This window comes from Tympanuchus pallidicinctus, unplaced genomic scaffold (assembly GCF_026119805.1).
Source record: "Tympanuchus pallidicinctus isolate F22 unplaced genomic scaffold, pur_lepc_1.0 scaffold55, whole genome shotgun sequence".
In the NCBI taxonomy this organism is placed as follows: Eukaryota; Metazoa; Chordata; class Aves; order Galliformes; family Phasianidae; genus Tympanuchus; species Tympanuchus pallidicinctus.
The window spans coordinates 315,009-459,187 of record NW_026294775.1 but is presented as its reverse complement, the minus strand read 5'-3'; the positions used below and the strand labels follow the sequence as shown (position 1 = coordinate 459,187).

The window sequence follows — 144,179 nt, the reverse complement described above, 5'->3', positions numbered from 1 at the left end:
TATTTCAAAGAAGTGAAACTTAAATACACTTAAAATAGAAAGGATGGTAGCAACAATTGTGTGTCTATAGAACTCTGAATTGTTTACATTTGTGTACGTGGATGAAAAACATAAGTAACTGAAAAATAAGTTCTCAGTAGATTCTGTTATCTCCAACTGAACACATGTAAGCTGGAAGTCTGAAAACATTAATATTTTTACAGTTGTAACATCATCTACCCAATTTTAAATCATATAGATGTGGGAGAAAACTCTGGAGCTTTATCACTAGCTCAAAGCTGAGCTGTTGCCAACTCTAAATCATACTGCTTTGGCTCTGTGTAATTGAGTCTTGAAAGCCTCCTAAGAGAGAGATTCTACTACCTCTTTAGGAGTCTGTTACAGTGTTATGGTGTTTTGCTGATAAAGGTTGTTTTTGTTTTTGTTTTTTTTCCCCCACTAATATTCAGCCTGAACTTTTGAATCCATCACTTGGTGTTGTAGCTCCTTGTTTTGCCTTATTGGTAATTTGCTATTACCAAGGGGCCAACATATGGTCCCTTCCTATTTTTTCACTCTTCTTCTCATAGGCTACTGTCAGAATGCCTCACAAGCCTTCCCTGTCAAGTCCAGCTACCTCAACCTTTCTTAATACTGAAAGTCAGTGGTAAATATGTTACTATTTATCTACTGGGCTCTGCTTTCATGATTTTGTGTGTCATGACTCTGTGCTAGAATGATAGTTTGTTTGTTTGTTTGTTTGTTTGTTTTCTGAACCACAACTGATGATGATAAGGCCTGGAAGCTAGCTGGGTAATTCTCACATTCACTGTTGTTGCCATTTATTCATCATGTGTATTGGTTGCATCTTGTTGGCATTTGATCTCAGCTTTATCCATAGTAAGGTATTTATTTGGCTCAATCCTGCACTGTGTAACATTCCCCAAAGTGACATCCAAGTTTAGGAAATGTGATACAATCTTCTTATGTCAGAGAGGACTGAGAGTTTACTTAGCCTTACTCTGCTGGTTTCTTCCTGTTCAAGAATCTTCTTACTTAACTCATAGCTCTGTGTAAAGTTCTGGTGACAGAGGTCACTACTCATAGGAGCTTTCTAGAATTATCTTTGGAATTAAACATAGCCTGGAGCATATGAACATTAAAAAAAAAAAAAAATCACAGTTCATAACCAGGTTTTAATAAGTAATAAATATTTATGAAAATGCAGGGCTGATAAGGGTGAAGAAGAATCAGATGCCTGTCACAGCCAATAGATCTTCCAGAAGTGCTAAGAGTCATTGGTTTGTTGGTTTTGTTGTTGTTGTTGGTTCTTGGTGGTGGTAGTCATGATTGTTTTGTTTGTTCTTATCTGGCTTTTAGGGTTAAAAGTTTCAAGGAAACAGAATCTCCCTAGCATGTAATTTTAGAAACTCCACCATATGTGAATTACACTGTTCATTAAAAATAATCAAGGAGTAAACTAAAGCAATTGACTGCATGAATCCATATTGTTAAGCTTTATTTTTCTTTCTGCTACTGCCTGCCTTTATAACTTGGGTTGATAAGTTATCTATATGTCTCTTCCATTTCACAGCTGCTTCTCAGAAGTTGGTGGTATCAGCTGACTTTCCTGGGATGCTATGAGACTTCATTATTCTAATAACAATAAAGGTTTAATCTATGTGGTACATTTCAACACAAATATTGAAGCCCTTTTGCACATAAATTAAATGGAGGTATCTGCATTTTAAGAAATAATGCATTAGAGGTACTTGGAACAGTTTACATACCTTGGGGAGAGCAATCTTCTTATGGCTGGCAGAAGTGGCTCCAGCTGTGCTGCGGTGGAAACCTTGTAATCTCTTTTGTTGCCTTAACTTTTTGTCACTCTTCTGTCTCACAGACATTAGTGAACTGCTTTGCCTACTTTTTTTTTTTTTTTTTTTTTTTTTTTTTTTTTTTTTTTTGTGGAAACAAGCATAAACAAAAGTTAGCTTAGTTTATTGTAATAATGTAGTAATGTTATTGAACTGGGATGCTTAAGTTGTACCTGGACACAGAAAGCCTTTGCCTTGTTGGCAAATCTTTCCCAAGCAGACAGTGAATGAGATATGTTATCATAGTTTTGCTTTTCTTTCGTCTAAATAATGTTACTGAATTTTCTGTGCACAAATTAGTGTACCACTCTTATCTTGAAATCCACAGTGCCTATTAATATTAATTGGTTCCTTTGCTTCCAAAGATGACAGTGAAATTAAGATGCCAGTTCCCAGTTCCATCAGTAATACTTCTTAGTAATGGTTCTCACGAGCAGTCAAGGTGGAAAGAATAGACTTTAAAAACTCTGCTGTAACGTGTAAAATAAAGACAAAGGGATCACTGGCAGCATTTTTAGTCATTTTATTCTTATGCTATTATGATTTCATCATAATGGAAATTTTCAGTCCAATAACAGAAAGCAAAACCTAATAATCTCAGGTGTAAAGGTCCTCCAGAATTCTCAACACACAGATAAACACACATCTGACTCCGCTGCCCAAGACGTGGCTTAGCCTCACAGATTTTGGAAGGTACTTGTGCACAAGTTTCCTAATGAAGAGGTCAACATAAAAAAAATTACGTTTTGCAAGAAGGAAAAACAGAAGATTGTTAGAGAAAACCAATTAGATATTAGGGTGAGGAACTGAACTTGGAATAAAACAACAACAATGAAAGCACTTTATTGAAAAGATTTGGAAGTTTTGATGCAGGATGAATTTGTGTTTAAAATAATATATTTTTTAATTAATAATTCAATTGAATTTGAATCATAGAATGGCTTGATTTGAAAGGGGCCCAAGGATCATCAAGTTCCAACCTGCCTGACACAGGCAGGGCCACCAACCCCCAGGTCTGGTACTAGATCAGGCTGCCCAGGGTCACATCCAGCCTGGTCTTGAACATCTCCAGGGATGGAGCATCCACAGCCTCTCTGGGCAGCCTGTCCCAGCACCTCGTCTCTCTCTCTGTGAAGAACTTCCCCCTGACATCCAATCTAAACCCTCCCTCCTTGAGCTTAAAACCATTCCCCCTTGTCCTATCACTATCTACCGTTGTAAAAAGTTGATTCTCCTGCTGTTTATAATCCCCTTTTAAGTATTGGAAGGCTGCAATGAGGTGTCCTTGCAGCCTTCTCTTCTCCAGGCTCAACAAGCCCAGCTCCCTAAGCCTGTCTTTGCAGGGGAGGTGCTCCAGACTTCTGATAATCTTAGTGGCCCTCCTCTGGACCCTCTCCAACAGCTCCACATCCTTCCTGTCTTGGGGGACCCAGACCTGGATGTGCTCCATCCAGATGGAGTCTTCACGAGGGCAGAGTAGAGAGGGACAGACTATCCCTGCTGGCCACCCCTCTTCTGATGGAGATGGCCTTCTGAGCTGCAAGAGCACTCTGCTGGCTCATGTCCAGTTTTCCTTCCCCCAGACCCCCAGGTCCTTCTCTGCAGGGCTACCCTCAAGGAGTTCTTCTCCCAGTTGTATATGTATTTGGGGTTACTCTGACCAAAGTGCAAAACTTTGCAATTTGCTATGTTGAATCTTATTAGATTCACATGGGCCCCATGTTTTGAGTTTGTTGAGGTCCCTCTGGATGGTGTCACTTTCTTCTAATGTATCAAACCCACCACTCAGCTTGGTGTCATCGCTAAACTTGCTGAGGGAGCAGTCAAGCCCATCACTGATGTCACTGGAGAAGAGCACCAGTCCATAGACAGAGCCCTGCGGGACACCGCTTGTCACTGGCCTCCACCTGGACATATTGCCATTCAACACAACTCTATCTATGGCCTTCCATCCTATTCCTTATCCACTGATTAGTCCTTCCTTCAAATCTGTATCTCTCCAATTTAGAGATAAGGATGTGTTGGGCAACCATGTCAGATGCGTGCACAAATCTAGGTACATGACATCAGTTGCATTCCCTTTGTCCATCAATGTTGTTGCTCTATTGTAGAAGGTCACCACATTGATCAGGCATGACCTTCCCTCGGTAAAGCCATGCTGGATGTCTCAGATCATTCTGCTCGTACCTAATGTGCCTTGAAGAACCCTGTTAATCATAATTCCTGTTTTTGTAACAGGGTTAAGATTTATGGAATTCTTCTTGCATTCTTTATATTTTCTTAAATTCAATGAGCAGGATGGACTCCAAAAGAAGTGATTAGGAAGGCCTAAATCCAAAAGTACACATGTTACCAGCAGTGAGTGTTTGTGAAATCCTTAATCTTGTTTCAAACTGTTTTACATGACTCTCTCAGTCAGCATCTGACCTACATTCTACCTTGCATTTGTTTCACAATGGATTTTTGGGTGTTTCTGATTTCATCCTTACCTGTATTGAAAAACAACTTACAGCTTCCTGCGCAAATAATGGAATCATCTATAAAGAAAATTGAATTACAGTAATCATAAATCGATTTGGGTTGGAAAGGACCTTTAAACATCATCTAGTTTCACTCACTCTTTTTCCTCTCCCACACCTCCATGGGCCTGGATATCTTTCACTATATTAAGTTGCTCAAAGCTCCATTCTGCCTGACCTTCATCACCTCCATGGATGGGGCATCCACCCACAACTTCTCTGGACAACCTGTTCCAGTGCTGCCTATCAGAAGTACTTACTGTTTAGATATGTAGCTGTGCTTATTCTGAACAGTATAAGACAACATCAGCACTGCTTAGTGTTACATACCTAGGGTAGATGGGTAGATTAGGAGCTTGGTGTCAGTTGATCTTGTAATTGAAGAAGACAATAATTTAGAACAGCAGCTTAATTTGAGTGTTCTGAATGATCTTCTCAGGGCATCTGAATATGTCTCTTTGCTGAATCATTCTCTGAAATACACCTTCTCTGCCCAGTGATGTAATGGTACTTTATGGAAACTAAGCATGTGCTGTAGCAATCTCCATTAAGAAACTGCTAACAGTTTATGTTGCTGCTGCTTTGAAACACAACAGAGAGTTGTAACGTGTAATAATTCACGCTATGCTTAGTGGCATAAAGAAAATGGATGTGCATAACTTTGAAGGTTCTAGATTCGTGTGACTTTTTTATATATTAGCGAATTTGTCAGGTACTCAACATTTATATACTCAGCACATTGTGGTAATGTATTAAAAAGGAGTTGACTCAATGGTATGTTTTAAATGAGAATAAGAAGTTTCCTCAATTAGGGGCCAGAAAATTAAATGAGCGTATAAGTATATGGTATAAACATCTAAGTCATGGGTCTTTGGGGCATAAGGGGAAATTTGCTGTGATATTTGCCAACAAGTCTGTGTTCTTCAGCAGCTTGCTATTTGTCTTGGAATCTCCAACTCTCTGAGACAAGTAATCTCTACAGTGATTACATTTGTTTGACAATTTTGCCCTCAGTTTCTGCATGCTGAGTACAGTATTTGTTAGGTGTCTAATTAGCAGGCTTCTAATTTAATTAGTCATTCACATGAACTTTGGAGAGTTTTTTTGAGAATGGTATTGTGTTTGTATTCTCCCACATTATCTCTTGCCCAATCCTTCTCCTCTCTGAGGTCACTGAAGGGATAAAAGCCTACCCAGTAAAACATAAACAAATTAATTGCAGCAGTGTTTATGCTATTGAAATCCTGCCTCTTTCCCACTTTCTGTCTGAGAAAATTACATTCTCTAGGAAAACTAGTCAGCCAAAATACTAGTAGAGGTGGCAAGCTTGCTTTACTGATGATGAATATTAGAACATTTGCTCAGAGTGCCTCTTTATTTTATCCTTGTTTGTCTGATCCTGGATGCAGTATTCAATTAAGTCATGTAATTAACAACTGCTGCAACTGCCAGATGAAAAGAAATATTTCTCAGAGCAGCAAGGCCAAGAGTTTGAAGGATGCAAAAAATGCGTCAGAATGGCTCCTTGATTTGTTCAGTTTGGTTCTTTATATCATTAATTCCTGTTCTTTAGAGTTTTTCTAGGCCAATTCCTACTGACTTAGACAAGGGGGTGCTGTTGGTAATACGAAATATTCCTTTTCCTGGATGACAAATATAACATTCATTTACGCTTTTATTCTATGTAGCCTGTGTGGATGGTTGTTTTGCTTTTTCCCCTAAAGTTTTCCCAGATGTATCATTATCCTTCTGGTGTAAAACTATGCAGAGCTCACACATTTCACCTGGATTAAATTCAGGTATAACTGCATGTAAAAGGTATTTTTCTCTTTCTTTTTTCTTTTTTCTTTTTTCTTTTTTTTTCCTCAAGATTCTATAGCGTTGCATTTAAAAGAGCAATTTAAAGCAAGAAATATACGCGGATCACTCTGAAAACAATGCTTCATATTTATTTTTGTGAAAACTACCACAGATACAAATAGCACAATAACATTATTTGATAAAGCAAATTTTCAGCTACAAAATGCTGTCTTACAAGAGTCACCACCATTAGCTATACATTTTTGCCAGCAATGAACAAGAGCCTGCTTGCCACTCTCATAAAAATCTGCACCCGCAGAGGTGACCCACTGATACTGTCACCGCTACTGGAATGTCACCTCACTGGGCTCACATTCACTGTCTGGTCTCCACTGTTTGGTTTAGTAAGCATCAATGAATGTCAATGGGTACAATCTTTTTCTTCATGGAGGAATTCAGTGGCACGCCTTCGCTCTTCCATGTCAGACACTTTCTTGTCACTACTCCTCTGCTGCCATCTGTCGCACAGCAACAAAATGTAATGGAACACTGGTAGGAATGTTCAACCTTTTCTGCCATGCCACCAATATCTGCCTCTGATTTCATGGGCCAACATGATAAAATAGAATTGTAGAATCATAGGTAGCATTACTTTTGGAGCAGTCCCTGCAGATGTGGTTTTAAATTTAAACGATTAATGTTTTGCTGTTTTTACCAGCAATTGAAGATAGGTAGCTTATAGAAACTGTCATGTCAGACAGAAGCTGAAGAAGTCTTCAATACTGCAAGGACCACACTGAATTACAAGAGCCAATTATTCTATGATCAGAACTACTGTCTAGGATACAATAAACTCAAAGAAAATTTGAGGTTGGAAGGGACCTATGGAGGTCACTTGGTTCCAGTACCCTTGCTCAAGCAGGGTCAGTTACAGCAGGTTGCTCAGGACCATTTCCAGATAACTTTTAATTATCACCAAGGATGGAGATTTCACAATCTCTGTTGACCATCTATGCCAGCACTCTGTTTCTTTACTCACAGTAAAGAAGTACTTCCTGATGTACAAACAAAGCCTTCTGTGTTTCAGTTTGTGCCCATTGTCTCTTGTCCTGTCACTGATACCACCGAAAACAGCCTGGCTCCATCCTCTTTGTACTCTGCATTGAGATATTTGCATATTTTGATGATATTTCTCTTGACCCTCCTCTGCTCTAAACAGTTCCAGCTCTCTGAGTCGTTCCTCATACGAAAGATGCTTCAGTCCCTTAATCATCTTCATTATCCTTTTCTGAACTCACTCTAGAATGTTTTCCTTAATGAGGAGACCAAAACTGGGCACAGGACTCCAGATATTGCCTCACCGGTGTGGAATAGAGAAGGATCATCTCTCTCAATCTGCTGTTCGTGTCAGCAGGCCTTTCTGGGGTGAAGTGTGGTGACTGTGCTTGCAAATTCTTAATCAAATCCAAAGGGTCTACTAAAATAACCTAGAGTCTGGTGGAAGAACCATGGGTATTCTCCAAATATAAGTGAATTATTTGGTCTGAAACTTGTCTGATGGCATGCTCTTTCCTAGAACTGGAATATATTTCAGCTCTCATTAGTTTCCTCAATTTTCTCAGCATCGGAGATAAAAATAGCATAGTTAAGCTACACCATATGAAGCCTTGTTAAGACATAACAGTGAATTCTTGTTTATATCTTTTCCATCCATTTGAATGCAGCATTTTTTAAAAATGTTTTTAATTGTATATAAAAAAAACACTTCTCCCTCTCCCCCCCCCCCCCCCCCCCCAGCTCCTGAGATAACTAGCTTACTGCAGGAAGGATATCACATGACTCATTGATTCATCATTTTCTGCCTTCTGAGCCTCAAAATATAGACTATATATAAACCACACACATATGTATAAACATCTCCCCTCCCCTTTCCTTCTCTCCTCTCCCCTCCCCTCTCCTTCCTTTCCTTCAAAAACACCTCAGCTGATAAATATGCATTACTAGTCTTTAAGGAAAAAACTGATCATTCATATTGTCTCAATAAATATTCTGGAAAGAGGTGCCATATATTTGTCTGCCTTCCTTAGAAGCCACTTTTACTTCACTGCAGGATCTGTGAGTCCCCACTCCTTCAGGCTGCCAAGGAGAACAACATCCCAGTCATTATGAAACTTCTCACTGATGAAACATGTGATATTTATCAGAGAGGTAACTCATTATTTTCTCTGAATTGTTTTTTGGGGAAAAGCAAGAACCTGAAACAATGAGCATAGTAGTATGTAAGCTAGTTTACTGCAACGTTCTCACTGGCAGAATCAAATGACTTAAATCTATGTCAGCAGCTTTGCAATAAAATGAGTTCTCTAACTCAAGTCATAAACAGTTGGTAATGATTGGAGTTTTACAACTTGAAGAGGCTATTTTTACAGAGGGACTGAAGGATGTGTTTTACAGAGGCAGATGGGCAGTGGAAGGGCTATGTACTCATTTCAGTTCATGGCACTCACAAACACCTGAAGTTTCTGTTCAGCATTTGGGTTTTGGTGGAGTGACTGTCACCACATTGTATGACAAAGTGGCACCTGGCAACACTCAAAGGAAGATTGGGAATACCCATAACCCTCCACCCCAATAAATCTATGTCTGCTTTCATTCTGTATTGCTGAATGTCTAGATGACTCACGTGCTTACTTTACTGTTTCTAGGTGCAGTAGGGGAGACTGCCCTCCATGTAGCTGCCTTGTATGATAATGTGGAGGCTGCACTGGCTCTGATGGAAGCAGCTCCAGAGCTTGTCAATGAGAGGATGACATCAGAACTCTATGAAGGTAACATCTCAAAGAATGGGGATGGAGAGGTTTCTCTGCAAGGGGAGAGAGGAGGTTGTAATTGTTTCTATTCAGGAAACTGGAATATGCTGTTCCTGATTCAATATTTTGTTAAATTTTGTTACACTGCAAAAGCAATATACAAATAGCTCCTGACCCTTTGTGGAAGGTGGCTTTATATTAAAACCAGCTTGTGCAAGTACGCAAATGCGTAACTCACAAAGTACTGGTGGGTCTGTTCACTACAGCGGGATGGCAACGATGTGTACAGCTTTGCTTTCTGCTATAGACAAACCAGATTGTGTGACAGAAGAGTTCCCTGCCTGATCTTCTTTGAAAAGACAAAAACTGATTCTTTTGCTGGCAAATAATAGGGATTAAAAACAATCTTAATTGCTGTTACTGAGTTTTGAATCAGAGCAATTTTTTAAAAAGCTAGAGTTTCTTATGTGATTCTGTTTCACTGTCCAGAACTATCTCAGAGTGTATTGAAATCACTAAAATAGTAATTAGGGGGTTTTAAAACTTCTAATATCTAGTTTGAAGGATTAGAGAAAGTTTGGGAACTTGGTTTTGATGCACTCTTCATGTCTCAATAAGTCCTTTCAGACTGATTCCTACCTGCAAAATAACCCAAAATAACCCTACCTGCAAAATCTCTCCAAACGAACAAAAACCCCAACATGCAGAAATTGCATCCTGCTGGTTTAGTTAGCAGACTGTAAAATCTTTTTTCATGAATTCACAAGACCACTAGTCTCTAGTCCACAGCAATAACCTGAAAGCTAATCCGTATTAGTCCTATGGCTACAATTTCCCAAAACTGGTATTTAACATGTGTTGAGTGTGAACTGCAGGCTGCTGATCACCCTGAAGTTAACTTCTTAGAGGACAAGGTTTTATATCTATGTTTTACAGGGCAGACAGCTCTCCACATTGCAGCAGTGAACCAGAATATCACTTTGGTGAAGGCTTTGCTCAAGAGAGGGGCAAATATCTGCACAGCACAGGCCACTGGGCACTTCTTCAGGCGCAGCTCCCAGAATCTTCTCTATTTTGGTACATTCTTCTCTTTTCTTCTCTCCTTGTTGCTATGAGAAGCAGTCAAAAGAGTGATGAGGGAAGCATGTTTCAGTTCCTATTTAAACTGCATAAGCAAAGGCTTCTGTCTTCGAGGGTCATCATTCACACACTTCTGTCTCACAGTAAAGCTTCATCTAAGTTTGTAAATACTACATTAATAAAAATATATTAATTGAAAATATTTTACATATTTGCATGTATACAAACATTATATATTGCATAAAAAATACAATGTTAATTTCTACAGTCTTTTGGTCCTTTCTGAGTATGATGAGTAGTGGGCCAGAAATCTCATAGGTTACTTTTACAGGTTCTCTTTATAGCTTTGTGGATCATTTCCCCTCACCATACTTCAGCCTCACTCACATGCTAGGGACTTAATATTGTTTCCTCCATCCCCTTCTTTGCAGGAGAACATGTTTTGTCATTTGCTGCCTGTGTGGGAAATGAGGAGATTGTACAGTTGCTCATTGAAAATGGAGCTGACATTAGAGCTCAGGATTACCTGGGTACGTGCCTAGTGAATTGCATACATTGAACATTTTAAACCAGACTCCATCAACTTGTTCAGTGCGGAGAAAAGAATGCTCTGGGGAGACATTGTTGCAGTCTTCCTGTATTTAAAATGATATTATAAACAGGAAGGAAATCAACTTTTTTACGGCAGTAGTTAGTGATAGGACAAGGTGAATGATTTTGAACTAGAGCAGGGGAGATTTAGGTTAGATGCTAGTTAGTGAAAAGTTTTTCACTGAGAGGGTGGTGAGGGACTGGTTCAAGCTGCCCAGAGAGGTATTCAAGCCCAGGTTACATGAGGTCCTGGATAACCTGATCTGGTAGGTAGCAACCCTGCCCATGGCAGGGGGTTGGAGATCTATGATTCTAGAAGTCCCTTCCAAACCAAGTCATTGTATGATTCCATGATCTGTGTACTTAAGTATTTTTTCCTCACTAAAAACACAGTTGAAATGAAGGATATGAGGAAAATGAAAGCCATTATTAATGCCATCAGGCAATTGCCAGTCTTTCTACAGAGTTGTTATTCAACATGTAAGGACTGCTCCAAAAGTAATGCCTCTAACTTCATGATGTTGAGCCATGAAATCAGGAGCAGATGTTGGTGGTATGGCAGGAATAGTTCAACCTTCCTACCAATATTCCATTATATTTTGTTGCTGTGTGACAGATGGCAGGAGAAGAGCAGTCTGACAAAAAGGTTTCTGACATGGAAGTTCGCATGAAGGAAAGGTGCGCCATTGAATTCCTCTATGAAGAAAAAGACGACACCCATTGACATTCACTGATGCTTGTTAAACCAAACAGTGGAGACTAAACAGTGGATGTGAGCACAGTGAGGTTGTGGGTGGTGTTTTATAGGTGTGGCAGCAGCAATAGTGGGTTACCTCTTGTGATGCAGATTTTTATGAGCAGGGCATACAGGCTTTTCTTCACTGCTGGTGAAAATGCACAGCTAATGGTGGTGTCTATATTGAAGAATGGCATTCTGCAGATGATAATTTGCTCTTTTAGAGTTATTGTACTCTTTGCACCTGTGGTAGTTTTCGTGGAAATAAGTAGAAGGCATTATTTTCGCAGTAACCTATATATTTGCCCATTCTGATTATTTAACAGGTAACACCATCCTCCACATCTTAGTTCTCCAGCCTAATAAGACATATGCCTGCCGCATGTACAGCCTGATACTTTCCTATGACCAGACCAAAGAGGGACCAAGATCACTTGAATTAATTCCTAACAATGAGGGGCTTACTCCATTCAAACTGGCTGGAGTTGAGGGGAACACTGTGGTAAGTTTATTTGTGACACTGTTGCCTCCATATTAAAGACTTTATTCAGAAGCAGAGAACTTGAAATAACATCACTCTGAACAAGGGAGTTTCTACACACTCTTAGTGGGTTGAAGTCTCGTATAAGACCCAAAAGCCTGTTTAAGAAATTTCTTTATCTTAGTGAGAAAAACTCATGCTTAAAGAATAGATCTTTTGATCCAGTTTTTGAAGCTTTGCAGTTAACCATTTTATTAGCAGAAAGATCCACCCAAAGCCTTTTTAAAAAGTCTTACTGAAGTTGTTTCTATTATCTATTTCGTTTTCCATAAACATGATACACGGAGGAGTTCTCCAGATATCTGCAGACATTTGTTTTTATGCAAGATCTCAATATAAATCCTCATCCTTTGCTTTAATAAAAAGACAGAGGTGGTTAGTGTTTCTTCTGTAGATTCACAAAGGACAAATGATTTCCTTTTTCATATATCTCTTTTCTGATGATCTGTAGAAAAATACAAAAGGATTTTTTTTCCCTAATCAACATATCCACATAAAATCTTTTATATGGAGACATGACTACTTCAAACAAGTTCAACAGTGTGACTAGTGTTAAGGATGACTACATCTTTGCTTCCAAAGCATACAAACACAACATTTTCTCCTCAGTTTCAGATCTGACATAACTTCAAGCAGTCCCTCTTATTTTAGTGAAATCTCTGTGTGTGGCTGCAAAAGCAAAATGGGACTCTTAGGCCAGTCAGACACTGCTGTGCTTACTTTTGGTATGTCTGGGAGAATATCTGTGCTACACAGCTGTAATGCAGGCAGCTTTATACTTTACTTGAAGCACAAACTAATAATCAGATGGATCAGGAAAAAAGCTCTTCCCATTCTTAAGCTGATAGAAGAGAGAGATGTGAGAACCACAGCTAAGTTAAAGGAAAATATTTTGTAATGCAGAATTTTAACAATTTCAGTGTATTTGCAATGAGAACAAATATTTACTGGAAGGCTTCTATAATCCTTGATTCCCTTGTTTTCTCCTCAGATGTTTCAATACCTCATGCAAAGGCGAAAGCATAATCTCTGGTCCTTTGGCCCCTTGACCACTGTGCTGTATGATCTCACAGAGATTGACTCCTGGGCTGAAGATCAATCCTTCCTTGAACTCATTGTCTCAACCAAGAAGAGAGAGGTACTGTAGGTGTGAGAAGTTTTGAGGACTGTGGTAATTCTAAAAGGAGAATAATGAGTTTGAAGGCTCAGGCTCTTCCATATTATTCACAGACCAAGAAACAGTATCATACTGCGGGCAATACATGAAATATAGCAGCTTTTTAATAATACATTTATATTTGATGCTTTAGCAGTTTATTCTGAGATGGGAGCTTGAAGATGGATTGAAAGAACATCATATTAACAGATCACATGGAACATGTTTCAGTAAAGGGTTCTTTCTTTTTTCCCATGCTCAAAGATATAAATAACATGTAGCTCTAGAGTAGCTTTAGCATGTACTAGCTTTCTGTATCAGTGATAGTGATTAACAACATCGCCGTGAGGCAAACTATGTTAAGAAATCCTTAATTGGAACGCATTTTAAAAGCACTCCTTATTGTTATTATTTTCTTCATTTAATCACTATTGGTTATCCAGCTTATGACTCAAAAAGAAGAACGTGGATTATCTCTGCTGAATCAGAGATGAGTTAGTAGACACTTTAATTATTAAATGGATAAATGCTGTATGGAATGCTCCCAGTTCTGTATTATCTCCATCTATAAAAATTTTGGTTAAACTTCAGAAACAAAAGTTTCAGCAACTGGAGAACAATGTGAAGGAAGTTCATGGAATTCTCATTTGTTTATATTTAAAAGCCTCTGAATCTGAATGTGTAGAAATGTATAGGAAAACACTGTGTCATAAAACAGAACAACCTTGTAAGTTGTCCAGAAGGATAAACCATAACCCTGAAACAAGGAAGAATATTGTGTATCTGTCTTTTCCCAATACATATGGTGCATGCAGACGCAACGTTACCAATTCTGGAGCATTCCTGGAGGCCAAAAAAGCTTCTTTGTTTTCCAGAATGCTCTTAATCATGAGTAGTTGGAATTTCTGCATGTGTAAGTAAGAAATTTGTCATAGTGCTTGATACGCCTTTGACCAAAAATCTTTCCTGTCTCTCTGGACACTTTGACGTATATCCCCTTCTTGCTCATTGCAGGAATCCCCTAAATGGTGCAAGAAGTAACTCTAGAAGAATTTAGTTGAGTTCATAGCTCAAATTCATTAGCATAAGTCCTATTTACACTCTAAATATCAGTCTTTTTGCAGAAATTGAAGGCTTGATATAGATGATTCAATTAATCATCAACCAATTAATAACACAGAAACTTAAAATGCTGTATTTTTGTGTAAGCCATGAAGCTTTATTTAAGTGCTAGTCACATTTGGAAAAAAAAAGTTCTTATTTTTTTATCCTAAATAATCTGATAAAACATACTTGTACTGCTGTAGCAGTGGGAATATTCTGCCATCAATTCAATGTTCCAGTATTTGACAAAATCATTTTGAAAATTTATCAGATAAATTTAACTGTTGGTATTTTATCTCCCAGAATCTGCCTGAACTGAGGGCATTTTTAAGTCAGTTACATACATGCCCTTGTCTACCTTTTACAGAAAAGACCTTGTTGACTTTGGTGCTCAGATGAAGAACTCCTAAATGATTGCTGCAAAAGCAGCTAATTGGTTGTGTAAACTCTGTATGCTTCCTATGAGCTATGAGCCAAGAAAGTTCTTCCCTTTTATAGGTGGAGAAAATACAAATAAAATAACACTGTCTTAAAGCAGCTGAATCTAGCTGCCTTAAACAATTGCTGAAGTACAAAGCAAACTTTGATCCTTCGTGATGTTCTTGTTTTGGCTGGGATAAAGTCAGTTTTCTTCACTGGAGCTGTGTTGTTGTTTTATAATTTTGGATCAGTCTTCTATGTCATAACATCATGTAGCATACTCCGAGTTAAAGAGTTAATGCTGCAGTTCATGGGTTATCAGTAGTTCCAAGTACCTGGTCTCAGAAGAGAAGAATGAACTGCAGCTCCCAGAAGACTTCCTTATTCCATTTCCATTTTCTGTTCAGAGGGAAAGATGAAACTGACTGGGAGTCATGAGACTGTTTCTCTTTTTCTGCCCACTTTGCTTGGTGTGCTCCCTGGCAGTATTGCCTACAACATTAGAGTAAGGCCTACAGTTTGGGACAGTCTCATTTTATTTGATTTATTAGCATCAATTCCAATTACACTGTATTATATTCTATTATCTTTCATTCCACTATCATATTTTAGTAAATTAGTTTTTCCTTAGCTTGTTTTACTGTTTTCCTCATCTGGACCTATCTCCCTGTCTTTTCCCTTCCCCTTTCCTGGAGTGTGAGTCCATGGGTCCATTTGCCACTTCAGTCACAGAACAAGGCTGAACTGGGCCTAACTGTGACATTTTTGGTGCACTGGCTTGAAAAACAAACTTTTAATGCAAAACTCTCTGAGCTCTAACTCTCGGAAAGCATTGTTAGAAAGCTTATCTTGTTTACAATCCTTGATTTCTAGGAGGACTGCCAACTGCACCAATTTTTTTTGTTGTTGTTTTTGGCAGTGTGTCAACTTGTTTTTATTAAGAGACAAAATGTACTTTCTTTCTCTTGTAAAACTGTTCTTCAAGAGATTACATTCCATCATGTTCATCCTCTTAACACTTAGAATGTACTAGACTTTATCAAGTCCTCCACTCTGCTCTATGGAGCTGTATACATATATAAAAAGTTAGAAGTACCAGTGGAAACACCTATCTGGTGCCTGCATACACTGTGGTATGTTTTGAGCATTGAAAGCTTTGTCCCAGATGGAGTTTCTGATTTTACAGAACATGTGATTTTTAAACAGGCTTCCAATCTGTCCCTTGAATCCCTTATATGTTTTTTGAATGCTCATTCAGTTATAATGTTGTCAATCTCCCTGAATGTATTCCTTGTCATCTCACTCAGTATCTTTATTTGAAATATTTGAGGAAGCCTTCCCCAAAGCCAGAGAATACTGAGTGGCAGGGAGTGCAGAGGGACTTGAGATAGACTTTAGAGAGATGGGCATCCCCGGTGTCATGGAATTTTACTCCTGAACACCTTCAAGATCCTAAGAATCTAAGCAGGTATCTAAGACAGGCGTGTTGTGGCTCAATAAATCTGAGGAGATGCAAATTATTTGGGGCCTGGCTTATGCCTACCAAGCCTCATTCAACACTATGCCAGGGATGTTAGAATCACAGGATAACAGAATCACAGGATCACAGAATCACCAAGGTTAGAAAAGACCTTCAAGATCATCCAGTCCAACCATCCACCTATCACCAATAGTACTCACTAAACCATGTCCCTCAACACAAAATCCAAATGTGTTTCTGAGCCAAAAGGAGAGTTTCCAGGAGAAAGTCTGAACTGAGAAAGAGAATTTCTGGGTCAAGAAAGGAAGTCTCCAGATTGAGAAAGAGAATCTCCAAATTCAGCAAAAGAGTTTCCAAGCTCCAGACTCCACTATGAATGAGTTGAGCTAGAGAGAAAGAGCATAAAAACTGTGAAGTCTAATCAACCACAGGAGGCACTAGTATCAGTGTCAATTGCCCCTATAAGAAATTGAAACAGATGTTACCTCATTTAGAATGAAAAGAAGGAGAAAGAAGAGGAAGAAGATCTAGGGGAGGGGCCCTGAACAAGACCACTGTCACCGACATTAACTAAGGCAACAGCAAAAACTAAAAAGAAGAAGAAGGTGAGGAAGACACTGTGACCATTATTAGAACCCAACCTCTGAAAATGACTGAAATTCAAGGTCAGGAAAAGATTTTGTATGGCACCCAAATGAACCCACCTGGTTACTGTGATGTTGGGACACTGGGGCCAATAGTGTGTTGCTAGATGGTAGAGAAGCTTGCCAGCTGGGAAGTATTGCTAAGGACTCAGCTATTGACAAAGGAATTTGTAGATATCAGAATGGGACATTCACCCTCTGGAGATGAATGCTATTAGCCCTAGAGGAAAAAACCCCCTCCAAAGAAGATCTGATGCCTAAGATAAAGAAATGGACTACTGTGGAAAAAGACGTCTATTATTTGAGAGAATTACCTGTGGTGGAAGTGTTACATGACCCCATGTTCATTCCTGACAATCCACACGAAGATCGTGATCCTGAGAGAGTCACGTGTGCACCAAGTATGTGGCAAAAATTCACAAGAACTGTACCAGAGAAGTACATTGGTACACCAGGAATGTATGAGAGAGGGTGAAGACAACCCATTTCATTTATATTGATGAATAGACTTCATAACACTGAACAACATTTAGCCCCTCCACAAGCTTATATTTCAGTCATTTCAAAAATAACTGTAAGACTGAATAAAATGCAGAGTAAACATAAAGATACGACAGAGGAACTGTCTACCTTGCTTAATCATGATGAACCTGATGAAGCTGAGGTGGTATCAGAGACACCTGATGAGAATCAGGATTATCAAAACAGTCTACTGAAAGGGCTGATCAAACTGATTTGCTCCCTGACTAAATCATCCAATATCTCAGCTATTAAAAACAGATGTCTTCCTGCTTGAGCAAGTGACAATAGTAATACTACGTTGTGTATTGCTTTCTGGAGTTACCAATGTGAGCGTGGAGAAGATATGAAGAAGTGGCATAAAAAACCCACTCCTACTCTACAAAAGAAAAAGAATTACAAAACAAATCAACTGCCAAAGTGAACTCCTCTACGAAGGCAATTGTTCCAGTTGCTGTGGGACATGGCAAGAGCTGTAAGAATCCTGATCATGAATCACAAGAGAAGAACGACAGAGGTAACAATTAGAGGGGCTCTGCCTCAAGCCAGGGGAAGGAAAGGGAAAATAGAGTATATTGGATTGCATGTATTCAATGGCCTGGCACATCAGAACCACAAAAATATGAAGCAGTGGTGGACACTGGTGCACAGTGCACTCTAATGCCCTTGAGTCATGAAGGGGCAGGATCAACTTGTATTTCTGGGGTGACTGGGGGTTCCCAAGAGCTGACTGTGTTGGAGGCTGAAATAAGCCTCACTAGTCAAGACTGGCAAAAGATCCTACTGTGACTGGCACAGGGGCACCATGTATACTTGGTGTCATTTGCTTCAGAAGAGGCTATTTTAAGGATCCCAAGGGGTATTGGTGGGCCTTTGGAATAGCTACTGTAGATGCAGACGATGTTAAGCAGATGTCTGTTTTGCCTCGCCTGTCAGAAGATCTGTCTCTTGTGGGGTTGCTACAAGTGGAAGAGCAACAGGTACTGATTTCTACAAAAATGGTGCACAGACATCAGTACCACACCAACAGGGATTCCTTGTTCTGCATTCATAAGTTGACTCATCAACTAGAGAGTCAGAGATTAATCAGCAAAACTGATTCACCTTTTGAGAGCCCAATATGGCCAGTGCATAAAGCCAGTGGAGAATGGAGGCTGATGGTAGACCACTGTGGCCTAAATGAAGTCACACCCCCACTGAGTGCTGCTGTATCAGACATGCTAGAACTCTAGTATTCATTGGAGTCAAAAGCAGCCAAGTGGTGTGCTACAGCTGAAATTGCTAATGCATTCTTCTCCAATCCTTTGGCCACAGAATATAGGCCACTGTTTTCTTTCACTTGGAGAAGAATTCAGTATACCTGGAACAGTTTGCTCTAAGGATGGAAACATAGCCCAATAATTTGCCATCAGTTGATCTAAACTGCACTGGAACAGGACAGTGCTCCCAAGCACCTACAGTACATTGATGACATTACTGTGTAGGGCAATACAAGAGAAAGGAGGGAGTATTATCCAAATCCTTCCGTGAATCGGTTTTGCCTTTAACCAAAACAAAATGAAGGGGCCTGCACAGGAAATCCAGTTCCTAGCTATAAAGTGCCAAGATGGATGTTGTCACATGCCAACAGATATAATCAATAAATTACTGCTATTTCTCTGCTCACTAGTAAGAAACATAATCCTTTCGGTGTGTAGTGGGTTTTTGAAGAATGCATGTTCCAAAACTGTAGCCTCATTGTAAGCAATCTTCATCAGGTGATGCAGAAGAATAATAATTTCACATGGGCCCTTGAGCAGCAGTAGGCTTTTGAGCAAATTAAACAGGACACAGCCTGTGCCGTCGCCCTGGAGCCAAGACATATGGTATATGGTACAAAAGCCTTCTACATTGCCGCTGGAGAAAGAGGCCCCAGTTGGAGGTAAAGAGCCTCAGGACAGACCTGAGGCCAACCACTTGGATTCTGGAGTTGCGTTTAAAGGGACTCTGAAAAGAGCTATACTTCAACTGGAAAGGAGATATTAGCCACATATGAGAGGGTTCAAGCTGCTTCCGAAGTAATTAGTACTGAAACACAACTCTTTTTAGCACCCTGACTGGCAGTGCTAAACTGGACATTTAAAGGAAAGGTTCTCTCCACCCATTGTGTTACAGTTGCCACTTGGAGTAAGTGGATTGCGTTGATTACACAACAAGCTTGGATGAGGAATCTTGGTCATCCAAGGATCTTAGAAGTGATCATGGATTGGCCTGAAGGTAAAAAGTTTGGAACATCATCAGGAGAAGAGGTAATATGTGCTAAAGAGGCCCCACCATATAACGAATTACCAGAAAATGAAAAGAAATATGCTCTGTTCACAGTTGGATCATGTCATATTGTGGGGAAACCTGGCAGATGGAAAGCTGCTGTGTAGAGCCCTACATGACAAATTGCAGAGGCCACCAAAAGAAAAGGAGAATCAAGACAATTTGCAGAGGTAAAGGCTGTCCACCTGGCCTTAGCTATTGCTGAACAGGAGAGGGGGCCAGTGCTTTATTTTTATACTGACTCATGGATGGTAGCAAATGCTGTATGGGGATGGTAACAGCAGTGAGAATGAAACAACTGGCAAAGAAAGGGTAAGCCTATATAGGTTGCTCAAATGTGGAAAGACTTTGCTACCTGAACAAAGAATAAGGTTATAAAGGTGCATCATATACAGATGCTCAAGTGACCAAGAGTTGAGCCACTGAAGAAGAACCAACTTCTGGCTACTGAAGAAGAAATAACCAACAGGTAGATCAAGCTGCCAAAATTGAAGGGGCTCAAATAGATTTGGAGTGGCAATGGGTGAATTATTTCTAGTTGGGCTCATGAAACCTCGGTTCAAGAAGGAAGAGATACAACATATCAGTGGGCTAGAGACCAAGTGGTGGACTTAAATAAGGATGTTATTGCACAGGTTATGCATGACTACATGGATATGCACCACAATTAAGCAAGCCAAGAGGGTGAAACCTTTCTGTGAGGAAAGGTGATGGTAAAAGCATAAATATGGAGTGGCATGGCACGTTGATTATATCACCCTGCCACGAACCTGTGATGGTATGTGTTATGCACTTACCATGATGGAGGCTTGAAACATATCCTGTACCCCATGTTACTGCCAAAAACACCATACCAGGTCTCAAGAAACAAGTCCTGTGATGACATAGTGCTCCAGAAAGAACTGAGTCAGATAACGGGACTCATTTCAAAAACTCTTTTGTAAATACTTTGACCAAAGATCACAGAATCATAGAATGGCTTGTATTGGAAGGGCTTCAAGGATCATCAAGTTCCAACCTGCCCGACACAGGCAGGGCCACCAATCCCCAGGTCTGGTACTAGATCAGGCTACCCAAGGCCACATCCAGCCTGGTCTTGAACATCTCCAGGGATGGAGCATCCACGACCTCTCTGGACAGCCTGTCCCAGCACCTCGTCTCTCTCTCTCTGTGAAGAACTTCCCCCTGACATCCAATCTAAACCCTCCCTCCTTGAGCTTAAAACCATTCCCCCTTGTCCTATCACTATCTACCGTTGTAAAAAGTTGATTCTCCTGCTGTTTATAATCCCCTTTTAAGTACTGGAAGGCTGCAATGAGATGTCCTTGCAGCCTTCTCTTCTCCAGGCTCAACAAGCCCAGCTCCCTTAGATTCACTGGGCCCATCTTTTGAGTTTGTTGAGGTCCCTCTGGATGGTGTCACTTTCTCCTAATGTGTCAACCACACCACTCAGCTTGGTGTCATTGTCAAACTTGCTGAGAGTGCACTTGAGCCCATAAGATCATGGCACCGAATGGATTTATCATATTCCCTGCCATGCATCAGCTTCTGGTAAAGTCAAACAATAAAATGGGCTGTTAAAACTATGTTGAAGGCAACAGGTGGTGGAACATTCAGGCACTAGGAGAAGCATTTGGCAGAAGCCACCTGCTTGGTCAATACTTGATGATCTAATAATCAAGATGGTCCTGTCCAATCTAGCCGGTCCCTTCGCCCTTCGTGGTCACAGAATTCATGGTCACTTAACTAGGCTGAACCATGACAAACTGGTATTGCTGCTGTTTTGGATTTAGTATAATAATGTTAATAACACAAATTTCCCGCTGTTCCTGAGCAATTCTTGTACTAAATCAATTTCTACTTCTCACATTACCCTGTATCACAGTTATAGAATGGCTTAGGTTGAGAGTATGTTAAAGACAATCTAGTTCCAAGCTCCCTGTTGTGGCTACCAAGGATTTCAGCCAACCTGGCTTGGAATGCCTCCAAAACATGGGGCATCCACAACAATCACTTATCAAATATTCATATGGATCCAGGCTACAGGGACAGAAAACATGTCTTCAATGGTGTCTAATATACTTTTCCAGTGTATGCCACTGGTACACAAAAGCTGTTCTCTATGTACATGTTTTCTTTTTCCAAGGCCCTACTGGCAAACTGAGCAAACCCAAAATCACTTGATCATTCTAATTTTTCGAAACCAAATTGGCTTCCTAATGCTGAATAATGTGAGAGCAGTTTGTTAACATTTTCCAGGGAAACAGTGTCAATGATGCTTATAAACAAATTCCCTCACAGTAAATAATTCCTTCTCTCTATCTTTCTCAGGCACGCCAGATCTTAGATTTAACACCTGTGAAGGAGCTGGTGAGCCTGAAATGGAATATGTATGGACGGCCCTATTTCTGCTTCCTGGCTTTATTCTATGTACTCTACATGGTCTGCTTCACTATGTGCTGTGTCTACCGGCCACTGAAACCTCGAACAGGCAATAAAACAAGCAGTAGAGACAATACAGTCTATGTCCAGAAAATGCTGCAGGTACTGTGTCAGTAGGAATGAGAGTTTCATAGGCAGCACTGGGCAATTTCTATCTCACCTACTAATCTGGAAAGTCCAAGTGCCTCCTATTCTCCAGTTTTCACAGCTGTCATCCTTTCCCCATCAGCTGACCTTCAAGTGAGGAACACTAAGCATGATCTGTTCTCTGCTGTTTGGGCTGGGAGAGTTCCTGTGGCCTTGTCACGTCTAGTCCTGTTTGCTACAGTAACAGTGGGCCTTCTTTTCCCCCATTCTCTGTTTTAATTTCTTTTCATTCCTTTTTCTCCTTTCAGGAATCTTATGTAACATATGAGGATGAGTTGAGGCTGGTGGGGGAACTGATCACAGTTATTGGAGCTGTAGTAATTTTGATCCTTGAGGTAAGAGAAACAGTGAGCTATTGAGTTTTGAACTGAATCAAGACATGATTTTATTTTGTGCATAAAAATGAGTTTGTGCTCATAACTCAGGGTTATCTGCTGAGTCTAAATGTTTCAGTATACATCTGTTGCAGTTGACACTGTCAACAGTATTTATTGGATGAAACAGACGCTTTGACAGCTTACTAGTAAAACTCTAGGTACTGAAGAATCAATTAGATGGACTGATCACTATCAAATACTATCTGTAGGGTAGTGCTAGATTTCCCATTAGCATCATCTGTGGTTCCAACTGAACCCAACTATTACATGAGATTATAAGAGACTTTCTATACTGATGTGGGAGATGGGTAAAATGAATCTTGTGCTTATACAGGAAAGTTTATGTTTAATTGGAGAGCAGCAACAATGTGGGCCTATAAAAGGAGTGTTCACAACCAAAGTTCTGCAGTAGATGCGTCTAGGTGATTTCCTGATCATGAATTTTAGAATTTTAATTTTAAAATTAGATCAGAGCTGAAGTTTTTTAAACTAAACATGTACACACATACGGTATCATTGTAACATGAAGTCAAAGATCAAAATTTTTATATAGAGAAAACTCAAATGCTGGTTCCAAAGGTAATAACTGTAGTAAGATTGAGTTTTCAAACCCCATTAAAAAAAAAAAAAAAAAAAAAAAGAGAGAGAGAAAAGAAAAAGAAGAGGTTTATCTCTCCTCATATGTGTTTCACAAGAACAGGTGTTTCATCCTATTCTATTTTTGGTCAGGTCTGTGGGGCTCTGCTACAGCTAGCAAAGAGAGGATGACATAACAAGCCCCTCTGAGTTCTTTTTTGTCTTTTCTCAGCTATTTGTCTAGTCTCTTCAAAGTATTCTACACTAACTTCAGGATCATAGCTCTGTGTTGCAGAATCTCTGTCTCATATCAAAATTTCTCAATCTGCCTGCTTCACTCATTCTGTTTTTAAAGTAAAATTATAATCAAACTGTGAAGCAGCACACAGAGCAGATACAATTGACCCCAAGACTCTGTTGATATTAGTGGTTACCTTAAGTTTAATAATGGAATCCTGAAGTCAATAGGATATCATTCTTAGATCCCAGATATCCTTAGAGTTGGAGCAGCGAAATACTTTGGACAAACCATCCTGGGAGGACCTTTCCACATAATTGTGTAAGTACACCACTTTTTAAGTTTAATAAATACATGATCTCTCATTTCCTCCTGCAACTTCCCCCTTCCATCCAACCCTGTGTTTTTCTAGATGAGTCACCTCCTCTATTCCCTTAGAGCACAGTTGTCCAACCGTGGCTTGCCTTGGCCACACTGAGTAAAGAATTGTCTTGGGCCACGTACAAATTATATAACAGAGTTAATGTATATAAGTAACAAAATAGAAACAGGATAGCAGAAACACTTATCAAGTGCATACCGCAAAACTAGTTAAAAATGTATTGCAAATTATTTTATACTTTTGTGAACTTTTTGAAATAGTCAAAATTAAAAAAAAAATTCTCAGCACTACATGAGCATTCTGGATGTTTCTTCCACAGTGAATTTGTAAACTTATTAAATTATACTAAGAAATAACACAAGTTGGAGTTTAATAATTAAATAAGAAAACTTACATGCCTACTTAATAACAAAAAGTACAAGTCCTCACATACACTGTAGGTAAGTTGAAATGTTATTATCAGTAATCACTGTGTTTTCTCATCAACTGGTACAAGTACATGTAACGTGCAACACACTCAGGTTTTAATGTGTCTGAGTGGGTGCAAGTGGCAGAGTTGGCACTGCACTGTTCCCTCCCCTCCACAATGTACTGTTGTAGCCTAGACAATCTGCCCTCAAACTATTTGTAATCAACTGATGACAAATAGTGCTAAAAATCAAATCATAATGTTAAAAGTTTATGATCTTGTGGGGTCGAATTACTAGCTGTCTTGGGCTCTATCCGGCCCATGGGCTGCGAGCTGGACATGCCTGCTTTAGAGCATTCCTATTGTTGATTTCTTTCTCTTGTTGGCCCAAGTGGTGTATAAGAAGCCAGGCGAATGGACAGCTAGAACTGAGCATGCTGATTGGTCTCTGCCTATGAGCTGGTGGCTGTATGTGCCTGTCTTGAAATTTTTGTCAAGAAAAGAAAAAGTAAGGGTAAGATCTCTTTACTGAACATTTTTTTACTGTCTCTTCTTCCTTTGCAGTATCACATATGCTTGCATGATTCTGGTAACCATGGTGATGCGTCTTACCAGCACTACTGGTGAGGTGGTGCCCATGTCCTTTGCCCTGGTACTAGGATGGTGCAATGTCATGTACTTTGCACGAGGCTTCCAGATGCTTGGGCCCTTCACCATCATGATCCAGAAGGTATAAGAAAAAAAAAAAAAGGGATTGTTGCACATGTTGTGACACCTCTTTGCACACAGGGAGAATTGAAAGAATACTTTTTCTCCCTCTGGACTTGCATTAGTGGCAAATGGACAAGTTCCTGTCTGAATGAAGGGTTTGGGACTTTCATATTCTCTCTTTCATGCAGAAGCTTCCTCTCGTCCACTTTTGATGTTAGAATCTGGAAATGATTTACAAGGGTTGCATGGTGGCTTGGTGGTACAGTTGGGTCTTATGGTGGCTCTGTCTTTGCTCTGCAGATGATATTTGGAGATCTTATGCGCTTTTGCTGGCTCATGGCTGTGGTGATACTAGGCTTTGCATCAGGTAAGTCTAGAAAAGGAAAATGGTGTTACATTACTTTGCCAACTCCTTTGATATGAATTAAATGCTTTGGGTTTCATATTACTCTCATGTCATACTCTGAATAAAAGTTGGCAAAAGTAGTGATATTGTGCATTTTCTATTTCTTTGAATATAGACTCTTTCTTTGGACTGATTTATGTTCTTATTAGCTTGGTTTTCAACTCTTGCTCCTTCCAGGGTAATTGAAATTAGGACAATCCAGATAAATCTATGTATATCTCTCAAAATTTAAAAGCATATTGTATTTATGGTGTTTGTATTTGAAAAGTGACACATTTAGCTTTATTCTTTCCACGAATAAGAAAAAATTTCCATTTATAGACCATTTTGATGACAGTCAATAGGCGCCATTTTTTTCTAAATGGAGGAATTCAGTGACACACCTTTGATTCATATTCTTTCATATTCATATATTCTTTGTCAGGTGCCACTTTATCAGACTGCCTTTGTGGTGGAACATTGTTGGGAAGGTTAAGCATCTGCCACCGTACCACCAGCATGGTGCTGCTTCTGACATTGTGGACCAATATAATAAAATGGGAAGCATTACTTTAGGAGCAGACCTCCTACATATAACTCCTTCCCAGTCTAGCTTGTATTGTCAGCTTCACTTAATAAGACTCTGTTGTTGCTCTTGGATTATGATTCCCATTTTTAAACTATATCTTTTATTTTTCCCCATTGTTCTCCTTTAGCTTTTTACATCATCTTCCAGACAGAGAACCCTGAAAACCTCGGGCAGTTCTACAATTATCCCATGTCCTTGTTCACCACCTTTGAGCTGTTTCTCACTATCATTGATGGCCCTGCAAACTATGATGTAGACCTGCCTTTTATGTACAGTGTGGTATACTTTGCCTTTGCCATCATTGCCACCCTCCTTATGCTCAATTTGCTAATTGCCATGATGGGTGACACCCACTGGAGAGTGGCTCATGAACGAGATGAACTCTGGAGAGCCCAGGTAATCTGAGTAGGGTGTTCTCTTTGAATAAAAGTAAGGAAAATTTGTCCAGGAAAAATATGTTACTCAATTCAGTTACTTATTTTACTTTCTCTGCACTATAAAGTCTTTCCCAGACCCTCACTTTGCTCATGAGCTTCTCATGGTTCAATAAGCCCTTTAATTCTGCTTTACTGATTCTGTGCATCAGCTTCCAAGTGTTGTTTTATCAGTATGATTTTCTATAGACTACTTTTCTGTAGATCTTCCCATGTGAAACTGCCTTCCCTTATATCTTTGATATAGTAATTTTACTATACCAATATATTACCCTGTATACCAACAATATTACCCTATTTTGAACAGCAGAGGGAAAAGCCCATTCAACCTTTCTTGTCCATACTGTGTCCCCCTTCACTAAGTTTCTTCACTAAGAGTGGAATTTCTTTTTAAATAGAATTAAAGTTGCCTCTTTATTAAAAATCACATTCTTGTGTTATTGAGAGTTAAATAATAATTACAGAGATTGTCTGGGAGGAAGATACAATGAAAGCTAATGGTTAGAAGTTGGTGGGTAATGTCTTTGGATCCATTAAGAGAAGTTGGCCTGACTCACTTCCTGAAAAGACTCGGGCCTTTTGCTGTATTCATACAGATCGCTTACAGAACTGCTCAACAGGAAACCCACTTCCTAGTATTTTTCCTGAGATAAAATAGAAAGTCAGTTAATTGTTGCTGTGTGGCCAGGGTAGTTAAGTTCTGAAAATTGTTAACGCTGATGTAAATGTTGTCCTCTTATTTATCTTATAAATTAATTATTCTAGTCGTGTTCATCAGGTATAGAAGGAAACAAGTTTAACATTTTTTTTGAAGAGCACCATTGGCAATCATAGCACAGTTAGAACTAAAATTGTGACTTGCTCTGTAACAAAGAATATTGGCTCCGTGTTTTTCTTTCATTATGTATGGAGCTGATGAGTACTTGTGAGACTGGTAATTTTGAAAAGAGAGTGATTTATTTTTTTTTCCTAACTCAACCCAGTCCTTTGTCTTATTTATTTACTTATTTTTGTTTTAATGGTAAAGATTGTTGCTACCACTGTCATGCTGGAACGAAAACTGCCACGGTGTCTCTGGCCTCGCTCTGGGATCTGTGGGCGGGAGTACGGGCTGGGGGACCGATGGTATCTCAGGTGAGTTCTCTGCCAGTGCACATAAAGATCCCAGAAGAGACTTCCAAATGCATGGGTCACAGTTATTCTAATGGCTTAGAGAGGAGAGTTTGTGGTCCCTTCTAGAGTAAAGATCCTAGTCTGCTTTATGTTTATGAGTGACAAACACTGTTCTGCTCAGAAAGTTCTGCTATTGAATTCTTCTCATCAGTTGATGCTTTCTTTTCCATTATTTCCAGAAGAAACATCCTAGAAATTGCATGGTTATAAAGCATAGTTTTTTTTTTTCAGACACCTTATAATGATGATAAAACTTCACTGCTGTGCTTGGTTGACTGAGCACTTGATGCTTGAAATAGCAGAGGCAAAAGCAATCAGTGAGATGTTCAGCAGTAATGAACAGTGCTTCAGATGATTCAAAATAGGACAGGAATAATTAAAGATAATTTCTTTTTGGTGTAAATATAATAACTATATTTTATAATATGCAAGGATTGTTTCTAGTGACAAAGTCTCGGGTCTGAGATTGCCTTTTAAGCCCTGAAATAACAAACTGTCTGTAGTCTCAATAACAAAATATTCCTAAAATTAATCAGCATTTCTACCGGTGTGAGAAAAGTATAAACCATATTTGGGCATATGCTCTTTCTCACTGCTTTATTTTTTGCTGATAAAACCAGAAGGGATGGTGGTGGCTGTATGAAACAGGACTCTGCTTGGTTTTAGGGAGAAGTGAGCCTTGTAGATTTTCACGTTTACCAGTTAGAACAAACAGATCTGAAGTGTTATCAAGGAACAAGGATTTCAGACCAACGTGTAAAATGTAACTTTGCAAAAGCAGTACCCCAGCAGAAATTCTTCATTGGATACAAAGGAAAAGCTCCGAAAGTAATGCCTCCTTTTTTTTTTTTTTAAATGTTCTCTTACAGTGTCAGAGGCAAATGTTGGTTCCCACTAATATTCTGTTAACATTTTGTTGCTGTGTGACAGATGGCAGAGAGGCAGTCTGGCAAAATGACATCTGACATGGAAGTGCATAGGAAGCAGAGGTGTGCCATTGAATTCCTCCACGTGGAAATAATTGCACATACTGACATTCACTGATACTTGCTGAACACTTAATGAGACTAAACAGTGGATGTAAGCACAGTGAGATGGTGGATGGCACATTTCAGCAATTACACCATTGTAGACGCTGTGAAACAGTGGGTCATCTCTGCTGGTGTAGATTTTTATGAGCACAACGTGCAGACTTTTGTTCATCACTGGTGAAAATTGCCAATAGTGGTGGCTATTTTGAAAAATAGTGTTTTATAGCTAGAATTTGTTGTACCAAATAGTGTCATTGTGCTCTTTGTTGTTGTTTCCATTGAAACAAATGGGAGGCATTACTTTGGGAGCATGTGAGAAGTTCTTTCAGATTACATGTATGTTTGTCATTTATAGTATGGGACGATATTTCCAAAGTCATTTCTTAAGTGAAGCAGAGAAGGGTTGATGAAAGTGGACAAGGTAAATCAAAGTTCAGCAAAAGATAAATGACACATCCTGACACTTGCAACTATGGAGTATTTAAGGAGGAGAGACAGCAAGGAAGAAAATAGATGAGTATATGTGGATATAAAAAGGATCTGGAGCTGGAGTTCAATGGTATGGAATTGCCAGTCATTTACAGCTGACAAATCAGAAAAGGCAAATCATGGCCAGGGAGAAAAAACTAAGGGCTGAAGTCAGTATCAGGAATGAAAGCCTAGAAGAAAGATAATTGTGCTAGCTGCTGAGTTTGTGAGGCTAATTTTATGAGATCATATGTTAGAGATGGAAGAAAACCAAAAGAATTATTAACCAGTTTCCTGTTTCTGCATAGGTGTTTCTGGAATGACTGAGTCTTTAAGCATGTATTTGGGAGTGGTCTATTCATTTATTTTGTTGATTAAACTGGCAAAATTCTCTTTCATTTAGTTTGTTGTTTTGTTTTTTTTTTTTTAAATCCTCTCACAGAATAGAAGACAGAATTGATCCCAACAAACACAAGATGATGCGATTCACAGAAGCATTTAAGGGTCATGATAGGGATAACTGTGATAAAAGTCTGGAAAAGCTGGAAGTTGATAGGAACATCCTGTACAAGAAGGACATGTCCATTCCATCATTGTCAAGAGGCACATCTAGGACTAATTCTCAGAGTGGCTGGGAGATCCTGAGACGCAATACTTTCCACCAACTTCATGGAGAAATCAATCATGCCATGGAAGAAGTCTATGATGTCTAACCTTCTTTATTGATTCCACAGCATGGATTGCATTTGCCACAGTAGTTGTCTCCTCCAACTGTTCATACACACTCCAGCATGCTACAGATTCAACAGCATTGCAGAGCTCTGCCAGTGCATCACAAATTGTTCCTGGTATTTTTGTTATGATATATAGATTGTCTTTCTCTCCTACTTTTTAGGGGTCCCCGCTTTTGCATTAATATTTGTGCCAAGTTAGTTGGCTTGTTGAGCTAAGGCCTGTAGTTTATAATGCTTGTAAAACCCCACAGAACTGAGCAATAGAAGCCAGCACTGGAATTTCAACAATTTACTAAGAGACAGTTAGTAAGACCTTTCCCAGAGTGTAACATATATGCAGGTCACTTAAAAAATCATGCATCCTGTTTATTTCCATGAAAAATATAACAGAGACAAAGACCATAATAAAATTGTTTGATAGAGCAAATTCTCATCTACAAAACACTGTTTTTCACAATAGCCACCACCATTAGCTTTGCATTTCTGCCAGTGATGAACAAGAGCCTGCATGTCTTGCTGGTAAAAATCGGCACCAGTGGTGGTGACTGTCACTGTCACCACTGATGAAATGCATGCTTTGTCATCTCACTGTGCTTGCATCCACTGTTTGGTTTCCATAATTATTCAACAAACATTGATGAATTTGACGAATATCAGTGCAATTGTTTCTGCGCAGAGGAATTCATTTCTACATCTTTGCTTCATATGCACTTCTGTGTCAGACACCACTTAGACTGCCTCTGCTACCCCCTATCACACAGCAACAAAACGTAATGGGTTGTTGGTAGGAAGGTTCAACCTTTTCTGCCATACCACCACCATCTGCCTCTGACATAGTGAGACAACACAATAAAATAGGAGGCATTACTCCTGGAGCAGCTCTTGCAAAATCTTTCCCTTCATTCTCACAGTATCCCTGTGCTCTCATAGCACATACAGCTGGCTGAAGTACTATTTTACGATTTGACACAGAACTAAATATTAAGTCCAGCCAAACCCTATAACTATGCTCAGGAATGAAGGTAGTCACTGACACTGTTGATTTAAAGGCCTTTAACCTTTCCATTGGCGTTCAAGGCCTGACTTATATCGTTCTCTGAAGAATGGAAAATTCTATTAGCTGCATTTTCAACATTTCTATTTTATCAGGACTGTTCTGTTTGTTTGTTTGTTTTTAATTTTATTTATTTATTTTTGTCATATGGATGCACTTTAAGCTGTATTGCTTTTAAAAGAAGTGATTTCTATTCCTGGGAGGATCCGAAGGATCTGAAGTGGGAACTTTTTTCCTAATGAGAGGATATAATAAGATGATCTTTGAAGATGTCTACCAACTGAACTCTTCCTCTCCTCTTCTTCTCCTCTTTCCTTTCCTCCTCCACCCTATGCTGTCCTGTCCCATCCCGTCCTGTCCTGTTAAGCGCCCAAGTGAGCTGACGCTGATCTCTTGCTTTCTGTGAAAGAGGAGGGTTTTGAACTGTAGTGCTTAGTTTTACTACTGAACCATCAAGGTTAGCAGTACAACCTAGCAGTGAATGAAATGGAGAGGAAATATTGGGAAAAAAAAAAAGAAAAAAGAACTATTTAAAAGACAGTTCAGAAACTGTGGTGTCTCTCTCTCCCTCAGAAAGTCCCAAACTATCATTACTAACTCATAACATGACTAAATCACCCAGACAAACATGTTTCAGTCTGCCAGTTTGTCATCTGCCTAGGGTGACTTTAAGATAAATTGAGAAATACCCAGAGAAATAGATTGTCATTCCACGGGTTTTAGTTTTTTTTAGGAGCGTGGAGTTTCATTCCAGTAGCAGAAGTGTGTGAAAACGAGCACATGGTCTCTACATTTCCATTCCAACAGGACCAGTGACAGAAATTTTGTTTTGAAGAAACCGAGGATTATAATTGAGTGCTAGGAATTGACTCAAACCATCTTGTGAAAAGTAAAGCAAACAGTGAAAAAGCTGGATACAGTGCTTTTCTGCCTATTGAAAAATCACTGCAAATGTCTTCCACGTTTTCTCTTGCAGGTGCAGTAATGAGCATCACAGTATTTGCAACAACACATATTTATTTAAATGCCTTTCTTCTATTACTTGGATGTGTAGCTATGCTCCAATAGAAGACTGACAGAAGAATGTCTCTCTGTAATTTGACTATATACTTCTGAGTTGTTACATTTGGCTGAATTTAAAGTTTTGATCTTCTAAGTATTGTCACCTCTTTCCTAAATATGTAAGGTTTGCACTGGTGGTCGAAGGAGATGGGAACAATATGGCACATTAACCAGAAATGTGAGTTTCCGCAATGATTTTAAATGCATTCTCTTTCACACTGAATAGAAAATAACAGGAAAAGCAGAACTGATGACTTCCCTTCTACCCCTGCAGTCTTGTCATTAACTTGAAAACGTGTAGAAATTCAATTAAGATGGAACTGACTGTGGCCGTTTCTGTACAAGAACTTCACTTTGTGATTATTTAATAATATTAATAAATCAAAAAGTCTTGTTAGAGATGTGAGCTGTGTAAGCCATGTCTCTGAGATTGAGTTTGTGTTCTTCTACATTACTGTAAACAATAATGAAAATTTTGACCTAATGACTCAAAGCAACATACTGACATTGCAGGAGGCAGGAAAGAACTCAGCTGGCAGTGATAAGCCTTTACAGATTTCTGAATCCATCCTCCAAAAAAAATAAACCAACAGAAAGTCAGTAGAAGGTACGTTAATGGAATGTCTTTTTAAATAATGCATTCTGTAGGAATTGACTTTCAGAACGTTTGCATAGCACCCACGCATAAAAAAAATCTGCATTATGTATTTACTGTACTTGAAGTTGCCTAATGTAAGTAAAAGCACAGAAAATGTACTGATTTTTATTATGTTTTATGAATCAATGTAGACCAAATCTACTTACTCTAGTTTAGAGCTTAATAACAGCTATTGGAATTTGGCTTCCACTTTCCTGAGGTAACTTGAATATTAAATAAACAAATAAATAAGTAAATAAAAATTGGAAAAAATACAAAAGGGAGCAGAATCTTTTACTGTAAGCAAACGATTAGTCAGACAACTTTGCCTAGTATTTTTTTTTTTTTCATGTGGAGCTGTGCAGCCCATTTTAAACATTCGTTTTTGTCTGGAGAATCAGCTGTTATAGAAAAAAATTCAGGTGATGATGAAGGTCAGCAGAAATAACAGGTCCAGCAAAAGAGAAATATATTAAATTTGTCTTGTAAATTAAAGCGAATTTAATTTAAAATGGGCACATTTGCCGTGCCCATGTGAACCTCAGGAGGCACCTGACAAACATTTCATCTGGCTTAATGAAATCTGACTCAGGCTGGGAAACAGCAATATTTGTAATAGCACAAAAGGTAAAGCACTTTTGCTGTAATATTCTGCATAAATACATTGCTCCGTGATTTGCTTCAGTGTTTTGTATTTCATGATGTAGATATGTCCTAAAATTATAAATTAGTATTACTCCTTCTTACTGTTGCGATGTCTTTCCTCTCCCTTCTAACAATATTGCAACAATTTCAAAACAAATATTCCTGCCTTCCTTGACTCTGCCAATCTCAAAATATATTTTAAGACACTGAAGTGAATTCTGAGTTTGTGATAATGCATCAAGAAAAAATGTTTTTATCCAGCTGCGTGTAGTAAAATGTGAAGTATTTAGCTGGCAATAAAAATCTTAAATATGTGGACTGTCTTGTCTACTTTTTTGTGTTTAAAATAATACAATGGGATAATTTCTGTGTTAGTTTCTCTAGTAATGGTCGTGGACATGAACTGACAAAATATTTGGGTCACTTTTTTTGGTTAAATTTTTTGAATAAAATCTGTTTTCCCAGAGCAATCCATTTTGGAAATTCATTTATACAATATCTGTATAGAGTTCCAAATACTGATTTTCAGTGCAAAGTAGGAACTGTCAACATCCCCTTGCCTCCCCCTTATCTTTTTACTCATTGAATGGTTAGTGAAAACGGCAGCAGAAGCTCTTTGGAGAATAAGCTAAATCTTCACATTTTTGAAATGACGTACTTCCAACTGTGCGTCCTTGCTATAGCTGTTTGCAGTAAAAAACACGTCGGGAGACATGGGGGGTTTTCTCCCTAATATACATGCAACAAACAAACAAAACCCCCAAAAAGATGCAGACAACCCAGTTTTGCTTACATATCTCCCTAAATTTGATGTTGAGAGACAGCTTGAGAAAGTCAGCTGTAAACAGAAGGTCCTCCTTCTTTATTAAACGTGAGTAAAATTGCTAATAGATTAAAATCAGGCTTTGTATTTTTTTTTGTTTGCAGTATCTAATTTAGTCCCAGTCATATCTTCTATGTCATAGATTTCAATAGTAAGTACAACAACAAAACCATCCTTATTTATGTCTTGTATAGAAGTAAATAAATTAAAAGTACACCCTAACCTGATTTTTGGAAAGCTCTCCAAATGGGATTTATGTAATCCAACAAATACTTGGTTCATATTGGTATAGCTAATACCAGTAGCCATTTACTACTGATAATAAGAAGTTGGTTATTTTAATTTCCAAAATGATGGCATTTAAATCAAACTCTCAGTTGTGCACAAAGAACTCTTCTGCAAGAGCTTTGAGTTTGCCTTGAGAAAGTCTGCAATGTAATTCAGAAAATAAACCTGTGATGCTATCATCAAGAGTCTTTAAAACAGACCATATATAAGCCTCTGGTCTTGCTATTGTTTTATAATATATTGACAATTGCAAGCCATGTGAATTCTGCTTTATCTCTGCTTTGCATCACCCCTATGCATACATGAAAAAGCTGTTCATAGAACACATACCTAGTCATTAATTAAATACCATAGCAGTTAATTAATTACAACAAAAAGAACTTTAGCGCATCTCAGAAAGAAGCTTAACCAGCCTATGGTTAGAATGAATGATTAAAACACAAACAAAATAAAAACCCACATAGAAGTTCTAAGTTGATCTAAGAATTTTAGTGTACAATATTAATTCAAGTTCCTAGGAGGACAATATTTGCAACGCAACCTGATCAATTATAGAATTGGTAAAATAAAGAGAGAATGATGTGGGATTTTATTTGTTTGTTTGTTTGTTTGGTCAAAATCATTCTGTGCATCTATTCTAGCCCAGCTGGATGCAGAAAGAAAAGTTGAAGAGTCAGAGATCTCTGTCAGAGATCCAGCTACTGGGGTCATGTAGAAAAACAGCCAGCCTGGCCTGTAGTGTTACCCAGTAGAGGGAGAGTGGTGATCTCAGCACCAGACACTGGTGGGGTAAGTGCACGTTTATGAGTGCAACAGGCGCAAGCAACTAGTCAGGCTATATGCACCCATGGACTGTAGTGTCTGTTACTGGGTAGAGTGGGAGCCCCAGTGTCAATAATTAGAGGGTCCACAGCAACCTGGATCTGAAAGGGCAGATTTGAGCTTGGGCTACCAGCTGGTGGGAGGACCAGTGTGAACGAACTGGATGCCAGCTACTAGAGTCAGACCAGAGGTGTAATTGCCCCTGGCCTGTGGAGCCAGTTACTGCAACGAGTTAGAAGGAGAGGTTCAGTGCAAGCTACTGTAGCAAGAGAGGTGTAGTGGATCCCTTCTCCCAGCCACTGGGAGAAATGTGTCTTCCAAAATCAGCTTCCAGAAGGTGGAATTGGAATGACAGGGCTGGTGAAGTGATGAGTGCTAGCTACTTTGAGAGGCAATGTAAGTGAATTTAGCATCAGCTACTGGAGCTAAGCTGAGGGTTTATGTACCAACAGCCTTTAGTGTCTACTTCAGGAGAAGCTGGAGGTCATTTCTTGACCTAGGAAGGGCCCCATGTACTCTGAGACAAAATATTGCCAGCTATACTGAAAAAGTGTGAATGAACTTGTTGCCAGCTAGTGGAATCAGATTGGGGTATAGGCCTGTGAATTACAGGTGCTAGATACAAGGGCAAATGGGGGTCTTGATGTTAATAGTTTAAGGATCCTCTTTAGGGCTCAGGAAGCTCCATAGCATTCTGAGCACAGAATACTGGTTACTGGGGGGATTGTTGTGAGTGGACTGGGTGCCTGCTACTGGAGTTAGACTGGGGATACAGGCCCCCATGGTATGGTGCCAGCTACTGGAATGGTCCTAGCATCAGCTATTGGAGTGTGTGCAGATCTTCTACTCCCAGTCATTGGTGTGGGAATGGTATGTGTGTTACCAAACCAGCCACTGGGGTGGGATGTGAATGAGGTGTGTGCAATGCTCTGCACTGATGGCTGGAGCAAGGTATGGGTGACAGTTTATGTGCATGGTTCTGGCTGCTGTTGTGGGGAGCAGTAGGGAGAGTTTCTGTATCTTCCCAATCTGGTGAGTGAGGGCTGTATGTGCGTATTCACTAGCAAACCTTAAGCTGGACCAGCTTGAGCAGTGAGCAATGAGAGGTTTTGGGGTCGTGTTGAGGTGACATGTAGGTGATGGGGCCTTGCTGCTATTCTCAGTGGGACTTGTGAATGAGGGATGAGTACATGTGTTTGCAATGAACTTCAAGCTAGACTACCCAGTGAGTAGGTGACCTGTGAAGCTACTAAAAGGGCCCAGGATCTGGGCAAGGGCGTTGGACAGTATATCTGTGTCAGATACTTGAAGCTGGAAATGCGTGCATGCTTGCCAACATAGAGGGTGCTGAGTGTCTGCCTTCAGTAGTGAACTTCTTTCTCTTCTAGCCAACCAGGGAGGATGAGAGGGTCTCAGTGATCTGTGCCTATGTTTTATGTGAGTGTTGTGTGTAAGTGTTGCTCAAGACAGCCTTTGGCTGGGGCAGCCATTGCGGCCAACTGTGTCAGTGACCTGACATTGACTGTGTGTCTCTGGGATATGTGCTCTGCTTTGCTACTGGCTGTAGCTGCAGCAGCCATTTCTCCCAGGCTGGGCTGTCACACTGGTTTCCTGGACACTGGGCTGGGCTCCAGTGGCTGTACAGAAGCAAAGTTGTGTCAGAGTGGCTGGAGAAGGCAACCATATTAGCTCTTATTGCTCTTTTTTACCTCACTTAACAGAGGTGTTTCTATTCAACAGGGGATCACATATTTTGCCATTCAGCAGCAGTTCGGGTCTAAGTAACTGCTTGATTTTATTGATAGTGCTCACTGTGCTGCTGTGTGCTCTTTCAGGACAGGTTTCCCCATATCCTGGTAACCCAGCACCTGAGAATTGATAATGCTGATGGTCTTAATCACCTTGTGAATGGGTCCCCCACACCTTCTGGGTAACACACCACTTGGGTCTTGATAATGCTGATGTCCTTATCTCTGAGTGCCTCCACATCCTTGGGCCAGAGAGGTATTGGAGAGAAGGGAGAAGAGGTATGCATGAACAGCCCTCTTACATATTATGGATGTTTGCCTTATCATTGGTTATGCTAACCATATTGTCAGGAGTTGGGAGAAAGGAGTACAGGTCACATGGGACTGTTTTCCTTCTACAAAAAATTTCCACAACTCCTTAAAGGGTTTTTGTTCTCTCATTAGAGAAAGGCTTTGAAAAGGAAAAAAGGATTACAGCTGTTCAATTTCTGAAGCAATTTTTTTTCACTAAATGAATGAGAAATATAAATCGTATTTTTAAACTGCTTATAAACTGTGTGTTCTGCCTAGGTTTCTGAAGAATTCTGCTATAAGGTTTTAGTTGCACATGGTGATGACTTAGATAGGAAATGCTACAGCTTGAACTAAAAGTGACAAAAAAACATTTCAAAGATGAAAAGACTAAGTGGGATATAATTTGTTGTCTTGCCACTGAACCCGAAGATGGAATGGCAGGAATAATTTTGAGTAGGAATGATGCAGATGCAAGCAGAAGAGCTTTGAACTAAGATACTGTCTTTGTTTTTACACCGAAAAGAGATCATAGCTGCTCATATTTTTTCCAGAAATCAGTTGTTACAACGTCTGCCCATAGGTGGGCATGCTGCATGCTACTTCCAAACATTATTATTTACAAGTGACAAGAAACAACCTAATTGATTCAGATATGAGTTAGTTCCTTATTAAGGCTATGTCATAGTACTGTTAGCTTGATTCGTCTGCTAGGAAAAGTACCCTAGACTAGGTTTTCTTGCTTTAATGCAGTGCAGCAGGGATGTAGCTGAAATTCTTGAGGGCACTTGTGTGCTCGTTTTTCTTATGTCTCAACACTTGGGATGTGCCTCACCAACTCCCATTGGCAAGACTGCATAATACTCCACATATGAAATGATTAGGAATGGATCATAAATGTCAATGTGCAAAAGGTCACTTTCATGGCATTATGTTAACAGACAACACTGGCCGTGGGTAGGCTGCACACACGTATCTGGATGTTGATCACAATTCAAAAACATGTGACCTTTAACAAATACTAATCTCACTAGGGAGGGGTTGTTGGAAGCAGTGGCTCACTAGCTTGCATATGGCATACCCAGATGGATTTATAGCCAAACAGTTTCACCAGACTCATGCGCTGATAGAATCCAAACTGAAAGAAAACATGTGGTCAGTCCAGGCTATTAGGATGTGCTAAGATCTTTAGCCACCACCTTTTCACAAGCACAGATGTTTTCCTCCCCTTCTCTGTGAAGCATGAAGTTGGGACATTTTGAAATGTTTTTTCAAATTAGAATTCAATTCAATCAGAATTGCTTTTCCCACTCTTTGCCACTCCATGCAGGAGTTGCCATTTATGGCTTTCTTCAGTGTTTTCTCTTTATGAATATTTGATTTGTAGCAAACGTAACTGAATGCGATTGCTGAGTATTTTAATGAGTGTTTCAAGGGCTTTGCAATACCTGTAGTCAGTGAATTGGGTGCTGCGAGAATGTGAGGAAAACATGTAGCCACAATGGTGCTTCTTTATTGACAGAAAATCCAGTACATAACAAATGACCTTGCGTCCGAACTACCTCCTCACCATACGGAACACAGGTGACCTATTTAAACATGGGTGGATATGAATAGTGAGAAGTAAAGGCATTTTCCAAGTAAGGAACACTTGGGTCTTTATTTAGTTCTTTGGAAAACGTCAGTAATGTCCATTTTTAGAAGAGGTATTCTCCAGAGAGTATATAATTTCTGACTAAAGCGATAAATTATAGCCAGAAATTATTCCCTTTTCTACCCTTTTCTACCTATATCCCCTCTCTTCTCCTCCTGCTTCTCTTTCTCCCCACACTTCACCTCTCTTCCTCCACAGATGTAGAGAGCTCTAGAGTTTTCAGAACACTCTCAGCCCAGGGTCTGTCTGTGAACAATCTTACTGGTTGAAAGGTTAATCCTTCCTCAGAGTGGTACCTGTAGCTTGTGAGCCCATCAACTGGTATGACCAAGAGGTTTTTGTCTTGTGATTATCTTCCACCTTAGAAGTCCTCAATCAGGTAACCCTGCTGGTAAAAACATTTCTACTTTTCCACCTGCTCATAGAATGATGAGACTTGATTCCCGTCACTACCCCCCTTAATTAATATCTCTTGTTGCCTTGGAAAAGGGCCTTGACCAGATACCCTTCTAGTCAGCCTAGAATTGCATTTGTTGTCCATCTTCACTTACGCACTGATCCCTACAAAGATAATGTACATACTAGTATATTCATATGGGCTCATGATAAAAACAAGGGAATATAATTAATAAAACTGAAAAAAGAGAAGCAAAACTGCACCTTTTATAGTGTTGAGTGTGCATAACAATTCTAAAAAGACTAGATGCATGAGAAGGCACAATTTATTATTTTCCACAGCAATAGGGAAAAAAGAAACCCCATCCCTTCTCATCTCATAATGCAATTGCCATTCAGAGTGAAATGGCTGAAGGTGAAAAATGAGATTACTTAACCATTTACAGAACAGTTATTCGTGATCATCCCTAAATAATCCTGATTACTGAAATCCATAAAATGTCTATCTGTACATGCTATCACTTTCGCAAAGCATCTGTACCTAAGATCTGTTGAATTAATGCATTTTTTTTCTCAGGAACTGCAGTTTATTCTTGAACTCAACTGAGCATAAGAGGCACTGTGCAATTTAACCTTTCCTAATTCATACAATCACATGATCATTTGGGTTGGAAGGGACATTTAAAAACCTTCTCATCCAAACTCCATGCTTCAGGCAAGGACAAGTTGCACTAAATCAGGCTGGTCAGAGTCACATCAGACATGACCTTGGACACTTCCAGTGATGGGACATAAACAACTTCTCTGGGCAACCTGTTCCAGTACCTAACCATTGTCTTAGTAAAGAATTTCTTCCTTATGTCTTGTGTAAACCTGTTCTCCTCTGGCTTAAAATCATTAACCCAGAAATGCCCTACCCACAGGCCACATGTGGCACAGCACAACCCGTCCTGACCCATATCATCATGGCAGCGTCTCTTCCCCACTGAGTGGCCTGGCACAGCCCCAGGCAAAGACCAATTGCTCAGCAACAACCAAATGTTGGTGTGCAATTGGCACTGTCTGGGCTGAAACCAAGGCAAACGGAGGCTGCGCTGCAGTGCTGACTTCCTCTCACACATTTGGTTGCACTGAAACTTGTGTGTATTACATATGCCTTGTGCTGCTTGCTGAGTAAAATGCAGTGATTGCTGATACTAATCCTTCAACCTACCTAATGCTATCTCAAAAGAAAACAGAGCCCCAAAAAAGAATAATTGTGAATGAAGGGTGTTCAAAGAAAAATGGACAGGTGAGTGTTTTCTTTTCAAGACAAATAATATGATACTGTGCTTAATTTGTAAGGAAATTGTGTCGGTTTTCAAAGATTACAATTTGAAAACACATTATCTGAAGAAACATGCTGCCAAATTCAATGAATATCAAGGAATGCTTCATAAATACGAAATAGCAAAACTGAAAAAACAGTCTTTCATCCCAATAAAATCTTTTTTAAAAAGTCCAAAATCAAACAGACTCTGCTATAAAAGCTAGCTATATTGTAGCAAATCTAATTGCAAAAAAAATCAAAACCATTTTTCTGATGATGAATTTATTAAGCAATGTATGGAAAAGCATGGCTGATATAACTTGCCCTGATAAAAAGTGGATTTTTTTAAAATCAGTTCAATTCACCAGACCGTATCCAGACAAAATGAAGACATAGGAAATCTTTCAAAAGAAATTTGGAGAGTAAAACTGCTAATTTCAAATGTAATGCCCTAGTGATAGATGGTATAGTGATAGATGAAAGTACTGATGCTACTGATATGGCTCAATATGCCGTTTTCATTAGAGGTATTGATACTGAATACAATGTCTCTGAAGAAATGGCTTCTTTGGTGCCAATAAAAGACACAAATAAATCTCTTGATTTGTATGAAATCAAAAGTAAAATGTAAAAGAAACTTTTAGAATCATAAAATTGTTTAGGTTGGAAAAGACCTCCAAGATCAGAGTCCAACCATCAACCTGATCTACCAGGTCCTGTCACTAAATCACATCCCTTGGTACCATGCCCACACATCTTAAACACCTCCAGGAATGGGGAGTCACAAAATCTGGATAGGGAATCACCATTGAATTGTTAAGATTGGAAGGGACCACTAAGATCATGTAATCCAACTGTCAACCCATCACCACTATGCCCACTAACCCATGTCACTCAGTGTGACATCTATCTTTTTGCTGAACACCTCCAGGGATGGTGACTCCACTGCCTCCCTGGCTGCCTGTTCCAGTACATCACTACTCTTTCTGAGAAGAAATTTTTCCTAACATCCAACCTGAATCCCCCCTGACACAACTTAAAGCCATTACCCCCTGAATCTGTTGTGAATATGTTGTGGATCCAGGTGAAAAGCCACATAAACAGGGTTGGAGTAAAATGCAGATGATAATAAAGGTTAGAAGCTTCATTGAATGACATAAACAGGTTATCCATGGAGTACAGTGACTTTTTTCTGTGCCGGAATAAGTTGTCACAGAATTATTATCTCTTCTCATATTTCCTGCTTGTGAAAAAGTTATCTGGATTCATTACATTGCAAAGACAAAATTCATTCTTGATTAACTTTGGTACCAACATTGTAAATTTAGTTGGAATTACTTTAGTGCCAAAGACTTCCATCAATAACCAGTGTTAAGAGAATATGGGTTGGAAAGGATCTCAAACATCATCTAGTTCTGATGCTCCTACCCCAGGCAGGGCTGCCAACCACTAAATCAGACACCAGATCGGGTTGCCCAGCCCTGTCTGATGTGGCTATGAACATACAGGGATGTGGCATCCACAGCTTCTCAGGGCAGCCTGCTCCAGCACCTCACCACTCTCTCAGTGAAAAATTTTCCTCTGATATCTAATCTAAATCTCTTGTGGTGACACAAATCATCTGCAAAGTTGCTTCTGAAGCAGGTCAAATAGCTCTCCTTAAACTTTGAATGAATCAATCATTGTTGCTCAGTTTTCTTTTTAATTTCCCGTTAATCTTCCCCCCTTCCAGTAAAAATCACAGCAACAGCACCAAAAGCAAAGCAAAAAAAAACCCCACCCACAATCCATTATTCACCTTTCTTTCCTTCTTTTCCCTTTCAATGAAATCAAGTTGGGATTCATGACGTTGGGGATACCATTAAAAATTCAAGTGAAACAGAAGATCTGGAAGATACTCCTTCAGCAGCTGTAATGTCATCAAAGTGCATGTCTATGTAACCTTGTTTTTGGCAGCTTAATGATTATTTATGTTTTCTAGAAGTCTTCTCTATATTTAGATAATATACAGCTGCATTTGAACCAGAAATACAACAGTACTGAGAGATTGGATAAATTTTTGACTTTCATGTTTTTCCTTTCACAGTTTCCCTGCAGAGATGTTGCTAGCATTTCTCCTTTCTAACTGAAAATGCAACTCAACATGTATTGCTTTGCTTCTTTTTGGAATCATACTGAAAGTTGCCATTTATTTCATGCTTACACTTCACAGAATTTGTAACTGTAGAGAACAAAAGAAACTCAATTCTGTATCTTGTCTCAGCATCTTTGGAGATCTGCTTTCTGCTTTTATTTACGTAGCTTCATTTATATTAAGAGCAAACTGCTTCAAAATCTTGAGATTAGTGCCATTTTTAAATCAGAAAAACAGTAAGGATTTTTAATCCGCTGAGAAGTAGTACTAGAAATGTGCATATAGCAGCTCAGTCTTTATCCTCAACTCACTATGAAGTATTACTTTAACTTATTTTCTGCATCCTCCCCTTCAGGGAATAGCAAGACTTGCAGAAGTAATTGCACTTACTGATATGGCTTGTACTTTACTTCTTTTGAGAGTCTGGTAATATATAACTTAGTGATACTATTCAAACTGTTGAATAACATACCTGGAAATATCTGAATTCTGCAGAGAAGGATTTGTGAACATCATATCTCTCACTTAATTACTATTCCTGGACTTTTTTTTTTTTAAAATTAAAATGTTTTTTATATTCATAAATATTTATTAGGATATGTATGCTAGAATACAAAAAAAATGCAAAGGCTCTTCTATTTTGAAGCTTGTATTATTGCCATGCTTTGGCAATAAATAAAAAATTTCAGGAACCTAATGAGGAAGCAGAGCCATTACTACAATTTTGAAACCCACCATGACTGAATTTATTTATTTTCTTCCAGACAAAATTATTGTATTAACATGTCGGAGTTGTCAGAGTTGTCATCATGTACTGCTGTATGACATTACTTCTTTAAAACCTACCATGCTTTGCAACTTTTGATTTTGTAAGATGATTAAAATTGGAAAACAATAAAAAATTCTGCTTGCCTCTTAGTATCTAGTCTGAACTTGTAAAATTTATGGTTTATGTAGAGTCAGACATGTTTAATTTTCAAAGAAGAAAAATGAATCTAAGAGTGTAATACCAAAGAGGAGATGATAAGCATTTATGGGTTGGCTCTATCTTTAAGGTTAGTTTCTCAAAGATCAGTTACATTTCAAAGTGACTGAATCAGAAGCTATATATCATCAGTATCCAATCATCAGCAAAATATGTAATCAGCATCTGTAATGATCATACGATCATTAGCAAAATATGTATCTTGGACAAAACATCTCATTATCAAGAGATGTAGCTTAGAGAAAGTGTTATGAGAACATTTTAACCTCTTCTTGCTTGGAAGCATAGCGTCAAGGCCTACTAGTACACAAACTTCCTTGGCTCCTCCTTGAGACCTCTCCAGGCTTGAGGTGGAAACCAAAGGGAGAATGAAACCATAATTCTCCTGTAAATGTGTTTATTCAACAACATATGGATCCTCTTGCAGCAAAGTTGGAGGCCTCACCTACAAGTGCATGCACTGCATAGGACTTCCCAGTTGCTGGGAAAGGTTCTTCACATCCTCACTGCTACCAGGGCTCCCCAGTGTCTGCAGATCTGGATGATGATAAAGTATTAGGGCAATTTGTGATATATCTTTCTTAATCGCTATCACTATCTTCATGTAGATGCATTGCCTTGTTCTGTATTATTCTTGCAGCTTCACTTATTTTCTCATTGCTTTAAACTTAAGTAAAGATAAATGCATTCCTTTAACTTGACCTTTGTGCTGACCTCTTTTCACTAGCAAAACACTACTCACTGTAGTAGTTCTTACCATCAGAACAGCAAATTCAGTATGTAATTATTTACAACCTTTCTGTGCATTACGCAACAATTCTTTGTCTTTCCTAGTATCAAAGAAATTACAGATGTTAGGACCTTAAAAGCTACTTACCACAGTGGTATGGGAAATTATCAATGAAAATTGGGAGCTAGCTTTTTATACTAAGATGAATTATGTTTGGTATTATGTTCCTATTTTACATATCATGAAACCATGATGTAGAGTTCAAGTGTCCAAGAGAATAGACGCATTTGGTAGCACAATAGTTTTTATATTATGTATTTCTTCACACCACTGCACACAGCCGGGGAAATAAGCAGGAAGAGTTGGAAGCCATAGCGCAATTAGAAAACTGTGACCAAATTGTGATCACAGAGACATGGTGAGGTGATTCACATGACTGAAGCATGATGAATGAGGGCCACAAGCTTTTCAGAAGAGATGGGCAGGGAAGGGGGAGGGGAAGTTGCCCTTTACATTAAGACTTGGATAGAGTGCAAAGAGCTGTCTCTGAGAAACAGCTATGGTCAGGCTGAAAGTTTGTGGGTGGAAATCAGGGACTGGACCAACAAAGAGCATCTAGTTGACAGAGTATATTACAAGCTGCTTGACTGAGGGAAGCCAGTGGTTGAGGCCTTTTTGCTTCATCTTACAAGAAGTGTCATGATCACAGGGTGTTTTCAGTCACCTGGATGTCTCCTGAGAAGGTAACACGACAGACTGGAAGCAATCCAGGAGACTCCTGGAGTATGTTGAAGATAATTTCATGGTCTAGATATTAGATAAACTGACCAGAGAAGTGTTTCTGGACCTGATGTTCACCAACACAGTGGAGCTCATTAAAGAGATTAAGATTGCAAGGGTAATCCTGCTCATGGGTTAGAAGGGGAGAACAGTTTCAAGAGTCGTGGAGAAGGCTGAAGTACTCAGTGGTTCTTTGTCTTAGTCTTCACTGGCAGCCAGGCTTCTCACTCTCTCACATCCCAGAACCTCACACACCTGAACCTCTGGATGGGGACTGGGGAAGAAAATCTCTCCCAACAGAAAGACAAGAGCAAGTTCAAAACCACCTCATGACAATGAATGTATATAAGTCCACCGGGCCCAATGGCATGTGTCCCAGAGTCGTGAAGGAGTTGGCTGATGTGGTTGTCAAGCCACTCTCCAAAATATTTGAATTATTGTGGCTATCAGGTGAAGTCCCCACTGACTGGAAAAGGGAAACATCACTCCCATTTTCAAGAAAGGAGAAAGGAAGACCTGGAGAATTACATGCTGACAAGCCTCATGTCTGTGCCTGGAAAAATCATGGAACAGATACTTCTGAAAGATATGTTAAGACACATGGGGGATGAGGAAGTGATATGAGACAGATAGCATGGATTCACCATGGGCAGATTATGCCTGACCAGTCTGGTGGCCTTCTATGATGGAGTGACAGCTCTGGCGGACAACAGAACTGATGTTGCCTACTTGGACTTGTGCACAGCCTTTTACATTGTCCTGCATGACATCTTTATCTCTAACTTGGAGAGATAAGGATTTGAAGGGCGGACTAATCAGTGAATAAAGAATTGGTCATAGCCAGATGGTTGTAGTCAACGGATCTATGTCCAGGTGGAAACCGGTGATGGGTGGTGTCTGCCAGGAGTCCATTTTGGGATCAGCACATTTTAACATCTTTTTCAGTGACGTAGATCACAGGATGAAGACACCCACAGTAAGTCTGTGGACAATACAAAGCTGAGTGCTGCAGTTGTTATGACAGACGGAAGGGATGCCATCCAGACGAACCTGGACAGGCTTGAGAAATTAACGCATGTGAACTTAATGAGGCTCAACAAGGCCAAGTGCAAGGCGTGTCAGGGAAATCCCAGATAGGAGTGCAGTCTGGAAGAAGAACTCCTTGAGAGCAGCCCTGCTAAGAAGGACTGGGGGTTCCTGCTAAATGAAAAACTTAACAAGCCACCAGCATGTGCTTGTAGCCTGGAAGGCTGGGATGCATCTAAAGAGGAGTAAGTAAGTAAGTAGCCAGCAGAGAAAGGGAGGTGATTGTCCATCTCTATTCTGCTCTTGTGAGGCCTCATCTGGAGTACCGCGCCCAGGCCTGGGGCCCCAGTACAGGAAGGATGAGGAGTTTTTCGAATGAGTCCATAGGAGGGCCATGAAGATGATCAGAGGGCTGGAGCACCTCTCCTACAATGGCAGGTTGAAGGAATTGTTTACCCTGGAGAAGAGAAGGGTCAGGAGAGACCTCATTGCAGCTTTCCAGTACTTCAAGGGAGCTTCTAAGCAGGATGGAAATCAACTTTTTACATGGGTATATAGTCACAGGACAATGGGGAATGATTTTAAATGAAGAGATAGGAGATTTAGATTAGATAGGAAAAATTTTTCAATGAGAGGTGGGGGTGGTGGAGCACTGGCACAGGCTGCCCAGGAAGGCTGTGGATGCCACATCCCTGGAGGTATTCAAAGCCAGGTTGGATGGGGCCCTGGGTAACCTGTTCCAATGCCTAATTTATTGGTTGGCAACCCTGCCCACAGCAGGGGGTTGTAACTAGGTGACATTTGAGGTCTTTTCCAACCCAAGCCATTCTATGATTCTGTAATACTAATGTTAAACTCTTCATTAAAACATCTGAAATTTTACACTAAATATAGCGCTGTGGGTATTGAGTAAAAGAAACATCTTTCCTTCAACTCCTCTTTCCCTATATACACAGTATGTATTGTGTTAAAGACACAATAAAAATTTGAGCACTTAAATTCAACCTGTTATGAATCAGAAGTCCATCTCAACTATCTAATACTTCTGAGATGCATAGGTGTGAGGGAAAACATATTTTAGATGTCCAGCAATAGTATTCTACAGAATATGTCATCTTATTTCACTAGTATTCTGCAGCTTGATTTTATTTCTGTTAAGACTTCATTCCAAACTTAGAAATTGTCATTGAAAAGAATGCCTCCTCACCCAGTTAGATCAATGTATTAGGCTGCTGCAAAGCTGAATTTTGTAGGATGAGATATAGCTGCCAGAAATAAAAGTAAGTTTTCAAGTGTATCGAGATGCTCTAAAATCTGAGGGAAAAAGAAGATTAATTAAAAATGTTAATAACAAAAGACATCCTGAACTCAAATGATTGTAATGGTTTTTTGAGAACACTGAATCTATTTTAACACTAAAAATGTTTTAATATTCCATATATTTTGCTCATCAACTTTAGGAAAATCAGTCAATCAAGTAGTTTCCTAAACATTTGCTATACAGTCTTTCTATCTGGAGAAAACTTGTTTCAGTATCATCATGGTCTGTAGGAATTTCCCTTTGCGTTATGTACTGTGAATACTAGGGCATCCAATATGATCGGAAAAGGCCGAGGAGAGTGTATCCACTCTGATAAATGAGAATGGAGAGCAGGTTAAAACAGACCTTGAGAAGGCTGAGGTACTCAACAATTTCTTTGTCTCAGTCTTCATTGACAGTCAGGCTTCCCACTTCCCTCAAGTCCCTGAACCTCTAGGCAGAGAAAAATCCCTCGTGCAGTAAGCCAAGAGCGAGTTTGAGATTGCTTGATGAAACTGCGGTTGAACATGTCCATGTCCATGGGGCTGGACAACATGAATCCCAGGGTCCTCAAGGAACTGGCTGATGTAGTTTCCAAGTCACTCTCCATCATATTTTAAAAGTTAGGAGTTTTAAAGGTTTTAAAAGTTGTCAGGAGAAGTCCACAGTGACTGGAAAATGCCATCCAAAGGGACAGGGACAAGTTTGAGAAGTGGACCCATGTGGACCTAATGAGATTGAAGATCAGGGCACTCACAGGCATGAGTATGGATATTGAGAGCAGCCCTGCAGAGGAGGACTGGGAGGTTCTGGTGGATGAACATAAGCCAGCATCTCGGAAAACCATCTGTATCCTGGCCTGCACCATAGAGGGGCCAGCATGGTTAGGGAAGTGACTCCTTGCCTCTCTGTCCTTGTGAGGACCCACCTGGAATAATACACCCAAGTCCAGAGGAGGTCCATGATCAGAGGGCTGGAGAACCTCTCCTATGAAGAAAGGGTGAGGGAATTGGACTTGTTTGGTCTGGAGAAAAGAAGGCTCAGAGGTCTCATGACAACCTTTCAGTAATTAAAGGGGCATTAAAAAAAAAAAAGATGGAGAGAGAATTTTACATGTTCTTGTAGTGATAGGAAAAGAGAGAAATGGTTTTAAACTAAATAAGACAGGCTAGATATTGGAAGGAACTTTTTTACTTGAGTGGTGTGGCACTGGAACAGGCTGCCCAGAGAAGCTGCAGATGCCCCATTCCAGAAGGTTTTCAAGGCCAGGTTGGATGTGGCCATGTGCAACTTGATCTAGTGGAGAACAACCCTGCCCATAGCAGTGGAGTTGGAACTAGATGATCTTTGAAGTCCCTCCCAACCCAAGCCATTCTGTGATAATTATGTCTATTTAACAAGAGATCAATTACCTAATTCATTTAGCAAGAAACCTGTTACATATCTCACCCTCGCACTTCAATTTTCATACTTCTTTGATTAAATAATGTAAGAGAAAAAAAATAACTGCAGAGATATTTTTATAGGTGCAACAGGTGTCTACATGAAAGGGAACTTATGGAGATGAGTCTTTGCAGACTCTTTGCTGATATGTTTTTGGTTTAATGACTCCCAGAAGGGAGGAAAAATGGCTTAGACCAGGTGAAAGGCATACATAGTTGTTCCCAAGAGACTGGACTGTAAGCAAATGCATCAGGACTTGCTCATCATGGACAGAGACATGAGAAGTTTTCCTCAAACATAATGCAGGAGATCTTCAAGCAAATCTTTGGCTTTCTTCTGAAACGAGGGGCAAAATGTGACAGAAAAAGAAAGAAAGTGAAAAGGAAGGAAATGCAGCTGGTGACAACCTTTGGTATTCACTGCTGTTTCTCTTAAAATCTGTACTTGGAAATCTGTTCTGGAAGCTCTGAGTGGGACATAATCAGAATACAAAGATTTCACATAGCTTTTACCAAAAAAAAAATTGTGGTTTTTTAGAGAGAACAGAGCCTTCTCTCTAAAAATCAGAAAGTGGTATGGAAGAAAAGTGTGTGCTGCCTTTCACTAAGCAACTCTCCAGCAGGCTTTCTCTGAAAGTTACCTTCAGACAAATGTTGCAACATTTGTTGATCTTCTGTCTTGACCTTTTCCATAGAAGCACCTGCTTCCCTCTTAGGTTGTTCATTTCAGGTGAAATAGGGAGAGAAAATGCTGTTTACAGGCATACATTAGAGGGAGAAAGACATGTAGGTGACCATTACATTAGAAAAAGATGAAGGTTACAGTTTGAGTTCAGATGGGGAGAAAGAGCACAGAACCATGGAGATGGCCCTGTCTGAGAATCATGGGTTGCTCCACTGGCTCTTGCCACAGTTGGTAGGGTGAAAGAGTTCAGGCCAGATTCCTGAATGAAATCAACCTATTGCAGCAAAAAAGCTATGGCTAAGAGCTGCCATTCCTCACTGCTTTTTACTTCAGATCTTTGTCTTGTCTGCTGTTCCCACCTTGTATTTGTTTTCTGCCATAGGCAAAAAATTATTGCTGTCTTTCAGGCAGCTTGGAAATAGTTCTTTTCATATATCACTGGTTGGTAAAATGGGCATTTCAGAAGGGCAAACCTCCTAAGGACTAACTGAAGGGCACTGCAACAAAAATATATAGATGATTTGACTTCAGTAGGTCCAAATTTTTAGGGAAAGAGTAACAGAGACCTTAGTAATCTTTCGCCATCTTTAGTCATCTGTGGTCTTGAAAGAGACATACTCCAACCTTTAGCCCAATTGCAACCAGAAATCTGATGTGTCACACCCATCCTCTGTTATCTTCTCTGTTATGTCTCCTTTCTGCTGAAATATTTGTGGAGAGAGACACATTTTTAAAGCATTTGTACTTTCTCCTGACTGTGGATAAGAATGTAACAGAGACTCACAGATATCTTCTACCATCTACGTACAAAGTCCTAGGGGAAGAAAATCAGCCAATTAGAAAGTGCCCATTCAGTTAGGCTGAATTTATGTGGCCACAGTATCTGACATCTTGTGCTTTGGCTGCCACTGAAAAGAGAAGATCCCTCTGCCTCTTTCCTTACTTGTGAAAACACTGATGATAATGTATCTGTGCTCCAACTTGCAGCAGAGAAATGCAATTGCTGCAGACTACAAATCTGTGGAGAGGGTTTGTTTTTAGCTGTTTCAATTCTTTTAGTGTTTGCTGAGAACTGAACTATCACTGACACATGCAAAAGAAGGCAGAAGCAGAGAAAATGATAAGACTGTTTTCTTTGTTCCTCCCCCTCCCTTGACCCCCCACACTCAAAATGGCTGTGCAGCAGCAACCTTAAACACAACTTGCTTAACATCCTCCTCCTGTGATGGTGTTGTGCATTGTAGTGGGGGATAGCCAACTGTCTGAAACTAGGCTGCAAAAACTACCCCTTCAGCCCTTGGTGTGCTTGCTGAATGAGTAGGATTTTTGAGTTTTAGCTGAGAAGTACCTCATTCTTCCTTGCAGGGAGCTATAAAACCATCATTGTTATAAATTTTAAGGAGACAAAGCATCAGTGTTACTTAAATGATATTTAGGAGAGGGGGAGCATGCTCTGGGTGACCTGCTGCTCTACCAGGTTGAATGCAGTGAGGGAAATAAAACCCTTTTGTTATTATAGGAATTTTTTCACAATGTAAGCATGGTAGCTGCTGTAGACTCTTTTCCTGTGAGGTATTTGGAAAAAATTGAGTGTTGTGCTGCAGATGATAATTTCCTCTGGGTGGCCAAATAGGTGACTCATAGGACTGGCTTGATTGGTTGTTTATGCTATTAAGTCTTAGGGTGCATGCATTTAATTCTGTTTGTCTCAACCATGATGACTTGCACCTAAGGAAATTCTGAACATGATGGCAATAAAACTTGACCTGAGAACTGAAGTACAGAGGGCCAGTAATTATATAGTAACTAGAAGTAACTGTAAACCTCTCTTCTAAGCCCTCCTACTCCATTACTTAACAATGTTCACCACCACTGATTTAACCAACTGTTTAAAGCAAAGAATGAAATTAGTGGAATATATTTGTAAGTGGGAAAAGTGTTAGGCATTAAAATATTTCATTTCTTACTGGTTTACTTTTTAAATTTTAGACTAGGTAGAGAATGGGTAGGTAGAGAATGAGAAAATGCTAATGCTTAGGGCTATAGGCAACTATAAACTGAATGAGAGAACAGTCATAGTCACCATCTCTCCAAAAATTTGCTTCTGTAAATGAGTGAGAAAATTTTCTGCTGTAATCATGTGTTCAGGATACCTTATCATCCTATCTGAAAGAAAAAAAAAAAAAAAAAGAAGAAGAAGAGGGAAAGAGGGCAATGTGTGAATGTGCACAAAAGCTTATTGAAAGCATGAAGAAACTATGATGTAAGAAGGAGCTGAAATTGTTTGGTTTAGAGAGTAGATGAGTAAGTGGGAGTCTGTGTACACAGAGGGAAGATGCTCTAAGATAATCAATGGAGTAAAGAAAGATGGCCCTGTCCTTCTTATAGGGAAGAAATATGACATGCTGTTAACTGCAAAAATTGTTTTTAGAGAAAATGTAATCAACTTCTGGAACAGGATATAGTGAAGTAAAAAGCGGAGCACATACACACACACAAAAGCATAGAGAATATAGAGGGTTTCGTTTGTTTGTTTTTAAGGTAGATTAAATTCATAGTTACTGGCATAAAGCTGTTGTTTACCAGAATACAGTCAGAGATCCAGGAGACTTTTTAATGGTGAAGCTTTACCAGGAAAGAGACAGTTAAATGTCCTGCAGGTGCTCCCATCCTCAATGCTATTATGCTACTTTACATTACATATCCCACAGCATGAACTGCCTCATATATTTAATGAGTGGATCTGATCCAGGTATTGGCCTCTAAAAAACCTCTGGCATCTTTCTCCATCATATATGACATTGGCCACATTCTCTAACAGAGCACTGGATTAGTGAGCTGCAACAGTGTCACAGTATGGTGAAGACTATATTTTCTTAGTAGTCAAGATAATAGTGAGGACTAGACTATTACCTTAGTTTCACAATACTTCTTATCTGAAAGCAAATTTGTGTTGCACAAGTGCAACTTAATCTTGAATTTTAATTGTGGCTCATCGCCATGAATAACTTCCTCTGATTAATTCGCATTTTAAAGCAGGTCAACGTTGATTAAAAATTTTGACTATATCATAGAGAGTAACATCTTGGTTACATTAAAAATATGAAGGAGTTGGTCTTGCAAAGATTTCTATTTCTTAAAATCTGTATATACCATTTGATTATGCATTTTAAATGATTATACATCATTAAATTATAGATACATTTTTGGAATATGCGTAGAATTTTTTGACACTACGTGCATTCCTGGCATAGGTAAAGCCAAAAACTATCGTTGGTGTGTGCATGTTTCATGTTAAATCATCTTTGTTTAGTCAGATGTCTAAGAAGTGCCCCACTACCTAGCAAGAACTGGAATTTCATGTAGAACTGTCTGGGCATTCTTTTAGATGATTACATAGATAACATGCCAAGGAATGCAGCCCTGCTAACAGAGTATTAGCAACGTAGTCATTACCATAAAAGAATGACTTTTTCTAAAAGGTTTATCTAAAAGTTTATTATGTAACACAAACAGCCTAGAGCCATTGCATTTTTATGAGCTAATTCTTACTGTCAGTGACACTCTCCAACCCCACTGACCTCAGCTAGCCTGTCCAAGTGGGTCCAAGAATGTATGACCTTTTGACCAATAGTCCTTCTACCTATGTTATCTCACAAAGCTACAAAAATAGTCGAAGGATTTTCATATCTGAAATCCAGTTTGAATTTTTTTTTTTTAATTATTTAATTGCACCTGGCAAATAGAAATATGTAGTAAGTACAATTAATTGAAAAAAATTGTGTGTGTTGGAGACAAATTTGTTTAAACAATTTAAACAGTTAAAAAAAATTCCATGTTTTACTTTCTATAACTGACATCTTTAGCAGGTTTACTTGCATAACAAAAGCTGAGTGAGAGCTACATGAGCACCATGAAGATGGTCTACCACAATAACGTGAGAAACATTGTTTCTAATATTACAGAATCACAGAACGGCCAGTGTTGGAAGGGACCTCAAGCATCATGAATCTCCAACCCCCCTGCCACATGCAAGGCCACCAACCTCCCCATTTAATACCAGACCAGGCTGCCCAGGGCTCCCTCCAACCTGGCCTTGAACACCTCTTGGGGCATCCACAACCTCTCTGGGCAGCTGTTCCAGCACCTCACCACTCTCTCTGTAAAGAACTTCCCCCTGACATCCAACTTAAATCTTCTCTCCCTCAACTTAAAAAAATTTCCCCTTGTCCTGCCATTATCTACCCTTTCAAAGAGTTGATATTAATTATCCTATCATGATTAAAGACAGGGATGTGTCTTTTCTTGCACTAAAGAACAATGGGATTTTAACAGATTTAATGGTTTCCAATCTTTTTACCATTTCCATGTAATTAATCCAAAAGAAGAGGAAATGTTCTTTTACAATTCCTTGCAGGAGTCTGGTGCGAGCCTTTTCCTAAGACTCTGAATTAAATTCTGCTTTGTATTATGTATTGTATGGATTTAAATTCAGTGCTGCCATAGCATAGGTAAATGAGTTGAAAGGCACAGTAGGGTGTCACTTTCCCTTTCCTTTAAATCCTGTATATGATGGTTCTGTTTATATTTGCCTCAATCTGATAGGGTAAGTTATTCATACTTTTTGGTTAGAAGGTAGTTGTAAAATTGGTTCCAAACGTAATTTTCATGCGGATAAAGTATCTGCCAAAAACTGCAAAACCAGCACCAGCAAATCATCAAGTACATTAGCTTTAGTAGAGTAAATTCAAGTATGGATGTTTAGATATTTACAGCATTTTAGTTCTGAGAGATTTGGAGTAGTTTGATGTGCCCAGGCTTCACCTTAGTCAAAAAGTTCTACAAAAGGATTTCACAGAAAATTGCAATGATATTCCATTTACAAAGGACAAAGGTGATCTATGATCTTGAAGTGACATTGCACCAACTTCTCTCTAATTCACTGTGTGGCCAAAATTAACGTAATTCTGAGCCCTAATTTAAAGAGAATTATGTTCTGATCTTAACCTAAACTAAGCAAGTTTTATTCTTAAAAAAGAATGACTTCTCCAGTACTCCAAATCAAACATCTCAATTGTCGCACCAATATTTTTATAGTCATTTACTCCACAGACATATTCACATATATTTTATTTAGTCAAAATAGTTTAAATAGAATCTCCACTTCTTTGTTGCGTTTTATATCAGAAGTTCAGAATGAAGGTAGTTCTCGATATTCTCAAAATTCAGCTCCATATTCTGGGCAAAATACAGTATTTAGAGACTTAAAAGATACCAGCACTTCATGATGTCATGCAATGCATATTCCTTCTAATAGAGCACTACTCCTCTTTAGTACAGTTCTTAAAGAACTTGAGCCCTAAGGCTTTTAAAATGGAAATATATGTGATGATCTCCAGGGTGATATGATCTTCCAGGGGAGAGAAAATCCTTATGTCCTGAGTTACCTACACCTAGGATGAAGCAGTGGATATGTTTCTAGACTAACCTTTGGAATAGAACTCTAGTAAGGAAAGGATTTATTTTGTTTGTAACTTACCAGACTTCTAAACTTGATAACCATAGTAAAGGAATATTAATAACTTGTGGTATTTTTGTTTACAATTCTTTTCATGAAGTGGATCTGAAATAATAAATATTTGAATGGTTTTAAGGTTGGGTTTTATCTGTTTGAAGATAAAGCGGCAAATTTTCTCCCTGGTATCTGACAGTAGGGCTTAGTGGTTGCATCAGGGAGCTGAATGACACGATACCTTAGAGTTGGGCATTTTCATTTTGACTGGCTTTGTGAATTTGACAACACTTTCATCACTTTCAACATCTCAGTTTCCTCATCTGTGTAACAAATAGAAAAAAACAAAACAAAGCCCATAGCTGTGTTCTGAAAAAGATTTGAGATAATCAGATGAAAACAGCAACACGAAAATGAATATAAAATTTTATACCTCAAGAAGCAGAAAGATGGTTCACTGCAGTCTCAAAGCTAGCATGACTTACATTAAGATGGCGTGAATCTAAATAGCTTTCAGAAACGTTTCAGCTTTTTTTCCCATTTCAATATAAAGAGAACTATCCCTGGAATACTGAAGAATGGAAGCAGCCGAGGTACAAATAGAGAAATCTGACCGGTATGATTTCAAAATAATTGTACCCACAACAGCAATATAGTAGGAAAATAAATGACACTTTTGTCTATTTGAATGATGTCTAAGTATCTTTTTTTTCCCTCTAACTGCATGAAAATTGAGGTTCATTTATTTCACATTTTCCCCTTCAGTAAAGATGTCATTGTCATCAATGTAATTTTTATCTCCAGATACTGTAAGAGTATTTTACCTGTGTAATTTCAGGAGGGCAAGTCCCCTCTAAATGTAGACATTATCTATTCTACTTGGTTTTATATTTTTCATTATTTTTTTAACATCGCACGAAGAATAAAGGAACAGTAGGCACCTGGCCAAACGATACACAATTGTACAGTTGGATCTTGACAAAATTGAAGTAAAATTAATGCATATTCTGACCTGAGACTTTTCTAATATGTGATGCAATCTCTGTTGTGTGCCTTAAGAATAGTCAAAGTTAATAACTCTGAAAAAATAATCTCTTAATCTCTGGCTATTATTTTGAAACAAAGGTTTCATTTTCAAGGTTTACTGACATATCCCTAAAGAATTGCCCAGATGTATTGTTTCCAATAATACACTGAATACAGTGTGTGGGTGATTCTAATTTCTGCTCAGGTGGAGGTGAGGATGGTGAAAAAAATCAAGTAGATACGACATGGCTGGGTACTTTGTTCCGTAGGAGCTGCAAGAATGAACTAAGGGAAGGCAGTCAAAATAAACACTAATGAATAATGTGCTCCGCACTTAATTCTTGAAAGGCTCCTTTTCTTATCAAACTATGTGCACACTTCCAAAGCAGAGTGTCTATTTATTCAGGAAGAAGAGTTGTCTTAATCTCACATGGCGATAAAGATCAGACTTCATACTGAGTTAGTTTATAGCAGCAAGTTTAAAAACCGAAACCTAATTCAAATGCTTTGTATATACTTGAAGTTGTTTCACGTAGATCTTCTCTAAACGTAAACATACATTTTTACTCTTTAAAGTGTGATTATGTGCTAGCTTTATTAAGCCGGTCCAAATATGTGTGGATAATACTATAGTAGTCTTGGTGAATGCAAGTTAATTTTCTAGAAACAGCTTTAGGCAAATCAAAAAGTGTTTCTGGGTATCCAAGATGCAGTTAACATAATTATCTAAATGTCACTGTAAAAATCATTGTTGTTCTCAGGCATCACGGCAGGTCTATTTACAAATAAAAACCCACCCAACTGCCAACCTGATAAAGTTGTTTTGTATTCTGAATACACCTGAGAACTCCCCTACTTTTCTGTCATTAAAACTTAGCTTTTACATCAGTTTCCAGGTCTGCAAACTGGCAGTTTTTTGAACAGCTTACTTGTACTCATATACCGAGTTACGTAATTCCTCCCAGAAAAAACAGATTTCAAACATAGGATTTCCTTAAGCCACTTCCATGTTCCACTCAGGTCTCTGCTGCCACCTTGTGGTCATACAGTTTCATTACATCAGAGTGGATATCAGATTTGTATTACATCGTACACTAACAATCCAAAATGGATAGTTTAAGTCCGGAGAAGTACTTGTAGTAGTCATTTGAGGTACACTTTTAGGTCTGAGTGATGCTACGCGTTTTTAGATTAGCAAATTCTTTGCAGATGATTATTTCTGTTGTACACCCACTATCTGTTCACGCTAAAGTTTGCTCCAAAGAGATTTTTCTATCCACTGAAAAATAGAAGCCAGTGCTTGGCAAAACACATGGTTTATGAGTGTTTCTATTCCCACCATCATTCTAGAAGCAGCAGAAACACTGGTGAGAATTTTCATTTTTCAGTGAGCAAGAAAATTTGATTTGATCAATCATTTGTAACCAACTGTTCAAAAAAGCTGTTCTTTTGATGACAGGATTTCTTGCTGCTTCTACCTCTAACAAAGATATATGTTATGAAAACAACTGTCATGTTTATTTCTTATCTATCAAGTACTCAGTTTTCACAAATGTTTATTCTCTTTGGCACGGTGGTCTATCTCTCCAGAAAGGCTTACTGGCCAAACAGACCTAAATACCACTGTATTTGTTGAGGTAATCTTCAGATGCAAAGAAAGAAAACCACAGGCTTGAATGACATTTTATCTTATGTTTTTATTAGATAGAAAATATCCACTTGCTCAATGAAGTTAAAAAGGTGGGAAGAACTATTTTCTTCCTGTAGTCACACATCTGAATAATAGATTGTAAAAAGAATAGAAAGAAAGCTGAAACTTTGCCATTATGTAATTCAGAGCTAAGTCCTGCTTCTGAAATGGAACTAATTGCATGACTCAGTACAGGCCAGGGAGAAAGTAATGAAAGGATGGCCTGGCAGAAATGAAATTGCCAAAGACAAGACAAAGAAGAATTGTGCCTTTGAGGTAATGCTTTTAACTTCTTGCTGTGATGTGCTACAAAAAGTGTAGTCAACAAAGCAGAGAAGTGATTGTTTACTTCAGCATAGATGAGACTGCATTTAGCAAAAGTCCTGGGCTGAGATCTGCAGTACAGAAATGAGTACAGTTAAGGATCAGTGTAATATTTAGAGTGCTGGAGGAGGGTAATTGAAAAAGGAGACATCCCACTCTTAGAATAACACAGTGAAAGAGAGAGGCAACTGAAACAGATTGCATTATGGAAAGTTCTGATGCAATTTAAGGAAAAAATTATTCCCCTGATGGTAGTTCAGGCTCAGCATGGGAAAAATTTCCCAGAGTTTCTAGCCTGAAGAACCTAAATTCTTGGAGATGTTCAGAATTCACTTGAAGAACCTGGTGAGCAGGCATTTTAAGTAGAAAATCCCAGAGAAGACACCTCCAAAGGTTTCTTCCAGACAAAATATTAAATTCTGACAAGAAAAAATTCTTTTTTCCTTGAAGCTATTCTCAAAAACAGGTGATTTGTTTTTGTTTTGTTTTGCTTTGTATTTGTGTTTTTTATCCCCCAGTTAACAAAGCAAACAAACATAAACCCAGAGTTTCAAATACTGGTTTGTGGTTGAACCAGTATTAAAAAAAATGGGATACACAGTTTTACAAACTGGGAGAAGGGCTTCAGAAAAGCTGCCTATGGTGACATCAATCAGTCAGTGCCTTTTGTATCTGCTAAAGTCTCCTCCTTGCTATCAAACCAAACACTCAGGATATGCCCAGTAGTTTTAAGTAAATAATAGATAGGAGATCAGGGCTATCTTCTCACTCATACAAATGCTGAATAGGTACATCCACTCATGTCCTATTTTGCTCTGTTAACAGTAATTATATGTAGCAAATAAGACTGTGAACAGAAGATAAGGTTAATAAAAACCATTTACCTTCCTTCTTTTTTTGATCTTCTGATGTTTGTAAGTAATTTAGAAGACCAAGTATTTTCTTTGTTATATGTCAGTTCATACTTATTTGAATTGTCCTTTCTCCCCATTCTGTAAGACCAAAGGAGGATTCCTACACCAAAATGAAAGCATGTAAAAATACCTGCCTTTGGCTCTGTGACTTTTGAGAAAAAGACCAGGGCTTCCTGGTGGTCACTAGGTCAACCATGAGCCAGCAACGTACCTTTGCTTCTAAGAAGGCTAATGCACCTTGGTCTGATTCATTAAAGTATTGTCAGCAGGTCTAAGGTGATGATCCTGCCCCTCTACTCACTTCTGGTAGCCCATGTCTGGGATGCTGTGTCCAGTTCTGGGTCATCTAGTGCAAGAGAGAGATGGCTCTTCTAGAGAGAGTCTAACAAATGGCCACAAAGACAATCAGGATACTTTACCTTCTCTCACATGAGTAAAGGCTGAGGGTGCTGTGACAGTTCAACAAGTACAAAAACATGAAGAGATGTTGTAAAACACCAAGAACAACAACAACAACAAAACTGAGATATGCTCTTCTCAGTGATGTCCAGTGATAGGAATAAGGGGCAAGGGGCACAAATTGAGATACAGGAGGTTCTGTCTGAACATCAGGAAAATCTTCTAGTGTGAGGGTGCTGAACACTGGCACAAGTTGCTCAAAGAGGCTGTAGAATCCAGTTAGCCCTGTTCTTCATGTGTTTGCTGCATTTTCAGCCTTTTAGAAACTTTAGGTCCAAAGCTGTTGCTTAGTTTTACATTTTTTCCCCTGCATTTGCTCCACACTATTTCAAAATGTTTGTTTCTTATGTTTTAGAGCACAGGTAGTGTTTTCATCAATCTTCTCAGTAATGAAGAGAGACAGGGACAGAAACAGTTGAGCTATAAGCTCCAATAAAGGTGCCTCCGCAATAATTTTGAGTTTTATAATGATTGAAGAGTCTTTAAGATGAGTTCAGCTGGAGCCTCTTAAGACCTCCACTTGAAGTGGGAAAAATTTCTTGGACCATAACTTGGCATGACTGATTGACAGAGCTTGAAGCTAGGATTGATGACAGAAGGATACCAGTAGGAACCCTAATGTTAAGCCAGGAGGTTGTATGGCACAACTTGAGAGTGGTGAGGCTAATTGGCAAGGTATATCCTCTGCTATGAGGAGCACTGAGAATTCAGGGGCACATCTGAAATGCTCGTGTACAAATTCAATATGAGGAACAAACCGGCCTTAGTAATTTAATCTCCCTCTATGATAAGGTCACCCACTTAGTGGGTGAAGACAAGGCGGTGGATGTAATCCTTTCGAGTTTTAGTAAGGTCTTTGATACCATTTCTAACAGCATCCTTTTGGGCAAATTCTCCAATACTGAGCTGAACAGGTTTATGTTATGCTAGTTGATGAATTGTTTGAACGGCAGAGATCAAAGGGTTGTACTCGGTTATGACTATAATAAAAGACAAGATATTTTTACAGTATTAATATCCAGATGCACTAACAAATTTTAAGATCTAAATGCCCTGGCCTGACATCCACAGTTGCCCTGCTGGACCTATAAGAAGAAGTAGTTTAAGACTTTGTTTTCTGAGTTTAAGTCCTAGTTTGCTGCTGCACTTACCTATCAGATCACACATGTGACTCGGTGTTTATCTCTGCTCTGAGCTGATAGATGCTTTCTCGTTGTAACTAAGAAATCAAAACTGTTGTAACAAAAATTGCTTAGGAAAAAAACCATAAATGAGCAGTTATGAGCAAACATTTGTGATGTGGTATTGTCTACCTTTTATGAGGCTATTCAATTTTTCGGCAATGGAGAGAAAGATTTTATAACTTCATAAAGCCTTAAATGTAATATACAAAATGCATTAGTGATAAGACCCAAGATTTTGTAAATCCCTGCCCTTGTTTCATAAAATGGGAGATACAGGGTCAAAACTCACTGTGTTTAAGAAGGATTTACAGTTTCAGAATAATTAGATGACTGATTCTTCTGACAAGGGGGTACTGAGCAAGCATAAAAAGCTGCGTCTAGTGAAGGTGTGGCAGACACTACTGCATTTTAATTCAGATTGTTCTTGTATATTATTTGGATAGCAAAGCTCTGATAAAATGTTCAAATGTGAGCTATAGCTGATTATTATTTTGTGGGAGAGATTGGCAATGATGATTAAAGATTGATTAGCATTGTAAACTACTAATATGAAAACTCATTTCTGAAAAACTTTCATCTAAGGCTAGTTCTTGACAGCTAGGGAAAAAAAAGCTAGGGAAATATTCTTTCTACGTAGAATGAATTTCCTAAAAAACGTAGAACTGAGAATGAACTGTGTGTTCTACTGGTCAATGAATTCTGTTGCAAAAGGCTTCCTGTGGTCTGTGGTTGGATCAATAGCAGAGTCAGTGTGGGAGCCTGATTTTTCTGTCCATTATGGTATTAGTTAGGCTAATGGTGTCTGTCTTGATATTCACTTAAAAACAATGGCCAAAAATGTGATGAAGCAATGAACCATAACAATAGTATGAAGGCAATATGAGAGGTGTGACAGGAGATATTTAAATATTTCAAATTTTTAGAATATAGAGAAGTGAAGATGGAACCTGATTGTGGTGGGAAACTTAGAAGTATCATGTTACAAATAACTCTTTATTCTCAGTTGGTATAGCAAAAAAAAGTATACGGCAAACTGCCATTAAGGATTGTGTAGCCTTGTGGGAAATGAATCAAGGTGTCTGGTAGATTCATTGTTCCTGAATTAATCAAAATTAGATGCTTTTCTAGCTAATATCCTTCATTCAAGTGTAAATTAAACTCAACAGTGAGTAGAATGGTGAAAAGTAAAGTACTGTGGAGTAAAGGAAATCAGACTGGATGATCAGTCTTTCCTCTTCTGCCTTAATTTTCATGGTAACACGCTCTTGGTTTTTTTAACAATTTAGTCTTTTTACTTGTACTTTGCCTAAGCTGCAGATATGTGGAATGTAGCCCAAGCAGAGCCTGCTGAAGAGAGTTCATGCAAGATCAAAGAACAAGATGGGGCGTAGGTCCAGTAGCTGTCCTCTAGCTGATAACAAGAACTGCCCCTAGCCATGCAGGTCAGATAAAAGGCCACAGTTATGCCTCTGTCACTCTCCTTGTCTAATACCATGCAGCCCAGTACACGTGTCAAGGGACCGAGCCTATGAGCAGAAGTTCTCAGGGAAAAGAAAAAGTACTGCCTTTGGCAAAAATACAGAGACCATAAAACTGTGTGATAATTAATACATAGGTAATCCCTCACATTTTTGGGATCTGAAAACAAGGCCTTATGGTATGAATGGAAGTTTGTCTGCTTTTTTGCAGTCGTACCCCTATCTATATCTTAACCTGCATACCTTGTAACAGTTTGCCCCCTGCCCCTTGCTTATCATGGCAAACCGTGTGTAAAAGGGGTATAAAGTCAGGACTCTGGAGGACGATTTTCAGAGTTTCACTCAGCCAGCCTGAAACTCCTCCAGCCTGCAAGCACGCCCCATCCTTGGACCCCATCCCACGACGGATGTATTAATGAAACAGGTTGTATAACCTTTCCTGCCCTAATTTACCTTTCCCAAAATTTGTATAACTTCACTCAACCTAATTTACCCTTCTCTACCCTAACTTCCTGTCCCTAGAACACTGATTAGTCATAGGCTAATGCACTATTTGCTTAGAATACATGTGATCATACGTGCAAACAGATTGTTTTTGTGCACCTGATCTGTGTCAGCGAAGTGTGCCATAGTCATCAGATGTGACTGAGCAAAACAAACCAGGGAGCAAGATGGGACAGTAAAATTTGAATTGTTTTGGTGCACCTGGTATGTGTCAGTGAAGTGCGCCATAGTCACTGTCTTCTCATAGGGTGAAATAAACTGGAGAATGGAGTGTGTCAAGATGGTATTTTGGGACCTCATGTGGCTCAGCTGGTTCATGGTGATGTGATCTTTGGTTTTGCATCACGTGAGTAAGCATATGTTAGCCAACAAGATGCCACAAACAAGCTGGTAGAGATTAAAAGGCCAAAATAATTTTCCCAAACCAGCATATTGTAAATATTCACCAACAAAATTCTACAGAATATTTGTAATATTTGTATGTGGTTTTTCAGTACTTGTGTAAGTCAAGTTAGGACACGCAGGTATGGCTATAAATCTTCTATACATACTGTGAATATGTACAAATGCCTACTCTGTTATTTCTTTTCTTTTTCTTCAGTCTTCTACTTTTTTTTTTTTTCCTTTCTCATTTTTCTGTGCTCTCCTACTCATGCAGTCCCTTCTGTCATAGATGACCTGATATATCTTAGCAGAAAAGTTGCTTTGACTTAGTTCCATTAAAAGAAAAGTTATTTAAAGGACCCAAATCCCAAATTCTGTGAACTCAGAAGAAGAAAACAACTGGAATTTGATTGAACTGTGGAAAAATTCCAGTACTGCTAGTAAGAGAGTATCTACACTCTTCTCGTTTTCTGTTTTTTTTTTTTTTTTCAGAGGCAATACAAATTCACTTCCAGTTCCCCAGCAGCAAAAGCATCCCCTGGCCAACTACTGCAGTTTTATTGTTCAGCATGATGTCACGTAGTATGGAAAATACCTCTGGCCATTTTGGATCAGCTATTCTGGTTCGGCCCTCTCTCAGCTCCTGGTGCACCTCTGACTTCCTTGCTGTCAGGACAACATGCGAAACTGAAAAGTCCTTGACCTAGTGTAAGTGCTACTCAGCAACAAGGATGTTGGTATGTGATCAACGTTGTTCTGATCCTAAATCCAAAACACAACATCATACCAGCTACCAGGAAGAAAATTAACTGCCTCAAACTGAAACTAGGGTACATAGGAGAGACCAGGATGACACAGATGTTTGGGCTAAAATCCGATGCTATAGTTTACAGATTATCAGATTATGCTGGCAAGGGCCATGACAGTGGCCTTCAGTTTTCTTCTTTTTTGTATTTTTCGTCCTTCGTTTTCTTTGCTAGCTTTTTAAACCATCTTCCAGACCCAAGATCCTGATGGCCACCTTCACAACTACATTAAACAGCTTTTCAGTACTTACGAGTTCTTTACCAAGATCAATGGATCTCCACCAGCGAAATAGACCTAGCCCTCATGTATTGCATCAGATATTTAACCTTCACTGCTTCTGCCGCTCTCTTTGTGCTCAGCTTGCTCACTGCTGTGATGGATGCCACCCTGTGGAGAGTGGCTTACAAGCAGGATGAACTTTGGAAAATGCAGGTAAGAGAACAGTTCAGTTACATAATTCCCTCTTCTGAATTGTGATGAATCTGATGGAAAGGACAGACTGCTTTCCAGTTTTGGAAGAGAGAGAACTTGTGTCTCAAAGACATGTGGACAGTTCAGTTCATAAGAGTTGTGGATTTTCCTATGGAGGGAAAAACTGAATGCATATAAGCAGAGGTGAGACTAGGTGATAATTACAGCTATGTGATGTGGAATACCAATAACAAAAATCATAAAGTCATTAATGAATTTCAAGGTGATTAGAAAAATGTGACTTTTGTATTTGTTACACTGGTCTCATGGAAGCCATGGATATTCTTTATTTCTTCTGCTTCTGCATCCTGCAATGCCTATTATACACATTACAGATATTATCCACATTTACTCCATGTAATAACTAGTTAATCTCCCAGCTGACTCTCCAGTAGATAATATGGGTCTGTAAAACTTTATTGCATTGTTTCTCTTTTTTTCTAGTAATTACAGATAGCAGATGTCTAGGTGGATCCCACTGTTTTCCCTTCTGATTCTCATTCCTACTTGTTAAGGGTGCTCATATACTGCAGAAGATCCCCACCGATGTCTGTTGGAACAGAAAGTGAGATTTCTATTTTCACATAGGGTTGACTAAAGTGAGATCAGGATATTATTTCTAGTGCTTTTTTTTCCATCTTCTCTTTTGCTTATTCACTAGTACAGGATTACCTTTCCTTCATATTTGCAAAGTTGAGGAGTGACATGATGACAAATCACACAAGATATATTAAACACAACAGTCTTTGCACCCCAAGTTAAGAGGAAAAATAGGGATCCCCTGAGAATATATAAAGGGACTTCTTACAGAAGACAGTTGCCCTTTTGCATTCCATCTGCTACCTCAAACCTCTCTCTGCACAACTCTAGCTACAACAGGACATCTTGAATACTGACCCCTTTGGCCAGTTATAGGAATATTTCAACCAAACTCAAGAACAGGGAGATTTATGATGTCTTATCACTACTTACCTATCTTGGTATAGCAGTCTCCTGATTTCAGATGAAACAGTGCCAATTGCATTGGATGGATGTTTGGTTGTTCCTGAGCAACGGAGCGTGGAGAACAGCAGATGCTATGATGGTGCAGGGGATGGGACAGAGCCAGGACAGGTGCCTTACTAATGACACCACGGGAAAGGCCATAATGCTATGGGGAGTTGGCCAGAGAACAGTTGCTGCTCCGGGGTTGTGGGAGCACTAATCAGTGTGAAGGAGACCTTGCATTGCTGGTGCAATGTTGTATTTATTGCTGAGTAATTGCCTTGTGGCTATATATATTCTATAATTGCTTTTCTGTTTCCGTTTTCCTCTTCTGCCTTAGTAAATACTTTTTTTATCTCAACCCATGAGTTCTATTTTATTACAGATTCTCTCTCTTATTCTATATAGGGGGGTAGGTGGGAGAGTGAGCAAATAACTGTGTGGTATTTAGCTGCCAGATTAAGCTACAATAAGCAAGTAAATCATTATCCTTTGTATGTGTAAACAACTTTATCATAGACTTGGCATGCAACAGTAAATGTACTATTGCTTGCATTCTCACCAAGCAGATAAATTCATTGCAGATCCCCACAGAAGGCTATTAAACCTCACTGTCACTAGTCCGAGAGTAAGACAAGGCTCCTATTTTGTTTCCTACTGCAGAAAAATTAAGTGCTGAAAAAGCACATAGGATTAAGTCTCCACTGGACTAAAAAGAGACAGAATTTGAACTAGATCATTAATTTCTCCACTAATCTTGACCATTAAAAGGGACCACTGTGTATGAAAAACATAGCCTGCTGTTTCTCCAAATGGCCTGCAGAACTGTTAAAACATACTCATATATGAATGCATGTACACGTGTTTGTGCCCTCTGTGGAAGGTGCTAGAAACCCTAGATTCCCCTCAACACTTTCTGCTCAGTAGCCTTTCTGAAGAGAGCAACTCTTGCTCAGTTTCATATGCTGTGGGTGTAACTGATAGTCAGCATACACAAAACCTTGGACTTCTGAGCATTGCAAGATCCTAGAAATTCTTTTACAAGTTATAGAATCTTGCTTTTTACAGGTGGACCACTTCTAGATTTGTTCATTTAAAAAAAATCTTCACGTTCTCTTTGTACTGTTACGAATGTTTTGTTCTTATTCCTTTGGATTGTTTTTGGATTGACTTTTTATTTCTTGAAAAAATGTACTTCTGCTCTTACTCTTCCAACTGAAAATGTTAGCATATGTTGCTCTTATGTTGTAATAATCTGAACTGTGTTGGCTATTGGAGCGCAACTATTCTGGTGCACCTCCTATTGTATAATGAGATTCATAAGTGAAAAAAAGTGATTTATATCTTTTAATTGCTGGGGGAAACTCTTAAAACTATACAGGAATTAGTACTGCTGAAGTGCAACTCTAACCCTGACATTTGGAAAAATACAGTGATTGATGACTAGTTCATGGTGAACCAAATCATTCACAGATCAGAACGGTGAGTCACTCCAGACATGAAGAATGTATCTTTTTATGCAGTGTCTTAATTGTGGTCTTGCTTAGCAAGGCTATTTCCATTTCCTTTCTTATGTCTTGATGAGGTGAACAAGTGTATTGGTTGAATTTTACTTTCAAGCTGAGCTTCTTGTTTTCCTGCTTCTGCTCAGTGACAGACACTGGGATACATCCTAAGTCTTGAAGCTCTTCCCCTCCACAAAGAGATCTTTTCTTAGGCAGTCTATCTAAAAAGGGAGAGAGAATCTGACTCCTCTGGTCATTCTCATGCACTACTGACCAGGCAGTATGATTGATCCCAAGAACATAGTTATTCTTATTTTAGAGACTGAATCACAGAATCACAGAATCACAGAATCACCCGGGTTGGAAGGGACCTCAAGGATCATGTAGTTCCAACCCCCCTGCCTAGCAGGGCCACCAAACATCCACATTCAGATCAGGTTGCCCAGGACCCCGTCCAACCTGGCCTTGAACACGTCCAAGGACAGGGCATCCACAACCTCCCTGGGCAGCCTGTTCCAGGGCCTAACTACTCTCCTTATGAAGAACTTCCCCCTAACATCCAACCTAAATCTTCCTTCCCTCAACTTGGATCCAGACTGAAGTTACTGCTGCGACTGGTACCGTTCTCTGACAAGAATTTGTGAAGGAGTTTCGCATCCTTTGATCCAATTGTCTATTTGGAATTGACTACTGTAGATCTGCATTTTCCTCAGAAACAGTTTTCAATCAGTATTAATGTGGACTGCTATGACTTGTCAGGGTGAGAAAAGGAGAAAACATTTTTCAATTGCAAAGGACTTCAGATTTATTTCTGTTACTCTCTTCCATATCTGCATATCTGGGTAGAGGGGAGGGACTGGAGGAGAGTTAGAAAAGAATGAAACCAGAATTGAGTGCAACTTGCACCTTTCTTCTCAAGAATGGGCTCTCCAATTGAAAATTCAGCAGGATGGATTTTATGAACCATTATTTTTTATTCTGTTTACACTCCCATAGATAGATGCTATGCATCTAAGTCTTGTTGTTCCTTGCCTCAGAACAATGGATTAGTAAGTTTCCCTTCTGGATCATGGGACAGACCCAAGAATTGCCTATGTTATAGCACAGAATTTCAATCCCTTTACTCTTAACCTCTGTGAAAAATTACCAGGTGATGTATCTCATTGTTTACCAATACTATGTATTAAGTGGAACTCCACTTTCTCACTATTCTGGCATACCGCAGATGGAAGCAATGTCCATTTCCAACTGAGTGATAATCTCTCACAATATGCTGATATTCTTCTGGAAAAATTCTGATTTCTTTGTGGCTTTTATGTCTTTACCACTTTGTTGAGTTCCCCGTCACAGATAAAGCCTGCTGATGACATTTGGAGAATTGTCTGATATTTTTAGTTAGTGGAGAAGAGCTAGCAGGTGCTTGTGATCTGTCCAAACTATTATACCAGCTCCCCCTGCATTACTATAACCTTCCCTCCCCTGACCTACTCCTAGTGTATGCCAGCCATATTTAAACACCACCAGCTAGCAGAGCTAAAAGCTCTGCTTTTGAATCATGGCAAGATTCTCTTTTTGCTGATGAAATGGGACATGTAATGTCTACTCTCTAGGTGCAATAAGTCTTCAAGGAGCATCTTGCCATTTCCTTTTCTTACAGTGACAATCCCTCTGAATCCTCTCAGAATTTGAGTCTGGTGAAATAAAGAATTAAAGCATCACACTTCAACTGGTTCAAGCTGATTCAAATGAACTTTCATGAGCTGGATGCTGTTTAGAATCTTTTTCTGGTGACCAACCAGGGTGATTCCAATACGCTGGAGATCTCTGCAAAAGAATAGAAGGTGTAGAAAATGTTTAAATGGTTTTATTATTCTGAACAGACCCAATTCCTTTCCCTGTTACTCCATATTGATATATGTGGTTATCCATGTCTGCGAAACAGTTTAAAAGGTTTCTGCTTTTGCTTGGCAAATGTTTGGGTAGAGGAGGTGTGGGCAGAACTTGATAGATTATGATTTAAAAAAGAAATATTTTCCTGGCTCCTGTGCTCTATGTGACACTTCATAGAATCACAGAATCTTAGAATGGCTTGAGTTGAAAGAGACCGTAAAGATAATCTAGTCCCGACCCAGCTGATACGGGTAGGGTTGCTACCAACTAGATCAAGATGTCAATTGTCACATCTAGCCTGGTTTTGAATACCTCCTGGGATGGGGCATTCAACAATTTCTCTGAGCAACCTGTTTCAGTACCTCACCACTCTTGGAGTAAAAAATATATTGTCCTAGCATAGAATCATCATAGAATCACGGAATGGTTTGGGTTGGAGGGAACCTTTAAGATCATCTCATTCCAATATCTAACATAAATCTCCATCTTTTAGCTTAAATCTCCCTCTTCTAGCTTAAAACCTATCGCTATCAGATCACGTAAAAAGTCATTCTGGATTTTTTTAATAAACTCCCTTTATGTACTGAAATGCTGCAGTAAGGCCTTCCTGATGCCTTCTCTTCTTCAGACCAAATAAACCCAACTCCCTCAGCCTTTCTTCATAGCAGAGGTGGTCCAACCTTCTAATCATCTTTGTGGTCTCCTCTGGAACCCACTCCAACAGCTCTGTGTGTTTCCTGTGCTGATAGCCCCAGATCTGGACAATGTACACCAGATTAGGTCTCATGAGGAGTAGAACTGGGATCACCCCCTTCCTCTCCCTGCTGGCCACCCCTCTTTTGATGCAGACCAGCACACAGTTGGCCTTACAGGCTGTAAGCACACACCTCTGGCTTTTCATCCACCAGAATAATAAAATCCTTCTCTGCAGGACTGCTTTCAATGAATTCTTCTCTAAGTCTGTACATGTATTTAGGATTGCCCTGAACAAAGAGCTGCACCTTGCATTTGGCTTTGTTGAACCTCGTTGGGTTCATGAGGGCATACATCTCATACTTATCTAGGTCTCTTTGGATTGCAACCCTTCCTTCTGCAGTATCAACTGCACTACTCAGCTTGGTGTCATCTGCAAACTTGCTCAGGGTCAATTTGATCTCACTGGCTATGTAAATAATAAAGATAAGAAGCATCAGTCCCAAGACAGACCCCTGAAGAACACTGCTCGCCACTGGCCTTCATGTTGACATAGAGCCACTGACCATGATTTCAGCTGCAGCCATCCAGTCAACTCCTTATCCACTGAATAGCCCACCCATTCAATCCATTTCTGTCCAATTCAGTTACATGGATGTTCTGTGCGACCTCATCAAAGGTCTTACAGAAATTCAGATAGATGACATTGTTCAGTCTTCTCTTGTCAAGTGACATAGTCATTCCACCATAGAAGGCCATTAGATTGGTCAGGCATCATTTGTCCCTGGTGAAGCTATGCTGGTTGTCTCAGATCACATCTTTGTCTTGCGTGTGCCTTAACAGTGCTTCCAGAACAATCTGCTCCAGGATGTTTCCAGGCACAGAGGAGAATTTCACCAGCCTTAGTTCCCCAAGTCTTCCTTTCAGTCCTTCTTAAAAGTGGGATAATGGTTTGGTTTTTCCAGTCACCAGGGACTTCCGATAGTCTTGACTTCTCAAATGTGATGGCATGGCAACTACACCAGCCAGTTTCCTCAGTACACTGGGGTTGGGCCCCATATCTTACACACATTCAATCTCACTGAACCTGTTATTTGCTTACAGTATGAAGGATGTTGTTTCCTCAGTCTCCACTTAGAAGTTCAGGGACTTTAGAAATGTGGAAAGCTTGACTGCTAATGAAGACTGAGGCACAGAAATAGTAGAGTGCCTCAGTCTTCTCCATGTCTGTTGTAGCTGGTTCTCTCTTCTCATTTCTCGGAGGGCCTTTCTTTTCTGATCAATCTACCTACCAAATTCCTTCTTGTTATTCTTTGCATCCCTTGCCAAGCTCAGTTCCATATGTGCCTTGGCTTCCTGATCCAATCCCATTCTTACATATTCTGATGGCAACCCTGTTTTCTTTCCAAGCCACATAACTTGCTTCCACTGCCTATGATTTTCGGGCCTTAAATCTCAATTTGACTAGCTGGTCCTTGCTTGGCCATACCAATTTCCTGCCTTCCTTGCTTAATTTCTTACACATGGAAACAGAGAGTTCTTGCACTCTAAGAAAGGTTTCCTTAAAGAGTTGCTAGATTTGCTCAATTCCTTTGTCTCCAAGGACAGAGAACATTTTCTAGTTTTCTTTTCTAAAGTTCAGGGTCCGTGTCTTTGCTCTTTGTTGAGTTCCTGTTCCTCAAGATCACGAACATAAATAAAACATGGTGACTGAAGCCCAGACCACCTCCAGTCCACCTCTCCTTTTATGATCTTCTTTGCATTGATGAGCAGTCCGCAAGTGCAAGGCCTCTTTTAGCTGAAGCAAGGCCTCGTCAACAGGCTCTCCTTGATCAGGTGTGCAGTAGATCCTGACCACCACATGTTCTTTATTGGTCCAGTCCTTGATGTTTAACCACAAGTTCTCAGCCTGTTCATGGCTGTTTCTCAGAGGCAGCTTTCTGCAATCTGTCAATTTCTTAACACAGTGGGCAACATTCTCACCTCTCTGAAAATCTTGTAGCCCTCGATCATAAAATTCCAGTTGTATGATTCAACCCACTCTATCTCCTTGAAAGAAATGACATCGTAGTTTTCCAATACCACTATGATTTCCAGCCTTTCCTGCTTATTTCCCTTTCTGCATGCATTGGTGTAGAGGCTCTTCAGCCAGGCTGTTGGCTGCATTACCTTCTTAGAGGAGCCCTTCCTAATTTTTGGGGAATAATTCACATCTTTTTCCCTGCTGCTTCCTAAAGTGTTGGTGATTCCCTGGATCTTCTCTGTTACTCAGAAGTACATCCCTTTACCCCACTGAATCTAGTTTAAAACTCTGCTACTAAGTCCAGCCATCTTGCTGCCCAGAACATTCTTGTCTGAACTGGTCAGCTGTGTCCCATCTGGTATCATTATATCCAGTTTCTCAAAGGTGTGTCCAAGATCATACAACCAATATCCCTGAACATGGTAGCAACCTTGCATCCAGTCATTCAGTCAATCCATTTAACTCCTTCTCCAACTGGGAGGACAGGGGATAATGCTACTTCTGCTCTCAATCCCTTCAACATTTTTCTGAGGAACATAAAAGCACTGATACAGGTGGTTGGTTGGACCAACTTTATGCAGTTGCCCTTTCCTGGATCTTGATCATTACTTATGTAGTTCTCTTTTTTCAGCCCCAGAGTCCTGGAAGCACATCAGAGGCAAGAGGGTAGTGTCTCCTTCTGCTCTTAGCAGAGATGTCTGTCCAGTCTCACTTGTCCTGTGTGTCAGTGCAGTCCATCACCTCAGGTTTGGAAACTAGTCAGCTTTCCCCTCTCAGGAAGTTAAGCATAACTGTCACTTGGTCAGTACAAGTGGCATACAATACCATACAATACCAGGCATCAACCTCTTCTCGGATTCCTGGTTACTACACTACAAGAGAGAGAGAGAACAGCATAGCATGGACTACTACACTGCCTGATGATTTCTTCGTGCAACCTGGCAACTTGCTCAAAAACATTCATCCAGGTGGACACGTTTGCACCTATGACACCCACTTCTGCCCTCAGGCTCTAGGGAGATGTCCAAAATCTGTAATTCCTTGAAAATGAAGGTCTGGGCAGCTCTTTCAGCCCTTTGGAGGTCTGTTTGGATATGTGGGTCTGCACAGGAAGGTTGTGGCCTCTCCATCTGGATTTCAGCTGATTGCCCCAGCAAGTTAATGGTAGTTACGCTGTGTTTAAATGTACTGCTTCTGTTCCTGATCTTGCCCATGCCTTGTCAGCCACTCTCACAATGTCTGGTGGCTCTCTCTACTTCCCCAGAGTATCTTGAATCGTAGGAACATCGCTGCACACCTTGATCCTCTGGTTCACTGCAAAACATGCCTATACTGGAGTTGATCACCTCAGAAAGCTGTATATACTTAGTATATAGTGTGGCTGGTTCTACACAACCCCCTTAAGTGATTCCTGTTTGTGCCAGGTGTCATGAACTTTCTAACTAACATTCTCTCTGTAACACTGACTATGTTTTGTATTGTACATCAGTTAGTGCTTATGTATTAATGCTTACAGAAACAGAATATATATATATATGTGTATATATATATATATTCTTATGTATTAATGCTTACAGAAACAGAATATATATATATATATAATGGTATGGAGGGCAACCAGAAGTCCTAATAAAGATGTAAGACAGAGTAGCTACTTTGCTCTAGATTCTTTTTCCTGTTTTATGCATATATATTCTCCATATAGCTCTTACTTTGCATCTCTCACTTTCTGCATTGCATACTATGCTCTTTGTCTCTATACTTACTCCAGAGTCATACGTGATACGACATCAAATGTATTCAGACCAGCCTGGTCAAAATTCTCCTTGTAACGACCCATCTTGATGGCATCCAACCACTCATGGGCATTGCTGAGTGAAGGAAAATCTGGAGGGGAGTTGCTCAGGAGAGGCTGAGATGGTCTGCAAAAGAGTCAGCTTCTAAAATTTTCCATTATCAACATCAGGTGACCATGATAAGGTCACTTACAAGAGAGAGAGAGAGAACAGCACAGCATGGACTAAACAATTACATTTGTTCTTCCTGATCTGGTTCACAAAGCCCCACCTTGATGTCTTTTTCTAGATTATGTCTTCCTTCTGCCTAAAAACTATCTACCCAACCTAAGCTGTTGATCCTTTCTTCCCATTTTATACTCCCTCAAGAACGATCTCCTCCTCTTATCCCAGATCTTTCCACTTTCTGGGTCTAAACCTATCATCTGAATTAAGAGCTGCAGTTTCCAAGGCACAGAGATGAGACCTGGTACCTTTTTACTTTTGTGAATAGCTCTGCTTCTCAAGGATGTAGGTTTTTTTTGGATCACAAAGGACCCTATAAGATAGTGTGTTATTTGGGTTTCAACACACATCAGTCAGAAGAAAGCAATAAAAAGTCAAAGAAAACACTGTTTATGAATGGCATGTTATGTTTTTCCTGGCATCTCAATGTGTCCAGAGCAATTCTATACTGTTTTTTAGTAAATTGGGCATTACTTCATTTTCCTCCTCGCTCCAAGCTTTGCAGCACGTTGCACTGAGCAGAGTCTATAACTGCAGCAAAATCCTCCATATCAGCAGGATGTAATTCTATTATCAGCCTATCAGCTTTCTAATCTTAGCTCCATTTACCTCCCTCTGGAGACCTCTCCCTTGCTAACCTCCTCCCTCTGGTTCTATCAGGTAGCAAAATAGAGATGGGAAAATATGAGATGTAAGCTGCAATTCTGATTAGTTTTAGCTACAGAATTCCTTCACTCCACAAGCTATGGTCTTTTCTTCCTTTAACACCTCTTGCTGTCACAGAGTTTTATGTGATCACAGAGTACCTTGTATAGCTGCACCAGATCTGTCCCTACTCACATTCCCAAAGGTCTTTCAACTCGTCAAGATCTCTTTCTTGTCACATTCAGCACTCACGACTCCTAATTCATCCTCATCACTCACAACTGAATCAGGATATACATCTCTTCCAACTGTCTACTCCATTTTTTATTTATTAATTGGTCTCAGTTTCGGAAGAGAGAACTGGAAAAACAGTATATAGACTGAGTTACTGCCTTCTTTTCCTTATGATGTCTACCCAGATACCAGCTGTATTATTTTGCATTAAATCCTCATCTCACCTGCTGCTCCCAGTGCCAGTGGCTTTGAGAGCAGATGGCTTGCGAATCATTTTATCTAGGGCACTGACTATTTGTTCAAATTTTGGTCTCTGGACTCGTTCCTTCTGCCAGCAGTCAAGCATCAGCAGATGCAAAACAGTTGGGCAGTCTGGGGGTGGTGGTAGGCGATAGTCCTGGTCAATGGCATTAATTACCTGCCAAAAAAAGTAGAATAAAGTGTTATCACAGCTAGGAAAGTAAAAGGCAAGCTTCAGTCATTTGGCAGTGTATGACTTTCTTCTGCTTGAAGACGCAGAGCAGAAGGGCAGATGTACATTCCCACCACTTCCCCAACTTACATCCTGGTTGGACATGTCCCAGTAAGGTCTCTCACCATAGGACATCACCTCCCACATTACAATGCCATAGCTCCAGACATCACTGGAGGAAGTGAACTTGCGATACTGGACAGCTTCAGGGGCAGTCCAACGGATGGGGATTTTGCAACCCTAGAAAGTATCAGAGAGTAATCAGAATGTTAGTGAGATAAGGACTACTTGGAAAATGACAACACTGACCAGGTCAGATGCCAGCAGAATGACACAACTCTGAAATAATGTGCCAGTTCAGTTAATGCTGTCTTGTACACATTGGTGGTTTAAATTCAAAGTATGTTAAAAGTTTCCACCTCGTTCTAATGAAACATACAAGTTAAACAAAACAAAAAAACAAACAACATAGACTCATGTCCCCTTGCTGCTGCAAATCCTTAACATAATGGAATTTAAGTTTTATAGCTCTTCTGTGCAGCATTTAAGAGGTAGCAGACAGTCAAATCCTCCTAAAAGTCTCAACAATTTCGAAATTGAAAGCCACGTAGAATAGAATAGAATAGTTAAACAGAATAGTTCAGCTCGAAGGGAGTTACAATGATTGAGTCCAACTACATTATCCAAATGCCTCTTAAAAAGAGAGACTCACAAGATATCAATCACTGTTCCAGTGACTAACTGGAAATTTTTCCTATGGTCTAGTCTGAACCTTCACAAACAGCTCTGAGCTATTGCCACGTGTCCTGTTAAAAGAAATGGGATAAAAGATGAGCAACTCTCTACTAATTGTACTCAGGAAATTGTAAAGAGCAACAAAATCCCTTTAAGCCTTCTTTTCTCCAAACTAGACAAATCAAGTACTCTCACCGACTCCTCAGAGGACATGCTTCCCAAAGTTTTAACCAGCTTTCTTGCAATCCTCTGGATGCATTCAAGTATCTTAACATCCTTTTTAAACTGTGTAACTCGGAACTGCATGCAGTATTCCAAGAGAATTTGGACCAATGCTGTATGTAATAGGATAATTATCTCTTTTGACTGGCCAGCTATGCTGTGTTTAAAGCATCCCAGAACACGTTTTGTTTTCTTAGCTGCCAGGGTACATTGCTGGCTCATACTGAACATACCAGCCAGCTTCCCCACATCCCTTCTTGCAGCACTGCTCTCCAGCCAATCTTCCTGTATGGCCTGACCTTGCCTAGAGAGATCATGCTGCTTCCTTTTTCTACTTGAATTCCAAGAAGAGTTCCTTATTCAGCCAAGCTGGTCTTCTGCCCTGCTTACTTAATTTACGACACAGTGAATTTGCCTGCTTCTGTGCTTTTAAAAGGGGTTCTTTAAAAAGTAATCAGTTCTTGTAGACCCCCAGGCCCTTAGAGGAAGATTCACAGGGAATTCTGCTAACTCCCTGAGTATTTAAGTTTGCTCTTCTAAAATCAAGAATGACCATTTTTCTTATTTCATTAAAAATGTTCAATTAAAACATTTCACGACCACTTTGGCTAAGATAGTCAGCAACAGTCTCATCTTCCATGATGCCCTCTGTACTCATGAACAAGTATAGGAACATACCTTTCCTGGTTAGTAAACTAAGTATCTGTGACAAGAAGTTATCTTTGACATACTTCAGTAATTTCCCAGACTTACTTGCCACTACAGTATGATGTTCCCTGTTAATATCAGAGAAGTTAGAATCTCCCAAAAGTACAGGGACTACCAATTCAGAAATTTCCCTTAATTGTCTATTAAATAACTAATCAACCATTCTGGTTGCGTGAACTATGATAGAAATCTTTGACAGTGTCTGCTTCGTTGCACATACCCCTAATCCTTTTACCCAGAGGCACTCAAGCAGGTTATTCCTAACTGAAAGGACTGTACAATTAAATATCTCCCTTTTGTATACTGCAGCTCGTCCACCATGTCTGCCCTGCCCATCTCTCCTAGACAGACTATAGTCCTCTATCCCAGCACTCCAGCTGGGGCACCAAGTCCCATTATTAACAATACTGTCACAGATCTGAGAACAGAGTGAAGTTTTGGGTTCCTCCTGTTTGCTTCTCATAATACATGCATTGATGTACAGGCATTTTAGATAGACTCCCAAGCCCTCAGTGCTCCCTGGACGAAGGTAAACACTCTCATTAGCTGTGTCATTCCTTGCCTTATCCACAGCATTCCTAGTGGTTACAAAAAAGATTTCTGGCAAAGAAATTGTTGCCAGAAGTGTTGGAGCTAGACGTTGTCCTATACTTGTCTGTTTCTTTCAATATCCTTCTACGTCAACAGGAGGATAGAAGAAAACACTACCTAAGCACCTGAATTCTCTAGTAATCATCCATTTTGATTACCTGAAACTTCCTAAGGCAACATCACTGGTTCCTACATGAAAGAGAGGAGTTGGTAATAGTTGTAATAAACTTTTAATTACTCTAGTGACATCCCTCATCTGAGTCCTCAGGAGGCAACAAATTTGAAACAGGGTTCGATCTGCAGATGGTCACCTCAATATCACTTAAGAGAGGATCCTGTATGACCATAACTCACAACATGAACTATCTCAACCTGCAACTCCAATGATGGATACACTAAGTGACTATCATTAAATCTCTCTTCTTTCCATCTTAACCTCTCTGACACGCAGTTACAACCTGGCAGACGAAATACGATTCAGGTGTGTTGGTTCTTCAGAATACCTGTATCTAAAACTTATCTCCCCTTTCAGTGACAAAATTCTTTATTCCTTGCATGTTAAATGGTAGTTTCAATACATCTCTTAAAATCACACCACTTTTGTGGAAGGTATAAAAGGCATCAGAACATTATACGCAATAAGTTCATTTGATGATTGGTAGTAAGTCCAAATTTAGGCTGATTATCTTTTCTACAGGAAAAAAATTATTCTTTCCTCAAATGTAGTAGTACAGTCTTCAATCTTACCTTCAGTTCTTCTAATTTCCTATAAGAAACCCATGTAAAAGAAAAGATAGCATCTATGCTAATTTATGAAGCCTGTCTTCTTTTTGTCCTATTCCCCATCATGCCACAAAGAACTTCACTTAGACTCAATTTCACATGGCAGAGGGAATCAGATACTCAAGTTATCATTCTTTCTTTGTTTGAAATAGACAGCTTGCAAGGTAGAGGCTTCACCCTCACCCGACTGGTCACACAGGTTTCAAGATGGGCTAAAAAGGGTGCACAGAGAACAAATTTATAGTGGGTAGCACTGCAGTAAATCACTCCACAGTGGTAACTCACCAGAGCTCCAGTGTAAGTGGGATTTGAAGCATCATCTTCAAGAAAGCGGGACAAACCAAAGTCTGAGACCTTGCATACAAGGTTACTGTTGACTAAGATGTTACGTGCTGCGAGATCACGATGCACATAGTTCATGTCTGAAAGGTAGCGCATGCCTGCTGCAATCCCTCGTAGCATTCCCACCAGCTGTAACACACTGAACTGTCCCTCCTTCTGCTGCAAGTGAAGAGGCAAACACAGGCTTTTATGACCACAGGAAATTAAGCCCATAGGAAAGACTATCAAAGAGAAAGTTAATAAGGTAGATTTATGAAGTTAGAAAACGTCTTAATTTCAGCTGAACTCTAAGGCCTCATGAACAGCAAATAAGAAAGGAAACTGGGCCTAAAGGGCTGAATCTCAAATGAAGTCAGACTTTGATGATGTACTTCTGAAGATAAATCTCATATTGTGGTTGTATCTTCCTTTAGCATCCTATGTCTACTCTCCCATTAACTACTAAGATGTCTAAGTGAAGGGAAACATAAAATCCACTCATAATGTTCTGAAATTTTTACAATGAGTTCTATTCAATTCTATACAATGGTTTCCCGTGCTTTTCAAAATGCACCTGCTGAAGTGGCTGGGTTGAATTATAATCTGCATCAATGAAGAAAGAAGTAAAGCACTGTAGTACAGAAATATCTGTATTTTTATTTAATTATTGGAAAAAAACACTGGAGATTCTTGAGTCCAAAAATAGTAACAAATTTAATTATTGGAAGTTACTTGAAAACATTCAGTGGAATTAACTCTGAACAGCATTATTTAAAAGGCAAATTTAGAATACGTCCCTAGTAAGTGAAAGGCCAGGTGAATAATTTCATATTGTTGAGTTTGAGAGGTCTAAAACAATGCATAGATGATAGGTAAACTTTTGTAATATGGGCATTAAAAACTGACAGCCTGATTTGCTGTTATTCCTATTGCACATACTCATATTGCGCACAGAGGGCTATCGAGGACTTGTGGAGACAAGGGGAAGAGGAAGGATAGGCAATTATCAGGTCTGAGAATGGCAGGAGGAAGACTAAGAGGTAACAGTTGTGGGAGATTCCAGTTATGGTACCCTGAGGAAGGAATCCAGCGATCCATTCTCCATGAACTCTGTGACAATCATGACTGGTCGGCTTTTGGTGACCACACCCTCCAGGTGGATGACATTGGGATGCTCAAATTGCCCCATGATGCTGGCCTCACTCAGGAACTCTCGACGCTGTTCATCAGTATAACCTGACTTCAGGGTTTTAATAGCTACTGTGTATTCACGTTTCCCTGGGTGTTTTAGGCGCCCAAAGCACACCTCTCCAAATTCTCCTGTTAGGAAGGGATGAAACACACTTCAAGTAAGGAAACACAGAAAAGTGTTTAGTCAGGTGCATTCAAACATTCCTATATGGAAGATCTCTGAAACTGCTTGGAAACAACGTTACTTAAGACCATTTAGGTCAAGGTAAAGTTCTTGATGAAGGCTCTGAATTCAGTCAGGTTGGGGACTACTTGTTCAGAGTCATATGAGGAAGTCAAATGAATCTTCAAAGGGTGCTTTAAACTTGGTTTGGAGAGAGAGAGACTTGATTTGGTCCACTTCAGTATTTGGTCCATTTCAGGCCACTAGTGTGTTAAGTTATGATAAGAAAGTTCAAATTCCAAAGCTTCTCATACTACCTGATCCAATGACTTCCTCAATTTTGATGAAGGACACATCAATCTCCTTGGCAAACTCCCGAATAGCTTCGTTGGGATCTTCATACGTGGAAGGATCAATGTAATACTTCACTCCAAGTCCTGCAGTGGAGGAGACAGTCCAAAACATCACCAGAATCCGCCCCTGAGGAAAATGGGTTCTACTGAGTCCTGAAGAGATACGTCTTTGTCATTTGCTGCTTAAGAACACTTACCTCGTGTACTGATATACTGCTGCAGGCGGTCTGTGTATGGTGTCTCTTGTCTCTTACTGCAGGACATAAAGGAAAGGAAAGTCAAAACATGCAGAAGTCTGCCCCATATATTGTGATAAGCTTCTCAGTGAAAGACTTGAGTCCTTGAATTTAGGTATATATGATACTGTTAAGATCCTGCAGATCTCTTGGTAACCCAGCTTGTTCTCTACTTGGTAGTTTTTACACTATTGTGTGCAACCCCACTTTAGACATGAGAAATGAGATGGAATCCAGCAGTCTACTGAAAAAGAAAATTGCATTTTAACTTTACTGTCTTGGAAGTTTTCTTTATATTCTTGTAAATTTACATTTTAATTTTATTCAATTACAACAAATTATTTTCAGTAACAATCTAGTTCATCTCCTGTGAAAAAACATTCAAAGACATTCTAAGAGCAGTCTACTCAAATTACAAATGATTGATGTATATAAATTCCATTGTTTGTTTCTCATACTTCTCCTTTAACAGCACATACTTTGACTGCTCTTTCAGTAAGGCACCGAAAAACAATCACAAAGAAAAAGATGGATGGGCATCTGTTCCATTATGTGCTCTCCATATGTGCAGCTTAAAACAGTCTTTTACTGTAATACTTATTGCAAATAAGAATCCAAATTCCAGTATGCATAGGTTATTCTCAGCATAGGTGCTTCTCAGATTTCAGTATCATTTCAAATGTGTTTTATTCAAGCCATTTTTATCACATAATCTAGCTGTTTTTCAAGTATTACCCAGTTATTGGTTTGATCTTAATATTTTCCATTTTTCCAGTAACCTTCTTTGCATCCCAGCAATGGTTATAGTTTTATTTCCCCCTGAAGATGTACATAGTAGTTTATTACCTTTTCTAAATCATATTAATTATACTAGATTGTAAATCAAATCTGTGTTTCCTACAGAATCACTGCTATATACAAGAAGCCTTATCAACTCATCGACTTTGTTGTTTTAACACAAGACCTATCTGATTCAATAACATCTGAAGTCAGAGCTTTGTGAAACATAATATTACTTTCCTTTACTATTGTTCTATCATTCTAACAGGAAATGTGGATTATTCATACTTATAAAGCTTATTTCTTAAAATTCTGCTAAGATTCCAAAACCACAGATATTTCCTTCTTCAAAGTCTGTTCTTTCTGTTGGGGGAAAAAATGGCTTCACTGGGGACTCATACCTACAAATTCTAACTCTGTTATTGGATGTGAAAGTCAGGTCAGTATTCAGATTTTTTATAGGTCATTTGACATATTAATATTTTGTGTACTGTGTATTAGCAGGACAAGATGTGTCAGAATTTGCAAAACTAACTTAAAATTACTGTATTTGTCTCCATGTATATTTGGCCTTTTAAAGATTTTCATGTGGGTTTCCTATATCATCAAATTCATTTTCCTTATCAAGGACAAATTAAAAATAGCCATGTTATTTCTTCACTTTCTCTGAGCCACTACTACATGATTCTTCATGTATAAATGTATCTATTTTCATGACATTTCTTTTTACATGCTTACATTTACAAAAAAAAAAAAAATAAATTAAAAAAAAAAATCTTTCCCCTACTCAGATTTGGTAATATTAATTTACTCTGGGTTTGGATTTTTTTTTTTTTAAATATACCCTTTATTGACTTGCACACATAACGTCAGATTTGCATCTGTAATAAGAAATTGTATTTGAAGAGTTCAAATCTACAAAAGGAGATAACATTGTAAATATAACAATATTTCATTCTTTTCTTCCCCGAAATAAAAATATTAAAAGTGAATACACACTGATGAAGAAAATAAATTAAATAAATAAAAAAACAACAACAAAAAAGAGCTAAAACTAGGTGTCATTTCCTAAAAATGGATTTATATAGCTCTATAATTCAACAAAGAAAGTTAATAAGTTCATTTTGTTCAGTGGCAGAGTGGAGAAAAGATCCATGAATTCATTACTGACAGTCTAGGGAATTAAGTTCAAACCCTTACATTGAAGGAGCAGGTGATGACTGTTTTTTTCTTTAGCCCTCCTCCACTGTTTACTTTTATACCTCTACAGAGCTCTTCCAGCGACCCTCACTTTTCTTCCTTTCTAAGATTCCTGCCCTGCTCTTTTGCCATATCAGACTATCTCTACATTGAGTTAACACTTTTTCTTTTCCAAAATTGAAAGTGATACTTGCTTTTTTACCCTATGTTTTATGAATCTGTGTTCCGTGGAATGATCTGGCAAACTGGTTACAGCTAACTGTAGATCAGGCAGCTGCTCTGGGGATTGTGTTATGTAGCAGGGGTAGGAAAGTTTCACTGTCTAGGGTGCAGGCACTGGGACATAAGTAAGTCAAAGAATTCACCTCTTGAAGATGATGGCAAGAATTGCAATGGCAGCAATTACCAAGAAAGCTAGACCACCAAGTGCTGAGCCCACAATAAGTGGCAGTCGGTCCTGTGCCATCTCTGAGTGCTCTCCTAGAAAAGAATACACACACATGCAAATGTACAGAACAAGTACAATTAGAGTTTCCCATCTGTTCATCTAGATTTCAGCCATAATTCTATTCCTATCAGCCTTCTGCCTCCCAGGCTAAACCTGATCATTTAGCAAATGCTTGTCTCAGTTATCCTTTTACCCCTTCAGCCTTGCTGCTCCAGTGCTTTCCTTCCTATTTTTGAAAGCCAGTACTCCCTCCCAGTTCATTCTTCCTTTTCCTAGTTCACCAACATCTGACTAGCCATTTAAGCATTGGCTGGCTCTAAACCTGGGCTATGATCCCATTTCATACTATTATTTTAGCTTGTAGACACATGTACCTTTGATCAAAAGTAAAGGGCACCACAATGCAGTACATTACTCTCTGCACGAGTGGATGGTAATACTGCTAGAAGGTAAGGTTCTGTGTATATGTCCTTTGTTTCACTTGTCTCAAGACTTTCACAGAGCATTCAGAAATAAGATGCCCTGTCACAAGTGAAGACCAAACAACTGCATATTGTGCTATGCTCCTAAGGAGAGTTCTGTTGACACACACTGCTCCTGCTGAAAAGTATATGAAATCAAGGAGTAGAAATGGATAATCGGAAGGTAGTCAAAGCTAAGGGAGTGTAAACAACATGCTCTGACAACATGAATTTTCTCAGAGTGAAAACAATCTGCATATGCAAATTGCAATATACAAGTTGAGTAGCAGTGTCTTATAGCATTCTCCAGAGGATAAGCTAATTAAAAGTGTGACACACAAATAAAAGATGGGCATGTGCAGATGTGAATACTAAATGGTAGCACTTACCTCCCGTTAAAGTCTGGAAATACATCTTTCCACTGTATGGGCCATAACCTACTGCTGTTCTAGCTCGTACTTGGAAGACATAGATCTTGCCTGGACTCAGATTTAATATAGTGGCCATGTTAGTTTCACTAGTCAAAGTAAATGAATTATCCTCATCTTCTGCCTGTGAATGTCAGTGACCAAAAAAAAAAAAAAAAGAAAAAAAGAAAAAAAAAAAAAAGTGAGACTTCTGTCAATATGGCTGGCTCTTCATATCAAGGAATGATAGTTTCCATGTGGGTGTACTATTTTTTGAATTTGTTACAGAGCCCCCCAACATCAATGTCACTTCTCATGGCTACTTTTCATTCCCTTATGCCTGGGTTCCCCACAAAGCTCTCAGTGACCCTTGTGAATCTTTTCCAACTCAGGATATTCTATTAGACTCATGTGATTCTCATTGGAGAATTCTGAGTGAGAATATATCCAAGAAGCTAACAGGCAGGTTGTTACAAACAGCAGGCCCCTTTGCTGCTAGAAGAAACAGTAGCCCTACAGATTCTGCACATATTTAAGTAAGAGATCAAATATAGAGAATGGCAACTTGTCTGAACAGCCCTATGGACCTCTTCCCATCAAGATTAGGAGTTGTGAAAGAAGTGAATGGAGAATGACTTTGTATGTGTCACCTTGTCATTTCAGCACATAAACATGTAACTGGGATCTGCCAGCTAGTAAATGAAAGAGAGCATTCTTTTTGCCAGAATTTCTTAGAGGTGTCCATTGAGGCATAAATGGAGACACAGGACAGTTGCAGTGAGTCCATTTCCAATATAGACTCTTGGAAACTTGAGCTTCTTCCCCTGTTTCCTGTATCAGATGATGCTAAATTTATTCAGTTATTTCACTCACAGTTTTTTACCTTAGCTACAAGCGTCTTTTCCATTTTTAACATCATTTCTAGATGGTTTCAAGCTGGGAAATGCAGATGGACAGATGTTAGATGAAGCATAACTCTGATGCTTACTACAGTTTGATCTTCCTTCATAATTGGATCATTTTTCTCAGCCTCATCCAACCTGATCCAAGGGTGAATCTTCCAGACAGAAGACTCCCCCATTCTCTTCTGCATAATAGCTATACAGCAATCTGCACTGCATCACTCTCTTCTCACCTTGTCAAAGTACCGTAGCTGGTAATCCAGGATAACCCCATTGGGCTGGTCTGGTTGAGGCCAAGACAGTGTGATGCTACTGGTAGCACGACTCACCTGATGCATCATAGGGATTGAGGAGGGCACTGGAATAAAAGAGAAGAGTGACTGCAAAGTGAAAAGATTAACCAAGTCCTATAGTTGAATATTTGTTATGAAAAATTAAAAGGTTGGGTCACTCCCTTCCTTAATTTCCCTTTTTACTTTGTAAAACAACCAGAAACCATGTACAATTCTACTCTACTGGGAGTAGAGATATAGTCACTGAAAATCGGGACAGACATTTAACTGATCATGCACAGGAGTTCTGAAAATATATATATATTGTAGCTAAAATTATTTTGGGCTTCAAACTTTAAATTTTTACACACAAAATGAAAGTACACTGACAGAGTGTACTTCCTTGCTCTAGGGTCATGCTTGGACATACAATATGATAAGAGCAAAAGGAGAGCACACTATTCTCTAAAGCTTCTCCCCTACAGTATAATTCTTTGTCTGGGGAAAACCAAAACAAAACACCAACAATGAGCTCCCAAAATAACAGAGTTCTCTCACTTCCACATCACTGTTGCAAACTAGAAGATTGACACTGGAGGACACAAATGAATTAAGGGACAGACTTTGAAGTATTCCTCCATTCAGTGGTCCCAGATCAGTTGCAGACGATAGAGAATGAAAGCATCTCATTTTCATAGCCTCATCTGCAGCCTACTGTTCAGAGTAGCTCCTAAATCTCAGACCAGCCCTTAATAAAGCTGTAATGCAGATAGCAAAACAACTGTTGTGTTTAAGAATCCCAGTATCCCTATGGTCCAGTTTGAATGGACTTCTGACCAGCATTCTGAGTTTAGATTTTTATATTCAAGTTTCTCTCTTATTTAGATAAGTCAACACATTAAACACTGCCAGAGAGCTTTCCCACATTTCAAGTAAGAGTTTTCTAGATTTCTCCTTTGAAACACCTCATATAAATGAAAAGGCGATGTGAAACGTGAATGGATCGGTGTAAAATAAGTTCGTATTTGCTGTCAGAAGCTTATTGACAAAGGTCTTTTCCCAGTGTTAGCAAATTAGGGAATACAAAGTTCAAAGTTTGCTATTGTAAGAAAACACCTATGCTACCTTGCCTCTTGTGCCACCAAAGTTCTAAGAGCATGTTTTCCTTTGTATACATTCTGATCTTCAACAATTTGTGTAACAGAACATTGGTTTCAAAGCTTCTTTAATGTATACAGTGAAGCACTTTGTAGCTCCACTAACTATTCATTGAATGCAAACAGCATATTGTGAGATATGAGGCCTGCATGTTTTAAGGAAGTTTGAAAAGACTGTTTTTTATTAAAATATTTATAAAATAGCAAATGTATGGAAAATTCTTGCACAAGTGTCACACGTAACACCTAATGAAAGATGTTAAGTAGTCTAACTGCTAGGTAAATACAGCACTTAGTTTTCTTTTTGAAAGAGCAAACATCTTCAAGAAAATTTTTCTTATTTTTTCTGACTGATTCATCCATTTGCCTTTACAAACTCAGATCATACTTGGAATTTAAGCCTTTTCTTCACTTCCACCTGAAAATCTTTTATCGGATCCTTTGAAATTTCGTGGTATCATCCATAACTATCGTTTTCACCCAAGCTCCTACACAAGCCTTCAGCCTCTCCAGCTTTTATTTCTGCATTTCTGTGCTTCTTTGATATTGCCAGGTCCCTCTAGTCTTAACCCAGCTGATGCAGAAGGCTGCTAGATATCTTTCCACAGGTACAAAGCAATCTGGCCACATCACCTTTGTCCTGTGTTAGCTATCCTAATATCTGGATTCAGCTAAAAAACTCTAGTTGCTTTTAAAACTCTGCAGGGACTTGCTCCAAAATTTGCATCTTTCTCTCTGCTCTCTCTCTTTCTCTACTGACTACGAATGCAACAAGTTTCAGAATGAGTAAGTTCTGAATAATACAACTCAATAATACAACTCAGTATTATTTCATGCCACAGTGGAAACTGTAGGAAAAAGAAGTAATGGATAGGCAGTTTACAGCTGTGCACAGAGAGTTTTTTCAGTGTCCCTAAAATGAAAGCCTGACTTCTGCCCTGAGGCAGAGAAGAAATATTGTTAAAATAATTACTAAAATTTTAATTAGATTATTATTTTTTTTCCCAATAATATGATGATTGGTTTTTAAGTTCTGTGTTCACTCTGTGCCTGGCTCTCTCCTGTCTGAAGAAGAATAATCACGTTAAAATTAAATAGTAGCTTTTCTTCATGCAATTCATGCAATCTGGAATGGCCTCCTAACATCCTCCTACATATCCCGATACTTCTTTAGCTATTCATCCTTATCACTTCAGCAATTCCCTTTTCCCTTGTCTCTCCTCTGGGACAGTTCTTCCTCCTGGTGCCATGCCTCAGAGTCACATAATGCCTCATTTTATATCACATTATTACTATCCAAAAATATTACAAATGTTTTTTGCTATAAAAGATTAATTCTTATTAAAAAAGTTAAGTCTAATATTAAAGAAAGTTTCTCTATGCTAGTCCTTCTTATTCTAACTCTAAAAACACAGTCATTGAAGGTTAGGAATATCATAATCATGCTATCATACATAAAATGTGATTGTGTAAATAGAGGATCCTACCATACTTTCAGTTAGGTTATCAGACTGTAAGGGATAAGCAAACCCTTAGATGAACAGTGTTCTGGAGACAAAGATGAAGAGCAAATAGATAGCATGGAAAAAAAAACGAAAAAGAAAAAAAAGTACAACTGTGCCAGGACAGAATGCCACCTTATGACATCTTTAATAAAGAGTCAGAGTGTGGGAAGGAGTTTTTTTTTTTGCATCAGCAAATGAAGGAAGTCAGAAAACTCTAATGCATGAAAAAGCAGAATATTCAGAAGCTATCAGTACTAAAGGGTATTTCTTTTGTCACTTTTAATTCAATGGAAATAAAATTTCTGATATGTCTATTCACTCATACAGCTCATCTTTTCCCAATTTAGATTTTTCTGCTCTTCATGTCTTCCTGTCCCCTCCTTGTTTCTTTAAGAACAGAACAACTTGAAATATCCACCTTTGCCATGTAATAATAATTGCTAAAATAATAATAATAACAATAGTAAGCGAAACTAATGTGAAAAACTGCATTGAAGGGAGGGGGACATGCATAATACAGGTTGTATAATGGAGGAAGCAGGGTTTTGTCACAGCAGAGCTATCACCTTGAATCCAGGATGGCTCATTTCAAGCTCACTCCTAGCAAAGTCAACGAAGAGCAAGAGAAAAAATGGGAACACAAAATCAACAAGCTCAAAATACACTGTTTCAGGAATCCCACCTTCTCTCACTGAAGACTGCATTACTGAGTGAGAGACCACTTGGGAGAGAGATATCCAAGAAACCCAACAGGCCCAGACATGCTAAGAGACACCAAGGAGAATAGGAGTGGTGAGAAAAGTCAAAAGCAAAAAAGCAGATTCGGTGATTTTAGGCAGAAGGAGAAAGCAGCTGTTCATTTAAATTACATCAAATGAGGAAGGCTGAGAAGCAGCAGGAAGAAAGATAATTCTTTAGGATATTAATAGAATACCTGCCTATATTCGGTAGAAGTCAAAGGATTTGCCTGAAATTACCAAATGAATTATCCAGCCAGGCCTTTCACTGTAAACAAAAACTGACCATCCACTTGGAGCCAGACTCCTAAGACGACCAGGTATCCCTGTATACGGTCTGCTACTCGATGTCTTTGAGAAAGTAGTTCAAAACCTCTGGCATTTGCTAAAAGTAGGAAGTTGCTTGGGTTGTATATGTGTTCCCTTCCTTTTGAAGGCACAGAAGAAGCAGAAATCAATAGACGTGATTGAACAAACTTCATATCTCACATCACTTTTATCTTTTTGAGCTTTACTGATTTTTTTCCCCCACTGGTTTCAGCAACTACAGTATGAAATCCAACTGTGTGAACATTTACACATCTCTAAATGTTTACAGACATTTTACGTTGCTCAGTTTAAATTGTTCCCCCTAATTCTCCTCCTTACCATATTATTCCTCTCCGTACCTTCTCAACCAAGCTGTGTACAGTTCCTCTCCATACCTGCTTATACATGCTTATAAAGAACAATACACACCCAATCTCTAATTGCTAACATTTAGCAGAACTGTATACATGCTCTCTCCAGTTGCTTCTGTAATTAAGTCCTTGTGTAGGATGTTCACAGAAATACAAAATTGACTGTTCTTTCTTCCAGATATACAACTTCTTTATACATCAATTTGACTTCCCCTTCAACACTTTTACCTCTTTTTTTACTTTTTTCTCTGACTGTCCACATAAATCATTTGTATTTTAGTAATTATCATGAAGTATAATTAGTTCCTAGTCATCTCTCTCTTGTTTAGATCCTAGCTACAAGGATCACAACAGCTTTGTGAAAAATGTAAGATATTTTAAAAGTTCTATCATGGTAAAAGGCAAAAAAAATCTGTTCCTTACCGACAAGAGAATAACATTCCAAAATCATTTATCAAAACAAGGATAAAAAGGTAAGAGCAAAGTACCAGTAAAAACAAGATGTGTAAATAATGGAGAGCAACTCAAATAAAATAGCAATGGTGACTTTGCTTCTGGATGTTTTGTCAAAATTCAGTTTAATGCTTCCCCAAGAACAGTAAACACTGTGATTTTCATATTGTTTATATGTAGGTGATTAGTAAATGTAATTGTGTACGTTCTTTCTGTTACGGCCTGTTCTACTGTTATACAGTTCCTATCAGTATTCTTTACCTTTACATAATGTCTTTCTCAATTTTCTACCTTCTTATTTTATTAAGCAACAAGGCAAAAGGCGAACAGATTTGACAAAACACTCAATAATATTTATTAAAGTGCATCAAGGTAGGAACTGAAATCAGGGGATTGGAAGTTGATGTACTGGAATAATAGAGGGTGGAAAAACACTAACTTTGAAATTAAAATTGAAGAGGTGAAAAATTCTAGATACATATATGAATGAATGTACATCAATGAAGTATAAGAAGATAAGGGATCGAACACTTCTCCTAGGAGGACAGGCTGAGAGCTGTGGCTGTACAGCCTGGAGAACAGACGGCTCTGAGTTGACCTGATATCGGCCTTTCAATATTTAAAGAGGATCTACAGGAAAGAAGGGGACAGGCTCTTTATCAGGGTCTCTGGTGACAGAACAAGGCGAAATGGTCTCAAACTCAAAGAGGATAGAATTAGGTTGGATGAAAGGAAAAAATCTTTTACAGTGAGTGTGGTGAGGCACTGGAACACGCTGCCTAGAGATGTGGCAGATGCCCCATCCCTGGAGACATTCAATGTGAGGCTGGATCAAGCCCTGGACAACTTGTTTTAGCTGTGCCTGTCCCTGTTCACTGCAGGGGAGTTAAACTAGTTGATGTCTAAACATCCATTCTAACACTAATGATTCTATGACAAAATGGAATTTTATTTTAGAATGGATTCTAAGATAAAAATAGGAAATAGACAAGGTGAACAAAAAAAAAAAAAAAAAAAAAAAAAAGAAATGCTTTCTGAGAGCTGCTGTGGGAAGCTGATGCTGACAAAATTCTTATCAAACCCTAGCAGCAAACAAAGCAAAATGCTTTGTCTGACCCACGGAGCAACATTTCCCATTGCTATATTCTCTAGGGCAGTTTGTCCTCAACATCTACTCATCATGTATAAGAACATCAACTGATAAACTAAGTCTTTTTTGTTTGTTTGTTTGTTGTTGTTTTTGGGGTTTTTTTTTGAAAAGGGGAAGAAAAAAAAGCCATTCCAGAGAAATCAGGAAATAGAAAGACAGAGGAGAAATCAAGCAATTGATATAGAAAGATAAAAAAGGGCAAAAAAAAAAAAAAAAGCTTCTGGTCCATTGAAGCAAATCAAATGAGAGACAGACATAGAAATTTTGTGACTTCGATGCAGGAGGCTTCTCACCTGACTGGCTGGTGCTAACGTTGATGGTAGCATACTGGGGTGCTTCTGAACTCAATTCAGTCACCAAATTGACAGCCTGGATCTCAAAAGTGTACTGCACACGGGCCAGTAGGTTGGAGACTTGAACACGACTTTCTGTCAGGCCCACTTGGCGTGGCTCAAATTGTACATTGTCCCCACAGCGCACACATGTCCCTGCTGACCTTGTTGGGCATTCTTTGCAGATGACATTGAAGAAAACATCCTTGCGGCCACCCAAGTCCTTGGGGAGGCGCCAGGTCAGGAGCACGCTGGATCCAACAATTTCATAGCTGAGGTCACGGGGAGCAGAGGGGATGCCTAGAAGACAGTATGAAAGACAAAAATCTTACAAAAGAATGGAAAAGAGGTAGAGGAGCGAATAAGACAGTGAAGTAGGGAAAAAAATGGAAGATTAAAAATTAAGATGCTTTTTCTTCTCATTCTTACTGTTTTCTAGATGTTTCTCTGGATAACATTGAAAAAATGTGCTCTTTTCTATATCAGACATACATTTGTATACAAAGGGAGTAACTACACAATCATATTTTAGGGATACAAAATTGACTAAAAAGCTCTTTGTATCAAGGGCATGACTTACATTTTTCCCCAAAAGAACATCCAGTGTTTAGAAAAGTCTCAAACCTTTGAAATACTAAATTTTATACAAGCTTAGTGAAGACATGTCTCCACTGAGGCCTCTAGATCTCTCCTTTGGCACCTAACACCTCTGAATTCTCTCAGATTTTAGTTTGCCTTCTCCATATATTGCAACAGTTGAACAGCACTTGCCCTACAATTATTCCTGCTACGGGAAGATTCTCGAGTGGCATTCTGACAGCATTAAAAACAGCCCATTCTGTGCCTCCACCATGTCTTAGTTTCATCTGGGACAGAACTGTTTTTTTTTCAATGCCTGGTATGATGCCATGCTTTGGTTCTAGGAGAAAAAAAAATGTTGAAAATATACCAATGTTTATAGTTGCCTACTAAGCAATGCTGTACCAAGCCAAGACCATTCACAGCAATGGGCCAAAGGAGCTGGGAGGGAACAGAATTAAGACAGCTCCTGAACACCTGCAATACATTGACAACACTGGGACATACAAACACTGGGACACACCTGGTTAATCAACATTCAGAGATCTGCCAATTGAGCTAGTTCTGCCCAATCAAATATCCTACATACTGCAGAAGGGGATAAAATGCCAGTGGTGCACATATTTACACATCTTCCATGTGGGGCAAGACAGCCTGGGTTATTCTTGCCTTGGGCAAAGGCAAGCCTATTCATGGGACTGCTTTTTGTTCAAGGACCTGGGTGCACACTGTGGGTAATGTGGAAGGATGGGGATGTCCATTATATACCTTAAGATGATTTGATGCTGGGTGAGAACAGCCAATAATTTAAATTGTATGACGTTAAATTACTACATAATGCTGCATGCCATTTTATTACAGTTATTGTAAGAATCGTTAACAGTAATACAATAAGAATTTCCCAGGTTAAAAAACAAAAAAACTTCAGTGGAACCAGAATTAGTTTCTGGATGCAGGAATCCAACACTGTGAATCATTCTTCCTGCACTGGAGGACTGTTACAACAGATGAAGCCCAAAGTTATGAACTAAAATGAATACCATAGACAATCTACATTAAAGGCCCACAGACTATAGGATTTGTTAGGATGTGTAGAAGCTGTGACACTTGAGCATGATGTAAATGCTATGGGATAAAGGGTCGATATTATCTTAGTTTCATCTGGGATGAAACTGTTTTCTTCAGTGTCTGGTATGCTATGTTTTGTTTCTAGGAGAAAAACAATGTAGATTAACATGCTGAAGTTTATAGCTGCGTGCTAAAAACCATTGTACAGAGCCAGGGCCATTCTCAGTGAAGGGCCCAACGAACTGGGAGGGAACAGAATTAAGACTGCTGACTTAAATTGCCCAGAGGTATATTCTATACCATTTGACATCAAGCTGAATGAGTTTTGAAGAGGGTGGGAGTTCATCTAGCTTTCTTCCCCTGTTTGGGGCTAGCTGGGCACTGGATGTGGGATGCTGAGCAATTGCTCGTGCATTACACCTTAAATACATACAGACATATTATATATTTTTATATATTTTTTTTTATATATCATAATTATTTTTCTTTTCCTTTTCTCTGTCTTAGAAAAAAGTTTTATCTCAACCCACAAGTTCTACTTTGCTTTTCTTAATTCTCTTTTCTATCCCACTGGGAAGTAAGGGGAGTGAGTGAATGACTGTGCAGTACACAGCCACCTGCTGGGTTAAAGTACAGCACACCACTTGCCCTATCAGAGGCAGTAAACTGAAGGTATAAAATGCAGAGGATGAGAAGACAGCTTGGGGATACGAATGGGACAAAACATTGAAGGCTAGACAAAGCTGTAAGAAAAGTAAATATAAGAAGCAGAGTCGCACTTCTAAATCTGGACATGGAGACAGGAAAGGCAGGGACAGAGTGGCTGAGCTCAATAACAGGGAGGAGTAAGGGAAAAAAGAATTACAGAACACATCCTTCCATAAGGCTTGAACAAGAACCAAGAATTCTCATTCTCACTATTCTTCTATTATCTACCTATAGGTTTCTTAGATACCTGCTGATAGTCTTTTGTACATTTGCTCTTGATTAATGTAAAGGATTGTATTATTTATTATAACAGCTGGATGAGGTTTTTGTGGGGAATCTCTTGATCTACAGTCTCGTTCAATGCTGGAGCATTTGAACATATCCTGTAGATAGATACATGTATCTAGGGGATTCCAGAGTTATGAACAAAATAAAAATGCCAGAAAATTGCATGCAGAAGACTGGTTAAAATATATTGGAGGTAAGATGAAGGATTAGAATGTCAAGAAATATAAGAACTAAATTTGATTTTGTTAACTTTGCCACTTTGTATCTGTAATGTATTTGTATTGTACTTGTATTGTGATATAGTACTTAATAGTATAATCACATACTAGCTGTCCCTGAGGATTATTATTGCAGCCAGTGCAAAAGGATAGACAATTGCTCAGGAAATAAATCCCTGTGAAGTAGAAATTGCTTGATGTTGATGCAGATAGAGTCCGTGCAGTATATATAGCAAGAGAATATAGAAGAAAAAAAACAAAACAAAACACATTTCCTAATATCTGAGTGTTTAACTTCATAGCCATAGAGAAACTGTAAGTTGCTTTGGGACATGAATTACTTCCATCACTGCCATAAAATTCATGAGTGATTCTTGACGTGTTATTTAAACTAGACTGTTGAGAGCTCATCACCAACTCAAATTCCTTTCCTGGGGTTAATTACTTTCTTGATCTATTAACGTTCGTAATTATCAAATTAAAGAATGTCTTAGGGTGAAGCTTAGAAATCATCAAGCTCCAACACCCCTGCCATGGGGAAGGTTGCCAGATGCTAGATCGGTCTGCCCAGGGCCCCATCCAGTCTGGCCTTGAATGCCTCCAGAGATAAAAACATCTACAACTTTTCAGGGCAACCTGTCCCAGTGGTTCATCATCTCTGAGTAAAGAACTTTTTCCTAACATCTAACATAAATTTCCTCTTTTTTAGTTTAAAGCCATTCCCCTGTGTCTTATCACTATTAGACCATATACAAAATCGCTTCCCTGCTTGCTCATAAGCTCTCTTCAGGTACTGCAAGGCTGCAATGAGGTCTCCCTGGAGCGTTCTCTTCTCCAAACTAAACAAGTCCAACTCCCTTACCTTTCTTCATGGCAGAGGTTCTCCAGCCCTCTGATCATCCTCATGGACCTTTTACGGACCCTTTTCAATGGTTCAAGATCCTTCTTATGCTGAGAGCCCCAGACCTGCATGCAGTACTCCAGAGGAGCCTTACAAAGGCAGAGTGGAGGGGTACAATCTCTCTCTGTCAGCCACACCTCTTCTGATGCAGCCCAGAATACTGTTGGTCTTCTGGGCTGCAAGTGCACAGTGCTTGCTCATGTCCAGCTTTTTGTCCACCAGAACCACCAAGTCTTTGTCTGTGGGGCTGCTCTCAAGGAGTTCTCCCAGTCTGTAAACATATCTGGGATTGCCCTGAACTCAAGCGTAAGGAGTTATTGAACTTCATTAGGTTCTCATGGATCTACTTTTCAAGCCTGTCCAGATTGCTTTGGATAACATGCCTTCCTTCTGTGGTGTCAACTACAGTTAGCTTAGTGTCACCTGCAAACTTGCTAAGGGTGCACTCAATTCCATCATCTATATCACTGATAAAGATGTTAAAGAGTACCAATCCCATGACAGACCCCTGGGGGACACCACTCATCACCAGCCTCCACCTGGATAACAACTCTCTGGCTATGATCATCTGACTTATTTTTAATCCAATGAATAGTCCAGCTTTCAAATCTATGTCTTTTAACTCAGAAATAAGGATGTGATCTGGGATTATTATTATTATTTAACATTGCATGAGTCATTTAAAATCTGGCATATCTTCATTCTAAGTATCTGATATTGCAGCATCCCAATATTCTAAACATACAGTTCTTCTGGTGTACCATCTTTGTAAATAGCATGTAGGAACACTTCTACCTTCTTATCTACAGTCATCAAGAGAAGGAAGCCCAGGGTCATTTTGGACTGTTTCAGCTGATTATGAGAAGAGATGAGTTGGAACTTCCATGAATCATTCAGACAAGTTGTCTCTAATTAACTGCCCTTCTTCCTACTTTCAAATACTCCTTTCAAATACTTACCAGTGCATGGAGCATCAGAATTGTCAGAAGCAGATCGGTAGTAGTGATTTTGACACATACATTCAATGGAACCTGGCAGTGGAGCGTGGCTGTGGGCAGGGCAGAGAAGGCAAGGACCATCTCCCACAGATGCTTTAAAGGAACCAATGGGACAGGCTAAGGAGAGGAAAATAAGACAGAAAAGAACAGGAAACTCATTAATTCAGATACCAGAAACAATGCAACCTTATTTATATTTAACTCATGCTGCTGGTGTTGGGAAAACTTGTTACTAGCTACGGCAGGTTATTATTTTATGGCAGTACAGAAAATATCAGCTCTGAACTTAAGCATTGTTTAAGGTGCAATTTTGCACATCTACTTTCTCTCAGCTGGCATAGCAGAAAAAATCGCTTTTTTTGAAAGCTGTTTTAGACAGTTTTATTGCATAAAGTAATATAAGCTACCATGGCTGATTTTGCATCAAATTGAAGCCAGAACTCATAAAGGCAATCCTAACTGTTTTTCTGTAGTTCCGGAAACTTCCCAGGCACGGCTACAAGCCTCTTAAGTTGGTCAAGTTCAATCTGAAAATTTACAGGAACACGCCTATGGAAAAAGCTGAAACAAGGATGAAAATCCTTCGCACAAGAAAGAAAATGAAAAATATAATAAATTATTATGAATATGGGAGTATAACACATTCTAGGGTCAGCAAAGATGCTGTACTGAATTACCTCGCAGGAAGTACTTGGATCTTTGCCGAAATATTAGGACACAGCTTTTATAATTTTAATGCAAGTTTTATGCATGCTTTTAAAGCTGCTTTTCTATATAAATAGACACAGAATTTTTAGATGTTACCAACTAATTAGCTGTGGTGAAAGTTCATTCATGGACTGACATTTGTTTAGTTAGTTTCACAACAAAGAACATTTCTAGGGAAGGAGAAGCTTTCATATAGACCCCCAAATGTGTTTTTGATTTCAGAAGACTGATGGGAATGCTGCTTTCTACATTCAAGAGAAAAACTCTCCAAGTGATTACCATAAGCAGAAGAATCCAAAAGACTGAGAATACCAAAAATGTTATATATCAAAGAGAACTCTGTAAGAGAAGAACACTGTATGCAACTGTTAATATGAAGTCAGGACATCTAATGAGTGTTCTGAAATGGAACACCACACCAGACACTGAAGAATTAACTCACCTGGTAATTACTTACTACGCTAAAGGAAAGCGGGCTTCCACCTCCAATAACAATAACAAAGGAACAATAACAAACTTTAGAAATTATTTCTAACTCACTTAGGCTCTAAGTGACCATTTATGCATTTTTCTTAACAAGTAACTTCAGAAAAATAAGAGTATCTCACTTACTGATCCTCCTTTTCATATGCATTCAATTCCTATTGCTTTGAGTTTTCTAACTACATTGGGCATTTCTGATGTATAGTTTTGGGCCTGTATACAGCCACATTCCAGACACAGCAGTCAATAATATCCATGAAGTCCTATGAGCTTTAGGTTTCTAGTATCACCTTCTCTGTTTGCAGTCTTCTGGCTACAGCATAACCTCCACATGTGTTGTGCTAGAGTGGTAAGTCCTGGAAGAGTCAGACTGTAATAGGGACTTCAATAATGATGAATGATAGTAATTAGATGCTTGTATTTCCAGAAGAAATGGCAGATACAGAGCAAGGATCACACTTCCAAATTCTCATTTCTGTCACCCCTAGTTATTTCTACTTCCTATGTCAAGGAAAAAAATAACCAGCAAACTGAAATCACATAGCATATTAGAAGCTAAGCTGATTTGTAGAGATTAAATAAGATTCACATCTCCCTCACCTTCCTAATGAAAATTTTGGGGGAAAAAAAAATAGAAAACAGACTATGACCTAAAATTCTAGTTAACTGCATTTTTCATTAGCAGTTTTGTTCAATATATGTGGACTGACTATAGTAGAGACTAACTGACCTTCATGTAGCTGAAGACTATCCTGCATGGTCAAGGACCACAGCTGTCACACACCCTCTACTTCCATGCGAATTCAGCTTCTGTATTCAGTCAGACAGTTGAACACATTTGTGAGCATCTTTATCCCTTTCCAAAAGTTGCCTAAAATATGATAGCTTACTACTCACAGAGGGCACCAATAATCATTCCCATGACATGAGGCTCTTCCTAACATTGCCTCAGTCCAGTCACTCTATAAATAAGGTATCAAAGATTAACTCAGAAGGAAAGAGAAAAACTTCCCTGGCAACCTAAATATGCTAAAGCTACCTCCTTTTAGTCCAGCAGTTGTAGTGAGCCTAGGACCATCTTTCCATAGTGTCTAGCTCTCACTCATTTCTGCAGGATTCCCTTCTTTACACTGTCAGTTTTTGTGTGCCTTACATTCCCTTCTTAATGCAGATCATGGCATCATGTTCACTTTCTGTGATCTTACAGTCTCTGCAGATGTCTACTGTGTTCACTGGAAACAGTCAATAACGAATACCCAAGCTGAAAGGAGCCCACCATCACTAGGACTAACACGTATTGCCTTAGTGAAAATCACCATCTTAGGAACATACTAGAGAAAGCCTGAACAAGAACAGCTTCTCCTGAACACTTCCACCATTTGCCTATAGAATAACCTCACAAAAAAAAAAACAAAAAACATCAGTAGAAATTAAGCCGCAGGCCTTGTCACTGGATCATCCCCCAGGACCAGTACTTACCAATAAAACACAGAGTTAGGCCTCATCAATTGAGGAAATCTAATGCAAGGACAGAAGCTAGCAGAGCTAGCACCTCAAGGGATGCAGTAAGCTGCCATTTCCCATTAATCAAGGCTATGATAGCAGAAGGCTGACTCTGGCATGTGCAGGTGCTTTTTCTCCCAGCATATCTCAGTCATTTTTGCATCTTGGCCCAGTTCCAGAATGCCACAACAGTTTAGTTGGGCACAGCTCATCTCAGAGACACTGACCCAATTTTCCTTAGCTCCTCCCTAGAATACTCCCTGCTGTGTTGTCTGCATTTATCTGAATGCTCTGAGGAAAAGTTCCTCAGAGAGGCTAGAGAAGCATTTTCTGATAGAGGACTAGCATATCATAAACAGCAGAGAAGAGTCTTGGGATCATGAGTAGAAGAGGACAGAACTAAAGAAAGCAAGAGAGAAGAAGAGGCATAATGAAAAGCCCACTTCAGCAATAAGCACAGAAAGGAAAGCTTCTGAGAGCAAACAAAATAGAGTAAGGAGAAGGATCAAGAAAAATAAACAGAAATATCAACAGACATACATGTATCTGCAGTGCCATTTTTAGGGCACACAGTTACATGTTTTGACTATTTGTACCCAGTCATGCTTTGGATCTGAGCTAGGACTTAGGAAGACACTTAGAAGAGCAAAACATCATTCTCCTTTTGACTGAGACAGTGATAAGAGCTCTGGGGAAAATTTCTTTCCTGCAATTGCTTAGGAAAAATTCATGTTTCCATTTTAAAATATGGCAATTGTGTGACTGACCAATTCTGAAACAAGACACGTCTGGGATATATTTGCTCTGACTGCAAGTGTAGGAAGAGAAATAGTACAGGTACTAGATTAACAAAACTGTTTGATTCATGAAGAGAAGATCAATATATAAAAATAGATAACAACAATAAAGGGTGGTATATGTCGGGAGCTGTTGCTAGTCCAGGAAAAATTGACCAATTCTTATAAATACATACATATGTAGTTTATACAGACACATTCTCATGCTCAAATCTCATGAGCAACAGAGTAATGGAAAGTTAAAGAAACATTATTGGATGGGATCTGATCAGAACATCCTCTCCAAGTCACCAGACTGTTTCTGGCTGCTGTCCTACAATGAAGGAGAGAGCACAGCAATACTAGAAGGCAATTGCTTGGGGAGGTCAGATGGAAAGAACTCTAGAAGAGGGCAGAAGAGATCCACTGGCTTTGATATTGGCTACTGATAAATTTAGTAATCCGAAAATATTTCTTATTAAATTGCATTTGTAGGATTGAATGAAAGAAGTCCCATGGCCCTACAGTTATCTAGCAGAGATGCAAAGGTTTTAGGAGTGCATTGATATTACTATATCCAGTTTTGGATCCCTCAGAGCTATTGAAAAACTGAAGCAAGTTCAGCAGATGGCCACTTATATATTTATACAACTGGGGCAACTGCTCTATGAAGAAAGGCTGAGTAAACTTCATTTTATTAACCTCAAGAAGAAAGGCCAGTCTTCAAAGACTTTTCTGGGAAGACAGACTTAGGTTCTTTGCAGTTGTGCACAGTAGAAAGATGAGAGGTAACAGGCATAAACTGAAAAACACAAGATTCTGACAAAGTACAACGAAATTCTTTCCATCATCACGGAAAATTTCCGCAGAGAGGTTATATGGCTTCCATTCCTGAGGACATTCAAGACCATATTAAAATAAAGCCCTGAGAAACCTCTCTGATCTTTTTGTGAGGCTGTTTTGAGCATGATGTTAGACAGGAAATACACATTAGTCACTGCCCAGATATCACTCTTCTCTAATCACACAATATATATGCAAACCTTTTACCAGTGCCCTGTTACATCAGTTCAAGACAGTGTTAGGGAGCCTTAAGACATGGTTTGCATCACTGCATGATCTGATAATGACTTATTCTTGAAAAATCAGACACCCATCCCTTTACTTGCAATGGACCTAGCGGCTGGTTTTAAAGTGACTCCATTCACCCATTTAATCTGTTGGTAAAGTAGTCCAACAAATAAACAGAGTGGGACAATAATGAATATTAGAGTATATGAGTATATGAATATGAGAGTATCAAAAATGAACAGAGTGTCAGAGCTGATATTAGAGTAAAACTGGGAGTACTTGAGATCATAGCCAGGGAAAACTGGCTGTGCAAAGGGCCTCACATGAGAATGACTAGGCAAAATATTATCAGCGTGGAGTTTAAAAAAGGATAACTTGGTATGGGTCATGCTGCTTGCTCTCCTGAAATAGTGGAGGACAATGCAAGACAAAGACGTGAAATGGATCAGCTGTAAATAGGAATGGAGTTTTGTAGTCACAAAGGTGGTTCAGCTCTGGTCAGTAGTGTGTTCCTGCTGACACCAGATAGGACAGTCTCCTTCCAACATGAGGTAGCTCCTGATCTCTCCACAAAGAAATCAACCCTGCAGTCCACCCATTGCCAAGATTTTGTGAATCCAATATATTACTAAAAACATTTTTCCCTTAGCTCTCCTCCTTCTTCATGGAGAGGTTTAATGGAGAAAGTTTAATAACTGATACTAGCCCTCAAGTAATACGGTTGTGATTCATTCTACAATGAATACAATACAATCGCAATTTTATTTTCTCCAGCTCACTTCTTAATACATTGGCAAACAGCCAGATGCCCACCCAGCCACTCCCCACCCTCAGCGTGACATGGGGAGGAAACAGCATAAGAATGTGGATTGAGATAAAGACAGGGAGATTGCTTACCCGTTAGTATCACAGGCAAGACAGATTTGTCTCCAGGAAACTTAATTTACTGCTCTTTAAAATAAATTTGGGTAGATGAGAAACCAAAAAAAAAGTTAAAACAACACTTTTCCTCCCCTCTCTGTAACTCCTTCCCACCAAAATCTTCTCCCTCACTCAAGACACACAGGGGAAGATGCAATGTGTGTGGACAGTGCATAGCAACTCCTCTCTCGTGCTTTTGCCCTTCCCTGGCATAAATTCTCCACAGGCTGCAGTTCCATCAGGAAGTATTCACCATTAGAGCATTGGGTCTACCACAGGCTGCAGAGAATATCTACTCTGGTGGCTGGAATACTTCCTTCTTCTGCTCTGACTATCATTCCCTCTGCTGTTTCTCAGTCTTTTTATTCTCTCTTCCTCTCTCTGTCTAGTATTTTTTCCTTTAAACATGCTTGCCTAGAAATGCCATATGTCTGATCAGTTCAGCTGTGTCCTGTCCTTGGGCTGTTGCAGAATTATCTGGAAACAGTTGTGTCTGGCACAGGAAAGCCCCTAACCTCTTCTAACAGAGGCTGTCCCTTAATTCTCCACCATTACTAAATCCTTATCACAGAAATTGCATATGTTGTGATACCCAACAAGAGAGCAAAGCAGTCTAACCAGGAGACTTCAGTATGCATATCTATATCTCATGATCTCATGATCTAAGTAGCTCCCACCACTCCCCATCCCTTTCAAAGTATGGTTCAATTTGTGTTCTTTCCAACACTTCTGTGATCTTTTCTCCCTCAGAGATCGAAGTGGATAAAAGAAGAAAAGCTGATTCTCTGAGATACATAAGCAGCAGGGTAGCTGGTGGGCAATTGCTGATGTAGAAAAACACAGATGCAGTAATGGCACATTTTCAATGATATGGGGCAAACACTGTATTGGATACTAGTATGAGACAGAAGAAAAACAGATATAAAGCTTGAGTGACAGGACTGCTCTGGAGTTAGTTTGTATTCTGAACTTCAGAGGGAAAAAGAGAAACATCATTAAATTAATAGCCTTATTTTAATGACTTTTCAAGTTCAAAGATCACCTTACTCCTTCATAAGAAACTGTCAGCTTAGCACTTTATCAAATAGTCATTTCTTCTCTTTCCCCCCAACATTCTCATTATTGAAATATTTTCTAAATGATGTTTTAGTCATTAATTCTAAGTACTATTTGCAAAAGCATCTGATAACCCATGGGACTTTCAGCTAAGAGTCCATGATAAACAGTGGGCAGTGAATGCCAAGAAACATCACACTGTAAACTGATTTGTGGGAATGAAATCCAGGAGCAACTGCTTCCATAAATGAATCTATCAATTTGAGATTCACCAATGAGTAATATGGGAGCCAATAATCTAAGATGACCTAATCACTCAGAAATTTCTGTTCCAGACCCTCTGTGAGGCAAAACCCTCAGAGATGCAGAAAACCCCACAAGACAAGAATCACAGAATCAAAGAATTACAGATTGTCAGGTATTGGAAGGGATCTCGAAATATCATCAAGTCCTATACCCCTGCTGGAGCAGGAACATCTAGATTAGGTCACCCAGGAATGTGTCCAGGTGGGTTTTGAATATCTCCAAAGGAGATCCCACAAACTCTCTGGGCAGCCTGTTCCAATGTTCTATCACCCTCACTGTAAGGAAGTTTTTTTCTCCTACTTTTGTGGAACTTCCTATGTTACAGCTTGCAACCAATGCCCCTTGTCCTATCATTGGATGTCACTGAGAAGAGCCTGGCTCCATTTTCCTGATACTCACCCTTTACATATTTATAAGCATTAATTATGTCACCCCTCAGTCTCCTCCAAGCTAGACACCTAAAGACCCAGCTCCCTCAGCCTTTCCTCATGAGGGAGACGCTCCACTCCCTTACTCATCTTTGCAGCTCTGTGCTGGACTCTCTCAAGCAGTTCCCTGTCATTCTTGAACTGAGGGACCCAGAACTGGACACAATATTCCAGATGCAGCCTCACCAGGGCAGAGCAGAGGGGGAGGAGAACCTCTCTCGACCTACTAACCACGCCCCTTGTAATACACCGGAGAATGCCAATGGCATTCTTGGCCACAAGAGTGCAGTGCTGGCTCATAGTCATTCTGCAGTCCACCAGGGCCCCCAGGTTCCATCTCCTTACACTGCCCTCCAGTAGGTCAGTCCCCAACCTATACTGGTACAAGTATACAAAATGCAAGATTCTACGCTTGCCCTTGTTATAATTCATTAAGTGTCTCCCCATTCAACTCAACACCCTGCCCAGGTCTCGCTGGATGGCAGCACAGACTTCTGGTGTGTCAGCCACTCCTCCCAGTTTTGTGTCATCAGCAAGCTTGCTGACAGTGCACTCTATTTCCTCATCCAAGTCATTGATAAATGTATTAAAGAGTACTGATCCCAGTACTAACTCTTGAAGAAAATAAAACAAGATTCCAACGTTCCCTTCTCTTCTGTATCCTGCCATTCTCCTCTCTGATTGTTTTGCAAAAGAAGAAATTCTACTTGGATAAAGTGAAAAATGAAGCTGGCCCACACCATATCAGCTTGAGGGCTGACTTAGATGTCTTTTCACCATTCTGTTTAGCTGGAGAAATTTGCCATATAGTAAGAATCATCAGGCACTCTTAAGAAACTAATGAAAGAAAGAATATCTTAACTGATAGTAGGAAGCAGAGAAGTAGGAGGGCTTTCTATCTACTTTGAATGCTTCTTGCCAGATTCTTAGTACTAAATAAACAGGCAACAGTTGTTCCAGGAAGGACTCCATGGACATCCATATGGTGAGGAAGAAGGCAGTGCCCACACTCTTCTACTAAAGAAGAGACTTTATTATGGAATTTGCTTCTCCTTCCTATCCCTAGTTCACTCCTTGGTCCTGATAAAAAGAGCTCTATGCAGGACATTCAGTAGAGGTCTGCTCTTAGACTACTGCTTTTGCTCTGTTATTTCACACAGAACACTATATAATCACATATCTAATCCTTTAGTTCTTAGGAAGAAGTGAGAATATACGAAGAGGACAAGTACTGGGAAAGACACTATAAACAAGAGGACAAATTGAACCAGCTGAATGTTTTTTTCTTTCTGACAGGACAGCAACATATTTTTAGCATAAGACTTCAGGTCCTCAAGAGTTCACAAAAAATGTGAGGAGAAAAATCGTCTTCTAACATTAAGGATTACTAGTTGGTTGTTTTTTGTTCGCTTATTCTATGCTCAGGAAGCAATTAGTAGGAGTAGTGTTCTGAGTCTGAAAAACTGTAATACTTAAAATATTTGACTATTCTCCTCTATGCCCAGCTCCTGCAGTAGTGGGACTGCAGGGGAGTGTCTGTGTTTTGAAGCCTACAAAAGCCAGAATGTTTGAAAATCTTTAAGATTTTTTTTAAAATCCTCATTTTTCCTTGCCTATTCTAATTTCCATAGTGTTTGAGTGCTTACAACTATTACTTGATACTAAATTTTTGACTGGTTTACCTGGATTTTGGATTAGTCGCAGTACTGATAACGACAACAATGCTAGTGCTAGTTAGAACCACTATACGACTGACTGAGTTTTCTCTTTTAAGAGCAATACTGTATGAATGTAGCTTTCAGGAGCAAGATAAAAAGAGACACACATTTTAATTCTTCTCAAAGAATAAACAAATAAGCAGTACTAACTAACTTTAATTCCTTTCATAAATCTTCACCACAATGAACTGTGTTTTAATAATGTTATTTTGCATAACCCCAACACTTCAAAAAAACAGAAAGTGAATAATATATTGACAACCATTAACAATCTACTGGATTTGAACTTTGTGTTAACCAGAATACTTGTACTCTCAATGTCCCAGTCAAACTCTTATTTGAATAAATTACAGTCCAACTTAAAAATTGTGTCTGTGGCTGAAAACAAGCTCCACATTACATTTAATGTTTTAGAGTACTAATTGTGGTGTAGCAACATTATATATTGCTGAGATGCTGAGTAGATACATATCAAAACCAAGGAAGGATGAAAATGACATTATACATAATATATAAGCAAGATAAGCCACAGTTTGGTCTAATGGATTGACTTGAGATTGAAATGGGAAGACAGTCAACATATTAGACTGGGTAGTCAGGTTTTGGCCAAATACCATTACTTAGAAATAGCCAATTTATTCTACTTACTCTTAGAAACATTTTACACAATGTACCATCAGCCTCAGGGCAGAGTACATTAGAGATCTAATAATAAAACAGTTATCACTGTTCCTTACCAAGTCAGGCTCACAGATCTCTGATCCACTGTTGCATGATCAGGATGCTGCCACTTCCCCTTTCTTTTTTTACCATTGGTTTCAACAGCACCAACAAAAGGGCCCAAGATAGTTAGGATGGTAGGTTATGTTAGATTTGACCTCAGCTCTGCTCCATGTGATGCCTCTACTGTAATATTGTTGCATATTCATAAAGAAGTGTAAACACATTAGAACCGTCTAGTTACAACTTCTCATTCTGGAAATATAGCCCAACAAATTCTCTCTGGTTGCAGTTTAAACTTGGCCTGAATGGAGTTTCCAACTGTGTTCCTGGTTCCAGGACATGGTCCCTGATACTGTAGTCTGAGGAACTGGAATCACAAGGAGAAGAAGCTGCTAGTAATCATTCATTCTCTGTGAGACATGATTGTGAACTTCTGACAAATGTTATCACAGGAAAGAATAAAAAAGTGCCTACATAAGGGGGGGGAAATGGCATCTCACCTTGACAAGCTTGTTCACTGTCAACAGATTGGTAACCAGCCTTGCAAGAGCATCGTCCAGTGGCCACCATCCACTCGCCTTCTCCATTGCAGTGCAACCGAACACCTGAAGACCCAGTTGTGCTTGCCTCTTCAGCATTTGCTACACATGTCCCTGGTGACTCCACCAGTGAGGTCTTTTCTCCTCCAGCAAAAGTTTCAGGGAAGGAGGCAAATCCTCTCACCACAGCTGGACACTTGTAGAAAAAGACCTGGACTGCCACCAAGGACATACAGGCTCCTGAGTCCTGGAAGGCCAGGTAGAAGCCATGCTTTGTGAGCGGCCCAAAGCTACGTACTTTAACGTTCATCCTTACCACCTTCCCAGTTCTGTCCACCTGGGAAAAGCTTTCATCAGCTGCAATAGTATCCACTTTGGTCCAGGGGCCTTCGTGCCACTCTGGCAGTTCCTGAGAGGCTATGTCGACATTTGACTGGTGGTAGTAGAGTGTGAAAGTCTCTTTGCAAGTAGAGGCCACAGTACGCATGCTGGCACAATCTCTCACTGAGAAATGTAGGCGGACATGGACTCGGTGGGCTCCACGTCGCTCTATGAAGTGCGTCCGCAACCAGTTATTTTGACCTGGTTCATCCATGTTACAAACTTGAAAGGTTCGGATCTGGCGCTCCTTATCGTCCCGGACACTTACTTCTTCCCACTATAAAGAGAAAAAGAAGAAACAATATACAAAATTTAAAAAGGAATTCAGCGTTCAACTATGTCTGAAATACAGGACAGGCCTTCTCCCCTTTCTTTCTTCTTGCTGTGTTTATGGTAAGATCTGAACCTGCTGCTGTCACATGCAAAACAACACACTACGCAGGACTGAGTATGACCTCGTAAAGAAGAACTGTTAAAGCATTTAGGAAAAAATTGTTTTGAAACATAACTCATGAAAAATTGTCATGTGGCGTTGAGAATCTTAAAGTCAGAGAGTTGCATCTTTCACCACTACTTCCCTATCTCTACATACACGCATAACACAGACAAGACAGAAACAAGAGATCACTATGGAGAAAACATTAATGCATCAGTCTCTCCTACCCAACTCCATTAGTTGGTCTGAGCAGAAGGCTAGAAAGAGACCTATTAAGTATTTTAGAAGCAGAGAGAAAGGCAATGGTATCATACCCAGTATCATCTTCTTTTAGTAATGTGGTTTGAACAAAATATGTTAAAGTTCTTCCTAAGTAAATGAAACCATAAAACAAGTCTTGTTTATTCCAGTCTCCCTTTCTTCATCAGCTACATGCACACCTTCCCAGCAGAGATAATGTCATGAAAAGGGCAAAGGAAATGCTTACCCCATCAGGAGGGTGAGAGGTCCAGCCAATCTCTGAGGTTTCTCCAGTTGTATCCAGAAGTATTTCTGTTTATATTAAAAAAGATTAAATAAAAAAGTATGTTGTGCTTTAGTCAGTCTAGCATCTTATCTGCCCCTCACAAATTGTCTTTAGCAATTAAAATCAAAGAAGCCATCTCTTGTAGAGAGCTTCTACACACCCAGAATATACATTCATATTTTGAGATTAAATACAATAGCTTACATCTGCATTAGGAAATTAAGCATGCCCAACACAGAAGCATGGGGCACGTGATCATGCCTATACCATGGTTATTAGGTTGTTTGGAAATATTCTGGCCACACAAAATCTCTACCAGGCAAAGTGAAGCACAGTCACATTATAGAATAGTTATTGTAATGAGCAGTACAGGGGAGAACACTCTCCTTTTCGAAAGGAAACAGCAGAGCAGAAAGGTTAATTACATGAGCATATGCCAGGCTTTCCATAGGACCATGGTTGTGTGTACATAAATATGGACACTAAGCCAAAACATGTTTGTTTCCAGCTCTGGAATAAAATTTCTGTGTTGGGAGTTTAGGATGATAACTGAATCTGTAATGTATTCACTTTGTTCTGGAATAGGGCATTAGGCCACAAGTCCAGCTTCATCAGAAGCTCAGTATTAAACAGCCTCTTGCATTATTTGCTCAAGAGTAGAGTACATGCAAAATTTCACAGGCCTAACTTATTCCCTGAACTAGTCTGCATTTCCATTGAATATCAATCTACCACTGGATACAGGTACTAGATTTCAGTGTTCTTGGAGATGGTGTTCTCTGTTCAGGAACAAAGCAATACAGAACAGATTGTAACTGTGCAAGCTATATATTCAGTATTCTCCAGCAGTTTATATCAGGTCTGTAAATGCCCTGGAAAATAAGGCAAGCATGTGCAATTTTCTGTGTACACTTACAGTGAGACATGGAAGAAAAAAAAAATCAGTCAAATAGACACTGACGTGTTGATATACACTGTACAAGTCAACTTTTTTTTTTCCCCTAAGTTCTGGAAAGTCACTCCCTTTTCCTTCACTTACTTAAATTTCAAATTTTCTGTCTTTCTATTTTGTGTAAAAGAAAAAACCCAGAAAATACTGGAAATGAGAAACAACTTCAACATCCAGTTTATTTACATATGGTATTTATTAATTATCTCATAAGTGTTTTTTAAGGACATGACTACCTCATCTTTTATTCAGACTTCTATTTTCAGATTATGGATTGCAAGTTTCACTATCTGTGATGCTTGGGATCTGATCCACATTAGCCACAGAATGGTTTGGGTTGGAAGAGACTTAAAAGTTCACAACAACTTCTCAGGGCAACCTGTTTCAGAGCCTCACAAACCTCATAGTGAATAATTCCATCCTAATATCTAATCTAAATCTACCCTCCTTTAGTTTTAAGCTATTACTCTTCAATTTATCACTACATTCCAGAATAATGTGTTTTTTCCCTGCCTTTCTTATTGGCCCTCTTTTAACTATTGTCAGCTCATTGGTTGAACTCACCAACCAATATCCCAAGTTCTTTTAATCAGAGTTGCCTTCAATCCATTCTCCATCCCTCCTGTATTTGAGCTTGGAATTGCCCCAGCCCAGGTACACCACCTTGCACTCGGCCTTGTTGAAGTTAATAAGGTTCACAGGTCAAGACTGTCAAGGTTCCTCTGGATGGTATCCCCCTTCCAGCACGACAACTATAACACACAGACTGGTGTCATCAGTAAACTTGCTGAGGGTACACTCAATCCCACAGTCCATGTCACCAGCAAAGATGTTAAATAGCACTAATCCCAATATTGACCCCTGAGGAACACCACTAGTTGCAGGCCTGCGCTGGAACATCAAGCTATTGATAGTAACCTTTTCAGTGTGACCATCCAGACAATTCCTTACTCACAAAGTGGTCCGTCTGCCAAACTCAATTCAATTTGTAGACAAAGATACTGTGTAGGACAATGGCAAGTGCTTTGCACAAGTCAAGGTAGATGGTGTCAGTTGCTTGTCCCTCATCCACCATCCATCAGTACTCTAATCTTGTTGGTCACCAAATTTGTCAAGCAATGGTGGTTGTTACCAATCACCTCTTTGTTTTCCATGTGCCTTAGTATAGTTTCCAGGAGGATCTGCTCCATGATCTTACCAGAAACAGAGGAGAAATCAGATGGCTTGTATCTCCCCACGCCTTGAATCTGCTTTCTTCCAGTGGGTGATTCGTACTTTTCCCAGTCCCTGCCTCTGTATTCAATGGGTTGGGAAATGTGGCTAGAGCACTTGCCAGTGAATGCTGAGGCAAAAAAGTCAACAAGTACTTCAGCCTTCTCCATATCTCAAATCATCAAGCCACCCATTTCCTTCAAAGCAAGGCTTACATGGGCCAGTGGACCAGGTTTCTCTCAAAGCAAGTCTCACAGTTCAAGCAGCTGAAGCCCAGACTGTAGCATCAATTCTGTAACCGTCTGTTGATTCGCTAAATTCAGTTCCTTGTTTTAAGATTCCTTTTCTCTGACCAGGAAGACTGACCCACGCTCCAGAGTCCCTTAACTGCAGCCCTTATGGCTGTGTAATCCTTCATGATATTCTTCAGACTGCTCCTGGCTGTATCACCAATGCCCACATGAAAAAACAGCAGTGGATAATAGTGGGTGTATGAGGCATTTCTCAGTTACAACCCCAATACGAGCCTCCGGTAATAAAAAACACTTCTTTAGATAGTGCATCTAGTTGGTAAATGACTGCCTCAATATCTCTGAAGAAAATTGCCTACCACTATCACCTGTTGCCTTTTCTTAGTTGTTCTTGTCAACCTAGGAGTGGACTGGACTGTACTAGTCACCTCCAGCATCTCTCCTGATATGGGAATTGAGAGTCTTTCCTCTTCAGTCTGCAGAGTGGTGAAGCAGATCTGTAATGGCACCTCAAGCCTCAGGGGAAGTATCTTCTTCCTGTTAGGCCCTGTTGTCCCAAACTTCCATCCCTTTATGTTATTGGCCCCCCCATCTGCTGTGTGCCAGTGGGGGAATTTTTGGTTGTTTGGCCATGAAATGTGGATCCATTGCAGAATGCATTTGGCACAGGCTATCTACCTCCTTCTTAGATTCCCTAATGTCTTGCAGCCTTCTCACCACCTCCTGGTGCAAGCACTTGTTTGCAGGATATTCTCTACTTTGGCACACCTTTTGCAGGTGTAATCAGCCACCTGGCTCAGGAGAAAGGTCTAGGTACTTTCTGCAATCTGAGGACTGCATTGCAATGAAGTAAATGGTGCAGATCTCCCACCCAGAGCTGCATTCTTTGCTCTCAGAAAAGTGCCCACCATTCTGCCTTGAGTGTTAGATTGGATGAGTGCCCTTGAGCAGTGCAGATGCTTATGACAGTCCTAGCTGCTGGGTTATACGTACTGTGAGTCTTCCCCCTTGGCTAATGGAATGGTCCTCCTTCAAAAAGGGAGAAATCAGCAGAAAGAATAGAGTAGAGCCATTCTAAGGAAAACATCAACAACTGTCTGTGTTTATCCAGATCTCAGCTTTCAGCAAGTCCTAGCACTTATGTTTCATACATGAATTATTTCTTAGGATTTTCCGAGGAGCAACTGCAGTTCTCAGCTTCAAAAGCAGTGTAAAACATCCCAGCTGTCTTGCCAGAAATGGAAAGAGCTACTGCTTATTGCTAAGCCAGACCTCACTACAATTACCTAATAGACTTCATGAAATGCTGAGCACCTTATTACTCAAGCTAAGATAGCACATTTGAGGAGAAAATATCTGAGAAATGCCTATGCCTTCTTGAAGCATAGTCCCTGTCCAGGTTGTCCCAACAGGGGGACTTCACATTCCCCAATGAACTCTACTGACTGAACTGCACAGACTGAGGGACTGCATGTCATGTCTTGTCAATCCTTCACCACTGGGTTCCCAGGCATGTCTTTGACATGCTGAAATAACATGAGGTCATTTTTAAGTAAAGAATGATTTTTTTTTCCTAATCATTTCTGAGTGCATCTGTTTTACCAAAGTGTAATGCAACTATACTGTGGAAAATCTGGGAGAAAACAAAAGGAAAAAATATCAGTACAGGGAAAGATAGATAAAAAGTAAAAAAAGTCAGAAAAAGAAAGAAAACTGAAAATACCTGCTCAGTAGCTTGGGTTCTGCCATGACTAGTGGAAAGCATATTTTCCAGATGGCTTCTCATTAGTAAGCAAGGTATGTTTTATCAAGCACATGAATATTCCACATACAGAGGCTGCCTGAAGCACATAACTGTACATCTCACAGTAAATATTTTGTTAGGAATCATTAAAAAAAAAAAAGTGCACAAAAGTCCCTTTGTGTTTCCTCTTCTCCTACTGGTTATATGCAACTCCCCAGCTCCACTGGCTGTACACACTCATAAATCTAACAAGCTGTTTAATTCTGAGAACATCTGACACAGTACAGGTCATGTTTACATGGCTAAAAACCCTGCACTTACAGAACCATATGATTGTATGCAGTCTGTCTGCTAGGGTTTAGGAGAAGATTAGGTGGCATGGGACAAGCCCATGACAAGGGACTGTTACAGTATTTTAACAGAATAGATGATTACATGCCAGTGTACAGGTGTAAGCTTTCACTCTGCCAGTTCATTAGTACTGATATATTAGTCCATATTCTCAGTGTGCCAAGCCAGATTAGTATTCTGCTGTGCTTCAGCACACTCAGCAATGATCTGTTCAGTTGAATTTATTGGTCTGGAAAAAACAACAAAGAAACAAACAAAAACATGCAAGCAAACAAACAAAAAAAAAATTGGCTTGCACCATTTCTATCTCATTCAAAACCAAGGGTCTTGTAATCAGCAAATCACTCCCAGGACCAGGACAGTCCATGATACTAAGGACATTTAATTAGGTAACCTCAGAGCACCAAAGTAATGATATTCCACACTGGATTAAAATTGAGGAATAATCAGGATATCTGAGTAATCTGGAGTTTTTCACAAGATTTCACAAGAGGTGATGAAAATTCTCCCTTGACTCCTGCTTTAATCTTACTATTTTTAGCAAGTATGAGATTCCAGTTTCTTATGGAGACTGCTATTTTAGTTTAAAGAAAATAAAAACAGCTGAGGAGAGATTCTCCTACATTTCTGTTCCCTAAATTAAGAAAAAATATGATCTTTAATACAACAATCAAACAGTACTCTTCCTAAGGCAAGTTCAGAATTAACTATATATGCATTTCAGTGTTTTCTGCTCTTACAGGTTAGAAAAGGTAAAACATCCCAAAGATTAGTACTGGCAGCAGCCTATTCTTAAAACACAAACCAATCTCTTCATTCGCATTGTATAATGATGTCAATATCAAGCTCAATTTGGCAGAGACTGGAAGCCACTACTACTGCTGACAATAGGCATATTAATAATCTTCTTCAGTGTTATTCAGTGCTTTCAGCAAGACACTGAAATATATTGCCTGTGTTATAGGCAAAATATTGCCCTGGGGCAAAAAGATGACAGTTCACCCAAGGATGACTGGGACAACATCCTCGAAGGCAGAAGTGGCCTAATAGCTTTCTGGACTGAAACACATTTGTCCTCAGCATTTGAACAGTAGAGTGGTGCAAGGGGGAGTTATATAATCCATGTTTAGGCCAATCCATAGCCAGAGATTAAATCTGATCTTAAGAAGACAAAGAAACAGTCCCTTTACCTGTGGTTTTAGAAGGTGGTGCTAAGAATGATCAAACCATAGAATCACAGAATGAAACAAGATACAGAGGTGTACAAGTCATATTGTCCAGTATCCCTCTCAAGACCAGGCTAGATTACAGTAGATTGCTCCAGGTCTCATCCAGTTGAATTCTGAGTATTTCCAAGTTTACATTGGTAAATAAGGCGAAGGGTACTAACATAAAATATAGCCTTCAGGAAATTTGCTTTGCTGTGCCACTGAATGCCTAAGCAGCACAGCCCTCTGGATTCACATACTTCTTGAAAATAACTGAAATATTACTGGGCGTTTTCTTCCTTTCATGACCATGTCTAAACATGAAAAAGGGGAGAGACTGAATATTCTGAGAGTTCTGGAAAGGGAAACCATTTTCTGGTCTTGTCTAAAAACATGTTGTTAGGTTCTGCTTAATCCAGTCATCTGTCAGAAGCAAGTCTGATCCAGCTCAGTGTGCCCAAGTTTAACCCAGTGGTTGAACGTTCCCCGGCTCCAACCAGTAGCAAGGCTGAGTGTGAATTCTCAATAGGCACATACACACAAACATGTAGGCATTACACACAGATATATATGTCTAGCCAAGAAGATCAGCACAGACAGAAACACTCACCAGTCATGACAGCACCACCAATGGCCTCATCCTGCTCACCTTTCTGGTTGGTCAGGATGCAGGTCTGTTAGTGGGAAATATATATATGTATTTATATACTGTTCAGATCCCTAAAATAACTGTCCTCAAACATCGACCGCCCAGTAACTGACCTCTAGGTATATGTTTTGTCCATTTGCTGGCACTTGAACGTATGAGCACCTAAATCTTGCATTCCCCACTCCAGCTGCTTCTATTCAGACACTCTTGCTCACTGATAAGCATACATACACATACAAAATAAATGCACAGGCACACCCTCTGTGGATTCTTCCAATTGTTTGGCTGCAACAAACCCATGCAGTGCTACAGATTTGGGGCAGAGTAGCTGGAAGACTGTGTAGAAGAAGTGGACCTGACTGTGTTGGTTGACACTCAGCTAAACGTGAGCCAGCGGTGTGCCCAGATAGCCAAGAAGGCAAATGGCATCCTGGCACGCATCAGTAATAGTGTAGCCAGCAGGAGCAGGGAAGTGATCGTCTCCCTGTACTCAGCTCTGGTGAGGCTGCAACCTCAAGTATTATGTTGAGTTTAGAGCCTCTTACTACAAGAAAGACAGAGACCCTGGAGCATGTCCAGAGAAGGCCAATGAAGCTGGTGAGGAATTTGCAGCACAAATCTTATAAGCAACAACTGAGGGAACTGGAATTGTTTAGTCAGGAGAAGAGAAGGCTTGGGGAGACCTTCAAAGAAGGTTGTGGTGAGGTCGGGGTCAGCCTCTTCTCCTATGTAAGCAGTGATAGGACTAGAGGGAATGGCCTCACGTAGAGGTTGATGTTGGATATTAGAAAAAAATATATTCTCCAGAAGAGAGGTCGGACACTAGAACAGGCTGTACAGGGAGGTGGTTAAATCACCGCCCCTGGAGGTGTTCAAAAAACATTCAGATGTTGTACTAGGGAACATGGTATTCTGGGGAGATATTGGTGGTAGGTGGCCAGTTGAATTGGATCATCTTGGAAGTCTTTTCCAATCTTGGTGATTCTATGACAAAAAGGTAATTTCACTTTTTTTTCCCCTTCAAATAAACTGATATCATTTCAAACTTCCTTTGTACATTACAAAAGTAAATGCTATTTCATTTCATTTCCCAGGTGGAAGGGACATCTGGGAGCCATCTCACCCAACTCTCTCCTCAAACAGGTTGCACAGATCTACGTTAGGACAACCTTTTATATTTCCAGGGAAGGGGATCACACAGCTTCTCTGAGTAACATATTATTTTGCTCAGTTATTTGCTAAACAGATGTTTCCTGATGTTGGGACAGAACCTACCATGTTTCAGTTTGTAACCACTATCTCCAGTCTTGTCACCTAACACAACTGAAAAAAGCCTGTCCTCTTTGCGTCTCAGGTACTTACATACATGCATAAGATCTCCGTGAGCCTTCTCTAAGCTAAAAACTCCCAACTCTCTCAGCCTTTTCCCATAGGTGTTTCAGTCCCCTTAATCACCTTCATGGCTCTCAATTGGGATGGGAAAGCTTCTCCAGAAGCTTCGTATCATTCTTTGTGCTGGGAGACCCCAGAACTGAACGTAGTACTCCAGGTGTGGTCTCACCACTGCTGAGAAGGGGGATGATCACTTTCCTCAACCTGCTGACAATACTTTGCCCGATACAGCCCTTTCCTTGCAACAAGGGCTCATTGTTTATATACGTTCAACTTGCTGACCACCAAAAATCCCAAGGTGTTTTCCAGATAAACGGTCAGCCCTCAGCATGTATACTGGTGCCCAGAGTTGTCCCTCTCCAGATGCAGTACATCACATATGCTGCTAGTATGCTACTAGTTACTGGCCTCTGTCTAGATTTTGTGCCACTGATCACAGCCCTCTGGTCCAGAACATTCAACTAGTTTTCAATCAACCTAACTTATCTGCCCATCCAGTCTATCTATGCAGATCTTTTCTATGAGAATCGTATAGGAGACAGTGTCAAAGAAAGTCCAGGAAGATAATATCCATGACCTTCTCCTCATCTATGAAGTTAGTCATTTAATCACAGTAGCTTATCTTGTTGCTCAAATGTGACTTTCCCTTGATGAAGCCACACTATTTACTTCTGACAATTTTCTTCCCTTTCACATGGCTTGAAATGATTTCCAGGATTAACATCTCCATCATATTCCCAAGTATATGATACAGTTTCCAGTTTCTTAGGTCCTTCCTCTTGCTCGTCTCAAAGACATGAGTGACATTTTCTTTCCTCCAGTATTCCAGCATTTCTCTCCATTATCATGACTGATCAAAGATTATCAAGAGTGGCCTCACAACTACATCTGCGAGATCCCTCAGCACTCATGGGTGCATTCCACCATCACTCTTAGACTTCTGAATGTCAACTTTGCCTAAGTATTTCCTAACCTGACTTTCTTCCACTAAGGTTATATCCTTCCTCCAGTCTTTCTCCCTGGTCTCTGGGTCTCATGAAGGCTAATCTTGCTATAGCACAGACTGAAGAAATGAAGAATGAATTAAGTGCCTGAACATTTTCCATGTCTTGTGCTTTCAACTCATTCAGCAAAAAGCCCAGATCTGTGTTAGTCTTCATTTAGTCACCAGTGTTCTTACACAAGCCTTTTTTGTTGTCTGACACCCTTGGCCAGATTCAATTCTGTTAAGTCTTTAGCTTTCCTAGCTTTCTCCTTTGACAATGTCTCTGTACTCCTTGTAGGTTACCCATTCTTCCTTCCACTCTGTAGATTTTCTTCATGTGCTCAAGCTTGGTCAGGAGTTCCTTGTTCATATCCATGCTGGTCTCCTAGTGTTTCTGCCCAATCTCCTATTCAATGAAAGGGACTGCTTTTGAGCTTGGAGGAGGTGATCCCTGAATATTAACCAGCTTTCCTGGGCTCTTCCTCCCTGCAGGTCCCTATTCAACAGGATTCTTCCAAGAAGATCTTTGAAGAGATCAACGTTTACCGTCCTGAGATCCAGAGTTACGAGCTTGATTTTCACCATTCTGCATGCCCCCAGGATACTGAACTCCTCCATCTCATGATAATTGCAGACAAGGCTGTCTTTGACCTTCACACTTCCTTTTTGGCAAATATGAGCCTAACAGCTTTCCTCATTGATTCCTGTCACTTCCAGGAAGAATTTATCATGAATGCACTCCTGCAGCCTCCTAGATTGCTTGTCTTGTTGCGTTGTCCCTCCAACAAATTTTAAAGTTTAAAGTTCCCCATGAGGATCAGAGCCTCATGAGTTACCTGTCTGTTGAGGGCTTCTCTTTTCTTCCTGGTCAGATGGCCAGCAGCAAAAAACAAAAAAGAAAAACACTACACTTGTCTTCCTTTTAATCCTAACCCTTAACTGGCTCCTCATCCATTCCCAGGCAGAGTTCTAAGTACTCCAGCTTTTTTCCCTCACACAAAAAGCAACAGCCACATCTTGTCTTCCCAACCTATCCTTCCTGGAGAGACTGTATCCCTCCATTGCAATACTTCAGTCACAGGAAACACCTCACCATTTCTTTGTGATTCCAACAAGTTCATAGCCCTGCAACACATATCGAATTCAATCTTGTTAATTCAAGATAATATGTGCATTAGTACACAGGCAATTAACAGAGACACCCCAGTGTGCTGTGTTCCAAGAAAAGGTTGGGGGGGTTTCTCCGTATCAATGCCTTGTAGGAATGTCCTTGCCCACGAGCAAGTGTAGAAGGTGACATTGCTTACACCCTATTTTGTTGATTTTGTGACACCTTCTCAATCACATCACCCTATGCCTTTTATTCTCTAATAATCGCTTCTTCACAAGGCTGCTATTTACTTTCTCTCTCCCTTATATCATTATAAAGCCCCCCATATGAGGTTAGCCATCCAATTGACAAAAACATCTTTGCCTTGCTTTGTGAGGTGGATTCTATCTCTCTCAAGCATTTTTACTCAGAAGATTAACTTTTGTGTCCATATTTCCCTTTTACTAAGGAGGCACATTAATATAAGAAGTTACCAAAGCAGTATTATCCTCTCTATATCTTAAACTTCCAGAAGACATTTAGAAAGTCTGTCCAATCTTTGAGCAATCTGGATCATTTGTTGTAAAATAAACGCAGTCACTCACATACCGAATACATCACTTCTTTGGTACTGCAAAATGAACTCTGCTTGTGTTTACAGTTGTAAACATTTATAAATCAAATCAAAACCAATATTTCACAGAAAATTCAATTGTTGGCCTTAATAAGAGCTACTTAATTAATGAGTTATGATTCACTATCCAATATTTTGACTGTAGCTCATCAACCATTTTTAAGTTCTGTATTTCCCTAGCTCTTATGATTAGGAGGGTTAATTTACCAGAAATATTAAATGACAAACTGTAAAGAGAAATACCAAGCATATAGGAGTAGCTACTCACAGAAATAATATTTCTATACATTTTTATTTCATAATTTTTCAAAAACAAGGAAAAACAATGTCTACATTGTTATCACCCAGTATGAAGTTAGAAAAATAACGCTCCCAAAGTTAAAATCTCAGAAACTCTTGAAAAGCCACAGACTCTGTAAAGTGCAATCTTAATGAGAAACACTGAGCAATCTTTTGTCATATAAAGTTGGAATAACAAGTTCACAAATGCCTTTGGTTTCCAAAGCAGTTTTACCTTATACTTGCCATTCAAACTGTTTTTTACTCTACAAATCATGTCTGGAAAATTTTGGATAGATATTTTCCATTCTAGAACTGTATCAAATCAATTCAGCCTAATGACTTCTTTTTAGACATACCAAATTTATCACTGACAACAGCAAACAATATTTTTAAGAGCATACAAGAACTTCTTTAGTTCTGAGGAGTTTAAAGTTCAAATAGGTACCATAAAAGGGTACTGCATTCATTATGTTTGAAAAGCATTCTGCATATATAACTCTTAAGAATGTATAGAAGGCTGGTTTGAATATTTTGTCTATTTTTCTGTTCCATTCTCTAGCTTCTCCTTCTGTTCCTTAACTATCTGTATTAAGTTTTTAGCAATATTGTTTTTCCACTGATAGAAAATTTCAAAGTTTTGTTTGAGAAAAAAATGACTCAGAAAATCTTGGAAAAAATACTGTCTTGATTGATTTTACCCATGCAGTCAATTTTCTTCTGCTTGTGTTGAGACATGTTTCACAATGATAGAAACCTTAGAGTTAGAAGAGATTTTTAAAGGCCACCTAGTCTGAATTCCCCACAACGAATAGGGACACCCACAGCAAGATCAGGTTGCCCAGGACCTGGTTCAGCCTCACCTTTGAAGTCTCCAAGGACAAGACACCCACAACATCTCTGGGTAACCTGCTCAAATACCTCACCGCTCTTGCTGTAAAAGACTTTTCTTTTATATCTATATGGTAACTGTTGAGTAATGGCCTGAACCACTGATTGAGCACTGGGGAAAGGACCAGGTCAGCCCTGGGAGCACAGGTGAATTGCCTTCACCTGTGCAACTGGAAGGGATGGCACACCTTTTAAGGGCTGACTGCCACTAGGAAAGAGTCTCCTTCTGGAAATTCCTCCTGTGAGCCTAGATCTTCAGAGATGGGTGAACAGTCCTTTTTTCCTTCCCTTATAACACCGTTCTATTGTATTAGTCTGTCTGTCATTACACATCTTGTATCACCTTTCTATCACATTAATCTTTCTGATTGTTACAATATCTAACTTAAAGGCTGGATGTTGTGTTGAGGGACATGGTTTAGTAGGAGCTATTGGGAATAGGTGAACGGTTGGACTGGGTGATCTTTTAGGTCTTTTCCAACCTTAGTGATTCTATGATTCCATGATTAAAACTACCTTCATTGAGCTTGAAACCATTTCCCCTTGTTCTATCACAACAGACCCTACTAAAGAGTCTGTTTCCTTCTTTTCTGTAGGTTCCCTTTAGATACTGAAAGGCCATTATCAGGTCACCTCAGAGCCTTCTCTTCTTCAGACTGAACAGCCTTAACTCTTTCAGTCTGTCCTTATAAGAGAGGTGTTCCTTGAATCATTTTCTAGACATGCTCTAACAGATCTGTGCCTCCCCTGTATTGTTCAGATGTATCCACATCTGAACACAGTACTCCACGTGAAGTCTCATCAGTGCAGAGCAGAGGGGCAAGATCACCTATCTTAACCTGCTGACCATACTACTTTTGATGCAGCCCAGGATATAGATGGCTTTCTGAGCTGTCAGGACAAGCTGCTGGCTCATGTCCAGTTTGTCATCCACCAGTACCCCCGGTCTTTTTTGGCAGGGCTGTACTCAGTCATTTTACTCTCTAGCTTGCATTGGTAGTGGATGTTGCCTTAATCCAGGTGCAAAACCTTGCATTGTGAGATTCAGTAAATCCAGAGCTTTACCTGGGTCCACTGCTCAAGCCTGTAAGTTCCTCTGGATGGCAGCCTATCTCTCTACTGTGTTGACTGCACCCTACAGCTTACTGTTATCAGCAGCCTTGCTGAGAGTGCACCCGATCCCACTGTCAGTGTCATTAATGAAGATACTAGAGTATCAGTCTCAGCACTAACCTCTGGGTTAAACTCATCACCCTTATCCATGCAGTTACTGAGCCATTGAACACCACTCTCTGGATTCAATCCTGCAGCCAGTTCTTTGTCTATTGAACAGTCCACTCATCAAATCCATCTTTTCAATTTGGAGAGGAGGATGTCATAAGGTACTGTCAAAGGCCTTACTGACATCCAGATAGATGACATCAGTGGCTCTTCCCTTGTCCATTGGTGCTGTTACACTATCATAAAAGGCCATTAGGTTGATCAAGGAGGATTTGCCCTTGGTGAAGCCATGCTAGTTCTCTCATATCACCTCACTGTCTTCCACATGCTTTAGCATAACTTCCAGGAGGATCTGCTCCACGATTTCTCCCAATAGATGTGAGACTGACAGGTTGATAGTTCCTGGGATCATTCTTTAAACCTTCTTAAAAATGGATGTGATATTGTCTTTTTTTCCAGTCACTAAGAATATTGGTATTTTAGAGTATTTTAGACACTAAAATATTTTTGTAAGATTTCTTGAAGACCAAAGTGAATATTCTTTATATTTCTCAACTTTAATCTCTAGTCTAAAGTTTCAAGTTTTTACTACATATGATTGCAAGTTAACAGAATGTCTATGACCCTTGTTTCTTTCTTATGGATAACTGTAATAAACCAATCGTATTTTTTTACATGGTAATCATTGTTTACTTTCCTTCCACTAATGCATAATTGTTATTTGCCTTTTGACAACAACAGAAATACATCTGTGATTCAAATGAGTTTTGGAGTGTGAACCCAGGATGACATAATACTATCACAACGTAAGATTCTGTCTTCCCTGACTGAGTTGAGGATTGTATTTCAGCTTATAGACAGCCACACTTCTTAACTGCCCTATTCTATCATACATGTGATCTGTGAAGTTGTATGGCACAATATTTTCCTAAAGTCTGTCATAACGGAAAGATTACAGGAGAGATTCTAAAAATGTTCTTGCGGGCACCACTGTGTTACTTCATATTTGGACATTTTCCCTGCTTTCTGCATCTCAGTTACCTCTACTAGTTACACAAGCACATAACACTTACTGTACTTTTTAAAATAATGTAAAAAAAAATCAGTAATGAACAGTTTCAAATATTTAAGGATTTGTTATATTGTTATTTCCTCGCTGAACTTCCCCCTTGTTCCCCTCTGCTTCTATTAAGTGAAGAAATAATTTAGCAAGATTTCCTCTTCACTGTAAGAAAAACAAACAAAACAAAACACTTTTTCTATCCATTCTTTACTGGCTGTTTCTTAGATCACCACTGCTCCCCTTTCTGTCCCTCCAGGGCTTTCCTTCCTTGTCCCCCTTTGATTCTTCTCCTTTTTCGGAAGCTTTCATGTGTGCGAGAGATGAGCATTCATCACAATGTAGTGCAGTTCAGTGAGCACATGCAGCTGCAAGGATACTTCTTCAAACAAATAGGATTTTTTCAAAAAGACCTCTGATTTTCTACATCTTACTCCCATAGCTGCCATCTCACGTCCTGTGCTCACAATCCTCCCTCCTATCATCTATTCTTTCTTCTCCTCTTTTCTTAGTTTTTTTCCCCCCTTTCCTAAATTTTGTCTTCTCATCACTTTTTTCCTTTTGTCTCCTTTTCTGCTGGTTTAACACAGGCCACCTCCTCTTAACACAAAGCATTCTCTCCCTGTCTATTTTTTGAGACAAATGATTCAGATGGAGGGGCAAAAATTCCTGATTTCAGCCCTCTGTATGTTGCCCTGTTGTTGTGGCTTTGTGATATTATTATTTTTTTGTTGTCAGTATTTCACATCATAACATCATGCAAAGCACTGGGAGTTACAGAGTTAATGTTCCAGTTCCATGGACCACTGTTTCTGGGTGCTTGGTTCTCAGAGGGGGAGGGAAGGGGCTGCATTCCCCAGAGGACTTTGCGCCCAGAGGAAGAGAGGTGGAGCTCCTGGCAGCTCAGGAGCCTCTCTTTGTTTGCTGCAGAGAAGTGCGTGCGGCATTGCTGCTTTTTGCCTGCAGCTTTAGAGTAAGGTCTTCGGTTTGGACACTCTCTCTCATTTTGTTTGATTTGTTGGCTTCAATTCCAATTAAATTGTGTTCTATTGTGTTATTTTGCATTCTGATATCATGTTTAGTAAGTTAACATTCCTCAGATCATTGCCACTGCTGTTTTTAGACCCATTAGACCCATTTACTATCTCCCTGCCCTTCCCCCTTTTCCCCTTTCCAGAGTATGGGTTTGTGGGTCCTCTGTCTCATTAGTCACAGGACCAAGCCAGACCAGCCTGTGAACCACTGACACTTTTTCTTTTCTAGGCCTCTGGGCCTGCTGTCCCCATCATGGACACAGATAGATCTAGAGACAATTCCGTGACATCTGTAGAACAGTATAAGAGACTACTTCACTAATATGCAGCAAGAACAGGAACACAAGAACCAAATACATGCAAAGCATGAACAATCAGCTTATTCCTAGGGCAAGTAGGTTTATTATTTAAGACCTTCACTTCTGAGGTAGCCAGTAGTCTCACTAATGAATATTTCTAGTTTTTCATGAGTGTTGTCCTCTCTAGATACAATATTGCCCTTTCCTCTAGAATCAATATGAATACTTTTTTTATATCTCAGTAGTTAGTGATCACCATCATAACCAAGAAAGACATTTGTTTAATGATCATCTTTAGTAGAACAAGCATCCTGAAAACTTTTTTCCTCTAAAGAAAATTATCTTAAGAATTACATGAAATTGATTCTTACCTTCTAGCGAAGTGACTAGATGAAAGAAGCAGACCATCCAGAGCCAATCCATTCCTGACACTCTTCTTGCACTAATGTCAGCATTAGAATCCATGAAGATTCTCTGTAGACTCCAACATATCAAATAAACACACACGACTAGCTTGAATTGTTCAGAGGTTGCTTGGAGTGCTTTGGTACCTTTGAGTGTTTTGGAACCTGCCCGTAAACCGTTGACATCAAGTCAAGCAGAGATCTTCACACTGAAATACTGGTTAAGGAAAGACAGGGTGGAAACAAAAGTCAAGTCACAATAATACAGACCTGACATTTATAGACTTACTGTATAATTTACTACTGAGCTACAGGTAAGAGAGTGGCAAAGACCTAGTACATACTATATTCCCATACCTCCCACCCATCACCCTTCATTCTCAGTTGTTTTGTATGCTGCCAATAAACACAGATTCTGAGACATTCATGGCATCAGCAAGAGTGGATTTCCTAGATGATATACAGCCTATTCTTGAGTCTTAACCATTTATTTGTATCTTTGGCAATGTACTGTAAAAGGTTTCCATTCCAATTCCTCTGCGTTGTTTCTAAATTCCACCTCCTGTAATTACACTTTGTCTTTGGCAGTAACCACAACAGAAAAGTTTTTATCGTTTCTGATAATACAAATCTGCATTGTTGACATATTTCACCGTAAAAGTAACTACGTTTCAAAAGCATGAATATGTCCATGTAAACATCTTGCTACACAATAGTACTGAAGATGGACAGCATTTTTTTTTCCTATAAATGTGTCATTAGTCAGGAAGCAAGCACAAATGATTTTTAGGTCAAAGTGCGAGCCTGCATCACAGCCAAGAAAAGACTACAAATCCAAATTTACTATATTAGTAAAAAACAGGTAAACAAAAAAGCCCATGACAACACTGCTATTAAGTACCTGACATCAAGGCTGCTCTCACAGCGAGGGAAAGCATGGAGCCTAATCCAATACTGCATTACATCAACCCAGTACAACAATTTTACTAAGGAAAGTGTTTCTGGCCCTATCTGCCCAATTCGCTGAAAACAGGGAAGCATGGCTGAGATAGAGAGAAAAATATTTATAGCATATATAAGCAATATAAATAAGAAACGGTCTAGTAGCTCAGCTGAGATAGGGAAGGGAAGAGTTGTAATTAAAAAAGGGTAGGCTCAATGAAATTCTCTGAAAACCCTGCAAAGCGGAGACTGAACAATTTTCAAGTGGAAGAGAAGCAGCAGCCTGGAAAGTATGAGATCAGGCAGTGGAGTGGAATTTGATTTGCTTTGTTAAAGATGAACAGAAATTACCATATGAAATGGGATAGTTCTCTCCTGCATTACTCCTACTGAGAACTCAAAATACCAAACCAGAAGCATCTTGAACATCAGAAAAAAAGATGTATGAAACTGAAGGGAAGAGAAAACTTTGATTCAAGGAAGTTATTTATGAAGAAAAGAAAATCAGTTACACATGACTGAGTAAAAGTGAAGATTACACAATGAGATGGAGGTAATGTAGGTGCTATGTATTAGTTTAAGAATCTTGTAAATACCACAGGAGAAAAATATCACAATACAAAACTAAAAAGGAGAAAAATTTCAGGCAGAATGATCAGAAAACCCTCCTGTGCCATCTGAAATCTGGGAAGAAAACTGTAACTCCTATGTGGTGTTAGAAAGCGGCCTTCCTTTATTCCTCAAGATGCACACACACCAGGTGACTTGAGGAGCAAGCGCACCCTCTTAGCGTTCAGGTTCTAGGTTTCTACAGTTAAGCCATACATATGCAGTACATTGGAGTACATATTCACTTTTCCAAGGTCTCGCAGATATGTGATAATGTCTCTTTGGACATGCTCAGTTGTACTGAGGGTAGTCGAGTGGCCACCTACTTCCCCTTTTTTCACCATCAGCTTCGTCACTGAAACCTCTGACTTGCTTTCATCCACTTTTCCCCAGTATGGAAAATTTCAGTTGCTTAGTAGGTCATAGTGAGCTAATTTTTGAAAAACAGTGTACGTGGAACCCAAGGAAAATGTCCCTGCACATTTTCAGGTAAAAGATAGAAGTATTCTATTGTGACTCCAATACTTCTTGTGAGACAAAATCATTGAGACAGAAGATAAAAGTATTCTATAATGACCCCAGTGCAAAATTATTGAGGAAAAACATCCAGAAGTGAAATGTTTCATAATATCACTTATGGATTCCTTTCACCAAATATATTGGTTCTTAAACTGATGTACTAATCCCTATTGCTAAACAAACCAATCTGTATTGCTAGCAGTGTCTTCCAGAAAAAGGGTTGCAGACTATTTCTTGAGCCACCTGAAACAAGACTGCCTGTCTGACTGCTCTAGGTGCAAATATTAATACTCAGCTTCTGCCTCCCAGCTAATCTCCAATATTCTAATACCCAAAAGGCCTTTTTCAGGCCAGACAAATTTTATGATATAGGGACTTTTAAACATTCATTTTGATAATAGATAAATGCAGAAATAAAAATCAAAAATTGAAGAAATATCTTTTCATTTCCATTAGTGGGATGGAAGCACTCTACTGTTCAGACTATTTCAGTTACACAACTTCTGAATGACAAAGGAAAAGGAACATAAGTTTGCTCTGGCTACAGGTATTTCATCCTAGTTGTGAAATTACTGTGCAATATGTAAAGAGCAAATCAGATTGCTACTGCAAAACAACTAAGCGAGTCTTCTACCATGAAGCCATGGAAATAATTCTGTCCCCAAAGAGATCTTTTGTTTCTCCTTTCCTCCCTGCTTGTGCATCTATGCCTCTTTCAACACGTGTCCAATTTACTTTACTAGGTCCTGTGTCCCGTAAATTTTGGGACTCTTTATAATGCATCATATGGCTTCTGTCTGTACTATACTCAATAGTTATTTTTCCCCCAAATTAATTGTGGCTAAAGCAAAAAGCTAGATTTAGTTTAGCAGTTAAAAAGGTAAATCTGTCAGATTTTTCGATTCTGCTTCTTCTACAGCCTGATGAAAAAATGGTTTTACCACAATGAAGGGTAAAGGAGAATATCAACGAAGCACATAGAGGAGTTGGAGAAAAGTTCTGGCCTCCCTGAAATAGTGACTGCCAGGCCTGCACACTGCTAACTACTGCTGTGCCTTTCCTGCCAGCACTTGATGCATGCAGAATTTGACTGCGCTCAAAGACACTCATCTGAAATTCTTCAGTTCCCCTACTACTCCTTCCTTACAACAAACTACTTAAACAGAAACCACAAATCATTTCAACTTCTACATTGCCCACTTCTGCTGTGCATATAAGTCCCTTTCCGTGACCTTCTCAGCTTACTCCTTCTTCCAAAACTGCTTTCAGATTACCTGTCCTTGCTATAGAAGCCTCTATCCTTTCCTCCAAATCCAATGTTTGCGTACAACTTCCCCATGCAGGATACTTAAAAAAACTTTCTCAAATCTAAGAACTTTTCCAGATCATCTTGTTTTGTGCCACTGAAAGAATGCGTCTTTTTCCTTTTTTTTTTTTTTTTTTGTTAATTGGCTCCTCTAGGCCTGTACATGAGCTTCCCTATAATACACTTAACTCAATAAATGTCCCTCATATTTATTATACTTCTTCCTCATACAAAGCATCTACATGCAAAATAAATGCACAACATCTGTGCTAGTATAATCTTTCCTCCTTTTTCACATTTTGCACTGTGACTTCTAAATGTGCATTATCCCTCTGTGGAGATAAATGAGCACAACCTACAGGAGAGTGAATAAACTACTTCATCAATTAATTTACAGTTTGCACACTGATTCATCATGTTTAGGAGTTAATACTTCCTTCCCACTCATGTTAAATGGGAAATCATGATGGTGCCATACATCAAATCAGAGGCCTTTTACTCCCCCAGGTTTCTTCTACTTCTTTTACAGTGAGATACCCTTGCAACTACGATCATGCACCTTACTAGGATAAAGCTTATCCACTCAGCTTACAGTGCTGATGCAAAAAAGCTGTCACTCGATGTCTGCAGCACTTTGTACATGACATAATACCGCCTACCTTCTTTTCTAAGCACAGTTACATTAACCATTACTCACCGAAATCTTTCTATACCTCAAACAGGAAGCGAATGAGGGTAGAATAGCACATAACTTACCACTAAGGGTTTTAAAATCATGAAGTTAATGTGATTTTCTACAAAATTAATCACTGGAGAACATATAGCAGCACAGAGAAATGTTTAACTGTGTAAAAAAGAAGAACTATGGACCACTAAACTCCTCCTAGTATGCCATGCAGCCTAAATATATTGGAGGAATTGTCTGTGCATGCAGTCTTTCAGCCTGTCCCATACTCAGAACTGGCACCTTTTCAGCTAACCACAGTGTTTTCCTTTAAATTTCTCATTACCTGGCTATATGTCACAACTTCACTTGTCACCCCAGTTTACCTTCCTTACCACAAATTGTTTGCCTTTGCCCTGAGTTTCCTTCGACTCTTCCCATTCCTTTCCATCATATTTCTACTATGCTTATCAAAAAGTTAGTATCCATTTTGTTATTATTGCAATTAAGAAAAAAACAGTAGTCAGACTTTTAAAATTAAAGATACAAATTAAAGATCCTTTCTTTGCTGGTTAGGTACTTGAATTAAAATGTGTAGCAAGAGCCACAGAATGCATGTTGCAGCTTCTGCATAAGTTCTCTTAGCACCTCCCCAGATCTGACTTGACAGTTTTTACAATGATTCATAAGTATCTCACACCAATCGAGTTTCCAAAGAAATATTGTTAATTATACTCAAGTTTCTAACGTTAACACCTGGATACAAAACCTTAGATTTATTCTATTAAACACATTATAGAATGTATATATGACCAATCACTTGTCTGATATAAACTTTCCTAAAAATAATAGGAACTGGAATGGCACAGAGGTTATTTTAGTTGAATTTTCACACAGTAAGAGATTGCTGAAAGAAGAGAGAACAGCAAAATTAGTAAGTATGATTCTACTGTGCTCTTATCATCAGCTTTACTCTAATGTTTCTCGGGAAACTTCCCTTAGTACTTCCCTTAGTTCTTTGCAGTGCATTTCTAAGTATGTGTACATACCGCATATCTTCTAGTTTCAGTTGTTAGCTTTTACAGGTATTCTTTTACCTGTATAAAAGGATATACAATTTTGAAGAGACAAAAAATAGATAATTTTCAGCTTCTCAGGAATAGAATAAAATCTTTTTGTGGCACTGTGTGGAAGATTTTCTTTCCAAAATCCTAAGCAAAGAATTTTACGTTTAAGAGATTTGACTTTGGGTATCCCTAAGAGTGGCCGTATCAAAAACTTCCAGGTGAAAAAAATCTGTAATAGTTCAAATTCTTTGGAAAAAAAAAATAAAATAAAATAAAAAAAAATAAAAAAAAAAAATCAGTGTTTCCTTCTCTTGTACAACTGACAAAAAAGTAATTTTAAGTAAATTCTTCAGGTTTCACAATCATTTCAAAGAAGTGACACCTACAATTTATAAGGACAAACTTGAAAAAAAATCAAAGAAAAAGTTGCATATAGTTTTGGCAGAGAAAAAAAAAAAAGACATGGAAAATGAGATACAAGAGGTTTGTAAACAAGGTATCCTTTCTTGCAAGTTGGGCAGAAGCTTACAAATTCCTCTTCACTTGTTGTATTTATACTCTGACCCAATAAAGCTTCAGATATGAAGGCCGATTGACAACCTGAATTTACAAACTTGGACTTACTACACAGGCTTAACAGGTTAATTAATATTAACTTCTTCGTCCCAGGTGATGTAAAATTGGAGTTAATTATACAGGTGATGTATGATATACAGGGGAGTCACATACAAGGGGGAACCTGTATTAAGCAAACCAATAAGTCTGTAACCTCTGAGTACTTCTGAGTTGGTGAAGAAGCAAGGAGGGATAATGTGGACAGGAAGAAAGGATAAAAAGGCTGCATTCTCTGACAGTTTGAGAGACCATATGGGAACATGCCCCCAGCAGACTCTCCCTGTATGCAAATAAAGTAAGCTAAAGACTCTCTTTTCTTGGGATAAAGATAATTGAGCAAGCCTATTTGAGCAAAAGAAAATTCCGAACAAGAATAAACCTTTATCACGAGCAGTACTAAAGCAAAGGATGTCTGACTTGAAGAATATGTCCCTAAAATCGTGTTCACATCCTTTCATTAATTCCGATCTTGTTTCATTTGCATCTGAAATTAATGTTCTAGTATATACCAGGCTGTGATTCCTAGTGGACGGAAAAATAACAAAGATGCCAGCCACAGCATTAGTAGCGGCAAGATGAACAATGTCACAAATCAGACTAATAACCATGACACTTTCTGCCCAGTCTGAGATATCATCTGCAAATCTGCACGGACAAACTAAGCACAGAACTGCAAAAGAGCCTTAAGGGTGCTGTCATGATGCTGGAAAAGAAATCAAGGCCCTGAAGGGTTGGGTGAGGGGAAGATAGTGGTGTTATGAAAGTGAGACATGGACAATGAAAGCTTACAACACTAAGAAAGCGGGTATTTTATCTTACTGCTCTTTCCAATCTTCAGTTAAGAATATTCCCAAGCATGCCACATAAAGCTATATATAAACCAAGATCTATGCACGAATATTTAAAATATATACTGGAGGGAAACAGCAAACAAACAGAGAATTTATATATATATATATATATATATATATATATATATATATATTTTAAATCTACAGCAAATAATTTTAAAATGTGTTTACTGTTTTCACATATTTGGCATAGGCAGAAAATGCACACTGTTCATTTTCACAGTAATCAAATGTATGTTGTCCATTAGGAGACACCATCATCACTGATAAGTGCTTAAAAAAAAAAAAAAAAAAAAAAAAAAAGAGTTCAAATTCTATGGGAATTTCCTGAACGTTGAAATTCACTTCCATTCCACGAGAGAAACTGGCCTTTCGAAAATGACTACAAAAATAACTAATATTAAAACATCCTCATCTAAGTGCTGGTCTTTCTATAAACCTAGAAATCTCTCCCTTCTGGCTCAAAAAATGCAGCTTTGGGTTTTCAGATAACATACTTTATGATTTAAGGGTTAACTGTAACTTTTTTTTTTCTTTTTAATCTGTCTTGTGGCCTTGGAGTGCGAAACAGCTTGGGTCTCAAACTGTTGTCTGCAAGCATTTCCAGACACAGGCTACTCTTACTTAGACAAATTATTTAAATATGAGTATTATTTATCATCACTGGTTTTTATTCCTGTTAGGAGAAGTAAGCACAGAATGCTCCTTTGTAAAACACAGCAAGGCACAAGTAGCAGTGAAACATATTCACATCACTTTTTCTTTCTGATGCCCTCATCTTACAGTCCAAACCTCTCCCTCCAGTCCCACTCCACGCAATTGCTGTCTGGCTTTTATCCAATTATACTCCTTCATCTCCTATTGCAAAGGTACGTTCTCTAATTTTAGATCTGTAAGCATGGACCTAGGAAATAAATATTATCTTCATTCATGTTAATTCACTTACATTTTGTTTTCTGCAACAACAGGCTATACAATTCATAGGCTTTAGCTGCAGAATGTGAATTACAGTGTAGGATGTGGAAACACACACACAAAACTAGGAAACACACAGAGAGAAAATGGCTTGTATGTGACCACTATTTGCCAAGACAGGATTTGGTCTTTTCTACCAGTAGTATGAATAGCTCCACATTGTTATTAGGCATCAAAACACTACACAGTAAGCATATGTTATACTGGACATCGTCCCCAGAACTGCACACCAAGACTAACTTCAATCTACACCTGACCATTTTTGGATGAGGATGTAATATGCAATCAAAAAGCTGTCTTGGTAGCAATCCCTGTAGGCAAAATAAGAGCACAGAGTCAGGGATTATGAAACTAGAACTTATTCTGGGCCTAAGAAAATAGCTGATTTCTCCAGTTTTTCTCTCTCCTGTTCCAGCTTCCTTATCCAGAATCTTCATTCAGACTCTGTCCTCACTTCTCCCATGTAACTTTGGTCTCATGTGTTAAAATGACTGAAACCAGCAAAGAGAACATAGAATATAGTTGTCCCATTTAAGTTCAAAAACAGCTTACTTTAACAATATTTTTTAGATTAAATCTTTTGTAAATGATATGCAGATATTTATTGCAGGACAGCAGTACAGACTAATGACAATTCAAGGCTCAGACAAGGCTCCTTTTCTGATTTTATATATCTGGTTGCCCAAAGTCAGCTCTTGTTTAGGAGACAGATGAGAGGGCAGTGAGGCAGAAGTGGCAGCCTGAAGAAGAGATCTATGTTGCGAAGAAGATGGAGATGACCTAAAAGTGAATGACTGGGTGGAACAATTTGCTGAGTTGAGTGAAACACCACAGGGAGTGATGAGCCTTGAAGGCAGGTTAGAGAGCCCCACCAAAAATCTAAAATTGCCACTGGCAGAGCAATAAAGTCTATTGTCAGGTCCTTCTCCCTTCCTCCTCCATCCTACATTTCCAGTTCATTGTTTCCAGCCTCAAGAAACAGGAGCATTATGTGTCACTAATACTTCACAAGAATAGAAAAAAATATAAGAGGAAAAGGGAAGGCATGGCTGTACTATTTTTACTGACAGAGAAGAAAGGAGTAAAATATAGACCTCAGAGCTCATCCTGGCTCCTCTCTGTCTCAAAGCCTTACTTAAATTGATAACAGGACTCATTACTCTTAATACAATCAAGTACAGCATCAAAACTAAACGATTACACTTGAAATGAAGCAAGGACAATACACCACTTCCTCTCCTCGGGTACTGGTCTCAAGTTCTCTCTTGTAGAACAGCAGATCCCAGATGAGTTTTTGACAGCAAGGCCGTCTCCCTCTCCAATTGCTGGAGAGATTATGATAAGAATAACCAAACAGAGGGAAAGGGCATCTTTATTTTATGACTTCTGGTCTACTGCCAACAGTCAAAAGCGAGACTCTTTTCTGCGTGTTCCTTGTGTGCATTTGAGCTTTGTTATGGTGTTTTTTGTTTTGTTTTTTTTTTTTTTTTTTGGGGGGGGGAGTGGTTGTTTTTGTTTTGTTTTTAAATGACATAAGCAGTAGGCCTTCAACTACTTCTCTGATGGAAGAAAACATACCTTAATACTGAACTAGAAATCATCTACTTTGGGCAATTTGAGAGAGCCATATTACTCTAACATCATGCTGGGATCCTGTAAATTATCTCCCAGGTATTACAGATACAGTGGAACAAGATCTTTCCAGTCATTAAGCTATTACTTTTTAATAACAGAAAAAAAACCCCTACAGTTGTATAATCGTTTCTGTTGCTCTCCACTGAGCTCGCAGTTCATCAGTGCCCTAGCACAGAAGTTCAAACGATCAAATGCAAATTGCACAGGTTCAGAGGCACCAGAAAAATAGCATTTGGCTGATCTCCTACTATATGGAGGACAAAAAGAATTGCTTTTTACAAAATGACCTTCTAAAGGTTCATTTAAAAGAATTTTCTGAAGTTTCTGGGCAAGTTCCTCCTTAACATTCTTATTAATTTCCCTACAATATTTTATAATGCTATGGTACACTATAGTTTTGTATATAGTGCACTGCATACACTATCAGCCTAGAAAAGAAGACAGGTGTAACAACCCTTTCAATTAGGGTTGTTCAGCTGCTGTTTTAACAAAGACAGAAGAAAAACATGCTTTAGCTCACATCACCTACTTCGGGCAATTCAATTCTTTCAAGTAATTGAATATTTTATTTTTAGTCTGCTTCCAAAGACTAATTAATTTGCTTTACACCTGACCTTCACCTTGACACACACTCTTGCAGGGGTAATAAGGGTTTTAAAATAAAAAGTATATAGGTAACAATTCTTAAATCTGTCTCTTCAAGCGGTACGTACTTAGCCACTATTTTGGTTCCTGAATTGCAGGAACCTGCAGCATTCAGAGCAAATTCGAGTTCAGTAAAATTATCCGTAAGAAACAAGCAACTGTCAACATGATTCATTCAGTCAACTTTTGAAGGACTTTTGACTGAAACAAAGAGCACAAGGTATGCATCATTCCCATAATGCTGTTTCAAAAAACGGCTTCTTGGTAAATAGCCTGAGGCCCTGAGCAAAACGATGCTATAGTAAGGCACAAAAAGAAAACTAATTACTTTTCAGCATCCGACTCCCAGATTTGTATGCCCCAGCGGAACACAACACTAAGACACATGCAAACTACAGAAAGTTCCCTCTGTCAAGTCTCTGTTTATCAGTTAGATCTGAACAGACCACTAATTTATACTTAGGTCAACACAATTTGTTATCAAATCATGCTACAGTACTAAGACCCAAAGTATGTTTGGGGAGGTACTAGAGGAGAAGGCCAGCAAGGTACTTCCTGTACTAATAAATAATTAAACATTCCTCAACAGAATTCCTGATACTACAATGATGGCCCTTTTATGAGCAACACATGCTCCAAATGGGATTAGTAAAGTCACTGAAAAGTGAAAATGCCAGCACATTTGCATTCCCATTGCTGCTGGCACTAGCTCAAAGAACAGGCATGAGCAAGGGAAGGAATTATCTGGGAGAAAACTGCAAGAAAGCATTCCAATCTTGCTGTATTTCCAGCAGCAATCCTTCCTGGCTCAAAGCCCACAAGAAGTAATTCCAAGTATCTTCCTTAGTACAAAGTATTTCTGTACTAAGAAACGTTTATTGAGATTAAACTGAGCTCAGCTGTGAGTAAAAAAACATTTGCAATTTCAGTTTTTATAAACAGTCTAAAGCTTGAATTTCCAAATTGAGTAACTTCAATTCAAAATCTGTCTAGAAATGTCTGCAATGACATCCCTTGTGACAATCCATCTTCCTCTTAAAGAACAATTAGGACAAAAAAAAAAACAAAAAAACAGTTCTGCCAAGGAAACCTGGTTCCATTTGTAGGAATCCTCAGGATCTGTGAGAACCTGTTGTGTGATGCTAAGAGCCTCACACATGCATCTCCATCCTACACAGTGCCTCTGAAGTGGTCAACTGGGCCAAATACATTCATATCGTGTGTGTGTTTTATATTAAGTGGGAGAGAAATTGTGTCATTTAGGGAGATTTGAAAGCTTTACAGAACTTAGAGGTACACCAGTATGCCACGCTTTACCTTTCAAAATCAAAAGCTTACTAAAACAGAAAAAAAAAAGGATAGTAATCCTCTGTCTCTTCTTCTAGGGTTTAATTATATGATTTAAACATACAGAATATTTTCCACAGACGTGACACAGAGAAAAGCTGCACTTAGAAACTCCAGAATCAGCAGAGGAATCATTTACATGGTAAGCCTGGGGAAACAAAACAAAATAAAGACTGTCTGAAAATGAAGTCATGGATGCTTTGATCCACAGGTCTGGACAGGCAAGAATTTCCATCCTAAGGTGAATCAAGGCCTTAAGGATCTAGCCTTCATATGTAAGGCATCAGTTTTCAGACTGCAGAGGCTGACTCTATCCAGCAACCTCTCTAGTCCCAAGGTAGCACTTTTATTCTCCTCTTAAGCGCAGCTGTGCATGTGCATGCACATGGGCAAATGTACATATGCATGTGTGTACACATGTGCACATGAAACAACTGAACAACCATTTTCTTGGCAAATAAGCCCTGAGTAGCATAATACAGAAGCTTTTGGAAGCATGGAAAACTTATAAAGTAAGCTTGATTCCCAAGCTCAAAAGTTTGGGAATCTCCAGAGCTCCCGAACAGTCATCAAATATCAGCTCCTGACAGGAGCATTAGTCTGCTCCATGGATACTTCCCTTTTTTCTTAGGACAAAGTACAGCATTTTGTATTATAAACAAATAAACAAACAAAAACGATCAGCACACACACAAATAACCACGTGCCAGTCCCTTCATAAAATAAATACTTTAAAAATAAAATACACATGAACAAAAGCCAAACCCAAAATGGCAAAGCAACTTAAAACGCCGGTAGTGCATTTAAAAAATTCTGTTCCTGATGGCAGAAGAATATTTCAAAGCACAACACATGTTTCTCAGAAGAAAGTGCTAGCATAGTTTGTTTTTTTGTTAAATATAAAATTCCAAGTGTAAATTGAACACAAGAGTGGTAATATAAAATGGCATTTTCTTACTCAGCAGATTTACTCCTCACGTGTAGCTTGACGTGAGTAATTAAGAAGTTTTTATTCTTTTGAGAGTCTGCTTACCTTGCTCAATTGTAAGCACTTAGCAGAAAGCTAGTTTTCTGCTGCACAACATCTACAGAATTACTTGCTAAATTCTCCCAATTTATACTCTTACAGATCCCCCAAAGTTCATGACACTGCCAAAGAGAACAAATACGGAGAGAAGAGGGATGTCTGGCACAAGTCTCAACAGGGAGAAGCTTAATAAGGTTGTAAAGACTTGAAAACTTGCTGAATTTGTAGAGTTAGCAGCTAGAAAAGTATGCTAGCTGCATTGCTGTAAGGTGATATAAAGCTTCCTGACAGTTGAAACAGTAAGACATAAAAGTAGCATAATATTAAAGAATGTTTAAGAAAAATATATAAAAGAAAATACTGACAAAATTATAGCAGAATCCTCAGTTTGTTCCTAAAGCTTTAACCAGCTTTTTTCTTCACAGAAAAATCTTTTGGATTTCTGGAAAAAAAAGAGAAAAAAAAACAAAGAAAAAAAAAAAAAAGAAAAAACCTCATTATGTGTTTATGAAAGAAAGCACCCTCTCTGGAATATTCTTCACAAATACTGTTCACAATAGTGCCCATTATGTATATATTGTTACCCTTTTTGGTTCTTAAATCACTATATACATTTAGCTTGACCATACATACCAGTTTCTACTTCTTGTATCTTCTATTGTATATGCATACAATAACCATTTGTAAATACGGCAATAGAAATGAGAAATAAATCATGAAATGTAAACAGTATTCCAAAGGTTCTTTGCACTGATTTTCAGTGACTTTAGGAGAATCTTTCCCACAGGAGCTACTAAGGAATAATAAATGCCTAACAAGGAAAAGCAGGTTTTAGCAGGAGCAGACCTGCAGAGGGAAGCATTCCTGAGGCCAGGGGAAGAGTATGTGTAAGTCTCATAGAAATTCAAGGGAGGATGAGCTGGCCACAAAGCAACACTTTCTTAATGGAGATACACGGGGTGAGAGGGGAGAAACCATAGCAATCTCATATGATTTTCATTCTCCACATGGCATATGTAGTATCACAGCAGAGAAGAAGGAAAACAGGTACACCTGAGCACAGTGAAATGTACACAGTGAATTTGTATAGGCTTTATGCCTATGTAAGACAATTATCAGATAGCTGAGGTATCAACTATCTTGTTAGATATGTATGCTGGCAGCTTCCAGAAGCAGTGTACACTGTAAGTAAGCTGCTGTCTCCTTAGGACCACCAATTTCCTTTTCCCCAAAAAAGCATTTATACCATATCAGTGGGTCAGCCTGCAAGTGAAATATAGAAGCTGAAAATGTAACAGCCTTGGGCAAAAGAAAAGATAAGACATTCCTTAACTAATCCCCTCTAAAAACAGTGCCTATAACCCAAGGTGTTCTTATCTAAGTTAATAGCTTGGAAGAGCTGAGGACCTCAGAACAAAGCAAGAGAGCAAGTCTTTCTGCATGGTTTCAGTGATTAGAGAGGAAACAATCCTGCTTTACACAACCTCCAGTTCCTTGAGTAGTGGTCTTTACTAGTAAACACACAGCCATGCCTAATATTCTGTGCTCCACTAAAAGAGTAAGTCAAATAAAAGAGAACTCAGAACAGAGGATAAGAACACCTAGGGATTATAGAGCTATCCATATATGAGAAGGAACAAAAATCTGCACATGTAATTTGACTAAGAGCATGTACATGCAAAAGATGATACAGGAATGGATGCAGTCACCTGCAATTACATGAGGCTAGCAAAACAAACTGAAGTGACAATGTGGGCTGTATTTATTTTTTTTTTTTTACTTCAAAACACCTCAGCATTGGAGTGATCTCAAACTGGGAATGAAGAAAGCCCTAAAAACAGTTATGTGATCTTATATTAGTGGCTCAGGGCAGGTGGATTCGCTGTGACTAAACAAGACATGCATCCAAATCCAGACTGTGCGTTTATGATTAGTAACTACACTGCAAGGAAGAGGGGAATCTCCCTTGCATGTCCCAGCTGAGGCAGCACTTCTATCTGCAACAAATATGCCTGGTAGCAACTATTCTTTTCCCCTGACTTGATTTTGTTCTTTCCACTTACCCTGTCACTCTCCTTCCTTATCAATCTGTGTGAGTTGATATCATTATTAATGGACAGTGCCCCTTGGGAGATATGCTTCACCATCTTGAATTTCTTATTTCTGTAACTTGTTGGGGAGGCAGGTGAAATTTAAGTCCTCTCTTCAACCAAATGAGTGTGGTAACAGCAAATGAGACTTCAGAGACAGTGAAATCATTTCACAAAAGGCAAATTTAAATTACCTAACACAGCAACAGTCCTTCCCACACCACAGTTTAATATGAGAAGTAGTAACTTTTCAGCATCTTGAAGAATAGAGTAGAATGGCTTTCCTCTGACACAAACAGCCTATTGTCTCCCACAAGAATATTAAACAATGCTATCCACAGAAAAGGCCACAAAGCCTTTGCTATGTTGATCCACTATAATCAGAAATCTATACCAGTATAAATCTGTCTCTCTGATTCAAAGTCTTCTAAGGCAGCATTTAATTATGGCTCTTAAACAAAATAGAGAAGGAGAAAACAACCAGAGCAACAAAACCACGCAGAATGAGACCAAATCAACCATGCGTGTTTGAGAAGTATCTGATTTTGAAAGCACTTTCCGTGAGCACAGAAACATCCAGCTTTTCTCTCCTTGCCTGCACACGGCAACAGACATGAGAAATGAGCTTGGGGGAGGGTCTCTCTGGACAATCCGTGCTCCAGTAACACAGTTTTCGATAAGCAAATACCAGGAAAAAAAAAAAAAGCCTTACAATTTTAGGCGTTCTAATCACATTCTTTAGTACCTCGTTCGCTCTCTCACCCCACCCCTTCTCCCCCTCGAACAGCACAGACCCGGCCATACGGCTCTCTTCCTCAGATCTCTTCCGCCAGTCTCAAGTCCTTTGCCGCTGGCCTGCCCTCCCGCCACAATATCCTCGGTAGGACTACAGCGACATCCTCTTTACACCCTAGGATTACTCGAGCAGTTTTCACAGAAGCCCTTCCCGCCAGATCTGTGAAGAGCTGCTTCCTGACATCAGAAAAGTTAGACAAAGACCATTTTCACCGCGTAAATCACACCATCTCTGTAGGCCGGTACTGGGTTGTTCCTGCTCCGCTCCCGTTGCCGCTTTGTCCCCGGGCCCCAGGCACAGCCGACAGATGTTTTTAAGAAGTCCGACATCTGCGAGCAGCCCCAAACCTCGTGCCTTTCTCCTAGCCCTTCTCTGGGAATACTTCTCCCCTCTCCCCGCGCAGATCCCCTTTCCCTCTGTGTCTTTATCCTGCTTACCAGTATCCGCTGCTCTCCCTTTCTCCAAGATTCAGCCTCTCCTTCCCAACCCCCGCCCTCTCCTGGCTACTCCTGACGTGCCCCTCCTCCTCTCTCCGCGCTCTTTCCCCTCAAGCTGCCTTCCTTTGGGAAGGCCCGGTTTAGTGCGCTACGCGATTGTGAAGGGGGACGGCGTACTCCGAGGTGGCAGCAGCCGGTACTGTCACGGCACCGCTGCCACCACCAGTCCCCCCACATACTGCCGCCATCTCGGTCTCTCCCGAGTCTGCTCCTGTAGCCAGGACTCCCGAGGGTGCTCAGCCACTCTCCTTTCATACCCGCGGCACTGGGTTCCACCCTCGATTCATGCTGCGGTTGTTCGCGGACCCCTCCTCGGCCCCTCACCCGGCGTCTTCCAGAGAGACCCCGGATAGGTCCTCCCTCCGCCGAGCCTCGGAGGTGCGGGACTGGACTGGGCCGTTCCCACTGTCCGTCTTTCTGCAGTGAAGCTTTCCGTGGGGATGCCAGGTTGTGACAACTTTGCTGCTCAGTGTGAATGCCAGCTTCGTGCTGGACGATACACTGAGGCAGAACATAAGTAGCAGCATGAATTACTGGTTCGTGGCTGGTTGCTGAAGGCTTTGCTGAAAACGGTGTTGCAGTATAGCATCTGCTGTTGTTCTATGGAACCCTCGCTTACAGTTATATGTATCTCCATACTATAATGAGTTTCTGAGCACTAAAGACCAAATTTCGCATAGGCTAAGTGCTTCCTTATTTCTAGACTCTAAAAAGCCTCCATTCTGTTTAATTTCCTGCTGTGCCCTAAATAATGGATATCCCCAATAGCGGGCAGAACCTCAGCTTCAAATATGAAAATAATGGACTGGAAGCAACTTTCTGTGCCACTCTTGCCTCCTTTTAGTGCAAGAATATAAGCAAGCGTCTACCTATTCAGAACTGTGAATCATGGAATCACTTAGGTTAGTTGAAGACCTCTAAGGTCATCAAGTCCAACCATTCGATCACTGGGCTGAATCTGGAAAAAGACTGGAGGACCAGGAACAGGGTAAAACCCTCTGTTTGTATCTAGAGTTACATTCATAGTAAGTTAAAAAGTGGCAGAAAGTTAATGTCATAAGCAACAGTGAAAGTGTAGACTGAAAAATCCACAAAAATCTGATTTCTAGTCCACAAAAAAAAAAAAAAAAAAAAAAAAAAAAAGAATTTGCAGTTTTTGGAAGAAGGGTCAGGATACCCAGAAAGAGTATAACAATGTCAATAGCAAGAGTAAGGCCAAGGAAAAGCTCTTGTCATTTCTGAATGAGGCAGGGAATATTATCACTGAGGAAAAGGTTGGAGTCATCAATGCTTTCTTTACTTCTGTCTTTTATAGACAGTCCAGTTATCCTCAAGCTACTCAGCCCCCTAAGATGGAAGACAGTGATGGTGAGGTAAATCAACCCCCACAATTCAGGAGAAAACAGCTAGTGGCCTTCTACTGCACCTAGACCATCACAAGTATCTGGGACCGGATGGAATCCACATGAGGGTACTGAGGAAGCTGGTGAAAGTGATAGCCAAGACATTTTCCACCATCTATCAGAGGTTCTGCTTAACTGGAGAGGTCGCAGACAATGCTTACTAATGTGACACACATCTACAGGATAGGTCTGAAGGAGGATCCAGGAAATTACAGACCTGTCAGTCTGACCTCTGTATTGGGGAAGGTCATGGAGTGTATCATCTTGAGTGTGATTATGTGGCATGTACAAGACAACAAGGGGATCGGGCTTAGCTTATATGGGTTTATGAAAGGCAGTTCATATTTGTCCAAACTGATCTCGTTCTGTGACCAGGTAACCTGCCTGTAGATGAGAGAAAGCCTGTGGGTATAATCTACCAAGATTTTAGTAAAGCCTTTGACTTTGTTCCCCACAGTATTCTCCTGCAGAAGCTGGAAGTCTGTGGCTTGAGCCATATACTCCTCACTGGGTAAAAAACTATCTGAATGGCCAGGCCCAGAGGGTGGTGATGAGTGGAGTTAAATTCAGCTGGCAATTAGTCACTAGTGGTTTCTGGGGCTGACTCTTTAATCTTTATTGATAATTTGGATGAAAGGATTGAGTGTACCCTCAGTAAGTTTGTAGATGACAAGGAACTAGGAGGAAGTGTCGATCCGCCTCATGATAGGAAGGCCGTACAGAGAGATCTGGATAGGCTGGATCAATGCGAGGCCAGTTGTATAAGCTTTAACAAGACCAAGTGCCAGGTCATGCATTTTGGTCACAACCAACCCGTGAAGGTTAGGGGCAGAGTGTCTGGCAGCAGCATGAAGGAAGAAGATCTGGTGTTGTTAATTGACAGTCAGCAAAACATAATCCAGCAGTGTGCTCAGGTGGCCAAGAAGGCCAATTGGCATCTTGGCTGCCATCAGAAATAATGTAGTCAGCACTACCAGGAAGGTGATCATCCCCCTGTACTCAGCTCTAGTGAGGCCACACCTTGAGAAACTTGAGTACTGTGTTGAGTTTTGGGCTGCTCACTGCAAGAGAGACACTGAGGTCCTGAGGATGTTGAGAGAAGAGCAGTTAAGCTGGTGAGGGAGCTGGGATTGTCTGGGGAAGAGAAGGCTCAGGGGAAACCTTATAGCTCCCTACAACTGCATGAAAGGAAGTGGTGGTGAGGTGGGGATCACCTCTTTTCCCAGATAACTTGAGACAGGACAAGAGAATGGCATCAAGTTGTGCCAGGGGAGGTTCAGATTGGATATTTGGAAAATTTTCTTCTCAGAAAGAGTGGTGAGTTATTGGAACAGTCTGCTCAGGGCAGTGGTGGAGTCAGTATCCCAGGAGGTATTCAATAATTGTATAGATCAGTTACTGAGGGACATGGCTTAGTGGATATGGTGGTGATGGGTTAATAATTGAACTAGATGATCTTAGAGGTTTTTTTCAACCTTAATGATTCAATGATTCTACTATTATTTCTTAATGCTCTTGAGGGCAGGAAAGAGGAGTGAGGTTCTTGACACAAGTTACTACTTCCTTTTACTTCCAACTCCACTCCCCACCCCCACCCAGATTCTAAAAGAAATTGACTTCGTGAGTAAATACAGGTAATCAGCTCCTCTCAGAGTCTGGTCTTTACTCAGTTTGATAGTAATTTTTTTCACAGCTTCCTTATTTTAGTACTTGGAGCAGTAGTATCCATCCATTAGAAAGAAACAGTGAGATTGCACTGGGGTTAGGAAGATAGGCAACTGACTATGTTCACAGAAACACTTTCTCCCCTTTATAGTAATGGAATATTCCCCCCCACACACACACCTTCCTCCACCCCCTTCTTGTGAAAGGAAAGCCAAGCATGAAAAAGTTCTGAGTGGTGAAGTCTGAGCAAAGTTTCCTGTGCCACAGAGGCACAGACACACATGAAATGGCCAGTAATTCTGTTTAAAATCTCATTTCCCGGAAGGGAAGACGACAGCCCATCCTTTACTAGGGATTAACTTTAAGGAAGTGTATAAATATCTTCTCTTTGATGCTACAGTGCATACATTTATACGTTTGAAAACATTTCCACCTTATTAAACTTTCCTCTACTGGGCAGATTATTAACTCATGTCAACAAAGCCTGAACAGCCCACTCTTCTCTAAAATGTAAATGATCACAGTCCGGACACTGGCAGAAATAGAGAAACAAAAGCTCTCCGTCCCTTTAGGTCTTTCAGATTCTCAGCTCAATCTTAAGTGTGACAAAACTAGCATAACTTTTGCAATTGTGAGACTGCGTAACATAGACCTGTAGTCTCCAAAGAGGGATGCATGCTTCCCAGGGATTGCACAAGATACTGGAAGAAAAGATTAGTACTTCAGTAGTACATGTGTATAATTTATAAACAAATAAAATTCACATGCTCAAAAATACTTCCTCATTTTTTACTGATCAGTATTTTCTGATAGAGATACATGATAAGAAATCTTTGGAGAGTGACAATACAGAGAATCATGTGAATAATCAGACATTCATTCTATGGGCATAGAATTCCACAAAATATTAAGACATAAATATCCAGACAGAAAAGCAGATATCATAATATCAAAATAAGAAGATACACTTATTAAAACAATGGTCAGAATAAAAAATCACATTCCATCTCAAAATAATTTCCTCACTGTGCAAGACATGTTGAATCCTGAAAAGAGATGGAATGTGCAGGGCAGATCTCATTAGCCAAAGAGAAATAAAAAAGACCCTTGCTGAATAGCTGAGAAGGATAAAAGGGAGGGGTGACTCTAAGGCACGGGGAATTGATTTTCAAAAGAAAAAAGGGAGAAAAAGGAGAATGAGAGTGAGAGAGGTGGAAGATAGAGACAGAGAAAGCAACATATATGCAGAGCAATCATAAAAGACAGGGAAAGAAATGGAAGGAATGGGGAGAGGAAGGAGCTGGGAACAGCAAACAGAAGGGCAGGCGGAGTAAAGAGTAAGAAGGATACATGAGAAAATAGATTTTATAAGCAGTTTTGAAGCAGAACTATTTTCAGTGAATAAGTTCTGCCTTAAGAAGGTTGTTTTCAGGGGCAGGTTTATCAGGATTTTAAAATATCTCCATTTTCCTTCACATATTTCTAAAAAAGAATCATACAGATCAGATTTGGTAGGTGTAAACTTAAACCTTACTATATTTTTCTGGATATCATATATTTATGACCTTGTTTTGTTAGTTGCTTTCTTTGGTGATGCACAAATGTACTTTCTCCTTAAGTAAGACCAGTGTAGAAAGGAGGGAAACTTACAGAAAATTAATAGTACGGAAGTAAAGAATTTATAGAAGCTTAAAAGTATAAGCAGACTGGAAGATGAAGTGTAAAAGAGAAGAAGCTGCAGCTTTGGAATCATACTGGCTCTTGATAGCTATTAGTAGTCAGGCATTAATTTCTATATTTTTTTAATTTTTATCACAAACAATGAGATTTTCTATGAAGAAGGAGACATCTTAAGGGTTTCAGTTTTCCCTTGAAAGAAGTGGCATGTTTCTGCTTACAGTGCAGACGTTCCCCGCTTTGATCCTTCTCTACCGTCACTCATTTCTGCCTAGAGCATTTTTTCCTGAACTTCAATGGAAGTGAAGTTAAACTCGAGATGGAAGAAAAAAATAACGACAATCTACATCAGCTAAATGTGCGTGTGCTTATGTTTTTTATTACTACTGTTGTTAAGTACATGTATCAGTCTCAAGGATGAAGAAGGAGCTAGACTCATGCCTGTCCACTGAGACCTAGTGGTTGATTATACAATCAGCCTAGTTCAGTGCTAGGGCTGGGCACTTCAGGTATACTTATTTAGTTCTGTATAGATTTTCAGTCCAGCTGGGTGAGTTCAATACTGCCTGCTGGCTTTTTACTTGAATGCCCAGCCCTAGTAAATTAATTTCAAGTTCATAAGGACATGAGACTCTGCAGGGATTCTGAAGCTGAAAATGGAAGAAAATAATTGAATAACTAAAAAGCCCAACAGTTATGGCTCAGGAACGGAAACATGCAGTTGTGTGACAGATCTATCTATCTATCTATCTATCTGTCTGTCTGTCTATCTATCTGTAGCTTGTGTGTGCTGTTACTAAAGTCTCATGTCATGGTTTTATTTTTGTTATCGGTATTTCACATCATAACATCATGCAGTGCATTGGAGTGAAAGAGTTAAAGCTCCAGTTCCATGGGTGGTCAGTATTTCTGGGTACCTGGTTCTCAGAAGAGAAAGACTACATTGCTCTGCAGTTCTGTTTCAGTTTTCCACTTGGAGAGAAAGATAAAACTGTTGTGAGTCACAAGATTGCCCTTCTTTTACTTCTTATCTCTGCGGTGTGTTTTCCCTACCCATCTTATTTTCAGCATCAGAGTAAGACCTTTGGTTTCGGACACTCACTCATTTGATTTATTAGCTTCAATTCCAATTACACTGTATTATATTGTGTTATCTCTACATTCTACTATCGTATTTAGTTCAGTTTAGTATTAGTTTTCTCCCTTAGCTTGTTGTCACTGTTTTGTTTTTAGGCTCCTTTTCTCCTTTTTCCCTTCTCCTTCTCCTGGGGTGTAGGTCTCCACTCCATTAGTCAAGGAATTGGGCTGGGCTAGGCCGAACTCTGACACTTTATGAATTCCATAGAAGATATGAATGTATAGATATATATTTTAAGAAGTATTT

General features: G+C 39.4%; 2 protein-coding genes across 11 annotated transcripts in view; one reads left to right on the top strand and one right to left on the bottom strand.

Moving 5' to 3' along the window:
• LOC128091927 (transient receptor potential cation channel subfamily V member 6-like) overlaps positions 1–33,371 on the top strand; it is a 35,053-nt gene extending 1,682 nt beyond the window's left edge. For 4 of the 6 annotated variants that reach the window (XM_052705347.1, XM_052705348.1, XM_052705346.1 and 1 more), the window contains 14 exons: positions 8,286–8,383; positions 8,881–9,003; positions 9,922–10,062; positions 10,497–10,595; positions 11,719–11,894; positions 12,925–13,071; positions 21,895–22,107; positions 22,401–22,487; positions 23,588–23,664; positions 24,699–24,864; positions 25,146–25,212; positions 25,947–26,215; positions 27,281–27,387; positions 29,368–33,371. In XM_052705347.1, the coding sequence (XP_052561307.1) occupies positions 8,286–8,383; positions 8,881–9,003; positions 9,922–10,062; positions 10,497–10,595; positions 11,719–11,894; positions 12,925–13,071; positions 21,895–22,107; positions 22,401–22,487; positions 23,588–23,664; positions 24,699–24,864; positions 25,146–25,212; positions 25,947–26,215; positions 27,281–27,387; positions 29,368–29,638 (2,041 nt within the window). In that variant the 3' untranslated portion in view covers positions 29,639–33,371. The remainder of the gene's footprint in view (positions 1–8,285; positions 8,384–8,880; positions 9,004–9,921; positions 10,063–10,496; positions 10,596–11,718; positions 11,895–12,924; positions 13,072–21,894; positions 22,108–22,400; positions 22,488–23,587; positions 23,665–24,698; positions 24,865–25,145; positions 25,213–25,946; positions 26,216–27,280; positions 27,388–29,367) is intronic. The other 2 variants (XM_052705351.1, XM_052705350.1) reach the window with 2 other exon arrangements.
• Positions 33,372–67,491: 34,120 nt separating this feature from the next.
• Positions 67,492–138,085, bottom strand: LOC128091925 (ephrin type-B receptor 5). 5 transcript variants are annotated; one of them, XM_052705342.1, is made up of 18 exons: positions 137,991–138,039; positions 135,033–135,109; positions 122,433–122,682; positions 106,774–106,838; positions 105,431–106,127; positions 95,199–95,354; positions 90,439–90,777; positions 84,425–84,549; positions 83,272–83,434; positions 82,339–82,453; positions 79,955–80,010; positions 79,722–79,841; positions 79,123–79,370; positions 78,015–78,230; positions 74,781–74,930; positions 74,443–74,636; positions 73,085–73,240; positions 67,492–68,536 (listed from the first exon to the last, which is right to left on the bottom strand). In XM_052705342.1, the coding sequence occupies exons 3-18, from the start codon at positions 122,524–122,526 to the stop codon at positions 68,428–68,430; spliced, it is 3,003 nt and encodes a 1,000-aa protein (XP_052561302.1). In that variant the 5' UTR covers positions 122,527–122,682; positions 135,033–135,109; positions 137,991–138,039; the 3' UTR covers positions 67,492–68,427. The 5 variants fall into 5 exon arrangements, with proteins under 5 accessions (XP_052561302.1, XP_052561301.1, XP_052561304.1 ...); XM_052705341.1 differs by lacking the exon at positions 135,033–135,109 and having other exon boundaries at positions 137,991–138,085; XM_052705344.1 differs by lacking the exons at positions 135,033–135,109; positions 137,991–138,039 and adding an exon at positions 137,799–137,960.
• Positions 138,086–144,179: the final 6,094 nt, after the last annotated feature.

What these genes read in the sequence shown, in the direction of transcription:
- LOC128091925 (XM_052705341.1), bottom strand. Translation starts at nt 122,526, where the DNA reads ATGGATTCTAATGCTGACATTAGTGCAAGAAGAGTGTCAGGAATGGAT. An exon ending in CCACTTACACTGGAGCTCTG is followed by an intron (nt 74,931 to 78,014) that starts GTGAGTTACCAC and finishes GATACTTTCTAG; the next exon opens with GGTTGCAAAATCCCCATCCG. An exon ending in GTATCACGTATGACTCTGGA is followed by an intron (nt 68,537 to 73,084) that starts GTAAGTATAGAG and finishes ATTCTTTTGCAG; the next exon opens with AGATCTCCAGCGTATTGGAA.